Source organism: Somniosus microcephalus, chromosome 17 (assembly GCF_052327205.1).
Source record: "Somniosus microcephalus isolate GS21.2 chromosome 17, FLI_Smic_1.0, whole genome shotgun sequence".
Classification (NCBI taxonomy): domain Eukaryota; kingdom Metazoa; phylum Chordata; class Chondrichthyes; order Squaliformes; family Somniosidae; genus Somniosus; species Somniosus microcephalus.
In genome coordinates this window covers 71681353-71825531 of record NC_141003.1, presented here as the reverse complement: position 1 = coordinate 71825531, position 144179 = coordinate 71681353, and the positions used below count along the sequence as shown (strand labels likewise).

General features: G+C 46.9%; 2 protein-coding genes across 5 annotated transcripts in view; one reads left to right on the top strand and one right to left on the bottom strand.

The window, feature by feature from the left end:
• lrguk (leucine-rich repeats and guanylate kinase domain containing) overlaps nt 1-32008 on the top strand; it is a 146015-nt gene extending 114007 nt beyond the window's left edge. The window contains exons 17-19 of the mRNA XM_086010866.1: nt 8977-9108; nt 29649-29821; nt 31731-32008. Coding sequence (XP_085866992.1) covers nt 8977-9108; nt 29649-29821; nt 31731-31945 — 520 coding nt within the window. The 3' untranslated portion in view covers nt 31946-32008. The remainder of the gene's footprint in view (nt 1-8976; nt 9109-29648; nt 29822-31730) is intronic.
• A 5578-nt stretch (nt 32009-37586) lies between these two features.
• slc35b4 (solute carrier family 35 member B4) lies at nt 37587-99478 on the bottom strand. Of its 4 annotated transcripts, none has more exons than XM_086010670.1 (11): nt 99344-99478; nt 81018-81131; nt 69233-69335; nt 67159-67208; nt 66146-66239; nt 62711-62771; nt 53385-53531; nt 45583-45692; nt 43672-43747; nt 42392-42467; nt 37587-39781 (listed from the first exon to the last, which is right to left on the bottom strand). In XM_086010670.1, exons 1-11 carry the CDS (start codon nt 99412-99414, stop codon nt 39544-39546), a joined length of 1140 nt encoding a protein of 379 aa, XP_085866796.1. In that variant the 5' UTR covers nt 99415-99478; the 3' UTR covers nt 37587-39543. The 4 variants fall into 4 exon arrangements, with proteins under 4 accessions (XP_085866796.1, XP_085866795.1, XP_085866797.1 ...); XM_086010669.1 differs by having other exon boundaries at nt 99174-99415; XM_086010671.1 differs by lacking the exon at nt 53385-53531 and having other exon boundaries at nt 99174-99413.
• Nucleotides 99479-144179: the final 44701 nt, after the last annotated feature.

Here is a 144179-nt window from a genome sequence, read left to right as displayed (position 1 = left end):
GTGCACAGCAGTTATCCAGAGCCCATTAGTAACAATACTGTGGAGGAGGAATTCCTAGGACCCCAGTTATTCACAATATATATAAATGATCTCGACGAGGGAACTAGATGTAATATCTCCAAGTTTGCAGACAACACAAAGCTGGGTGGTCGTGTGTGCTGTGAGGAGGATGCCAAGAAACTCCAGTATGATTTGGACAGGTTGGGTGATTGGGCAGAAGCATGGCAGATGCAGTATAATGTGGATAAATGCGAGGTTATCCACTTTGGTGGCAAAAACAGGAAGGTAAATTATTATCTGAACAGCAATAGATTGGGAGAAGGGGAAGTGCACCGAGACCTGGGTGTCCTTCTGCACCAGTCGCTGAAGGTAAGCATGCAGGTGCAGCAGGCGGTTAAGAAGGCAAATGGTATGTTGGCCTTCGTAGCGAGAGGGTTCAAGTACAGGAACAAGGATGTCTTGCTGCAGTTGTACAGGGCCTTGGTGACACCACACCTTGAGTATTGTGTGCAGTTTTGGTCGCCTTATCTGAGGAAGTATGTTCTTGCCATGGAGGGAGTGCAGCGAAGATTCACCAGACTAATGCCTGGGATGGCAGGAATGACGTATGAGGAGAGATTGGGTCGATTGGGCTTATATTCGCTGGAGTTTAGAAGAATGAGAGGGGATCTCATTGAAACTTATAAAATTCTGACAGGACTAAATAGACTAAATGCAGGAAGGATGTTCCCAATGGCCGGGGAGTCCAGAACCAGGGGTCACAGTCTAAGGATAAGGGGTAAGCCATTTAGGACAGAGATGAGGAGGAATTTCTTCACCCAGAGAGTGGTGAACCTGTGGAATTCTCTACCACAGAAGGCAGCGGAGGCCAATTCATTAAATATATTCAAGAAGGAGTTAGATATATTTCTTAAGGCTAAAGGGATCAAGGGATATGGGGAGAAGGCAGGGACAGGGTACTGAATTTGGATGATTGGCCATGATCTCATTGAATGGAAGAGCAGGCTCAAGGGGCCGAATGGCCTACTCCTGCTCCTATCTTCTATGTTTCTATATGTTTCTATGTATACGGGATGGTTTCCTGGACCAATATGTTGAGGAACCAACTAGAGATCAGGCCATCTTATACTGGGTATTATGTAATGAGAAAGGATTGATTAGCAATCTTGTTGTGTGAGGCCCCTTGGGGAGGAGCGATCATAATATGATAGAATTCTTCATTAAGATGGAGAGCGAAGTAGTTGACTCAGAGACTAGGGTCCTGAATTTAAATAAAGGAAACTACGATGATATGAGACGCGAGTTGGCTAGGATGGATTGGGGAACGTTACTTAAAGGGTTGATGGTGAATAGGCAATGGCAAACATTTAAAATCACATGGATGAACTACAGAATTTGTTCATTCCTGTCTGGCATAAAAATAAAACAAAAAAGGTGGCGCAACCGTGGCTAACGAGGGAAATTGGGGATAGCGTAAGATCCAAGGAGAGGACATATAAATTGGCCAGAAAAAACAGCAAACCTGAGGATTGGGAGCAGTTTAGGATTCAGCAAAGGAGGACAAAAGGATTAATTAAGAGGGGGAAAATAGAGTATGAGAGTAAGCTTGCAGGGAACATAAAAACTGTAAAAGCTTCTGTAGATATGTGAAGAGAAAAAGATTGGTGAAGTCAAGCGTAAGTCCCTTGCAGTCAGAATCAGGGGAAATTTATAATGGGGAACAAAGAAATGGCTGACCAATTAAATATATACTTCAGTTCTGTCTTCAGAAAGGAGGACACAAATAACCTCCCAGAGATGTCGGGGAACATGGGGTCTAATGAGAGGGAGGAACTGAAAGAAATCAGTATTTGTAGGGAAATGGTGTTAGGGAAATTGACGGGATTGAAGGCTGATAAATCCCCAGGGCCTGATAATCTACATCCTAGGGTACTTAAGGAAGTGGCCCTAGAAATAGTAGATGCATTGCTGGCCATCTTCCAAAATTCTATAGACTCTGGCACAGTTCCCATGGATTGGAGGGTAGCTAATGTAACCCCACTATTTAAAAAAGGTGGTAGAGAGAAAACGGGGAATTACAGACCGGTAAGCCTGACATCGGTAGTGGGGAAAATGCTGGAGCCCATTATAAAAGATGTAATAGCAGAGCACTTGGAAAACAGCGACAGGATCGGACAAAGTCAACATGGATTTACAAAAAGTAAATCGTGCTTGACTAATCTACTGGAATTTTTTGAGGATGTAACTGGTAGAATAGATAAGGGAGAACCAGTGGATGTGGTGTATTTGGACTTTCAGAAGGCTTTCGATAAGGTCCCACATAAGAGATTAGCGTGCAAAGTTAAAGTGCATGGGATTGGGGGTAAGGTACTGACTTGGATAGAGAACTGGTTGGCAGACAGGAAGCAAGGAGTTGGAATAAATGGGTCTTTTTCCGAGTGGCAGGCAGTGACTAGTGGGGTACCGCAGGGATCGGTACTAGGACCCCAGCTATTCACAATATATATTAATGATCTAGACGAGGGAACTAGATGTAATATCTCCAAGTTTGCAGACGACACAAAGCTGGGTGTGCTGTGAGTAGGATGCAGAGAAACTCCAGTATGATTTGGACAGGTTGGGTGATTGGGCAGATGCATGGCAGATGCAGTACAATGTGGATAAATGTGAGGTTATCCACTTTGGTAGCAAAAACAGGAAGGCAGATTATTATCTGAACGGCAATAGATAGGGAGAAGGGGAAGTGCAATGAGACCTGGGTGTCCTTGTGCACCAGTCGCTGAAGGTAAGCATGCAGGTGCAGCAGGCGATTAAGAAGGCAAATGGTACATTGGCCTTCATAGCGAGAGGATTCGAGCACAGGAGCAAGGATATCTTGCTGCAGTTGTACAGGGCCTTGGTGAGACCGCACCTTGAGTATTGTGTGCAGTTTTGGTTGCCTTATCTGAGGAAGGATGTTCTTGCCCTGGAGGGAGTGCAGCGAAGATTCACCAGACTGATACCTGGGATGGCAGGAATGACGTATGAGGAGAGATTGGGTCGATTGGGCTTATAGTCACTGGAGTTTAGAAGAATGAGAGGGATCTCATTGAAACTTATAAAATTCTAACAGGACTAGACAGACTCGATGCAGGAAGGATGTTCCCGATGGCGGGGGAGTCTAGAACCAGGGGTCACAGACTAAAGATAAGGGGTAAGCCATTTAGGACAGAGATGGGGAATTTCTTCACCCAGAGAGTGGTGAACCTATGGAATTCTCTACCACAAAAGGCAGTTGAGGCCAATTCATTAAATATATTCAAGAAGGAGTTAGATATATTTCTTAAGGCTAAAGGGATCAAGGGATATGGGGAGAAAGCAGGGACAGGGTACTGAATTTGGATGATCCGCCATGATCTCATTAAATGGCGGAGCAGGCTCGAGGGGCTGAATGGCCTACTCCTGCTCCTATCTTCTATGTTTCTGTTTCTATGTAAATTTATGCTGTAAACAGTTAATGCTGTGATTGAAAATGGAAGTACTGTACACAGGTTGATTCATGAGGTGCCTTCCATACACTGACCGTTTTGGTTGGCTAGTACTGCAAAATCCTGCTCTTCAAAGAAGTCTCACTGCTGCCTGCAGCAATGTCACTGCGCCTTACTCTGTACTAGCTGTGCAAACTGCTGACTGAATGAAAGAATTGGCGGCAAAGGTTTCCGTCACTCACTAGGGACTTGGAATATATACTTTTTCCACTTGGGTCTCTGACCTTTCTATGTGGTGCTGCAGTGCATATGTAAACTCCTAACTCACTGAGGGATAGTATAGTGTTAGCTGACGGCTGGAGGATCAGTGCCATTCATGAGTGCTCCTGCTTTGTGACTGCGAAAAAAAACTGTCAACTTGCCTGTTTACCTTGGTTTTTTTTTCCTCTTCCTCTCCTGAAAGCATGGTGTTATGTTAAAACGTGTGGTTCCACAGATATCTGCAGCCCTCTGGCATCTCAGCCTTTCTTCACGTTTGAGCCTTGACACTAAGGCAGCAACCATCACCTAACTCGCTGGGCGGGAAACCAACGGGATTGGGTGCAATGCTGGATTTGCACCCCGCTCGATATTACAGTCCATTGACTTCGGGTGTGGTGTAAAACCATCCTCGCAACCGATGCCGCTGGGCAAGTTAGGTTAAAATGGCCCCCTTTACGTGTGAGCAGGTTATTAAGTTATGGAGGCATGAGAAGTTGAGCCTGGTCCAAACGTATGTACCATCCAGCAGGACTGACTGGATAGGGATCAAGAGCATATTGTTATTCTCCATAGCCCAGGGGTTCTGAATGTAATTGTGGGTCCCACATCAGGTTTTCAGAACTTAGAAGGACCACAGTTTAATTAAGTATTTATTATGTGTGGCATTGTGCAATGAAGCATCAATGTTGTGGTCAACCATAAATGTAACGGATTTTTAATATATTATTGATGGTAGCATTTCCCTTTTAATTATTAGATCAATTTTTGTAGTACAAGAAACATATATTTGAGCGTGGAGTCCTGCTGGTGCTTTTCAGTTATATATTGTGGTATGGAGTGATAGGATACAGGTTTGGGACTAGTTCACTGCACAGTTGGTTCCCAATCTTGGACCAATTGGAAGAATGAGGGACAGATGGCGAGGGAAGGCTATTCACATTCCCACAGAGAAGGAGAGAGAATACTGACAGAGAGAAAGAAAGACTTACATTTATGTAATACCTTAGCACATCTCACAGAAATGCTTCATATTCAATGGCCCATAATTTCCGATAGGAGGCTTCCTGCCTGCGAATGCCTCCTATCGGGGAAAAAATCTACACTCTTACCCGAGGGCTCCCGAAGTCCGGACACTTCCGATGCTGGGCCTCTGCACAGTCGAAATGCGCAGGACCCATGTATCCCCGAGGCGTATGCAGTTCGCACGCGTCCCTGGGATCACGTGGGCCAGGCCAGCCAATAGGAGAAGGGAATCTCCCTTCATATTTTTGACAGATGGACCCTTCAAAAGTATGAATGGAGATCACCCCAAAAAGACACAAACATTAAATACATTTTTTAAAAACCATCACCTTTTAAAAATGAGTTAATATTACATTAAATTAAATATTTTAAACAAAAATTAAATTTTTTGAAAAAAATAATTAAAGTTTTTTATGGGGCTAAAAATAAATGTTTTTTTTTAAAAGTATTTTTAAATTATAAATGAGTGGGGGGAAAAAAAAAATTTCCACTTTTTTCAACTTTTATGCTGGTAAAAGCAGGCCTTTTACCAGGCGTAAGATTTCTAAGGGTTTTCAGCGGGCGGAGGTTCTGCAGACAGCGAAACTCTCCACCCGCAGAGGCCCTTCTCTAAGGCAGGCGTCCGATCTGTCAAGAGCATTCTTGACAGATCGGAAATGTTGGTTTTCAGCGCATGCGCTTCACGTGCCTGAAACCGGCATTTCCGATGTCCCTACGGGTGTGTACACAGCGCGTACACACCCGTAGGCATCAGAAAATACGGGCCAATGAATTCTCATGAGTTATTTTTGAAATGCAGTGACTGCTATTGGGTAAACGTGACAGCCAGTTTAACTTGGTAACATAGTAATGTTCTGGCAGGAGAAAGCTATTGGTCCATCTAGCCTACCCTTCCAAAGCATCAATCAGTTCCTTCACAGTAAGATCTTTAACATCCACCTGAACCACTGAAACAGGCAAATGGGGCTTTGGTCTCATCTGAGGAACGGTATTTCTGACAATGCAGCAATCCCTCAATACTGCACTGGAGTGTCAGTCTTGACAAGTGAATTGCAAGCTGTAACGTTGCACATAATGCACGCTGTTCTGATGGAGCAATGCCTTATTTGCAGGTGTCGTCCCACAGATGAGACACTAGACCGAAATTATATCTGCCGTTTTCAATGGACATGAAAGATCTCATGGGAGCAGTTGTCTTATGCATTGTTTCTCCCTCAGCTAACAACAGCTGAAAACAGATTTAGTGCTTCCGTCTGAGTCAGAAGTTTCTGATATCAGGTCCTGCTCCAAGATTTGAGCACATATTCTAGGCTGACACTTCAGTGCTATACTGAGAGAGTGCTGCGTTGTCCAAGGTTCCATCTTTCAGATGAAATGTTCAACCAAGGTCCTATTCAGGTGGATGTAAAAGATCCCAGGGCACCGGAGGGAAGATGTCCTGGCCAACATTTCTCCCTCAGTGAAAAAAAGTTTAACTGGTTGTTCGTGTTATTTTTCTATTTATAGGACTTTATCTTGTCAGATACATAACAACAGTGATTAGACTTCAAAAAGTAACTACTGTAATTGAAAATTAAGCACTTTGTGATAATGCGCTGTATAAATCCAAGATCTTTCTTTCCAAGGTACTTTGAGATATTTTGCATGAAAGGCACTATATAAATGTAAGGTTTGTTTTGCAGCTCCTATCAGTTGGTTTGAGAGTGACATTGGTGTATGCCTGGGAGCAGGGTACCTCCCTGCCCACTCAGCATGGGAAACCATGACACAGAACCTGTCTCCAAGTAGCACAATCCTTATTTTATGTTGACAGTCCTTTTCTGCTCAACATCTCTTGACTCTTTATAAAGCTGAGCTAGCCCCAAACCTTGAATACTGGCCCCATATCTGGGTACCACATACTCCTAGACAGGATATGAGAAAACGTTGTCATCTGATAGATGATCCCTCATATAGGAACAGGAGTCGGCCATTCAGCCCCTCGGGCTTGTTCCACCATTCAATTAAACCATGGCTCAGCGCAACCCTCAAACCCCTCTCTCTCTCTCTTTCTCTCTCACGGTGGCATAGTGGTTAGCACTGTTGCCTCACAGCGCCAGGGACCCGGGTTCGAATCCGGCCTCGGGCAACTGTCTGTGTGGAGTTTGCACATTCTCCCCGTGTTTGCGTGGGTTTACTCCGGGTGCTCCGGTTTCCTCCCACAGTCCAAAGGTGTGCGGGTTAGGTTGATTGGCTATGATAAATTGACCCTTAGTGTTAGGGGGATTAAATACGTGGGGTTACGGGGATAGGGTGGGATATGTGTCGGTGCAGGCTCGATGGGCCGAAATGGCCTCTATCTGCACTGTGGGGTTTCTGTGATTCTGTGATTCTGTGATATCTCTCTTTTATTAATACTCCTATGGTCATTGCTTCTCACAGCTTTCCTTTCTATTCTAAATTCACTGTCCTACATGCTCTTGTTCCTCCCTGCCTCTTCAATATGTTGAAATCAAAACTCACCATACCATCTCCTGACTAATGCTTTCCCAGGACCTCAAAACTGCAGAATTCCTTACACTTCAAGTCTAAGCCTGGCGTCACCTAATGATTTACTTCTTGATTTAACTCTTTTGAACCTCAGTGGTATCCTGAACTATAACTCTTGCTACTTTACCTAGGTTTCTCAATTCAGTGCCAATTCTCACACTTGGCTGCACAATTGTCTTACTGGATCTTCCTCGTCGCCAGCATTAGTGAATCTGCCAGGTTTATTTTGCTGTTGCTGCCAGCTGTACAGGGCAACAACTTACATGTATATATCGCCTTTAACGTAGTAAAAACATCGCAGGCGCTTCACAGGAGCATTATCAAACACGTTATGACACGAGCCACATAAGAAAATATTGGGACCAAAAGCTTGGTCAAAGTGGTAGGTTTTAAGGAGCGTCTTAAAGGAGGCGAGACAGGTTGATAGGTGAAGAGGTTTAGGATGGAAATTCCAGAGCTTAGGGCCCAGGCAGCTGAAAGCACAGTTGCCAATGGTGGAGCGATTAAAATCGAGGCTGCGTGAGAGGCCGGAATTGGAGGAGCGCAGAGATCTCAGAGGGTTATAGGGCTGGAGGAGGTTACAGAGATAGGGAGGGGCGAGGCCATGGAGGGATTTGAAATCGAGGATGAGAATTTTAAAATCAAGGCGTTGCCTGACCAGGAGCCAATGTAGGTCAGCGAGCACAGGGGTGATGAGTGAATGGGACTTGGTGTAGATTAGGGTACGGGCAGCAGAGTTTTGGATGAGTTCACGTTTATGGAGGGTCTATGGCAGTTATGCCAGTAGGACAAGGCAGTACAGGGTCAAAGTACTGAGAGACAAATTTAGGAAAGATGTCTGGCAGTTCATGCAAAATGTGGTCGGTACTTGGAATGGATTCTGCGTGGGATAGTTAGGGATAAAACCTCAGACTTATTTAAAAGACTTTTGGATGTATTGTATGCTTTTCTAGATGACTGAGCGATGTTACGAAGGTGGAAGTAGGCAGTCTTGGTGATGGAGCGGATATGTGATTGGAAGCTCATCTCGGGGTCAAATACACCACCAAGGTTGCGAATGACCTGGTTCAGGACCCGCTTTTTGGGAGCTGGGGTGAGGTGGAAGCGTGGGGGGAGGTAGTAGCACAGCACCAGAATAATATAAAAGAAAAGAACTTGCATTTATATAGCACCTTTCACATCCACGGGATGTCCCAAAGCACTGTACAGCCAATGAATTACTTTTGAAGTGCAATCACTGTTGTTTTACGTGCAAATGTGGCAACCAATTTATGCACAGCAAGGTTCCCCAAACAGCAATCAGATAAATGACCAGTTAATCTATTTTTGGTGGTGTTGGTTGAGGTGTTGCCCAGGGCACTGGGAAACTCCCCGTGTCATCTTCGAATAGTGCCGCAGGATCTTTTACATCCTTCTCTCTTAGGTCAGGTATTGCACATTTAAATGCAGAGCAAAGCAGGCAGAAGTTAAAGGACGGCACCTCCGACACTGCATCACGCCCTCAGTACTGCACTGAAGTGCCAGCCTAGAATATTATGTGGATTATTAATATCAAAGTGACTTATGAAAGACTGCGCTGCAAGGTATCTGTCTTGATGGGAAAGGAGGGAAGGGAACAGATTTGAGAGATGAATATTTTGAACCATTTTCAGCCGGGAGGAAATTAACTTAGTATTAATAAATGCTCTTTCTGCAGGGTTCAAAACCTCCCCGCTTTGGGGGACGCCAGTACTGATGTATCAAAACTCACGTCCTACACGTCGCTCATCCCCATTGCGAGTAACATCAGCTATGAACGGAGCTCCCGCAGTCTCTCTCTTTCGACCAGGTACATCTGTTCCTGAGATAGTTTTGAGTTTTTTGTGGAGCGGATATTTTTTTAATTGCTTTTCTGTGCTGATTTTCTGCTCTTCAAGGTAAGGGATGTTAGTGTTGGGGAATGGAACACTCTTCATTTTGGGCACCCCAAGCACTTCTAGGTCAGGTATTGCACATTTAAATACAGATAAAAGCCTTCAACAACGTCCCAACCTCCGAAGAGCATCCTCTACTGCACCAGTGTTCCACTACCCAAACCAACCATTCTGTGGCCTCTCTTAGGTTTGCCAATTAGGGGCCATAGAATGGATCCATGGGCCCATTCTTAATAGAAACTGAATTTAAATTGCCCCAGATTCATTTCATGTAAGCGGCAAGGAATGTTTGGGTACAGACACACACTTGAGTTGAAAAGCTGGCCAATTTTCTATAGGAAGAGCTTAGCTTGGATTTAATTAGATAAAATAAATAACTGAGGAGCACTTTAAAAAAAAAAAGAAACCTCCAGTCCAAAGCCTATATAAATCCTATTCTATCACTTCATAGAATTCATCCCTTGTCTCTCGTTAGAACAAGAAAGAAAAGCACAGATTGGTAAAATGTAAGAACACACATGATTTCCCACACAGTCAGCTCCTGGTCTCATCTGTGGCACTGCCGAACAAACAAGGAGGAGGGACATTCACAGGGCTTCCCTCATACACCTTTAAGCAGTGTTAATAATGCTAGAGAGAAACATTTATCTTGACATCAATAGATGGTAGTACAAGATGGTGTTGATCTCTGGTTTTTATTGGCAATACTTCAAAGATAGGCAACGCACATTCCTGCTCTCCCCCTGCATCCTATGAGGTGGAAAACATTCTCTGCACCTTGGAAAGATGAAAGGTTGAACACCTGGAAATTCAAACTCAGGATTCCTGCCCCTAGTCTTGGCCAGCTCCCCAATATACCAACCAACCGTCTCCAGTTAGCAGACTTGTTTTCTTTTCCCCATGTCCAACTCAGTTTTGTCACAAAATAGAACCTCAATGGCAAAAAGAAGGAAGGTTTTGAAAGTCCTGCAGCTAGTGGCACAGGAACACTGAACATGCAGCGCCATGGTGTACAGGTTTGATTTTTCCCACTCTGCCAAGTTCCCCCACCCCAGCTGGGAGAGGCGCCAATGAAGTGAGAGTCAACCTCCTATCAGCCAGCTCAGAGTGACATTGATAGAGAGCAGCTCGTTTGAAATTGGATAGATTTCATTCCCTCAGTATAGACAGCCGTGCTGTATTGGGCTTGGAAAATCATTCTGTCCCACCCGGCATTTTTAACATAATTTCCTTCTCTTAAGAGCGAGCCCTATTCTGTGCGCTGCTCCCAACCGAGAGGCAGGAAGTTGACCGCTTCCAAAACAGTCCAAGCCAATGCTTCACTTGAGTTGGCTGCTAATTAGATCAGAATGCAATATTGATAAATAGGTCCCCCTGCATATAGGCCACACCCCAAACTATATTTGGGGTGCATTACCCACATCTGAAAATATTTTATGTAGGCTGCACCCCCAATTTTTTACATTTTTAAAATTTGTTTATGGGATGTGGGCGTCGCTGGCAAGGCCAGCATTTATTGCCCATCCCTAATTGCCATTGAGAAGGTGGTGGTGAGCCGTCTTCTTGAACTGCTGCAGTCCGTGTGGTGATGGTACTCCCACAGTATTGTTAGGTAGGGAGTTCCAGGATTTTAACCCAGCGATAATGAAGGATCGGCGGAATGCTTCTAAGTCAGGATGGTGTGTGACTTGGAGGGGAACTTGGAGGTGGTGGTGTTCCCATGCGCCTGCTGCCCTTGTCCTGTGGGAGTACCTTCACCACACGGACTACAGCGGTTCAAGAAGGCGGCTCACCACTACCACCTTCTCGAAGGCAATAAATGCTGTCCTTGTGAGTGACGCCCACATCCCAGGAATGAAAGATTAAAAAAAAATCTATACTCAGTGATACTCAGTTGGACATCAAAAATTCTCTTCTTTAAAATAAAATTAGGCAGTAATAGGCTTTCTACACAGTGGGCTGGATTTTGCTACGGGGGCGGGTTGGGGTCGTGTTCCCCACATTTCGTGTTTCCCACACGAATCCTGAACGATGTGGGAAATTGATGCAATTTTGATTTTATAGCCCAATTGATTCCCCACGTGTGGGAACCCCTAGCCAGTGAGCTTTTCAGGTGGGAAGCTCGCCTCCGATTACATCATCACTGCTGCTTCATTTAAGGGCTTCCACAAGCCTTGCTCACTTCAGCAGACTGCCAAGCTTCTGGCCCTGGCAGCTGCTGCTACCATCATCAATCACGGCGACACATCGGAGTAAGGCATCCCCCAGATTTGACGAGGCAGCCCTCCAGGCATTGGTGGAGGGAGCGACAGAGAGCAGGGAGGTGCTCTTCCCCTCCTCGGGGAGGAAGAAGCCATCCCAGCAAACCAAGGCTGTGTGGCTGAGGGTGGCAGAGCAGGTGAACGCCAGCTCGAATACCAGCAGAACATGGATCCAGTGTCGGAAACGCTTCCATGACCTTCTGCGCACTGGAAAAGTGAGTATCATGTTCCCATCACTCTTAATCTGATCCCCATTGCCTTTCCTCACCAGCTCTCAGCTTTACCAATCTCTTCCTCCACATCCCACTTGACACTGACATCCATGCACCCTTTCCCACTCCCTCTCTATGGTCACATTCACCTAACTAATGGACTATGCAGCCCTCACACTCCCTATCACTGTCATGCTATGAAAACAACTTACATCACATAGGGAGGGCCCTTGGTCTTGCCATCTCACTCCATCTTTCTCTCCTTCTAAGCATCTATGCCATCGATTCTCTACACTCACTCCTTCATTCTCGCTCAAACTCCACTTGTCTCCCCCATTGCAGGAAAAGAGAGCTCACAACCGAAGCGAGCGAGCCAGGACAGGGGGAGGGGCAGCCTCCTTAGCCCAGCTGACCCCATGGGAGGAGGCGATCCTGGAGATCGTCAGCATCCAGGACGACACACAAGTGGGGGACGGAGAGACCAGTGCAGCAGAGCAAGCTGGTGACAGAAGAGTTTTCCAACTCTCTCTCAATTGCATTGCATGACTCGCTGATAATGACTTGGAAGCTCTAGCAGATGGACCTCTGATCATCTGCAATAAGCACTGTGCAGGTAACCCTGGCCTCTCATCTCTGACACTTTCCTTTACCCCCCCACAGGACCATCGCAAGCTCCCGTCTCCAGGACGCAGGAGGAGGTTCAGCCTCAGCATCCAGACTCCTCAGAAGAAGCTGCAACCTCTGAGGGCGCAGCGTCAGCAGAAGGCAACGCACCCAGCACCAGCGCAGACACTCACACCTCGGTGGGACCTTCGGGACATAGAGTAGTGTTGTCACCTGGTGTATCACAGCTCACAAGTGAGCCTCAGCAGATGGTGGAGACAGGGACAGCAGTGGAGAGTCCTAGTCGGAGGGTGCAGCACTCTCCCAGCTCGGCTCAGCTGCATGTCGACCCTCTGCCTCTGGGTCCATCCACAGTATCAACGGTGATGGCACTCCAGGAAAATATGCAGGAGTCTCTGGCAGGTTTTGTCTCCAGGGTTGCTGCGAGTGTGGAGCGAATGGAGGAGTCCGTCGCTAACATGAGCAGAGCCTTTGTGGAGTCATTGGCGCATCAACGCATTACCACGGAAAGGATGGCACCTCCGTGGAAAGGCTGGCTACGGCCATGGAGGAGATAAGTCGCGCGAGTGTTGAAAACATGGTGAGTGTTCAGACTAGACTGACACCTCTGGAGGAGCGATGGGCAGCTATTGAACAGAGAAACCAGACCTTCATGGCAGTCCCTCTGAGAAGGACTGCCAGTCCCGACACGGGTCCCCATGGCTCCCCTGATGTGCAGCAAGGTGCTCTCTCGTCACTTGCAAGCGCTGAGGGGGACCTGACCCATGAGAGGGATGATGGTGGCAGAGAACAAGGAGGTGGGGGCTCCTCTCCAAGCGCTCAAACTTCCATGCCACTGACAAGTCCTCGGTCAGAGCCCCACCTGAGTCAGCACCCAAGTGAGATCGGCGTCTCAACCCCTGCACAGCCGCAGGAGCAGCAGACTGTTGCGCAGCCCTTACAGGCTCGCAACCCCAGAGGACGCCCGCCAAAGGTGTCCAGACAGGAGCAGCAAGGAAGTGAGCAAGGGGCCTCCACATCTGCTGATGCCACTGGGGAACCACTACGTAGGAGCACGCGTAAGAGAAAGAAACTGCACAAATAGTCACAAGGGTAGTCACTTGGGTGGAATTTAATGTGTTATGGTTGAAAGCCATCAGAATAATGTTAATAAATCATCTGTTGGCTACTGCTGTAGTTGTGGCGTGTGTCATTTCGCGAATGGGACTTTCACTTTGAGGTCAGTATGGTGGTCACATCGCTAGAAGTCAGCTGGTTCCTGGCTATTGTCAGTGCTCCGGTAAAAGGATGCGAGGCAATAGTCCCTCATGGGCGAGGCTCAGCAAATCTGCCCAATATGAGCGCGTTCCTTGCATGCCGGCCACCAATGTTCTCGCGCACTGCTGCCGCTGGTTGATGAACCTCTGCAAGATGTTCGTCTTCGCTCTCCTCCTCCCCCTCCTCCTCCTCCTCATCTGAGGAGGATATGTCAGGAGCCACTTGGTCCTCGGCCATCTGCAAGCCACGACGCTGTGCCATGTTGTGAAGCACACAGCAAACCACAACGATCCTGGAGACCCTGGCTGCTGAGTATTGCAGGGCTCCACCTGATCTATCCAGGCATCTGAAGCGCATCTTCAGCAGACCAATGGTCTGCTCGATCATGGCTCTGGTGGAAAGGTGGCTGGAGTTGTAGTTCTCCTCAGCTGCGTTGGCTGGCCTCCTCAGCGGCGTCAATAGCCACGTCCTCAAGGGATAGCCCTTGTCTCCAAGTAGCCATCCGTTAAGTGGGTGTGGCGGACTGAATAGCGGAGGTACAGTAGACTGGCGCAGTATGAAGGAGTCATGGCAACTGCCAGGGTACTTGGCACAAACATGCAAAATTTCCTTCTTGTGGTCACACACCAGCTGAACGTTGAGGGAGTGGAAGCCCTTGCGGTTGACAAAAATACCAGGATTGCGATGGGGAGCCTTAAGGGCCACATGTGTGCAATCAACGATGCCCTGCACCCTTGGAAAGCCTGCAAGATTAGCAAATCCAACCGCTCTCGCCATGACACTTGCTCGATCCTTGGTGAAATGGATGTGATTGTGCGCGATGGCAAAGAGGGCATCGGTTACCCGCTTGATGCAGGTGTGTGCGGCCGCCTGGGAGATGCCGCTGATGTCTGCCGCTGATCCCTGGAATGAGCCTGAGGCAAAAAAGTTGAGTGCGATGGTGACTTTGACGGCCACTGATAAGGGGTGTCCAGCTGCTCCTCTGGGCTCCAGGTCTTGCTGCAGTATTGCGCAGATGTCAGCCACTATCTCTCGCGAAAGTCGGAGCCGCCTTTGGCACTGCTGCTCAGACATGTTGAGGTAGCTGACCCTGCGTCTGTAGACCCTGTTTGGGGGGTATCTCCTGCGCCGTCGGCCTTCCATGCGCTGACCCCTTCTGGCCTGTGCATCCTCAGGTGGGGCAGCAGCAGCTTGGCGCAACTGTTGTTGCTGCTGCTGTTGGGCGGCCTCATGTAATATCCAGAAGGGCAGGACAAAAATGGCTCCCATGCTTCTGGTAGATGTAGTGTATGTATCCGTCTACCTTTAAGAAAACCATTGTATGTAACCGTTCACCTTTCAGAGAACTATTTTAGGTGTGGCACTACTTTGTTGGCTTCTGTATACTGTAATACCGACGGTGACCACACCGGTATATAAGTGCTGTGTCAGGATTTATTTGGCAGATTCGCCCTGACCTTCGAATAGTAAAGTCCTGTTTTAAGTTACTCTGGTAGTCTGTGTATTAATTAACTAAACAACTCACAGACTTTACAGTGGCGACGAGTCCGATCGTACCCTGCGGCAACAATACTTCCGAAGCAGTTAACGAGCGTCGAGAAGAGGCAACCGCCCTCGTCGTTCTGCTGGGAGAAAACTCGAGGCTGCAGAACTAGAAAGGAAGAAGAAGTTAGAGACAAAGACTTCCATCAGCAACAGGCACTGACTGTCCCTTCTGCCACGGTGAGGAGTGAGCCGATCAGCATGAGAAGCAAGGCGGCCACGGTGGCTGTGAGTAAGGGAAAGTAAAAAGAATAACCGGAGGATAAGGGCGGTGCACTCGACCACGGTCGAGGGGGAAAGGAGCCGGACAGAAGTCGGGTCCAGAGGCGCTGAGACTGGGGCAGCGTGGAGCAAGGAAGCTGCGGTACAGACAGGCTGGGGGACGCAACGGCGTCGTGAGACAGCTAGACCGCGACCGGCGAAAAAGGCCGGGCAGCGACCGAAGCCACGAAGCGCTGCGACCGGGAGCGTAGGCGCGGGAAGAGATAAACTCAGCCGCAGCCGGGGAGGGAAGCACCGGACTGCGAGAGGGCTGGGAGGCGCGATTGGGAGCCGAGTGAGCGGGAGAGGCAGAGCCGACCAAGGGGGAACTGAGCGAGAGCCAGTCCAGCGGCTGAAACTGTTCTCCGTCAACGGGGTGTACCCAGCGCCGGTAGAGCCGAGCGAGCGGGAGAGAGACAGAGCCCGAGCAAGGGGAACCGAGCGAGAGCCAGCCCAGCGGCTGAAACTGTTCGCCGTCAACGGGGTGTACCCAGCGCCGGTTGCCCTGCCGAGAAAAGGGAAAGCCCTGAAGCCGACGCGCAGGCTGTGAACCTGAAAGCCAGCGGCCGTCGCCCGTGGGGAAAGTGTACCCCTCCCGCTAGGGAAGAAACGCGGGAAGCCGCCATTAGGCGGGGAAGAAGACAGAAGCAGGAAACCGCCATTGAAGTGGGCGGGGAGAGAAGATAAGCGCGGGAAACCGCCATTTTCGCGGGAACCGCCATCTTGGAAAAAAATAAAAAATAAAAAATAAAAGAAAATTTAAAGAAATAATTCGTGGTGTTATCAGGAAGAGAGGAAGATGCCTAAGCGTGGTAACATCAACGATTTTAATTCCGAGGTAGAAGACTGGGCCACGTATGTGGAACGCATTGAGATCTATTGTGAGGCCAATAAAATAGAAGAAGATGACAAAGCTATAACCTTGCTAAACTCGATGGGCGCGAAGACATACGGGCTCTTGAAGCATCTACTAGCACCAGCTAAACCGGCGGATCAGACTTTCGATGATATTGTGACTGTTCTGAAGGATCACTTGAACCCCACACCGTTGATGTTGGCGGAACGATTCAAATTCTATGCGAGAACGCAAAGGAAAGACGAAAGCAACGCAGAATACTTGGTCGAACTGCGTAGACTAGCGAAACACTGCCAGTTTGGAGGGAATCTGACAGGCATTGCGAGACAAGTTCGTGTGCGGGTTGTCAAAGGAAGGAACGCAAAAGCGACTACTCGAAGAGAACGACCTTACACTTGACAGGGCTGTCCTTATTGCAGCATCGCACGAAGCCGCAGCGAAGGGAACTGCGGAAATGCAGCTAAAGGCAGCGGCACTCAGTGTGGATCAAATTACCTCGAGTACAACAAAATGCTATCGTTGTGGGAAGACAACACACGACCAGAACCAATGCTGGTTTAGGAACCAGGAATGTAGGAAATGTGGCAAACTGGGTCACATAGCTAAGGTATGCCGGTCAGGGAAGAAGACCAACAACCAAAGGAAGCCATCACAGGAAAAGTACAACAAGGTACACAAGGTGGCTGAGAAGAGTTCAGACGAACAGAATTCGGACTCAGACCCAAACGGCCAGGAGCTGGGCAGTCTGAGAATTCACAATGTGAGTAAGGAAGCTGACCTACAAACTATCTGGGTCATGCTAAAAATAGCTGGAGTCCAAGTGAAAATGGAGTTGGACACTGGATCAGCTCTATCAGTCATAAATCGAAGGGATTACCATCGGCTATTCTCACACATACCCTTAAGAGATACCAAGTTCGTATTGCAGACATACACGGGGCATAAAGTATACCCCATGGGGAAGATAAGAGTCAAGGTGAGAGATGGGGGTAAAGAACACCCAAGAATGAACTTATACGTACTACCTGAGGGAGGACCACCACTTCTGGGACGGGAGTGGATCAAGAAAATAGACATGGAATGGCACTATCTAAAAGCCATAACGAGTGAGGACTCGGTGCAGACAATCAGCTCAGATTCTGAAACGGATGACGATAAGACCAACCCAAATATGAAAGACAAGGCTAAAATGGACTTGCCGACTAAGGTTGGAAGAACGAAGGCATGCATAAAGGCTTATGTTCCAGAGAAGAACAAAGTTTCAGAACAGAACTCCACCGAACAACGACAACATAGTTTGACAGAGAATTCTGAGTCTGTTCAGTTTACGGACATATCCATGACTGACGAACACCGAGCTCGGACTCAACTTTATTTCAAATTACGACAGCAAGTAGAACAAGTGAGTTCACAGAATTCACAGAAACCCCACAGTGCAGATAGAGGCCATTTCGGCCCATCGAGCCTGCACCGACACATATCCCACCCGATCCCCGTAATCCCTACCCCAACACATATCCCAGTAACCCCACGTATTTAATCCCCCTAGCACTAAGGGTCAAGAGTTACCGTCTCGAACAAGAGATGAAAACAATGAAAAAGTTCTATGACACCGAATGGGAGAATCTGGAAAGACAACAGAAGCAGCTAGCTCAAGCAGAGAGCGACCATAGAGCCATTGTGACCAATTACCGATCACATCTCCCTTATGCTGTTCAGGAGTTAGAATATTTGCAGGAAGGAGCAAATGAAGAGGAATCTTCAGGAAGCCAGGATTTTATTCCCGTTCTTCTCTACGACTCCTTACAAGCAGAGTTTGAGAAGTTGAAGGAACAGTATGAACAGGCCCAGGCTACAATCCTGGAGGGGATTAACTCGGCAACCTCCGAAAAGCTAGTTTCAGTAGAAGCATATGAGCAACTAAAGGTTGAACATGAGCAAGAAGTCCAAAGGCTGCAGGAAATTCTTGATGAGCTCAAGGCCAAGACAGACTCATCGGTGGAAGTTCCATCCATAGATGAGAAATTAGAGGTGAAAGACATGAAAGACAAGATGTCCAAGAACTCATAAAAATATTGAAGGAAACCCAAGACAAATATGAGGCGGCAATGACCGAGGTTCAACAACTTGAAGAACAGATTCAACTGGGAATCCTTTCAGTGGAAGAAAAGGAAACGGTAAGAAACACAGAGACTGTAAGAATGGCCCCTGAACATGAGCTAGAGAGCATCAAGGCGCAACTTCTCCGAGCGCTGAAAGCCAAAGTACAAGAGGAAAAGAAGGTGAAAGCATTGGAGGAAAAGGTGGATGAAATGGAGAAGACTCTGATCCACAGTGTTCCCGTGGAAGAGTTAACGGTCAGCCAACTCCTTCATATGCTGAGGGACAAGACTCTGCAATGGGAACAATCTGAACACGAGCTTCAATCTTCAAAGGGAAGGAGTTCGGAGCTCTCAAAAGTTATGGAAATAGCTGAGGTTGCAACACAGATTTTACTGGGATGCCAAAAGTACGCTGAATCATGTCTATGTGAACAACAGAATGTTGAAACAGCTGCTCCAGTAGAAGGATTGAATAGCCCGATCAATCAATTCCCGATGGAAGGGGAAGTGTTGAAATCACAAATGAGGTCATTAGTGAAGGATTTGCAGGAAACCCAGGAAGAGCGGGATGAATATGAACGCATGAAGAAGTCTCTTCAGGAAAGATGTCTAGGGAGGGAACAACAGTCGGCTAACGTCCAGTTGGGTAAGGAAGAAGTAGCAGGCCCTCTCGCTAGACTAGTTCAGGACGACACCGAATATTACCATGACCTGTTGAGTGACACGGAATATTACGAGGACTTGGTCTGCCCAGCTTGTGATGAAAACTCCCAAAGTGCAGAAATCAGGATGAAGCACTTAAAGTCCAAGGAACATAGGGAGATGGTGGCGCTACAGCTGGCAGCTGATAAGGGAGCCCCGAGAGTCTCCAAGAAGCAGAAAAGAAAAAGACGAAGCAGAAGGTGATAACCATCTAAATCATTATCACTTCTACCAGATCATGTACGTGGGCCCTACGAAGGGAGCCAAATCAGTTGGCAAGTAGGAAAAATTACCAAGGCAGTCCAGCTGTTTGTAAAAGTCAGCACTGCTGGTTCAGCAGGACGGAAGTTCAAGCTGTTAAGTCAAGGGAAAGACTATTGGATGAGTCACGCTAGCAATGTGAACCGGCTACACCACAGAGATGTTGTTCAGTCCGAGTCAAGACCAGAGACTGAATCTGTGAACTGTTCCCGCAGAGACTGAATCTGTAAACTGTTTCCCGCATAGATTATACCTGTGAATTGTTTTACATGAAGCACGGTGGCATAGTGGTTAGCACTGTTGCCTCACAGCGCCAGGGACCCGGGTTCGAATCCGGCCTCGGGTGACTGTCTGTGTGGAGTTTGCACATTCTCCCCGTGTTTGCGTGGGTTTCCTCCGGGTGCTCCGGTTTCCTCCCACAGTCCAAAGATGTGCGGGTTAGGTTGATTGGCTATGATAAATTGACCCTTAGTGTTAGGGGGATTAAATATGTGGGGTTACGGGGATAGGGTGGGATATGTGTTGGTGTAGGGGTTACGGGGATCGGGTGGGATATGTGTCGGTGCAGGCTCGATGGGCCGAAATGGCCTCTATCTGCACTGTGAGGTTTCTGTGATTCTGTGATATGTTATGTTTAATGGGGGACTAAGTATGTTGTAAGCTAAAAAGGGAGGATTGTAGTGTATGTATCCGTCTACCTTTAAGAAAACCATTGTATGTAACCGTTCACCTTTCAGAGAACTATTTTAGGTGTGGCACTACTTTGTTGGCTTCTGTATACTGTAATACCGACGGTGACCACACCGGTATATAAGTGCTGTGTCAGGATTTATTTGGCAGATTCGCCCTGACCTTCGAATAGTAAAGTCCTGTTTTAAGTTACTCTGGTAGTCTGTGTATTAATTAACTAAACAACTCACAGACTTTACAGTAGATGCCTCAGTTGAGGAAGCGCTCAGTGAAGGTGGCGAGAGGGGTTTCCCAGGAGGTCACACTGGAGATGGTTGTCAGGCTGCAAACTTCCAGAGCTGTGGGTATGCCTTCTGAAAGATCCCCCAGACCTGAGAGAGCAAAGTTATGCCACCTGCAATTAAAGCCTGTTCAAATCTGCCATTTAATGGTTGAGCTGCAGCTGCTACTCCGCAAGCCAGTTGTGCTCCCGCCACGTTTCAGATGTGTGTTTCCCACCAGGCGTGTTTCACGTGGGAAAACGAGTAAACTTGCAAGTGGTTAGGAAAATGGGATTATAGAGCCAATTGAGGGCTTGTTAAGGGCCTTAAGGGCCTATCCCGCCTCCTGGAGGCGGGACGGAGTCAGGACCAGCAGACACGAATTTAGGAAAATTGCGTGCAGGCGGGTTTGGGCCCGCACGCCAGTTTTGCGATTTTTATCCCCCACACGCCTCCAATCCCGCCTCCCCGGCCCTAGCAAAATCCAGCCCAATGAGTTTGTGATCTTGGCTCAGGCAATATCCTGGGGAGGAACTAAGCAGAAGCATGGTTTTTGAGAGAAAAGGAAAATCAGTGCTCAGGGCCGCGCTCTCTCAGTCCTGGTGTCTGGTTACAGAATAGCCTTGGCAGAGCCCTGGAGACCTCATCCTTCAATTGGGGTATCGACAGCCGATAGCTTAACGGGAGGAGAGAAGAAGTGCAAAATATAGGGGATTTGGATGTGCTGCTGTTTTAAATGATCTCCCTGAATAAGCTGCTGCTCTATGTACATGTGTTTTTTTATTAAGATGCGTTAAGTTTGCCCATGTGTTTACAATGTTAGTTCAAATGCACTCTAGAATTTACTTGAAAGTAATTCCTTTTAGAAACAGGGCTCTAGCTCCGGGCTGGCAATACAGAGAGCTAGCAGCAACTCCTATATCAATGGGAGTGGATTGATATAGCTTTGGAAATGGCCACTGAATATGCACCAGGCATATTAGACTAGAGGAGTCAGTAATCATCCTTTTTTATGGAAAAACAATGAGCAAACTAGTCATTTTTTGTTTCTTAATTTGTCTCATTACCATCTCCTTTTGCCTTGCACCATCATCCCTTTTGTCTTTTAATCTCTCCTGCCTTCCATCCTATCAGAGACCTTCCCTTTTGTTCTTTCCTTCCCTCCCCCCTACCCCTACACTTGCTTAAAAACCTGTTACATCTCCAACTTTTTCCAGTTCTGACAAAGGGTCATCGATTTGAAACGTTGACTCGGTTTCTCTCTCTACAGATGCTGCCTGACCTGCTGAGTGTTTCCAGCATTTTCTGTTTTTAATACCAAGCCATGAATCTGGACCCATTTCCAAAGGCAGATTTTAATAGTTGTTACTTTGTAAAGATGTGTCAAAAAATTAATTAACCTATCAGAACATCATTACATTTATCAGACTCTGTGCAATCAGTTTCTACATCTCTAAAAGCTGTATTTTTGATGGTAGCTATGTCTCTCACTGTCTAATGTCTCTCTTCTGTTGTAACATCACAGGAGCATATTGCATCAGGCATGTCGTATCCTGGATATGGTAATGAGAGAAGGATACAGGTTGTGACTAGTAATTGCGGTCAAGGGTAGAGAAATAATGGCAAATTTGTCGAAACACTGGTTAGGCCACAATTAGAGTACTGTGTGCAGTTTTGGGCATTCCATTAAAGAAAGGACGTAGATTCGTAGGATGATGCCAGGGATAGGAACCTATAGTTTGAGAAGAGACTTGAGATACTAGGACTATTTCCACTGATGCAGAAAAATCTAAGAGGAGAATTAATAGTGGATTTTAAAAATCTTGAAGAGTTATTTAAGAGTGGATAGGGAAAGACTATTTCCTCTAGTTGGGGAGTTAGTAATGAAGGGTTATTAATTTAACATTGTCACTAAGAGAGTGAGAAAGATTGGGAGAAATTTATTTACACAGAGTTGTTGGAGTAGAATGTTTTTCCACAGTGGTTGAGGCTGAGACCAATGTACAGTATCTTTAAAGGGAAAAGTGGATAAATAATTGAAACAGAGGAAGATACAAGGCTAAGGAGAGAGTGTAGGGGCACTGAGATTCATTTTGGATTGTCTAGCAAAGAGCTGGCAAAGATGGAATGAGCTGACTGGCCTCCTTACTTCTATGGTTCAATTTAAAATCGCTATCTCTCTATATTATGAAAGTGATGGTGTGGATTCTTCTCTATCCAGCGGGGTACCAGCAGGATAGGACAAGACGACTGTACTTCTGCCTGCCCCTCCAGTCCTGTTGTGACTCCTGGCTATTTTCCTGGGTTGGGGTCATTACCAATGCAGGGCAGGCTCCCAGGGGGATTCCTGCCACGAAGAGGGAGTAACACACTTTAAGCGTCACACTCTAATGTCACATTCTGCCATCACAATTTAGACAAATTTCTTTGTCACACTTACAGCTGATTGGACATATTCAAATTTATCCTGTCTTAATGATTGGCTCATATGCAAACTTATTCATTCTGATTTAAATTTAATAATTTGATTACTCATATACAAATTTCTCAAGGGAAATGTAGAACTGTATTATTGACAGTAAGACTGACCATTTACAGAGGGCTTGCAGTTGAGTGGACTATAACAATACATTGTTATGTTGTATAACACCCTTATTGTTGTAAAACGGTGTATCCTCCAAATCACTGAGCAGTGCCATGCACCCTTTCTATAAAATGTGTGTGTGACTTTATCATTCTAACCACAGACCTTCCCCAATATGAGCAGGTTGGAAATTCATTCAGCCCTTGAGGCAGTCATCGCCAGTAGAGCCCATTTGTATTTTCCATCAGCAGCAGTTTGGCCCCACAGGCAGTGAACAAAGTCATCTGGAAGCATGTACAGCAAAGTGACAATCATTCATAGACGTTGCCAGAAGATATTGGGGGATGGGAGAGGAGAAAGCCACAATGAAGTGAAAAGGACACTCTGCTCTCATTTGAAGGGAACACTCTTCTTTCATTTTACTCACCCCTCTTGACATCTAATGTCCCACGAGCACTGCCGCTACTGTCTCTCACACATGTTGGGTAGAGGTTCTGGAATCCAGGTTTAGGAAGGATGATAAATTACACCATAATGAGCTGTCCTTGAAAGCAGCCACTCCAGATATTCTGAAGCACCTCACGAGCCAGGGCTGAGAGATTTAAAGCTTTTCGTTGGCACGATGCCAAACAGCCGCAGATCCTTTCATGCCATGTTAGACATCCATTGCAAAGATCTTTGCCTTTCTGTACTTCATTTCCAACCGTTACAGATCCTTCTCTGTGGGAGTGCAAAGGATACTGTGATAACATTTAGCATTTCCCAACTTCTGATAACAGATGAATACTTTCTCCATTGGCGGCTCCTTTGAAAAAGATTGGATTTTGTAGCTTCCAACGATGCAGCATGTTCTGAACACACCTCCCGACAGGGCCACATTCAGTGGTCTATAATCCCTTTAACCTCGCCACCTCTCAATTTGTCCTTATGCTGCGGATGTGTTTTCTTCCCTACTCTCCTGAAGGTGCTGCTATATCCTAAGGCACAGTTCCATCGGTGCTGCCATTCTTCATGTGTGGGCCCTGATAATGGGGTTTTGGCAGGCTATCCACTACAGAGGGTATCACAGCCCAGTCTGTTCCTAGCCACAACAACAACTTGTATTTATATAGTGCCTTAACGTAGTAAAAACATCCCAAGGCACTTCACAGGAGCATTTATCAAACAAAATTTGATATACATAGAATCATAGATCATAGAATCATAGAAAGTTACAGCACGGAAGGAGGCCATTTCGGCCCATCGTGTCCACGCCGGCCAACGAAGAGCTATCCAGCCTAATCCCACTTCCCAGCTCTTGGTCCATAGCCCTGCAGGTTACAGCATCCCAAGTGCACATCCAAATACTTTTAAAATGTGGTTAGGGTTTCTGCCTCTACCACCCTTTCAGGCAGAGAGTTCCAGACCCCCACAACCCTCTGGGTGAAGAAATTTCCCCTCTAAACCTTTACCAATCACTTTAAATCTGTGCCCCCTGGTTTTTGACCCCTCTGTTAAGGGAAATAGGTCCTTTCTATCCACTTTATCTAGGCCCCTCATAATTTTATACACCTCAATAAGGTCTCCCCTCAGCCTCCTCTGTTCCAAGGAAAACAAACCCAGCCTATCCAGTCTTTCCTCATAGCTAAGATTCTCTACTCCTGGCAACATCCTTGTAAATCTCCTCTGTACCCTCTCTAGTGCAATCACATCTTTCCTGTAATGTGGTGACCAGAACTGTACTCTAGCTGAGGCCTAACTAGTGTTTTATACAGTTGAAGCATAACCTCCCTGCTCTTATATTCTATGCCACGGCTAATAAAGGCAAGTATTCCGTATGCCTTCTTAACCACCTTATCTACCTGGCCTGCTACCTTCAGGGATCTGTGGACATGCACTCCAAGGTCCCTTTGTTCCTCTACACTACTCAGTGTCCTACCATTTAATGTGTATTCCCTTTCCTTGTTAGCCCTCCCCAAATGCATTACCTCACACTTCTCCGGATTGAATTCCATTTGCCACTGTTCTGCCCACTTGACCAATTTATTGATATCTTCCTGCAGTCTACAGCTTCCTTCTTCAGTATCAACCACACAGCCGATTTTAGTATCATCTGCAAACTTCTTAATCATACCCCCTATGTTCATTGATATCTACCACAAAAAGCAAGGGACCTAGTACTGAGCCTTGTGGAACCCCACTGGAAACAGCCATCAACCATTACCCTCTGCTTCCTGTCTCCGAGCCAGTTTTGAATCCAACTTGACACTTTGCCCTGGATCCCATGGGCTTTTAACTTCGTCACCAGTCTGCCATGTGGAACCTTATCAAAAGACTTGCTAAAGTCCATATACACTACATCAAATGCACTACCCTCATCTACCCTACAAGGAGATATTAGGACAGGTGGTCAAGAGTTAGGTTTGAAGGAGTCTTAAAGGAGGAGACAGAGGTGGAGAGGTTTAGGGAGTGAATTCCAGAGCTTGGGGCCCAGGCAGCTGAAGGCATGGCCGCCAATGGTGGGCTGATGAAAATCGGGGAATGCATAAGAGGCAAGAATTGGGCACTTGACATCTACACGTGTAGAGCCCACGAGATGACAATCAGGAGCATTAACTGTAATAGAATTTTTCCCCTCCCACCAGGGGAGCTAAGGCCAATTGTAGCTCTGCAGCTAGGCTGATATCAGCTAACTGAGTGATTAAACCTTTTTTGTACTTCTTACAATTTATTATACTGTATTCGCTGCTCACGATGCGGTCTCCTCTACATTGGGGAGACCAAACGCAAATTGGGTGACCACTTTGCAGAACATCTCCATTCAGTCCGTAAGCGTGACCCCGAGCTTCTGGTCGCCTGTCACTTCAATTTCCGCCTTTTTTCTCTCACATGGTAGCCGTTGATGATTCTGCCATCACCATTTACACCTCATCTAGAGTCATCTTTTGTTTCTTAACTTGTCCCATTACCTCTCTTGCCTTGCACCATCATCCCTTTTGTCAGTCAGTCTCTCCTGCCTTCCAGCCTATCACAGACCTTCCCTTCGTTCTTTCCTCCCCTCCTCCCTGTCCCTGCCACTGCACTTGCTTAAAAATCTCTCTCTCACCTTTTCCAGTTCTGACGAAGGGTCCTCGACCTGAAACGTTAACTCTGTTTCTCTCTCCTCGATGCTGCCTGGCCTGCTGAGTGTTTCCAGCTTTTTCTGTTGTTATTTCAGATTTCCAGCATCCGCAGTATTTTGCTTTTGTATGAGTGATTAAACCTTTGGCTTTCTGGCCAATGTGGCTCAGCACCACACCCACTACTGCATTCTTTCACATTACTATGGCTCTGAAATTTCACAGGGTGTCTCCCTGAACGACAAGCACTCCAACTAACAGCAATTTAGTTTGTTTTTAATGTGAAAACTGAAAACTAATGGCCTCGCACGTTGTTTACGAAAAGAAGTAGTTGCAGTGGGATACGAACTTGCCATGTCTCAATCTGCAGCTACACCTAATATTCCATCAGTTGTATTACAGGAAGAAAGTAAACCCAATTACACAAAAGTGTAATTTTTACAGCGGTATTTTAAACATTTTTGAAGGGAGAAGTGAGCTCTGACGGTGAGTTAAATTTATTTTCGGGGTGGGGGCTTGGGGCCCATGCCCCTTCCCAGGAAATTTTGATTTTTGACACTCTTGGTGCATTTAAGCAGGATTTTAAAATATAGCATGAATCTTTTATTTGCCTGCTTTTTCTGTTCTTTTGCTGTGCTTTGTGTTTTCCATATAAATTCCTGAGCTCGATGTTCTGCCCAATCGGGCGTCTCTACCACCTTCCGCACACATGTCCTTGCGTAGCTCCATTGTTTTGGCCTGTGAGCAATTGAACCAGTTATATTCCTTTCCGACTCCCTTAGGCGATCGAAACTAGTTCAGGAAACCATTCTGGCCCTGAGTAATATTTTACAGGTACCTATCTCCTGTTCAAGGTGGTCTCCACCCCAGCCAGAAACAGGTCCAGCTCATGCTTGAAGGAATCCAGCGAATCAGTGTTCACCATACGAGCAGACAGTCTGTTCCATGGGTCCACTATTCTCAGGGAAAAGAACCACCTCCTAACATCTAACCTAGTTCTGCCTTTACGTAATTTGACATTGTGACCCCTGTCATCCCTTACCTATTTAGTTGAAATAAACTGTCTACACAAGTATGATCTAGTCCCTTCATCATCTTAAAAGCCTCAATCAAATCACCCCTAAGTTTATGCTTCTCTAAAGTCCCAGCTCTTTGAGCCTATCTTGGTAACTAAGGTGCTTTAAACTGGGAATGAATCTTGTGGCCCACCTTTCCAAAGCCTCAATATCACCTACCATATGAGACCACCAAAACTGAACACAGTATTGTAATTGGGGCCTAACCAGGATCTTGCACAAGAACAAAATAGTACGCTTTGTTTTATAATGTAACGTCCTGTAAATACACCCTATATCGGTTTGAGTATGCAATTAGCGATCAATCAGTAACTGACAAAGTGACAATTAGACAACTAGGCTGAGCTGCTGTGTGTAAATCTTTTTTAAACGTTGATAAAATTAGTTCTTTCTCAGTCAATCTTGGATTACAATGATCCTTAAAACAAGTTCAAATAAGATCTCCATTTTCAGGTACATTTATAAACCATATATATTCTGGGGAGTGTGGTGATATAATAATGGGAGTGAGGATAGGGAGGTCGGTAGTGTGTAAACCATGACAGCTCAGGTGTGCAGAGGTTATACTGTACCGTAGAATAATAGGTCCCACTCTTGACTTGTTCTTCACACCTATATCTCTGTATGTTGTTTATGCAATGATATGCATGTTGCATAAACTGTACCTACTGCTTCAACTGTACTTATTTTGCTGAGAATTTTCAATAAATGTGAAGATTTAATAAAAAGTCACTTCAACCAAAAAGCTAGGAAATGCTCCTTGAGCAGACACATCAGAATACCCCACATTCATCCCTAAACATGGAAACTAAACAAAATCAGTGGCTAAATCATTCCTGCCACTTTTAACTGACTCCACATTATCAACCTTTGTGAAAATAGCTGTCCTTGTGAGGTGCTCCTTCACTCTGCATTTTTCTGCTCTATGTTTAAAGTAGCTTATTTCAAAAACAGCATGTAAAGGTGCATTTACATTACACGTTTAGCATCGGTGCAAGGCTGTTTCAGCTTCACACCAATGCTAATCTTGTGCAGAAGAAATTGGGTGTTAAGACCCAAAACTGCCTTCTCCATAGAGTCTCTCTCCACTTTGTTCTGGTGTCAGATCTTCCCTGACACTGGATTCAGGCTGCATTTACACCACTTTGCACTGATGCTACATTTGTAATCCACCCCAACAAATCAGTGCATTTAAAAGTCCCAGTTAGAAATCGCATCACCGTTTAAATTTCTATCATTTAAAAAAAATTATTGTTCTCTTGGCTTCAATAAAAAGCCATCAACAAGTTAGAAGTTAGACCGGAAAGCCCTGCAGCGGGTAGTCAAAACTGCCCAACGCATTACCGGCACCCGGCTACCGACCATAGAGCACATATACCAGAAACGCTGTTTACGGAGGTCACGGTCCATCATCAAAGACCCTACCCACCCCAGCCACAGTCTGTTCGCCCTCCTGCCATCTGGGAGACGCTACAGATGCATTCGCACCCGTACGACCAGATTTAGGAACAGCTTCTTTCCCAGGGCTGTCATCCTACTGAACTCCACAAATAAACTCTAAAGCCTGCACATCTTCCAATGCACTTTATTATGGTTATGTTTATGTTAATGTATTACAAGCCAAATGTATGTTGAATGTTTAAATGTCTTAATCTAAATGTACACTCTCGGGAGCCGCAAGCCTACATTTCGTTGTACTGCACTTGTGCACTAACAATGACAATAAAAGTTGATTTGATTTGATAAGTTGCACCCTTGTGTTTAGATTAAATCTCTTGCTTATACATAGGATATGATGTGGTATAACAGCACACACAGCACTTTACCAGAATCTAGGAAGCATAGGTTTACTACCAGCGTAAAATGCTGAAGAAACATAACAAGCTTGTCACCATCTGAAAACAAAAGAGCGGGTTAATGTTTTGAGTAGAAAGCCTTCCTCAGTGCTGGTTCTGACACCGGGAGGGTCATTTTCACCTTCACCGCTTGGACGGTAAGCTGGCGGATCTAAATGAAATTCAGGCAGATTCTATAATGGGCAGGTGATCTGTTCTGCCAGTTTAGCGCCCAAGCAGTGAAGGGGAAAACTACCTCCAGCGTCTCAACACAAATGCTGAACCAAGCTTTTTCTGTGTTCAGATGCTGATGGGCTTGTTATGTATTTCCAATACTTTGTTAGATTTTCATGTTTTTGTATAGCCAATGGAACCAGGAACGCTGAGTAATCCCTTTGGATTTGACTTGCTCCTTCAAGGCACAGCTCTTGAAATCCTCCCTTTGACGCTATTGACCCAACATTTTTTTTTGAAAGTATATTTCTTCCAGGATAGGGAGAAATCTGAAGCTCCCAATGGCTCTGTGGGTGAATGCACCACCTAAGATGCTTAGGGCCCTTTAAGTTGGCAGACAGGATGACAAAAGGTCATCGGCCTGAAACGTTAACTCTGTTTCTCTCTTCACAGATGCTGCCTGACCTGCTGAGTATCTCCAGCATTTTCTGTCTTTATTATAGGAGACCATCAGTCTAGGCTGATTCCAAACCCAAATAAATGTTTGGCTCCCACTAATATTTTAGTGTTTTTGCTCTTGTACAATAGAGATACCGATGAAAGATTGACAACTTCCACGTAGTCCCTGGCCACTAACCATGTTACTGCTTTCTCCACCAGCTCTGAAGCAACCCATGGCACTTTTGAAGCATCATCGCTTTCGTCAGCTGATGTATTTTTGGAACAGGTTAAGCCTGTGGAAGAAGATACTGACTCCTCTGTGGAATTTGTCTCTCGGGCATTACTATCTGTGAAAAACCTGGATATGTCAGGATTGAGGAAAACATTGGAAGGTTTGTTTACCCACTACAGCAGAGGTAGCTACTAAAGAAGGTAGGGTGGGAGGAATCGAGGGGACTGAAGAAGCGAAATGGTCTGGGATTTTCAAGCATCAACTACTTTAGTTTTATGTACTTCTTTTAAATATAGATTAAAAAAAATACAAGAGAATGTAGGAAAAAAGATGACTTATCCCACCTGGTTCATCTTATGTTCAGAACACCTCTAGGAGAGCAGAATTGTTGCAGCCAAGAACTTCTCCATCACTTATGTGTTGGGCTGACAGATGGCACGTCAGAAAGTCACTTAAAAGTAGTCTTCCCTCCCTTCAACCCAATCCATACAATGTTATTCTGTCATTCTCTGGAAAGAATACAAGAAATAGCTTGTTGTCTGACAGGCAATTCTTCTGTGAGCTCCAGCTTCCTAGCTCTCTCTCCAGAACAACTCCATTTTATCAGTACCAGTTTGGGCGTTGCCCTTCTGATATTTGGCCACTTGTTCCTCTTCCCAGCATTCTTAACAGTGTCTGCACTATTAAAATCAAGACTCCTTGAACAGTCTATTACTCTTAACTCCTCCTTTCCCTGGACATCAAATCGGTAGAGTCCTCAACTCCCACAGTCTTATCCGCTACTCTTTTCAATTACTCCTTTCTGGGCAGCTGCCCAGATTATTTTTGTGTGGTCGAAAGGAGCTCTCCTGCTGTTCTACCAGTAAAACTGGTTGGAGTGTGTGCAACATGTGCTTGACTCAGTTCTGTCCTAAAACGGCAATAGGGGGCCTATGTAAGTCGTAGGATTCAGATTTGCTTATTAAAAGGACCTACCGCCAGAAACGGGCAGGCGGTTCAGCCGCCCAGCGGCAGGCCCCTTTATACATGGAGGCAGCCAGAGCTCTGGTGTTAATGGGACGGTAAGGCTACTTGACCCCATGTTGAGGCCGTTACCATAGAATCATAGAACGATACAGCACAGGAGGAGGCCATTCGGCCCATCATGGCTGTGCCGGCTCTTTGGTAGAGCTATCCAATTAGTCCCACTCCCCGGCTCTTTCCCTATAGCCCTACAAAAGTTTTCCATTTCCTTCAAGTATTTACCCAATTCCCCTTTGAAAGTTACTATTGCATCTGCTTCAACCACCCTTTCAGGCAGTGCATACCAGATCACAACAACTCACTGCGTTTAAAAAAGTGTTCTCATATCGCCTCTGGTTCTTTTGCCAATCACCTTTAATCTGTGTCCTCTGGTTATTGACCCTTCTGCTACTGGAAACTGTTTCTCCTTATTTACTCTATCAAAACCCTTCATGATTTTGAACACCTCTATCAAATCTCCCCTTAACCTTCTCTGTTCTAAGGAGAACAACCCCAGCTTCTCCACATAACTGAAGTCCCTCATCCCTGGTACCATTCTAGTAAATCTCTTCTGCACCTCATCAATGCCGATTTGCCAAGTTAAAATCAGCCCCAACTGGTGATCAACACGTGGAACGGACCTCAGGGAAGAATCGTGGAGATGAAAGCCTTGGCTCCATTTAAGGAACAATTGAATGCCATGATCGGCAGCGGGGAGGGACAGTAGGTCCTTTCTGTGTAGATGTGCCAAAGTAAGCCAAATTGTCTTCCTCCTCCATATTGACTTTGTGATCCCATCCGGTTGGGCTGAATCTGTATCCAAATCCCTGAGGTCTAATTCCAACACCTAATCCACTGCTGCACCAAGGCCAGAGCTGAATAATTCTGAGTGTCCGGAGTAAATAGAAATCTGTATGCGTGCAGGTGTGGGGTGGGAAGGGGGGGCAGAGGAAGAGGGAGTGGTGAGACGTTTGAACAAGTTCACCAAAATATTCTTTTGCTTTTTTTTTCAAAAAAAGGCAGCGGTTATTAAATTATGTTTAAATGTTTGTTTTGATGCAATGTAGGTGATCAGAATTCTGTAGACACTCTGGAAGAAGCAAGGCCAGAGTTCAGTAACGAACTACAGTCTGCATTCAGGTCTCTTTCAGCCCAAAGTATGCAGTCTCCTACTCCTCGACTTGGATTCAACATCAAGCCCATTCTGCCTCCAATTCCATCAGGGCGAACAACAGCTGAGATCCCAGATAGCCCAAAGCAAGCCGTCTGTATGTTGAAATGAAAGTTTATTAACTCCAGATTAAAAGCCGCCTCTGTAATGACATTAAAAGTTGTGTTATTAGTACTTTGCTTTTTATTTAGCTCTTTCTACCCCTCTGTCTCCACCAGCAACAACAACTTGCATTTATATAGCAGCTTTAATGTATTAAAAACATCTTAAGGTGCTTCATAGTAGCATAACCAGACAAAATTTGACACCAAGCTACACCAGGAGATATTGGGGCAGGTGACCAAAGGGTCACAGAGGTAAGTTTTAGGGAGCGACTTAAAGGAGGAGAGAGGCGGAGAGGTTTAGGGAGGGAATTCCAGACCTTGGGGATCAGGCAGCTGAAGGCATAGCTGTCAATGGTGGAGCGATGAAAAGTGAGGATGCGCAAGAGGTCAGAATCAGAGGAGTGCAGAGATCTCCGAGGATTGTAGGGCTGGAGGAGCTTCTTATCTATTGTCTTATGCGCCCTTCTGGAAGCTTGTTCTTGGTGTAGAGGGTGATTTCTCCAGAACTCTCTTGCTCTGTAAATTGGTCCCTGTCCAAGCATGTACCCCTTGCCCTGGACTCAATTCAGCTGATGTTTGCTTCATCTATGGAGCCAGCTCTTGTGTTTAAATATACCATGTGGAGCTGCTTTTACTAATTAATGAGGTGAACTTTGCAATCAGTCTTTCCTGACCTGCATAAGCTCCAAACATTCTTGGAATATTGCAGAGTCTCAATCGATATTATTGACGCTAATGCAAACTAATAGGTTACTGGCATGAATGAGATTTTATAGTGCATCTATTGGAAAATGCCATTTTATAAATGATGCAGTATTCACAAGACTGGCGACACATGCTGCAATGCAATTTGGAAGAGGAGTTAATGGTGCTTAGTGATCAAAATGCTCCAAGTTTCAAAGTCAGCTTTTGTGTCACCTATGTCGGGGGAATTGAGCTGTTGTGGGTGAAGAGAGAAGAAAGTCTTAAAAACTCCTAAAAAGTGTTCTGATGCTGCTTACCTAATAGTAACTACTGGTTCTGAGATGGATTGTTATTGGAAAACATCATTGTGGGCCTCACTTACACTTTTAGGGTGAGTACTGGGGGAATCATAGGATAGGCAGAGCTGGCAAGATATTTGGCAGGGGATATAATTCCACCAGTCCTGCCTCTCACATTGATGTCACGATTGAGGAGGAGGTGGTGATGTGTGGATGAATTTTGCACCGTGGTCAGGGTGGGGACCAGCGAGATCAGGTTCCATTCCAATTCCAATGAAAGGTCATTGACCTGAAACATTAACTCTGCTTCTCTCTCCACAGCTGTTGCCTGACCTGCTGAGTGTCACCAGCATTTTCTGTTTTTATTCCACCTCAGATTCCTCCCCCTCCCACCCCCCTCCTCCAAACCCGGCTCAGATTGCACAATTTTCATGCAAGAAAAGCTGAGGAATTTCTAATCCACAATATAGAAGTGCAGAAACGGTGCCCTCCATAGTACAAGGAACTAACGGAGGAAGCTAAATGCACTTAAATATCAGCATCCCTTCCAAAATACAACTTTCGATTTCATTTTGGGACCGGTATCCTAGCTTGAAGAGTCCAAATTCAGTGGCCAGGCCAGTGGATCGATCATTAATGGGTGAGATCGGTGCTGGGAGCAGTGCTCATCTAAGCAAGCTGAATGTTGACACAGATGGTGACCGTAACAAGTCCTCCTTCGCTAGCTGTCGGCTTAGCTTCCCTTTGGCCCCATTTAGTCATCTGCTGCAAAATACAATGAATGAGCCGCATGCCCCACCCGCACTCACCCTGAGAGCCTTGCAAGATGGCCACTAATAAATCCAACAGCCAATTCAGGAGAAACCTCTTTACCCAGAGAGTGGTTAGAATGTGGAACTTGCTACCACAAGGAGTAGTTGAGGCGAATAGCATAGATGCATTTAAGGGGAAGCCAGATAAGTACATGAGAGAAAGGAATCGAAGGATATGCAGATAAGGTTAGATGAAGTAGGGTGGGAGAAGGCTCATGAGCATAGACGCCGGCAAAGAGCAGTTGGGCCGAATGGCCTGCTGCTGTGCTGTAAATTCTATGTAATTTCGGGGCTTATAAGAGAATGAGCTGGATATTGGGGTCGAGGTAATGTTACGTGTTCTCTGTTTGGTTTACTTGAGGTACCGGTGGTCATCGTGAGGCATTTTTATTTAATGCTTTAAATTTGTTCACCGTGTTCGTTCATCTGCAGCAGGAGTCTTAAAGATGTTGGCAGATCGACCACACCCAGAGTTTTTACAAGTCTACGTGTTGCTCTCCCTGTATTAATACTGGTCATCAGATGCCTGTCTCTTGCCCTGCTGGGCTCCTATACAAGATGCACACACCTGAATGTTGACTGGCTATAAAAGTGCAAGCATGCGGACCCACTGCACGGGGTGACCGTTCGATCTCGCGCTACCACTGAGGAGCCTCAAATGACCTTTTGGAAATTCAGCCAAGGTCTCGCTGTGCTTTTTGGGCTGTTGAAGTTAACGGTCAGAAATAAGTGCGCAGTGAGTGCTGAATTTCCAATGTGCGGTACCAGGTGAGGCTCAGCTCAGCACCAGCAGCACAAAGTCGGAAATTCACTGTGTTCATTCATCTGCAGCAGCAGTCTTAAATATGTTGGCAGATTGACCACACCCAGAGTTTTTACAAGTCTACGATGGCCATCAGGTCTCTGGGGAGGAGAACCATTTGCTTGCCCCCAAGTCCGCTCCTGTAATGTAAAAGCACCGTGTAGTCATGGAATTCATATCGGAGAGCATAACTCAATCATTTTAGTTTATTTTAAAAAAATCCCATTCTGGAAATCAGCAGAGCTACATCCAATTTAATGAGCATATTAAACTGTACGCAGTCTCCTCGTTCGCCCTTGTAAAATCTCACTTGTGGAATTGCACCAAGGATCAGAGGTCTGTAAACAGGGACAGCTGCTCAACATATCCTTGCCTTCAGCTGTGGGCAAGGAGGCCTGGACCACCTGGGCCTGACATATGTCGCCAGTCACCGCAGGGGTTCGCTTGAGAAAATCCCACATATGGTGTTTCCCTACCTCCCTCCAGCACTTGCTTCACAAAGTATTGGGTGCGACTGTATTTCTCAGGGAATATTTCCAGATTGAGGTGCTATTTTCTTTATATAGGAGTCTTAACAAATTAAAGAAACAGCAGAGTAATTAGTTTGCAGGTGCAAACGTGCCTGGGGTTGTGTTTCATTGGGTTATAATTCTTGCCTGTCGACAGCATTGAAACTTTTATGGGCTGCATACATACTTTTTCAAATTCATTCTCAGGGATGTAGGCGTCTTTAGCTGGAGGGGAACTTGGAGGTGATGGGGTTCACGTGCGCCTGCTGCACTTGTTGTTGGAGGTTGCGAGTTTGGTAGCAGTGCCGAAGAGGCCTTGGTGAGTTGGTGTAGTGCATAGCGTAGATAATACACACTGCAGCCACAGTGCACTGTTTATGGTGGTGGATGAGTTGCTGATCAATACATACTGCATAATCTGCAGTTACAGAAAGCACTGGTTGAACAGCAACCAGAATGCATGCTGGCCAGATGTTTATGATCCCTCTAGCGGGCAATCTTAGCCACACATCTGCTGCAGTATAACTGCCATCAATAGAAAACTATTTCACAACTCTAATTCTTAGCTTGTTTACCATCCCTATTAAATTATTCTGCCAGAACTTGGTTATGTTAAACATTTAACCCACATTTAGATGTTGGTGAGTAGTGCTCTGGGAACACACACCAGCACGAGAAAGTGCCTCATCACAGCTCTCAAATGTCCCCAAGCGCTTCACATACAATGAATTACATTGTGCAGTTACTGTTAAGTGGGTAAATGCAGCAACCACAAACAGTAATGAAATCAATAACCAATATTTTTGGTGGTGTTGGTTGAAGGAGGAATTTTGGTCTGGACACCAGGAAAACTCCCTTGCTCTTTTTCCAAGAGCCAAAAGGGGAAAAATTGGGTTGGTTAGCGCCCCCGGGCAGCCCCAAGAAATTCAGTGGGAGGTTAGCGGTGGCGGCCCGCGCTGCCGGCAATGACATCATCGCCATGCGCAGCGCAGCGCCCCGGCCGCAAGCTTCCCTTGCGCCCCCATACCTATCGCTGCACGATATGTCAGACAGGATCAAGGGGCGTTTTTGCAGAACCGGCGTCGCTAAAAGAGCAGGTGTCAAGCGGCCATTTTTATTTTGTGCGGGGTGCCGGCCGCGATCGCTCAGCCCGGCACTCCTCGAGTGCCGGGCTGTTTTCACGGCACCCCGCGCCCCAGCAGGGCCCTGGTGCACGCATCGCTAGGCCCCTCCCCTTTAATCGGGGAGGAGGCCTCCAATGACGGGGCGCTATGTGCCGCTGCTGCATGTAGCACCGTGAAATTCAGTAGTAGCGCTCCACGCAAGAGGTGGCGTGCTTTCCAGTAGCGCCCCACCTCCTGCTTGGGGCGCTACTACTAAATTTATGGCGGAGGGATGCTAACTTTTTCGGGGCATTGGCGACGTCTGTGCCCCAAATAGGGCGCCACCCAATTTTCCCCCCCTATACAATCTTTAATGTCCATCTGAATAAGCAGACTTCCTTTAATGTTTGATCCAAAGATGACACCTCCAATAATTCAGCATTTCCCACTCCAGAGACTTGAGCACATAATGCTAGGCTGACACTCCAGTACAGTACTAAGACAGCGCTGCACTGTCAGAGGTGTCATCTTTCAAATAAGACATTAAACCGAGACCCCATCTGCTCTCTCGGGTGGACATGAAAGATCCCATGCCACTATTCGAAGAGCAGAGGAGTTATCATAGTGTCCTGGCCAATATTTATCCCTCAACCAACATCACTAAAACTGAGTATTTGGTCATCATCATATTCGGGCCTTGCTCTGCTAAAAAAAAAAAGGCTGGCGTGTTTCCTACATTACAATAGTGACTATACTTCAAAAGTACTGAATTGGCTGTAAAACACTCTGGGACATCCTGAGGTCATGAAAGGCGCTATATAAATGCAAGTTCTTTATTTCTTGCACTAAAGTATCAGCCTTGATTATAAGCTCCAGTCTTATAGTAAAGCAAAGGCATAGAACGCCATTTTGTCTGACCAGAGAACAATGCAGAGCCAACAGTATAATTCAGGTCTGCCAGCTATGTGTCACTTTAAATTAGCACTGTGTGTATAATAGTACCATAACATTCATGGACTAAGTGCAGTAATAACTTCTGCCCTCCCGTGAACAGCACCAGAGTCACTGGGGTGGGACCAAGCAATGCTGAGCTCATAAATCCTCCATCCAACCAACTGCTCAATAAAACCATGCAAGTGCAACTCAAGTGCAAAAATTCCTGGCTCTGAATGGGTGAATTGACCATAACCCATCCTAGATGGGTTTGTCCGAAGGTTTGGGTACATTTAAACCCCCACCCATCCCTCTGTATTGGATATGTGTACTCCAACCAACATAATGCTGGGGAATGGGTGAGGTATGGATGGAAGATAACTGACAAAGCAAGACTGTAAAGGATAGTGCTGGGTTATCAAATAGCCTCAGGATTGGCAGCCTTTGGCCAAAATCGGACAGGATGCTGATGATACATTGGACACAGGCAAACTGAAAGACAGAAATTGAAAAGAGTGTGTTTTATTGAGGTAAAGAAGTGACAGTGTACTGCACCACAGGCTGTAGCAGACACCTCAGACACCGAGCTCAAAACAGCAGCCTGATCAATACACACATTAAAAACAATGGCATTTCAGACAAAGAGATACCCTCTCAAAATCAAAACGTCATACTTTTAATACCAGTCTCACCAAGGCAGAGGCTCATTTACCGAATTGTCGTAGAGGCCCAACTGTTATGAAGGTAAACATCTGCATTTTTACCACTCACCCTTAAGTCATCCTTGTTAATTGTTTTATGCTTTTGAACTGCCAGAGGCAGATATTGTGTGTGTGTAACTTGACCTGGTTTGACATTATAAATGAGAAATACCTACCTCCCACTTAGCAGTTCATGGAGGGAGGGCGGCAGAGGGCAGCTCCACACAAAATGGCTGCCCCCAGGCAGCAGTTTTAAAGCATATAAATCGTCGTAACAGAGAGCTGGAAAATACAGTCTTGCCAACGCTCATTGGTTACTGATTTTGCACTATTATTTAACGTGTAAGATTCACTGGGATAAGGGAGAGAGAGCGAGCGAACAATCAATAAATCGTTACAAAAATCACACGTGTCGGCATTTTTGAAGTACCAACATATCTACAGATGTAAAACAAATACTTGCAATTATACAGCACCTTTCACCTTCATGGAAACACTTCAAAGTGCTTCACACAATGAATTACTTGCAGTAAAGGTCATGTAGGTATTCACCCCTGCTCTTTGAAACAGTCAGGATTGTGTGAAGATTCAGCGAACATAACTCAGCTTTTATTATCACACATTTTCTAACACAAAAATAATAAACTAATCAGTAAGAGAGGACCTCAGACAGGACACAATCTATATAATTGGCTCATTCCTGTTGTGGTTGACAGCATCCTCTAAAATGCAAGTTCTTTCTATGAGTTTCTGTCTTTTCACTCTCTCTACCTGGATCTGTTATTCCATATATAATTTAATATACTGTTGACAGTTATTTTATACAATAAAACTTGCATTTTATTATAAACAGTGAGTCCACACCTCCATAAGCTTAACCTAATGAAATTTATTTCCCCAAAGAACTAAACGGTCCCAAGGTCCCTCAGGATTTGTTTCCCCCCCCCCCCCCAGCAGATCTGGATTTTTACCAAAATTGTAGTTAGGATAAACGTCCCATTTTCTAACCCGATATGCTCCAATATATAAAACTCAGAACATCTCACCCCATCAGTCTAAGGTAGATATGGAACCAAGTCCAAGTTCCAGAATCAGTGTTCAACCCACCGCACCTCCCAGTCCCTCAATGTGTTAACCCACCGAACCAGAACCCCTCAGTTTGTTAACCGACCGCACCTCCCAGTCCCTCAGTTTGTTAACCCACCGCACCTCCCAGTCCTTCAATGTTAACCCACTGCACCACCCAGTCCGTCAATGTTAACCCACCGTACCACCCAGTCCCTCAGTGTTAATCCACCGCACCAGTGAGTCCTCTTAAAACAAATTTTTAAATTTTTTTCTACTAAAAACAGTCACAGCACTCATTTTAAAATAAAAAGAAAGCTCATTACAATGCTACTTGTAACCATTATTTTAACAACTTCTTTACCTGGCTCTGTGCCTTTTTGATGGCAGCTATGTCGTACCTACGTCGAATCCACCGGACAGGACAGACACGTAGCCGGATCGAAAGTTCACAAAGGGAAGGAGGGAGGAGATAAAGTAAATTATACACTTGCAAAAAGAGTGTTTTCACGGGAAAGAAAAAGAACGAAAATGTATTCCTCTGGATAGTTGCTGAACTTTATAAAAGGAAAGTGTTCAGGCTGAATACCTAAAGAAGACTCAGTCTCCGTTAAACTACTTTGTCTAACTGCGTCGGACCTGGTCCCACTCAGTATTCTTGCGTAATTGCGTCAGACTTGATCCCACTGCTCTGGAATTATTGCTCCTTTATCTTTCTGTAGAGCAGCGGTTTGAATGTTTTCCAAACTTCGGCGTAAGTGAGGGTTCCGACAAAGACCACCGATGTCCCGACCCAGTGCCAGAAGGTGAAGGGGTTCTTGAAGTAAACGATGGAGAATATTAGACTGATGAACTTACGAAGTGTCACGACGAGCGTCACCGTCAGGGACGTGCACTCCGTCGTGAGGATAAAAACGCCACGGATGCAAAAGTATCTGAAGAGGCAAGGTTAAGGACAGGAAAACACCCGTTACACAGGCACACAACTAGCCTCTGCCACCCTCTTACAAACCGGTCTTCGTCTGGGAATAACCCATTTATCGCATTTCATTTGGTTGTCGAGTATTCATTGAAAAGCAAATCACATTCAAGGAAGCTGTCATACAGCACAGAAGGCCACTCGGCTCATCATGTCTGTGCCAGCTCTTTGAAAGAACTATCCAAATAGTCCCGCTCCCCCTGCTGTTTCCCCATAGCCCTGCAATTTTTTTTCTTTTCAAGTACAGGCACCGATGGGACCGAGCTGTTGCCGTCCCATCAAAACTGCCGGACAAACCAGCGCTAATGTTAAAACATACAGAAGCTTTTGACCGCCGTATCTAGCAACAAACCCTGTTGCTTAGCAACAGCTTCTAAACAGTCAGCCGTAGCTTGCAAGCGTCTCTGTAGCTAAGCAACAGCTTTAGCTAGACCTTGCAGAGCCTGACTGGTGAAAAAAAAGCAACGAAAAGAAAAAAAAACTTACTGAACCGACTCCTGAATTTTGCCGGTGGCTCGAGCATTCCGGACAGTTAACCTCCGGATAAACCAAAGTTTCCTGTACTTATCCAATTCCCTTTTGAAAGTTACTATTGAATCTGCTTTCACTACCCTTTCAGGAAGTGCGTAAAAAATAATTCTCATCTCCCCTCTGATTCTTTTGCTAATGATCTTAAATCAGTCTCCTCTGGTTACCGACCCTCCTGCCAGTGGAAACAGTTTCTCCCCATCTACTCTATCAAAACCCTTCATAATTTTTGAACACCTCTATTAAATCTCCCCTTAACCTTCTCTGCTCGGAGAACAATCCCAGCTTCTCCAGTCTCTCCACGTAACTGAAACCCCTCATCCCTGGTACCATTCTAGTAAATCTCCTCTCCAAGGCCTTGACATCCTTCCTAAAGTGTGGTGCCCAGAATTGGATGCAATACTCAAGCTGAGGCTTAACCAGTGTTTTGGTTTAGCATAACCTCCTTAGTTACTGCTGGCTGAACATTTAATGTTTTTAGATGGCATTATTTTAATGGAAACATTACCCCATTTAAAATGAGTGGGCTAATACTGGCGTTAAAATAGCAGACAGAGGGATGCCATACGAATGTGTTAAACATCCACTAATATCACCAGCAACTATTTCTAGGCTCTGTCGTGCTTGATCTCAGCCTTCAGGTAGCTGCCCCAGCCTGGGCAGTGGTTGTTTCTGTACAATTGAGTTTGGGTTGGAGGAAAACCAGCCACAGCTCCGTCCAACAACTTAAACAGCAGCAGCCTCGCTCTTCCGATTGGCATAAATATGATTGCCAGCATTAAACTAAAGCTGTTCGGAAAATCCAGGCCAGTGTCTTTAACGCAAAAGGTCCCACAAGGAGCAGACGGGACATCGAGAGTAGAAAGGGGAAAGGTTAGGGGAAGCGTCCAAGGAGGGATGTTGCGATGAGGCTTCTGAAAGTGGAGAGAGATACAGCAGGCGGAAGAGAATTCCAGAGCCCTAGGGCGTGATGTTTGAAGGCATTGCCACTGATCCTGGAGCGGGAGGATGAACAGGGCAGAATGCTGGAGGAGAGTGCAGAGGTAAGGTGGAGTGAGCTGATAGGAGTGATGTATGGATGGCATTTTTCAAATGAGTGCGTTGGAGGACGGGTAGTCAATGGTGGTTGTGGAGCACTGGTCCAATGGGTGGAGTAGGACCTTGTATGGGACAGGATGTGGGCAGGGGAGTCTGGTTGATTTGGAGTTTGTCTAGGGTGGATCTTTGGAGGCTGGCTACAAGCCTAGAATTAGAAAGACATTGATGAGGATTTCAGTGATTTAGGGATGGAAGCAGAGGACGTTTTGGAGGTGGAAATCGACGGTCTTCATGATAGACTTGATGCGGGGTTAGCTCAGGGTCAAACACAAGACTAAACTTGCACAGGGGTGATCATGGGGGGGGGGGGGGGGGAAAGAAAGAGCAACTCAGAGAAGGGGAGACTCTTCCAAGACTCGGGGAGCCGGGGTGTGGGGGTGACTCCTGAACTTGTGCACTGTTGGATTCAGTGTTTCTGGTGAGAACCAGAGGTCTTCAGTCTTACCAACGTTTAGCTGGAGGATGTTGTGGCCCATCTATGACTCATGGAAGGAGCCGAGAGGTAATCCTGGGTATCGTGCACATTACAGAAATTGATCCAATGCTTGTGGATATTAACGAATTGTGGATCGAGGCACCACGTGAATGAGGAATAAGACAGGCAGAGAATGGAACCTTGGGGCACACCAGAGCTGACCGTGTAGAAGGAGAAGCCATTGCAGAAAATATGCTTGCTATTTTGGGACGGGTAGGAATGGAGACAAGAGAGATTTGGGAGCGGTGTCATCATCATATATAACGTTGCCAAGAGGTGTGAGAGATGGGAGGGGATTGATGCAACTTTTCACTCCATCAAATCACAGGCAGGACCTCCCATTCTATCCCCATGCTCAGGGAGCTACAGCTCCAAGCCTAGACCCCAGAGGTGGAGACACCTCTCATTCCATCAAAGACAGTTAACCGAGGAATCAGAATGGATTCTCAATGCTGGAAAAGATACTGAGTTAGAACATTCATCATCAGGTAAAACCACATGATTGGTATGGTCGCTCCCAGGAGTGGAATCTCCATCTGTTCTGTGGGAGAAATATGAAAAAACCAGCAGCGTCACACACCGACATCAGGTTTTTAAACAGTACATGGACATACAAGGTGACAATGTAAAACACATACAGAATTATGCAGCATAGAAACAGGCCATTCGGCCCAACAGGTCTATGCCGGTGTTTATGAGTCAGACAAGCCTCCTCCCACCCTACTTCATCTCACCCCATCAACATATCCTTCTATTCCTTTCTCGCTCATGTACTTATCTAGGTTCTCCTTAAATGCATCTATGCTGTTCGCCTCAACCACTCCATGTGGTAGCGCGTTCCACACTCTAACCATTCTCTGGGTAAAGAAGTTTCTCCTAAATTCCCTATTGGATTTTTAAGTGACTATCTTATTTTTTGGCCCCTAGTTCTGCTCTCATCTGCAAGTGGAAACATCTTCTCTACATCTACTGTATCAAACCTCTTCATGATTTTAAAGACCTCTATCAGGTCACCTCTCAGTCTTTTCTTTTCTAGAGAAGGGAGCCCCAGCCTGTTCAGTCATCCTGATAGTTGTACCCTCTCAGTTCTGATGTCATCCGCATTAATCTTTTTTGCACCAGTGCTCCTATATCTCTTTTGTATTTTGGAGACCAGAACTGTGCACAGTACTCTTAAATGTGGTCTAACCCTAATGAAGCCCTCGATTAGATTCCAGCCTGTAACTCACTCCATGGTATATATAAACCATCCAAACCTGACTGAGTAGATTCCAGTCTGTAGCTCACTCCTGGGCACCCATAATTATTCTTTTTATAAAACATCTGGAATCCTTGATGAGTTTTCAGCCTGCAACTTACTCCCAGGTATCCATAATTATTTTATATATAAACCAACTCAACCCCTCAAGATTGGATTCCAGCCTGTAACTCACTCCCAGGTGGCAGCAGGGTCGACACACGTGTGCCTTTCCTCTTCAACTTTCCCTCTCGCCAGATGCGCCAATTTCCCTTCAGTGCCTTCCCACAAGACGCAGCTCAGATTGGGAGTAGAAGTTGCCTGCCTCTGCCCTGTAGCACCCCCGTAATACTTACTCCACGCAAGACAGTTTCCGCAATGGTGCAATAAGCATCAGAATTCAACTTCATGCACATCATCCTCTACATACCACCAGAAATTTAATTTGGAAACAGAAAATATTAAAGTAGATTAAAGTGTAAAAATCTTTTTTTTTAAAGTCACTCACTGGACTGGCTGAAGAGGATTCCATGATCGTAAATGTCAGAGGCAAACAAGAGGAAGGCTGGTAATGGCAGGAAATGCTGAGTGGAGAGAAAGGCAGCATTTTTAATAATAGACAGGGAGCATCTGAAATCAGCCCGAGAGCATTTAGTGGCAGCCCGAGTGAAAAGTCAGCTGAGAGCGTCTTTGTCCTGTGTTCTCGTGGACATATCGGACTGTAAAATCAAAATGCCTCAAATGGCTCAGAAAGAGAAGATCTCGGGGGAAGCCTCTATCTGAACACTGCAGGAGCACCATCAATGACCTCAGGACGTCCCAAAACGCTTCACAGCCAATGAAGCACTTTTTAGAGTGTAGTCACTGTTGTAATGTAGGAAATGCAGCAGCTGATGTGTGCACAGCAAGCTCCCACAAACAGCAATGCGATAATGACCGGATAATCTGTTTTAGGTGTTGGTTGAGAGATAAATAAATATTGGCCAGGACACCGGGGAGAACCCAATATTCTTCTTCAAAATAGTGCCATGGGATCTTTTACGTCCACCTGAGAGAGATGATGAGGCCTCGATTTAACGTCTCATCTGAAAGCAGACACCTCCAACTGTGCAGCACTCCCTCAGTACTCCACTGAAGCATCAGCCTGGATTATGTGCTCAAGCCTCTGGAGTGGGACTTAAACCCACAACCTTCTGACTCAGAGGCAACCTAGCTCGACAGGTTCCAGGGGCACGCACATATAAAGACCATGTGGCAGATAGACAGTGCCACACACGGGCCCCTAATCCCACATCGTATAAAGCCTGAGACACCAATTATGGTTTGCAAAATTGCTTTAATAAAAATGGACCTTGCGGCTATAAAAGCCTACGGTTAGAGACATTGGGGTCGATTTTCCTGGAGCCGTCAGGCGGGGTTTCAGGCGTGTGTGGGGGGGGGGGGAAATCCCGAATTTGGGGGTCCCGACACCATCCCGCCCAAAATCCCACCCCACGCGAGTTTCAGGGGCGGCGGGTACCCACCCTGCACTGGGACCCGCCGAAACCAGGCGGGAAGGGATTAGTGCCAATTAACTGCCCGTTAACAGGCAGTTTTTAGCCTAATCCCTATTTTGAGGGGTTTCGTGTGGGATTCCCGACGGCTCCAAACCACGCCAGGTTAGAGCAGGTGGGCCGTTGGGTTGAAGGAGTTGGAGGGGTCGCGATGTCGGTGCTCAGGTGAGTGATGGGTGCATGAGTGCAAAGGTAAGTGTGTTTGGTGTGTCTAAAGTGTGTAAAGAACTTTTACTTACCTGTACTTACCTTAACAGCCTTTCTTCCTGTAGCCGTCGGAAGCCCATCACTCAGCCGGCACTTAAAGCTGAAAAGCTGAACAGCTGCGATCTGTGAAAAGTGACAGCCTTTAGCTTTAAGTGCTGCTGAGAGCTCTAACGGAGTCTGTGCAGAAGGACTCATGTTAGAACTCAGACGGTCAGTGTTTCACAGCTTCAAACAGCTGTGAAACACTGATATTTCATCTGTCAAGAACTCTTGACAGATGAAATTGCAGTCTGTGACGTCACCTGTTGCCGGGTGGCCCTTAATTGGCCTGCTGAGCCCGCTGGGTGGGCTCAAGGTCAATCAAGGGAAAATCGTGCGGATTGGCCAGACGTCAAAGTAGGTGGGTCTAAAAGCCGAAAGTTGTAGTCCCGCCTTCTTCCTGGCAGCTTCAGGAAAATCGACCCCATTGTCTTTGACCAAATTTACAGCCAACAGTTCCTATAAGTCTTCATTTTTCTTGATTAATAAAACAAACTGAACTCAATAAACATCCATGAACCTCGCCTTAAGAGGTCTTTCCCACTCACAGAAGGAGCCATTTCTCAATGTTTCAACTAAACTAGAAGCAAGCTATCATTGGTGTTGAAGATGTTACTCACATTATAAAACAGTGCCTCCCTCGAGTGCTTCCCATACTGCTTATATAATGTCTCTTGATAGAGGCCCATTCTGGCGGACATGAAAAGTGCAAAGAACAGCATAGCAATACCTGAAGAGAGAGAAAATAAATGACTTAATTAATCATTTAGAGCGCTTTAAGAAGTTTAACACTGCCACAGGAGGCAAATTGTGGGTTGAACACCTAGCAAACGCAACGGATGAGGCCTTTTAAGACACGAGTGGAGACGTTCAGTTAGAAACGTCTTTGAAATCCTAAATTCTTGGACAATCCTTGACCGGCGGCAGTTAAAAGCGGCGGCAGCGAACGAGGCCCGACCAGAGAGCTTGGACCTGGGAGAGAGCAGAGGCGCGACCGGTGGCAGTTAAAAGCGGCGGCAGCGAACGAGGCCCGACCAGAGAGGTTGGCCCTGGGAGAGAGCAGAGGCACGACCGGCGGCAGTTAAAAGCGGCGGCAGCGAACGAGGCATACCAATTCAACAGCAGAGGAGAGAGGTAAAAAGTAATCCAAGTGTGACGTCACCAGGAAGCAGGTAAGTGATTGGTTGGTGAGTATTTCTTTTATTACAAGATTAAATTCTGCGGTTTATATTTTCTTGGGTCTCTGTGGTGTAGTGGGGACAGTTGGTAAATATGCGCCCTAGAGTATATCTTTAACTGGTGGTATTGAATTAATTTAAAATTAAAGGGGTAAGTCATGCCAGGAGAGCCCAGCCCCATGTTATGCTCCTCTTGCTCTATGTGGGAATTCAGGGACGCTGCCAGTGTCCCTGATGACCACGTGTGCCAGAAATGCATCCAGCTGCAGCTACTAACGGGCCGTATTGAGGCGCTGGAACTGCGGATGGATGGGTTGTGGAGCATTCACGATGCTGAGAGGGTCGTGGATTACACGTATGATGAGTTGGTCACGCCGCAGGGTAGGGCTGCACAGGCAGAAGGGAAATGGGTGACCACCAGGCGGAGCAGTAGAAGCAGGCAGGTAGTGCAGGGGACCCCTGTGGCCATCCCCCTTTCAAACAGGTATACCAATTTGGATACTGTTGAGGGGGATGACTCACCAGAGGAAGGCAGCAGCAGCCAACTTCCTGGCACCGGGGGTGCTTCTGCTGCTCAAGAAGGGAGGAAAAAGAGTGGGAGAGCAATAGTGGTAGGGGATTCTATCGTAAGGGGAACAGATAGACGGTTCTGTGGCCGTAGACGTGACTCCAGGATAGTTTGTTGCCTCCCTGGTGCCAGGGTCAAGGATGTCACTGAACGGCTGCAGGGCATTCTGAAGGGGGAGGGTGAACAGGCAGAGGTCGTGGTTCACATTGGGACCAACGACATAGGTAGGAAGAGGGATGAGGTCCTGCAACAAGAATTTAGGGAGCTAGGTAGCAGATTAAAGAGCAGGACCTCAAAGGTTGTAATCTCTGGATTACTCCCGGTGCCACGTGCTAGTGAGTATAGGAATAGGAGGATAGAGCAGATGAATGTGTGGCTAAAGAGTTGGTGCAGGAGGGAGGGCTTTAGTTTCCTGGATCACTGGGCCTGCTTCTGGGAAAGGTGGGACTTGTACAAGTCGGACGGGTTGCACCTGAACCAGAGCGGGACAAATATCCTTGCGGGGAGGTTTGCTAGCACTGTTCGGGGGGGTTTAAACTAAAATGGCAGGGGGTTGGGAACCTGAGAAAGGAAAACAGGGATAAAAGCAAAAGATAGGAAGGAGAAAAACAAAAGTGGCAGTCAGAGAAATCAACGGTTTAAATCAAACGTGGCCACAGTAAATAATAATTCTAATAGGTCTAAGAGCGTTAAAAAAACAAGCCTGAAGGCTTTGTGTCTTAATGCGAGGAGCATTTGTAATAAGGTGGATGAATTGGCTGCGCAAATAGAGGTAAACGAATATGATTTGGTTGGGATAACAGAAACGTGGCTCAAGGATGGCCAAGACTGGGAACTCAACATCCAGGGGTATTCGATATTCAGGAAAGATAGGCAAAAAGGAAAGGGAGGTGGGGTAGCATTACTGGTTAAAGAAGGGATTAATACAATTGTAATGAAGGATATTAGCTCTGATGATGTGGAATCTGTATGGGTAGAATTGAGAAATACTAAGGGGAAAAAAACATTAGTGGGAGTGGTATATAGACCTCCAAACAGTAAGGTGGAGGTTGGGGATGGCATTAAAAGGAAAATTAAAGAAGCGTGCAATAAGGGCACAGCAGTCATCATGAGTGACTTTAATCTACATATAGATTGGGCCAACCAAATTAGTAACAATACTGTGGAGGAGGAATTCCTGGAGTGTTTACGGGATGGTTTCCTGGACCAATATGTCGAGGAACCAACCAGAGATCAGGCCATCTTAGACTGGGTATTATGTAACGAGAAAGGATTAATTAGCAATCTTGTTGTACGAGGCCCCTTGGGTCGGAGCGATCATAATATGATCGAATTCTTCATTAAGATGGAGAATGAAGTAGTTGACTCAGAGACAAGGGTCCTCAATTTAAATAAAGGAAACTACGATGGTCTGAGGAGCGAGTTGGGTAGGATTGAGTGGGGAATGGCACTCAAAGGGTTGACGGTGGATAGGCAATGGCAAACATTCAAAGACCGAATGGATGAGCTACAGAATTTGTTCATCCCAGTTTGGCATAAAAATAAAACAAAAAAGGTGACTCAACCGTGGCTAACAAGGGAAATTAGGGATAGCATAAGATCCGAGAGGACATATAAATTGGCTAGAAAAAGCAATAATCCTGAGGATTGGGAGCAGTTTAGGAGTCAACAAAGGAGGACAAAGGGATTAATTAAGAAAGGGAAAATAGAATATGAGACTAAGCTAGCAGGGAACATAAAAACTGACTGTAAAAGCTTTTATAGATATGTGAAGAGAAAAAGATTGGTGAAGTCAAGCGTAGGTCCCTTACAGTCAGAATCAGGGGAATTTATAATGGGAAACAAGGAAATGGCTGACCAACTAAATACATACTTTGGTTCTGTCTTCACAAAGGAGGACACAAATAACCTCCCAGAGATGCCGGGGAACATAGGGTCTGATGAAAGAGAGGAACTGAAAGAAATCAGTATTTGTAGGAAAATGGTGTTAGGAAAATTGATGGGACTGAAGGCCGATAAATCCCCAGGGCCTGATGGTCTACATCCCAGAGTACTTAAGGAAGTGGCCCTAGAGATAGTAGATGCATTACTGGTCATCTTCCAGAACTCAATAGACTCTGGAACAGTACCCATGGATTGGAGGGTAGCTAATGTTACCCCACTATTCAAAAAAGGTGGTAGAGAAAAAGCGGGGAATTATAGACCAGTAAGCCTGACATCGGTAGTGGGGAAAATGCTAGAGTCTATTATAAAAGATGTAATAGCAGAGCACTTGGAAAGCAGTGACAGGATCGGACAAAGTCAACATGGATTTACAAAAGGTAAATCATGCTTGACTAATCTACTGGAATTTTTTGAGAATGTAACTGGTAAAATAGATAAGGGAGAACCAGTGGATGTGGTGTATTTGGACTTTCAGAAGGCTTTCGATAAGGTCCCGCATAAGAGATTAGCGTGCAAAATTAAGGCACATGGGATTGGGGGCAAGGTATTGACTTGGATAGAGAACTGGTTGGCGGACAGAAAGCAAAGAGTTGGAATAAACGGGTCGTTTTCCGAGTGGCAGGCAGTGACTAGTGGGGTACCGCAAGGATCGGTCCTAGGACCCCAGCTGTTCACAATATATATTAATGATCTGGACGAGGGAATTGGATGTAATATCTCCAAATTTGCAGACGACACAAAGCTGGGCGGGAGGGTAAGCTGTGAGGAGGATGTCGGGAAACTCCAGTATGATTTGAACAAGTTGGGTGATTGGGCAGAAACATGGCAAATGCACCATAATGTGGATAAATGTGAGGTTATCCACTTTGGTGGCAAAAACAGGAAGGCAGATTATTATTTGAATGGCAATAGATTGGGAGAAGGGGAAGTGCAAAGAGACCTGGGTGTCCTTGTGCACCAGTCGCTGAAGGTAAGCATGCAGGTGCAGCAGGCGGTTAAGAAGGCAAATGGTATGTTGGCCTTCGTAGCAAGAGGGTTCGAGTACAGGAACAAGGATGTCTTGCTACAGTTGTACAGGGCCTTGGTGAGACCGCACCTTGAGTATTGTGTGCAGTTTTGGTCACCTTACCTGAGGAAGGACATTCTTGCCATGGAGGGAGTGCAGCGAAGATTCACCAGGCTGATACCTGGGATGGCAGGAATGACGTATGAGGAGAGATTGTGTCGATTGGGCTTATACTCACTGGAGTTTAGAAGATTGAGAGGGGATCTCATCGAAACCTATAAAATTCTGTCAGGTCTGGACAGACTAGATGCAGGAAGGATGTTTCTGATGGCCGGGGAGTCCAGAACCAGGGGTCATAGTCTAAGGATAAGGGGTAAGCCATTTAGGACTGAAATGAGGAGGAATTTCTTCAGCCAGAGAGTGGTGAACCTGTGGAATTCTCTGCCACAGAGGGCGGTGGAGGCTAGTTCATTAAATATATTCAAGAAAAAGAGTTGGATATATTTCTTGAGGCTGAAGGGATCAAGGGATATGGGGAAAAGGCAGGGACAGGGTACTGAATTTGGATGATCAGCCATGATCACATTGAATGGCGGAGCAGGCTCGAAGGGCCGAATGGCCTACTTAGGGCAGCACGGTGGCATAGTGGTTAGCACTGTTACCTCACAGCGCCAGAGACCCGGGTTCGAATCCGGCCTCGGGTGACTGTGCAAACTCCACACAGACATTCTCCCCGTGTTTGCGTGGGTTTTCTCCGGGTGCTCCAGTTTCCTCCCACAGTCCAAAGATGTGCGGGTTTGGTTGATTGGCTATGATAAATTGACCCTTAGTGTTAGGGGGATTAAATATGTGGGGTTACGGGGATAGGGTGGGATATGTGTTGGTGTAGGGGTTACGGGGATCGGGTGGGATATGTGTCGGTGCAGGCTCGATGGGCCGAAATGGCCTCTATCTGCACTGTGGGGTTTCTGTGATTCTGTGATTCCTACTCCTATCTTCTATGTTATCGTGTGTCAATGGAAAACCTCTTTTTCTTTTATAAAAAAAAACACAGGCTACAATGGGGTGTCCAAGTTTTTATCTTCATGGGCGCACAAGCACTTTGGGGGGGGGGGGGGGGGCTGTATAAAAGGTTTAAATCCAGGTTTCCATTAATTTGTGTATACCTCAGGTTGCTGATCATCAATATTTAAAAGCTCTCTGAAAGCAGGTCGCATTAGTTTTGGTTCTATGTCTCCTGTCTGCCCCCTCGCCCACCACTCCATTTTCTCCCCTCCTTTCCTTTCCCCTCCCTAGAAATAGTAGATGCATTGCTGGTCATCTTCCAAAATTCGATAGACTCTGGAACAGTACCCATGGATTGGAGGGTAGCTAATGTAACCCCACTGTTCAAAAAGGGTGGTAGAGAGAAAACGGGAAATTACAGACCAGTAAGCCTGACATCGGTAGTGGGGAAAATGCTAGAGTCCATTATAAGGGATGTAATAGCAGAGCACTTGGAAAAAAGTGACCGGATCGGACAAAGTCAACATGGATTTACAAAAGGTAAATCATGCTTAACATACAGGGGTATTCAGTATTTAGGAAGGATCGACAAAAAAGAAAGGGAGGAGGGGTAGCATTGCTAGTAAAAGAGGGGATAAATGCAATTGAAAAGAAAGATATTAACTCAGTTAATACAGAATCTATATGGGTGGAGCTAAGAAATAGCGAGGGGCGAAAAACATTAATAGGAGTGGTATATAGGCCTCCAAATAGTAAAATAGAGGTTAGGGAGGGCATCACGAGGGAAATTAGAGAAGCGTGCAATAAGAGCACAGCTGTCATCATAGGTGACTTTAACTTACATATAGATTGGACTAGCCTAATCAGTAAAAATAATGAGGAGGAGGAATTCCTTGAGTGTTTGAGGGATGGTTATCTGGATCAATATGTCGAGGAACCAACTCGGGAACAGGCTATATTGGACTGGGTACTGTGCAATGAGAAGGGACTAATCAGTAATCTTGTTGTACGGGGACCCTTGGGTCAGAGCGATCATAACATGATCGATTTCTCACTCGAAATGGAGAGCGAAGAAATTGACTCAGAGACTAAGGTCCTGAATTTAAACAAGGGGAATTATGATGCCATGAGACGGGAACTGAGTAGGTCTGATTGGACAACGTTCCTGGGAGGACTGGAGGTAGATAAACAATGGCAAACATTTAAAGATAGAATGACAAAATTGCAAAAATTGTTTATACCAATCTGGCATAAAAGGAAATCTAAAAAGGTGACTCAACCGTGGATAACAGGGGAAATTAGAGACAGCATAAAATCCAAAGATAGGGCGTATAAAATAGCCAAAAAAAGCGCCAGAGCGGAAGATTGGGAACAGTTTAAGATAGAGCAAAGGAGGGCAAAGGGCATGATCAAGAGGGGCAAAATAGCTTACGAAAACAAGCTGGCGGAAAATATAAAAACTAACTCCAAAAGCTTTTATAAATATATCAAAAGGAAAAGACTGGTGAAAACCAAAGTTGGTCCATTGCAGTCAGATACGGGGGAATATATAATGGGAAATAAGGAAATGGCAGATCAACTAAATGCATACTTTGGGTCAGTCTTTACGAAGGAAGACACAAAAAACCTCCCTGGGATATCGGGAAAAATAGGGACATTGGCAAAGGAGGAACTGACGCAAATCAATATCTCTAAGGATATGGTGTTAAGGAAGCTAAAGGGATTGAAGGTGGACAAATCCCCAGGGCCTGATAACATGCATCCTAGGGTACTGAAGGAGGTGGCCCTAGAGATAGCGGATGCACTAAGGATGATTTTTCAGAATTCATTAGACTCGGGAACAGTGCCGATGGATTGGAGGGTAGCTAACGTTACCCCACTATTCAAAAAGGGGGGTAGGGAAAAAGCAGGTAATTACAGACCTGTAAGCCTTACATCAGTTGTGGGCAAAATGCTGGAGTCCATCATTAAGGATGAAATAGCGGAGCACTTAGCAAATGGGGACAGGATAGGACAGAGTCAACATGGATTTACAAAGGGTAAATCGTGCTTGACTAATCTATTGGAATTTTTTGAGGGAGTAACTGGTAGAATAGATGGGGGAGAGCCAGTAGATGTGGTGTACCTGGACTTCCAAAAGGCCTTCGATAAGGTCCCACATAAAAGATTAGCATGGAAAATTGAGGCTCATGGGATAAAGGGGAAAGTTTTGGCGTGGATAGGGAACTGGCTGTCAGATAGAAAACAGAGAGTTGGAATAAACGGCTCATTTTCTGAATGGCAGGCAGTAACAAGTGGGGTACCACAGGGATCTGTCCTGGGCCCCCAGCTGTTCACAATTTACATTAATGACCTGGATCAGGGAGTCGGATGCAGCATTTCCAAATTTGCAGACGACACTAAACTAGGAGGGGGGGTGGGCTCAGAGGAAGAGACCAGGAAGCTCCAGAGCGATTTGGACAGACTGGGCGATTGGGCGGATAAATGGCAGATGCACTATAATGTGGACAAGTGCGAAGTTATCCACCTTGGGTGCAGGAACGGGAGGGCAAATTATTATTTAAATGGCAATAGATTGGGAGAGGGGGAAGTACAGAGAGACCTGGGTGTTCTTGTACACCAGTCACTGAAGGCGAGCATGCAGGTGCAACAGGCGGTCAAGAAGGCAAACGGTATGCTGGCCTTCATAGCAAAAGGGTTAGAATACAGGAACAGGGATACCTTGCTGCAGCTGTACAGGGCACTGGTGAGACCACACCTCGAGTACTGTGTACAGTTTTGGTCGCCTCATCTGAGGAAGGATGTTCTTGCCATGGAGGGGGTGCAGCGGCGATTCACCAGGCTGATACCAGGAATGGCGGGAATGACCTATGAGGAGAGACTATGTAGTTTAGGGATGTACACACTGGAGTTTAGAAGATTGAGAGGGGACCTCATAGAAGTGTATAAAATTCTGACAGGTCTAGACAGACTGGATGCAGAAGGAATGTTTCCCTTGGCGGGTGAGAACAGAACTAGAGGACATAATTTAAGGATAAGGGCTAAACCATTTAGGACAGAGATGAGGGGGAATTTCTTCACTCAGAGAGTGGTGAACCTGTGGAACTCATTGCCACAGAGGGCAGTGTACGCCAGCTCATTAAATATACTTAAGAGGGAATTAGATATATTTCTACGGGCAAAAGGGGTTAAGGGTTACGGAGAGAAGGCGGGGACGGGATACTGAATTAAAGGATCAGCCATGATCTCATCGAATGGCGGAGCAGGCACGAAGGGCCGAATGGCCTACTCCTGCTCCTATCTTCTATGTATCTATGTATCTATGTATGCTTGACTAATCTACTGGAATTTTTTGAGGATGCAACTGGTAAAATAGATAAGGGAGAACCAGTGGGTGTGGTGTATTTGGATTTTCAAAAGGCTTTCGATAAGGTCCCGCATAAGAGATTAGCGTGTAAAATTAAGGCACATGGGATTGGGGGCAAGGTATTGACTTGGATAGAGAACTGGTTGGTAGACAAAAAGCAAAGAGTTGGAATAAACAGCTCTTTTTCCGAGTGGCAGGCAGTGACTAGTGGGGTACCGCAGGGATCGGTCCTTGGACCCCAGCTATTCACAATATACATTAATGATGATCTGGATGAGGGAACTAGATGTAGTATCTCCAAGTTTGCAGACGACACAAAGCTGGGTGGGCGTGTGTGCTGTGAGGAGGATGCCGAGAAACTGCAGTATGATTTGGACAGGTTGGGCAGAAGCATGGCAGATGCAATATAACGTGGATAAATGCAAGGTTATCCACTTTGGTGTCAAAAACAGGAAGGCAGATTATTATCTGAATGGCGATAGATTGGGAGAAGGGGAAGTGCAACGAGACCTGGGCATCCTTGTGCACCAGTCGCTGAAAGTAAGCATGCAGGTGCAGCAGGCGGTTAAGGCGGCAAATGGTATGTTGGCCTTCGTAGCGAGAGGGTTCGAGTACAGGAACAAGGATGTCTTGCTGCAGTTGTACAGGGCCTTGGTGAGACCACATCTTGAGTATTGTGTGCAGTTTTGGTCACCTTATCTGAGGAAGAATGTTCTTGCCATGGAAGGAGTGCAGCGAAGATTCACCAGGCTGATACCTGGGATGGCAGGAATGACGTATGAGGAGAGATTGGGTCGATTGGGCTTGTACTCGCTGGAGTTTAGAAGAATGAGAGGGGATCTCATCGAAACTTATAAAATTCTAACAGGACTAGACAGACTAGATGCTGGAAGGATGTTCCCGATGGTCGGGGAGTCCAGAACCAGGGGTCACAGTCTAAGGATAAGGGGTAAGCCATTTAGGACAGAGATGAGGAGGAATTTCTTCACCCAGAGAGTGGTGAACCTGTGTAATTCTCTACCAAAGAAGGCAGTTGAGGCCAATTCATTAAATATATTCAAGAGGGAGTTGGATATATTTCTTAAGGCTAAAGGGATCAAGGGATATGGAGAGAAGGCAGGGACCGGGTACTGAATTTGGATGATCAGCCATGATCTCATTGAATGGCGGAGCAGGCTCGAGGGGCCGAATGGCCTACTCCTGCTCCTATCTTCTTTGTTTCTATGTTATGTTTCCTGAAGGCACTGCTGGGGTGTGGCTCCTTGGGCAGTGTCTGTCTCCAGTACCTTGTCCGAGTGGCCATTCTATTATCCGAGAGAACAGCCCATGAGCGTTTGCTGGTTATTTGCCCATTGGGAGGCTCACAGTTGGATCAACAAAAACTTGCATTTATATAGTACCTTTAACATAGTAAAACGTCCCAAGGGGCTTCACTGGAGCATTATCAAACAAAATTTGACACAGCCACATAAGGATATATTAGGGCAGATGACCAAAAGCTTGGTCAAAGAGAGAGGTTTTAAGGAGCGTTTTAAAGGAGGAAAGAGGGGTAGAGGCAGAAAGATTTAGGGAGGGAATTTCAGAGCTTAGGGCCTCGGCAGCTGAAGGCAAGGCCGCCAATGGTGGACCAATTAAAATTGGGGATGCGCAAGAGGTCAGAATTGGAAGAGCACTGATATCTTGGAGGGTTGTAGGGCTGGAGGATATTAGAGATGGGATGGGGCGAGGCCATGGAGAGATTCGAAAACAGGGATGGGAATTTTTTTTTATTTTTTAAATCGAGGCATTGTTTAACCAGGAGCCAATGTAGGTCAGCGGGCATAGGGGTGATGGCTGAACGGGACTTGGTGCGAGTTAGGACACTGGCAGCAGTGTTTTGCATGAGTTTATATATCACAATGCAGCCTCGGTCTTGCCTTCATCCAGTGTGCACACTTCACCCAGGGTTCACCAGATGCCAATGAAGGGCGAGAACCGTGGCTAGCGGCAGGACACTGGGGCCAATCAAAGTGCCCCAACTGTTACTGCAGCCATGAGCAGCGAACACTGTACAGAACACAGCTCGAACCTACAACCTATCTGATCTATATGGTTTAGTACACCGGGCGATGCATTTATCCATGAATGATCAGGGGGACAGCACGGTGGCATAGTGGTTAGCACTGTTGCCTCACAGCGCCAGGGACCCGGGTTCGAATCCGGCCTCGGGTGACTGTGCAAACTCCACACAGACATTCTCCCCGTGTTTGCGTGGGTTTCCTCCGGGTGCTCCGGTTTCCTCCCACAGTCCAAAGATGTGCGGGTTAGGTTGATTGGCTATGATAAATTGACCCTTAGTGTTAGGGGGATTAAATATGTGGGGTTACGGGGATAGGGTGGGATATGTGTTGGTGTAGGGGTTACGGGGATCGGGTGGGATATGTGTCGGTGCATGTTCGATGGGCCGAAATGGCCTCTATCTGCACTGTGGGGTTTCTGTGATTCTGTGACCCCTCGCTTTAAAATGCCATGCGGATGGTTGGTGTGAGAAATGGAAATCCTCCAAATGGTCATCTTCCAAAATTTCATCGATTCTAGAACGGTTCCCGCAGATTGGAAGATAGCAAATGTAACCCCACTATTTAAGAAAGGAGGGAGAGAAAACGGGGAACTACAGACCAGTTAGCCTGATATCAGTACAGGAAACTTTGGTTTATCTGGAGGTTCTATGTTCGGAATACTCGATGTAACGGCAAAAATCAGGAGCCGTTTTCTATAAGTTTTTTTAGTTCTCGTTGCTTTTTTTTCCCCCAGTCAGGCACTGCAAGGTCTGTAGCTATTGCAACAGCTTCAGCTAGAGACGCTTGCAGCTGCAGCCGACTGTTTAGAAGCTGTTGCTAAGCAACAATGTTTGTTGTCAGATACGGAGATGAAAACCTCCGTATGCTTCAACATTAACTTTGTATGTCCGGCAGTTTAGATAGATCGGCAACACGCCGGTCCCGTTGGTGCCGGATATCACAAAGTTTCCTGTAGTAGGGAAAATGCTAGAATCTATTATTAAGGACATGGTAACAGGGCACTTAGAAAATAATAATAGGATTGGGCAGAATCAACACAGATTTATGATAGGGAAATCATGTTTGACGAATCTGTTAAGAGTTTTTTGAGGCTGTAACTAGCAGAATAGATAAGGCGGAACAGTGCATGTGGTGTATTTGGATTTTCAGAAGGCATTCGATAAGGTGCCTATATTCTCTGGAGTTTAGAAGAATGAGAGGTGATCTCATTGAAACATACAAAATTCTTACAGGGTAGATGCAGGGAGGATGTTTCCCCTGGCTGGGGAGTCTAGAACCAGGGGTCACAGTCTCAGAATAAGGGGGTCAGCCATTTAGGACTGAGATGAGGAGAAATTTCTTCACTCAGAGGGTGGTGAATCTTTGGAATTCTCTACCCCAGAGGGTTGTCGAGGCTCAGTCATTGAGTATATTCAAGACAGAGATCGATAGATTTTTGGATATTAAGGGAATCAAGGGATATGGGGATAGTGCAGGAAAGTGGAGATGAGGTAGAAGATCAGTCATGATCTTATTGAATGGCGGAGCAGGCTCGTGGGGCCGAATGGCCTACTCCTGCTCCTATTTCTTATGTTCTTAAATGGCTGTAGTACAGGGTACACCTCAGATTAGGGGATAGAGTAGAGGGACTTTTACACCAGATCTAATCCCTAATCTGCTCTCAGTGGAAAATATTCATTCTCCAGAAATATCAAAGTCTACCAAAATGTTAAAAAGATCCTCAAAAAAATGGCTGACACAATAGGGCAGCAGAATTGGAGTAATGCAATGCAAGGATTTTGTCTGTGTAGCTTAAAGCTAAAGGTCTAATGCCACTGTGCTCTGATCTGGACACCTTTGATCCTTTTGATGGTCCCAGTGGAGAGGCCAACTTTTCAGCATGCTCTTGGACAGACAACTCAATCCAAACCATGGCTGATTCATTCAAAGTAATAAGTAACAAAAACATTTCCATCAGTCAGCTCAGCAATGACGATGGGGCTGAATTAATTCACTCCATTGTTGTCGGTTCTGAACTAGCCTGGTCACTTCACTCAATTGTATCCGTTTCTGTGACAAGTCTCGACATCGTCTATCCAGCACTTCCTTGGTCTGCCTCGGTTTCTTGCTCCATGAACCTGTGTGCCAGGCCATGCCATTCTTGAAACGTGCCCAAACCGGCACAGTCATCTTTCTCAGATCTTCTGTGTAAGCATTTGTTCCTTGTCCAAGCCGTGTCCTTATATCATTCTTGATTCTCTACATCCTGGATACTCACAGTACAGGAAACTTTGTGATATCCAGCACCGACGGGACCGAGCTGTTGCCGATCTATCAAAACTGCCGGACATACAAAGTTAATGTTGAAGCATACGGAGGTTTTCATCTCCGTATCTGACAACAAACACTGTTGCTTAGCAACAGCTTCTAAACAGTCGGCTGCAGCTGCAAGCGTCTCTAGCTGAAGCTGTTGCTATAGCTACAGACCTTGCAGTGCCTGGCTGGGGAAAAAAAGCAACGAGAACTAAAAACACTTATAGAAAACGGCTCCTGATTTTTGCCGTTAGATCGAGTATTCTGGACATATAACCTCCGGATAAACCAAAGTTTCCTGTATTCCTCTCAACCTACTCATCTCTGCTCTTGGTATCTTTTGCACATCAACCTTTCTCATGTTCCAATACTCAGATCTATAATATAGGGATAACCTTCGCTTAATAAACTCTTGCCTTCATTCTTACCAAAATATCTTTAGCCTTCCCTATCCTGCTTAATCTTCCAAAAGCAGCTGAAGCAAGTCCAACCCTCCTTTTGATGTCTTCTTCACAACTCCTAGTCTCTGAAACGAACCCACCAAGGTATACAAACTTTTCCACCTGCTCAACTGCACCCCCTCCGACTGTAATATGCAACCTCCCATTATTATAATACACATCTGTAATTCAAACACTTTTTAATTGTGCAACTTCTGACTTTCCAAAGTATGCCGCCGATATAGAAAAGCTCGCATTCTGCACTTCCCTTGTGTGGTCCCTGCCGTCTGCCCAGCTCCTTCTCAATCTGCAATTTGCTCTTTAAAAAAAAATCTCTCTCGTAGCGTCAGTCTCTACAGCATATGGCACAGCCATCCATCTCATGCCCCATGTGGGCTGCCTGTCATCCTCTGAGAGACTTGTGCCCTTTCTCTCTTCTAACGTGCGTTTCCTCCATGCAAAAACCAGGCCCATCACGTCACATCTCTCCCAGCCCATCTGCCGCACTTTGAGTCTAGGGCCCGAAGCTGCTTTGAGTCAGACCTCCAGCAATAATCACTGTCCTCACATAAGACCATCATCACCAGTCTCACTCTGGCAGAGGCACATATTTAGTCTCTCGTCTTTAAAAGAATAATTGTACCTGGCACATTAATTGAAGGGAGAACAAGAAACAAACAAAGGAAATGAATCCAATGACAGAGTTTTTGAGTTTGTGTAAGCCTTCAGCTGCCTAGGCCCCAAGCTCTGGAATTTCCTCTCTAAACCTCCCTACCTGTATCTCCTCCTTTAAGACACTCCTTAAAACCTACCTCTGTGACCAAAGGATTGGTCACCTGTCCTAATATCTCCTTATGTGGTTTGGTGTCAAGTTCTTGTCTGATAACGCTCCTGTGAAGCGTCTTGGGACGTTTTACTACGTTAATGGCACTATATAAATGTGAGTTGTTGTTGTTGAAATAAATGATGTTACATGAAGAAATTGGAAGAAATGTAATAAAACTAATAACTGATGAAGCGATGCAAATTAATCAAAGGGAGGGGTAAATTTTCACCCCTCCGCAACCGGAACCGAATTCGACTGGTGTAAAATAAGCTTAATTTATATTTGGAAAGCAGTTGGTCAGGACAGATCGTCTGCATTACCTTTGTGTATGTGGGAGGGGCAACGACAGTAAAGAGAAATGTTGCTAATTCACCCCAAAGCAGATTAAGGCCTCCTTTTCTACTTCAGGGTTAACCCTAGCATCTAGAACACTAGTGGGTGTAACCGTGCAGTTCAAAAATGGCCAGATTACACTTTTGGTCAGAAGTACTGGAACACTCTGGGTGTGTGTGGTCCACGGGTGACAACAGCTCCCTGGCACCTCGTCCAAGTGTCTATTTTGTTTTGTGTGTTGGAAGCTAGGCCTTGTTGGCAGCCGTTTGGGGCAAGAGAAGCACCGCCCGGGCCAAGCCCAATTGGTCCACGTCCAACATTCATACCTACGCCCTTTCTAACAGGGGAGGGGGGGAACTGGACAGTGATCAGCAGCAGGAACACTGGCCGATTTTACCCCTTCTCTAATCCCGAGGCCCCAACTGAACCAACTTGTGGTCTGCACAGAGCGGGATTAAACAGAGTGGACTTGAACAGAGTGTTTTATTTGGGAATTTGGAAAGAGTGGGAATTTGGAGAAGAGGAGGAAGGAGTTGCTGCTTTTTGCCTACACTACTTGTAGTGCTTTGTGTTACAGGTAGATCTTTAATTTCAGTACCCTGAACTTAATCTAGATCAAGTAAGTAGTCAAGAAACTATACTGTAAACTAAGTTACCAAATTACAAATTTAAGTAAATTTTAATTAAACAAAACAAGGTCATATAGGGATGGCAGTGCAGGTGGTGTGCCGTAACTGCAGCATGTGGGAGTTTGTGGAGAGCATTGTGATCCCGGACAACCACGTTTGCAGTAAGTGCCTGCATCTTGAGGAACTTCAGCTCAGAGTTTTTGAGCTGGAGTCTGAGGTGCAGACATTGCGGGGCCTCAGGGATGGGGAGAGTTACCTGGACACTTTGATCCAGGAGGCAGTCACACCCCTTAGGTTAGGTAGTGGTACAGGTCTGGTTAGTGGTCAGGGACAGGAGGGTGTGACTGCAACTCAGGAAGGTAAGGGGACCCCAGGTGCAGTGCTGGATGAGCCTCAGCCTTTGCCCTTGTCCAACAGGTATGAGGTTCTTGCTGCTTGTGAGGAGGAAGGGAAAAGCCTGCAGGATGGATGAGCAAGCTGACCATGGCACCATGGTGCAGGAGGCCATTCAAGTGGGGGGAGTGAAAGGGGATGTAGTTGTGGTAGGGGACAGTATAGTCAGGGGGATAGATACTGGTCTCTGCAGCTGCGACAGGGAGTTCCGAAGGTTGCGTTGCCTGCCCGGTGCCAGGGTTAAAGATATCTCCTCGCACTGGAGAAGAACTTGGGAGTGGGAGGGGGTGGATCCAGTTGTTGTGGTCCATGTAGGAACCAAGGACATAGGTAGAACTAGGAATGAGGTTCTTCTGAGGGAATTTGAGGAGCTAGGATCCAAATTAAAAAGCAGAACCTCAAAGGTAATCATCTCTGGATTGTTAACCTGAGAGGGACAAACAGATTAGAGGTTTAAATGCATGGCTCAAAGACTGGTGTGGGAGGAAGGGGTATCAGTTCATGGGGCACTGGCACCAGTACTGGGGAAAGAGGGAGTTGTTCCATTGGGACTGGCTCCACTTAAACTGGGCTGGGACCAGTATCCTGGTGAACCAAATAACTAGGGCAGTAGACAGGGCTTTAAACTAATGAAGGGGGGGGGGGTGAGGATTCAGGAAAAAGTAAATTTAAAAGCAGCGAGAGAAATGTCAAGGCTCTAGAGCAGAGTTTTGGGTAAAAATAAGCAGAGTGGGTCAGGAAGGGACAGAGAGTAACAAAGGTAATAAGGCATCAGTGACTAATATTACAAGAGGATTTGAGCATAAGAGTAAAGACGTCTTACTGCAATTATATCGGGCCCTGGTGAGACCACCCCTGGAGTACTGTGTACAGTTTTGGTCTCCTTACCTAAGGAAGGATATACTTGCCATAGAGAGAGTGCAACGAAGGTTCACCAAACTGATTCCTGGGATGGGGGGATTGTCCTATGAGGAGAGATTGAGTGGACTAGACCTATATTATCTAGAGTTTAGAAGAATGAGAGGTGATCTCATTGACACACACAAAATTCTTACAGGGCTTGACAGGATAGATGCAGGGAGGATGTTTCCCCTGGCTGGGGAGTCTAGAATCAGGGGTCACAGCCTCAGAATAAGGGGTCGGCCATTTAGGACTGAGATAAGGAGAAATTTCTTCACTCAGAGGGTGGTGAATCTTTGAAATTCTCTACCCCAGAGGGCTGTGGAGACTCAGTCATTGAGTATGTTCAAGACAGAGAGTGATAGATTTTTGAATATTAAGGGAATCAAGCGATATGGGGATAGTGCAGGAAAGTGGAGATGAGGTAGAAGATCAGCCATGATCTTATTGAATGGCAGAGCAGGCTCAAAGGGCCAAATGGCCTATTCCTGCTCCTATTTCTTATGTTATGTAACTTTTTGAGGAGCCTTGGGTCCCATCTATGAAGGTGGAGATAAATCTAAGTTTCTTACACGCAACAAAGTATTCAGACCTAAAACACGCTCCTTGGTAGGCTCAAATCCCAAGCAGACATGCAGAATAACTTGAATAGAATTTACAGCCCAGAAACAGGCCATTCGGCCCAACTGGTCTGTGCTGGTGTTTATGCTCCACACGAGCCTCCTCCCACTTTACTTCATCTCACCCTATCAGCATTAATGTATTTGCATAATTAAAATTGTCGGCCACTGAAGTGCATTGCCTTACCGATCAGCCACTGTTTAAATGCATAGAAACTGTCATCGTCAGACGCACTTGTATGTGAAGACTGAAATACAAAAGAAAATTAACGATGGCAACTGCAGTTGTATAAAGTTACACAAAACAGAGTCCGGATCTTCAAGAGGAGGAGCAGCTCATCTAAGTAGCGTCTACGAAGCTCCCTAATGGCCCCGTGGTTCAGTAGACTGCCAACATTGTCCAGCTTACACGTGAAGAATGGTCACTTGGGTGAGGTGCCAGAGGGTTGTTGGCGCCCACGGAGCTGCGCCCCAGCATGAGTGGGTAATTGTACCGTGTGTGGTCCAGAGTCGTACAAACTAGGAAGGATCGCCAGTCCTATTATTAAGCTGAACTCAATGGGACAACGGTAGGGACACTGCAGTTGGCCTCAGCCGCCATGGCATACAAAGCCGGCGGGGGGGGGGGGGGGGTTGAAGGCCAACCAGGATCAAGTCAGTCCGGGGTCATTCTCCTCACCGTTGTCCAGTGACCTTTGCTGGAAGCTGCACTTACACTGGTGACAATTGGGCTCAGTTATCATCAGGCGCTGCCTAGGCCACACATCACCAAAGGCAACTCAGGTGAGGTACTGGAAGACATGTGGCAACTGTGGAATAGTACACCAAGTCTAAGTCATCGGCTTCAGGGGGAGGAGAGTGAAGGCAGGAGAAAAGAAAAATGAAGGTGTGTCTACAACCTTTGTAAAGGATGTATTTCTATGCAGAATGTAATGGGGTGGAACTCTTCCCTTGTCCCAAACGCACAGGGAGAGAAATTCCAGGCAGGAGTCAACAGCAGCATCATCGACAATGGAAGCAAGGCTGGAGCTGTTACTCTACATGATAGATGCACATCTTCAGCAGGTAACACAATTCAAACTTGGTACTGTTGCACAATAAAGGAACTTCAAACTTGGTACTGCAAGACGGTAAGAAAGACTGAAAAAGATCTTGCATTTATAGAGCGCCTTTCACAACCTCAGGACGTCCCAAAGCATTGCACAGCCAATAAAGTACTTTTTGAAGTGTAGTCACTGTTGCAAAATGTAGGGAGATGTGACCATTGAGCCAATTTGTGCACAAGGAGGTCCCGAAACAGCAATGAGACAAACAACCAGGAAAACGATTTGTGATTTTGGTTGATGGACAAATGTTGTCCAGGACACTGGGTGAATTCCCCTGTTCTTTGCTGCATAATGCTGTTGGATCTTTTACATCCAACTGAGAGAGAGCAGGCGGAGCCTCGGTTTAACGTCTCCCCGGAAAGACATTTCGGAACCGGTACTGCCAGATAATAAGGAGAGCTCGCGAAAAATAGCTCTGTTGAATTTTCTTTAACTGCCCCGATTGGTTTTCCGGCTGCACTGCTTTTCAAGATCAGACCCGCACCGCAACATCGCCAACAGGATTATCGAGCATCCGGTATGTGCGGGACGCTCGGAAGGATTCCTGTCTGCAGAATGCAAAAGGACAATGAACAGCTGTACCGCCATTACTAAACTCGTGTTGAACGGTCCCTTAATGTTGACTGCAAAAATCGGAAGCAAACTCCAGATATTAATTAAACCAGAGTACGTGAAACCTTCAACTTCACGGTCTAAATTCAGCTGCTCTTTAGGCAGTACTAGGGGATCACCATGTAAATGAATGGACCTGCCAGTTAGCAATTACCAGCTAGTACGTAATGTGATTCATAGATTCAATGCTTTACGCAGAAAATAATGGCAAGTGATTTGTCCATCAGTTTGGGACCACTGCTGCCTCAGGGTAGGAAAGCAGTAGGTTCAATTCCCACACCCAGGTTTGAGATGGTAAACTACGCTAGCAATCCAGGGCAGCATTGAGGGATTGCCAGTGTTGGAAGTGTCCTTTGGACGAGAAACCAAATAAGGTCCCGTCTGCCTGTTCCGGCAACTGAGATGGCGGTTGAAGATCCCATGTGATCTCCCGGTGTCCTGGCCAACATTTATCCTTCAACCAACACCACCAAAGACAAGTCATTCATCTCATTCACATTGTTGTTTGTGGGAGCTTGCTGCACACCAATTGGCTGCCACATTTCCTACATTACACCAGTGACTACACTTCAAAAGTACTTCATTGGCTGTAAAGCGCTTTGGGACGTCCTGAGGTTGCGAAAGGTGCTGTAGAACTACAAGTGCTTTCTTTCACTGCTGTTGGAGAGGTTAAACCTAGAATAGCTGCTGTATTTGTCTACATAACAGTCTCTGCCTTTCGAAAGCAACTTGTGTTGTGAAGTGCTTTGATTTGAGGCATTTCCACACGCGTTAAGGTGCCATATAAATTCTCGTCTTTCTATTTTTTTTTTAACAAGGCCAGTAATCAAGCTATCCGACTAGATGCGAGGGATTCCTGTGACCAAGGCAACCAGAGGATTGTTGCAGACACAAACAAGCGGCTCAGAAGCAGAGCTTGAATGCTTTATAACTTTGTCATCTGAACCCTGGGATAAGATTACAACCTTGAAATCACACCAGGGGATTTAAAAATAACTGCAGAAACATCGAGTGTTTGCGCCACTCTATATAGAGACTCTATATCGGAATGCACCAGAGTGGCCCGATCTGGATTTTGTGCTTCCTTAGCCCATTTACACTGACTGGGTTAACCTTTCGCATACCACAGGCATCCTCATGGGTGCATTATCGCTCTCGGTGAGTCTGAGCCCAAAGCACAAATTCTGTAAGAGGGGAGGGAACAGACTGAAGAGCAGAACAGGGAAGGTGGGCAGCTTAGATTAACTGATCAGTAGTAAATATATGAAACAGACTGCCCAGGTGAGGGGCAGACAGTATCAGCAAGTTCAAGGTTGAACGTAATAAATATTCAGCAGAGAAATGATTGATGGGTGTGCAAGAGCTTTCAAACTTCAGGTGGGTCATGATAATCGCTCCTGGTTCTTTACATTTCTAAGTTCCTATCCCCCCCCCGCTTTGTTAAGAGGACGTAAACATGTATCTGCTTAACCAGGTTTGTAGGTATTATTTCATTTGATTAAACCCTCTAACCAGCGCCTTTCAAGAATTGTGCAGCTCTGTGTCAAATACGCAGCAATGCATCAAATTCTTTATGTCACAGAATCATACAGCACAGAAGGAGGCCATTCGGCCCATTATGCCTGTGCCGGCTCTCTGAAAGAGCTATCTAATTAGTCCCACTCGCTCTGCCCTTTCCCCATAGCTCTGCAAATTTTTCCTTTTCAAGTGTTTACTAACGATCCTGTGAAGCGCCTAGGGATGTTTTACTACAGTAAAGGCGCTATATAAGTGCAGCTTATTGTTGTAAAAAATGCAATTCCCTTTTGAAAGTCACTATTGAATCTGCTTCCACCACCCTTTCAGGCAGTGCATTCCAGATAAACTGTTATGCAAAAGTTTTAATAGATAGACCTCTGTCTTACCACTTGTTTTACCACTTGTTTTGCCGACATGAATGTACAGATAAAAATCCCCAAAGAAACCAGGGCTATCGAAATGTACTTCGCAACTGTGTATCTGTGAAGGAGAGAAAAACCACAGAATCTTGTTTAATGGCGGATCGATTTACAGTTCGGGCCTGCATTAGAATCCACCATCTCCCCCCAACTCTCTCCATACAACGCCCGCCCCCCCACCCACCCCGCGCCCCCTCACCACAGCTACCAGGAGCCTCAAGTTAGAGGGGCCTGGTCAATCCAGCGAGCCCTATGGAAGTTCTGCACTCAGGAATGGCAAAGGGCCACTGAGCTCAACTGACCCATCCTTTTGATTTTTGTAACTCATCCTCGGGATGTGGGCGTCGCTGGCAAGGCCGGCATTTATTGCCCATTTCCTAGTTGCCCTCGAGAACTTGGTGGTGGGCCTTCTTCAATCACTGCACACAACAGTTTGATACAATTGTGGGGCTTGCTAGGCCACTTCAGAGGACAGTTAAGAGTCGACCATGTTAGTGTGGGACTGGAGTCACATATAGGCCCAGACTGGTTAAGGACAGCAGGTTTCCTTCCTAAAGAACATTGGTGTCCTGGTCAATATTTATCCCTCAACCAATATCATTAAAATGGATTACTGTTTATGGGACCTTACTTTATACAAATTGGCTGCTGTGTTTCCTACATTACAATAGCGACTACACTTCAAAAGTACTTCATTAGTTGTAAAACACTTGGGACATCCTGAGGTAATGAAAGGCACTGTTTTAATGCCAGTCCTTTGTTTTCTTTGCTGGTTTTCTTTAACCAAGCACTGTGCTGACGGTGTCTTTTCCTTCTTGCTCCCATTTTACTGTACAAATCCTCCAGGCTTCTTGCTCTCAGCTAGTACCAAGGTCAGCTTTGCCACATATCTATTCCAACCACCTTCCCTCTTCACCTGCTTCTGCCTACAGACCTGATCGAAACACAGGTAGACAACAGACACAGCACTAATAACTGACCTTTTCTTTAAAATGACAATTCCCAATATCATGCTGGCTATCAGAGAGCCCTGAAAAATAAAAGTAGAACGTTACACAAACTCTAGTTGAACAAGTCCTCCATCAGCTCTAGGAACATGCATTAGATAACAGGACATGACATTAAACTAAAAGGGGTTAGGACAGATGGCACGGAACAGGTAAAGGCCATTCAGCCCATCAAAACCATTTACAGTAATTAGGACCTTCATTATTTGCTTCCCCAATTACGCACCCAAGTCTTTTTGAATAAAACCTTGCGATGAAGGTAGTACCTAATGTTTCTTTTTGTATTTGCCTTCATTCCTGTAAATAGGTATTGCTCCACCATATATACAAGACCAATATTTGGAGACTCTTTGTCATCCATTGGTGGGGGAGGGGGTCCTCCCAATATGGCGGATAATGGTGGTTCCACTGTAGTCACTTTACTTTAAAAAACCAAGTGAAGAGTCAAGGAGAGGAAAATCAGTCAGGGCTTCCACCCTTAATCACTAAGGATTTTTTTTGCCTCTCCCAAGTGATTATATGGCTCTTTTGTGGGGGGGGGGGGCTGTGCAAGGAAGTGTTTAGTCATGATGCTCTGGCCATCATGAGTGTGTGGGGCAGGCTTGATGGACCAGCTGGTCATTTCCTGCTGTATGTATCCAGTGGCCTGTGCCATGTGCAAGTGCAGGGCGAGGACAGCATTGAGCTTGGCCGCGGCCCTTGCTGCTGCTGAATATCCTGCCGACACTCACCATCTAGGTTCATGCTTGGGTGAGGTATTTGGGGAGGGCGGGGGGAAAGACATGGGTCAGCCATGCCTGTGAAACTGACGCCAGAGGGGATGAGTCGCTGCCCTCAGGTCGGGCGGAGAGTAAACTGAAATTTTCTTTTTCGTTCCTGGGATGTGGGCGTCGCTGGCAAGGCCAGCATTTACTGCCCATCCCTAATTGCTCGAGAAGGTGGTGGTGAGCTGCCCTCTTGAACCGCTGCAGTCCGTGTGGTGAAGGTACTCCCACAGTGCTGTTAGGTAGGGAGTTCCAGGACTTTGACCCAGCGACGATGAAGGATCGGCGATATACTTCCAAGTCAGGATGGTGTGCAACTTGGAGGGGAACTTGCAGGTGATGGTGTTCCTATATGCCTGCTGCCCTTGTCCTTCCAAGTGGTAGAGGTCGTGGGTTGGGAGGTGCTGTCAGAAGCCTTGGTGAGTTGCTGCAGTGCATCTTGTAGTTGCAGCCACGGTACGCCGGTGGTGGAGCGAGTGAATGTTTAAGGTGGTGGATGGGGTGCCAATCAAGCGGGTTGCTTTGTCCTGGATGGTGTCGAGACTCTTGGGTTTTGTTGGAGCTGCACTCATCCAGGCAAGTGGAGAGTATTTCATCACAGGAACTATTTGTCTTGATAAAATAATCTGAGTAAGAACAGGACTGAAGACTCCAAGGGGAGATCAGTCAGAAGTGGGTGAAAACAAGATGGCCACTGTCCCATTGAAACCACAGTAACATCATTTGTGGAATAAAGCCACTCAGTGTTGTACAATACTCCTACAAGGAGAGACTGAGTTCCTAGATATTTAGCTCAATTGAACATCACACTGAAATTGTTCAAAGCTTTAGTGGAAAATGTCACCTGGTATTCAGGTATAGTCCATGCTGATGCCAGGGTACAAGGGCCAACAACAGGAGTGAGCTTGATAGAGTCATAGAATGGTTACAGCACAGAAGGAGGCCATTCGGCCCGTCGAGCCCGTGCCGGCTCTCTGCAAGAGCACTTCAGCTAGTCCCACTCCCCCGCCCTTTCCCCGTAGCCCTGTAAAAATTTTTCCTTCATGTACTTATCCAATTCCCTTTTGAAAGCCACAATTGAATTTGCCTCCACCACCTTTTCAGGCAGTGAATTCCAGATCCAAATGGCCTTATTCATTTACTACCTGTGCTCTATATACTATATGGTAAATTATATATGTACAGTCCCGAGACACAACAGGGATTTTATACTGTCACACGCTTTAGCTTAATTTGTTTTTGTATTGAAAGAGAAACCACCTCAGTGAGTGTGTGTCACTTACTGATCTGAAGATCATGTGTAAAGGCATCGGGATGTTGAAGTTGAGGGCGTAATTATTGACCACATTCACAGCGAAAAACATGGAGACCATAATGATATAGTTCCTGTGTGGAAAAGAAAGGGGGAAGGGTGAGAGGCTGGAGCTTAATCTGCAGAGCAACTGTCTTCCCGCAAAAGATTACCGAGGGAGAATTTACTGGCAAACATTTGAACGGAATCAAAATTTACTGGATTACTACCTGAGCCACGCGCAAATTGGCATAGGGTGAAGCAGATCAGAGAGTTAAATGCGTGGTTCAAAGAGTGGTGTGGGAGGAAGGGGCTTCGATTCATGGGGCACTGGCACCAGTACTGGGGAAAGAGGGAGCTGTTTCGTCGGGACGGGCTCCACTTAAACCAGGCTGGGAGGCAAATCAAATAACTAGGGCTGTAGATAGGGCTTTAAACTAAAAAAGGGATGGGGGTGGGGGGTTCAGGTGAGGGGAAATTTAGAAATCTAAAGAGAAAGGTCAAGGCAATAGAGCAGCACAGCGATTTGGGTAAAAATAAGCAGAGTGTGACAGGAAAGGACAGAGAGTTTAACGGTAGCAGTGCAGCAGAGAATAAGGTCAAAGCAGGGAATAATGGTAAAAAATTTAAATTAAAGGCTCTTTATCTGAATGCACGAAGCATTCGTAACAAGATAGACGAACTACTGGCACAAATAGAGATAAATGGGTTTGATCTAATAGCCATTACAGAGACATGGTTGCAAAGAAACCAAGGTTGGGAACTAAATGTTCCAGGGTACTTGACATTTTGAAAAGACAGGCAGAATGGAAAAGGAGGGAGGTAGCCCTGATAATAAAGGATGACATAAGGACAGTGGCGAGAAAAGATCTCGGCTCGGAAGATCAGGAAGTAGAATCAGTATGGGTGGAGATAAGGAATAACAAGGGGCAGAAAACACTGGTGGGAGTAGTATATAGGCCCCCTAACAGTAGCTATACCGTTGGACAGAATATTAATCAAGAAATAGTAGGAGCTTGTAACAAAGGTAATGCAATAATCGTGGGGGACTTTAATCTTCATATAGACTGAACAAATCAAATTGGCAAAGGTAGGCTGGAGGATGAGTTCATGGAATGCATTCAGGACAGTTTCCTGGAACAATACATCATGGAACCAACCAGGGAACAGACTATTTTAGATCTGGTATTGTGTAATGAGACAGGGTTAATTAACAATTTCATAGTAAAGGACCCTCTGGGGCAGAGTGATCATAAATATGATAGAATTTCACATTAAGCTCGAGAGTGACTTGCCTAAGTCCGAAACTAGAGTCTTAAACTTAAATAAAACCAAGTACATAGGTATGAGGGGCGAGTTGGCTAAGGTAGATTGGAAAATGGATTTAAAAGTATGGCAGTAGATAAGCAGTGGCTAGCATTTAAAGAAATAATTCTCAACAAAAATACATTCCATTGAGAAACAAAAACTCCACAGGTAAAGAGATCCATCTGTGGCTAACTAAAGAAGTTAAGGATAGCATTAGAACTTAAGAAATAGGAGCAGGAATAGGCCACTTGGCCCCTCGAGCCTGCTCCGCATTCAATAAGATCATGGCTGATCTTGGGCTCAAAGCCACTTCCCTGCCCACTCCCCATACTGATCTCCACCCATACTGATTCCACTTCCTGATCCTCACTCCCTTATCTTGCAAAAATCTGTCTATCTCCACCTTAAATGTATTTAATGACCCAGCCTCCACGGCTCTCTGGGGCAGAGAAACCACAGATTTACGACCCTCAGAAGAAATTCCTCCTCATCTCAGTTCTAAAAGGGCGACCTGTTGAGATACCGCGGCAAACGTGGGGGTCGAGACCAGAGCTATTGAAAACACAACTGCTTTATTCCTACCACATGGCAAACAGGAACTAGAAAAGCCCGCGCATCCACTTAAATACTTCCCAGACAGGAAGTGCTCCCGGCAGCCTGTCCCTGCGGGAAACAAGTTGCTGGAGGAAAGGGCCCCCGGCTGGGGGCTTCTGCTTAGACTGTCTGTGCCGCCGTGAGCGGATTATGTCCAGTGGTGGCGTGTCGCCACAGAGCTCCCCCCAGAATCTGCTTAGGAGGAGTGGACGAGTCTTGACGGTGGTCTAATGGTTCTGCCGCAGCGGCTCTGAGTGATCGCCGGTCTGGTTGGTTGGGTTGGGCGGTTCGCCGCCGGCTGTGCTGGCTTGCCGGGGGGACGGCCTCTAGTTGGAGGCTGGGCCACGGGGACCTGTTCCCCTGGTTGTGTGTGTGCTGGTTTGAGCCGGTCGATGGAGACTGTCTCGACCCTGTCGCCGAGTCGCAGCTTGAAGACCTTGTCCCCGGTTTGTAGTACCTCGTACGGACCGTCGTACGGGGGTCGCAGGGGCCCGCGGTGCGCGTCGTGGCGCACGAAGACGAAGCGCGCCTGCTGTAAATTTGGCGGGACGTGAGGTGCGAGTTCGCCGTGTCGGTTGACCGGAAGTGGGGCGAACTGCTGAGTGGAAGAGAAAGAGTCGAGCCGCTGCTGTTCGGCCGACCAAGGCTTGGTAGGCTCCGGAAGGAATTCGCCTGGGACGCGCAGCGGTTGTCCGTAGACTAACTCCGCTGCCGAGGACTGGAGGTCTTCCTTGACCGCGGTGCGTAGGCCGAGTAGCACCCACGGTAGGCGGTCAGTCCAGGTACTGTCCTGCAGGCCGGCGCGGAGTGAGGCCTTGAGTGACCTGTGGAAGCGTTCACAAAGTCCGTTGGCCTGCGGGTGGTACGCCGTGGTGCGGTGGAGCGTCACCCCGAGGTTGCGTGCTGTGGCCGTCCAGAGTTCGGAGGTGAACTGGGCGCCTCTGTCGGAGGTTATGTCGGCCGGTACACCGAACCTCGCAACCCAGGTGTTAACGAACGCCCTGGCGATGTCGGCTGTGGTGGTGGAGGTCAGCGGCACTGCCTCAGGCCAGCGTGTGTAGCGGTCGACCATCGTGAGGAGATAAGTTTGGCCTTGCGATGGCGGCAGGGGACCGACGATGTCGACGTGTACGTGGTCGAAGCGGCGGCTGGGTACCTCGAAGTCTCCCAGGGGTGCTTTGGTGTGCAGCTGTACCTTAGCCCGTTGGCAGGCGAGGCAGGAGGTGGCCCAAGTCCGAACATCTCTGCTGAGGCCGCGCCAGACGAAGCGCTTGGAGAGGAGTTTGACGGATGCGCGGGAACCCGGGTGAGAGAGCCCGTGGAGCGCGTCAAAGACGCGGCGGCGCCAGGTCTCAGGGACGACCGGCCTGGGTTGGCCGAGTGAGACGTCGCACGTGACTGCCGTGGCTTCGGGCCCGTGTGTGACCTTGGCTAGGCGTAGCCCTGGCAGGCTGGTAGCCGCCGAGAGGAGGTCTGGGTCCGTGAGCTGGGCCGCTGCTAGTTGTGCGTAGTCGACCGCAAGGTGATTCGCACAGACGGCGGGACGGGAAAGGCAGTCGGCGACCACGTTGTCTCTACCGGAGACGTGCTGAATGTCCGTAGTAAACTCGGAGACGGCCGCGAGCTGGCGTTGCTGCCTAGCGGACCAGGGTTCGGTGTGCTTGGCCATCGCGTATGTGAGTGGCTTGTGGTCCACATACGCGGTGAAGGGGCGGCCTTCCAGGAGGAACCTGAAATGGCGGACCGACAGGTGGAGTGCGAGAAGCTCGCGGTCGAAAGTGGAGTATTTGACCTCCGGGGGGCGCAGTTGGCGGCTGTAGAAGGCAAGTGGCTGCCACGCGCCATTGACCCACTGCTCGAACACGGCCCCGACCGCGTGGTCGGAGGCGTCGGTGGTGAGCGCGACCCGGGCATCGGCCCTCGGGTGCGCGAGCAGAGTGGCGTCGGCGAGCGCGTTTTTGGTGGCGTCGAAGGCGGCTGCCGTGTCAGTGGTCCAGGCTACGTCCATCTTGCCGGATTTTCCTCAGAGGGAGTCGTATAGGGGCTTCATGAGGGCTGCGGCTCTGGGGATGAACCTGTTGTAGAAGTTCACCATCCCGAGGAACTCCTGGAGGCCCTTGATGGTTGTGGGGCGGGGGAATTGCTGGACGGCCTGCACCTTGTTGGGCAGGGGGACGGCCCCAGCAGGGGTGATGTGGTGACCGAGAAAATCGATCTCGGTTAGGCCGAATTGGCACTTCGCCGGGCTGAGGATGAGCCCGTGTTCGGCTAGGCGCCCGAACAGGATGCGAAGGTGTTCGAGGTGTTCCTGTTTGGAGGAGCTGGTCACGAGAATGTCGTCTAGATAGACGAATAGGAAGTTCAGGTCCCGGAGGACTGAGTCCATAAGGCGCTGGAAAGCCTGTGCTGCATTCTTGAGGCCGAAGGGCATCCTCAGGAACTCGAACAGGCCGAATGGGGTGATGACGGCCGTTTTGGGGATGTCCGCGGGGTGTACGGGGACTTGGTGGTAACCGCGCACCAGGTCGACTTTGGAAAAGACGGTTCGTCCGGCCAGTCGGGCCGAGAAGTCCTGGATGTGTGGCACCGGGTATCGATCAGGGGTGGTGGCGTCGTTGAGGCGGCGGTAGTCCCCGCAAGGGCGCCAGCCTCCGCCGGGCTTGGGGGCGATGTGGAGGGGCGAGGCCCAAGGGCTGCTGGAGCGGCGGATGATGCCGAGTTGTTCCATGGTGGTGAACTCGGCCCGCGCGATTTCCAGCTTGGCCGGGTTGAGTCTGCGGGCGTGGGCAGAAACTGGGGGGCCGGTGGTGGGGATATAGTGTTCCACACCGTGCTTGGCGGCTTTGGCCGAAAAGGTTGGGTTAGTGAGGGCGGGAAACTCAGCTAGGAGTGCCGAGTAGTCGTCCGTGGCTCTGGCGAGGCAGTAGGTCGTCAAGCCGGCCGAACGGGCCGGGGTAAAGGCGCCGGGGATGGGGGCCATAGTGTTGATGTTGACGAGGCGGTGCCTCGGAATGTCGACAAGGAGGCCGTGGGCGCGTAGGAAGTCGGCGCCGATGAGTGGGCAGAGGACCTTGGCTGTGAGGAACTCCCAGCGGTAGCGGCGGCCCGCGAGGTCGAGCGTGACCATGCGGGTGCCATATGTGCGGATTTCAGAGCCGTTGGCTGCAGCCAGTGTGATACCCCGTGTGCCGCGTTGGATCTCGAGGGCGGAGGCGGGGGTGATGCTGTGCTGGGCCCCTGTGTCGCACAGAAATCGGCGGTTGGTTCGGTCGTCAGTGACGTACAGTAGGGGCTCCTTCTGCCCCGCGGCCATCGCGGGGGCCGGTGCGGGGGGGGGGGTTTGAAGGTACACGGTGGCGTGCAGCGTTGAGCCCTAGCGCCAAAACGGGTGTGGTAGTAGCAGTGACCCGGAGTGGTAGGGCGGTCGGGCATAGCGGCCCGGGAAGACCGCGTGGTCGTTGCCGTGAGGTCGGGCGCGACGTCGCGAGCGGCCTGTGCAGAGAGCAGCCGGTCGGCCTTTTCGGCTATATCATTCAGGTCCGTGGAGTCAGACTCCACAATGAGCGGGCGGATGCTGGCGGGGAGCTGCCGAATGAAAAACATGCGAAAAAGGGCGCCGGGATTTTTGTCGTCTGAGAGGGACAGCATGTGGGAAAGCAGGTCTGATGGTGAAGCGTCACCAAGGCCGGGGAGGTCCAGGAGTTGGCAGTGGCGCTGGTAAGAGGACGTTTGAAATTTTTTAAGTAGCGCAGCCTTCAGATGTTCGTACTTGCCATCCGTTGGTGGATTCTGCAGCGCTGCCCAAACCTTGGGGACTGTAGCGTAGGTGAGCGAGGCGACGAGGTAGTCGTACTTCGTGGCGTCGACTGTAATGCCTTTCAGCCGGAATCTGGACTCAGCTTGAACGAACCAGGCTTCGGCGAGGTTCTCCCAAAAGTCTGGTAATTTAACCGTGACTGCGTTTGTATCCGCCATGCTAGCTTAGGATTCGCCCTGAGCGTCGGGGTCACCAGTGTTGAGATACCGCGGCAAACGTGGGGGTCGAGACCAGAGCTATTGAAAACACAACTGCTTTATTCCTACCACATGGCAAACAGGAACTAGAAAAGCCCGCGCATCCACTTAAATACTTCCCAGACAGGAAGTGCTCCCGGCAGCCTGTCCCTGCGGGAAACAAGTTGCTGGAGGAAAGGGCCCCCGGCTGGGGGCTTCTGCTTAGACTGTCTGTGCCGCCGTGAGCGGATTATGTCCAGTGGTGGCGTGTCGCCACAGACCCTTTATTCTGAAACTATGCTGAGTTCTAGATTTCCCCACGTGGGGAAACATCCTCTCTGCATCTACCTTGTCGAGCCCCCTCAGTATCTTATATGTTTCAATAAGATCACCTCTCATTCTTCTAAATTCCAATGGGTATAGGCCCAACCTGCTCAACCTTTCTTCATAAGTCAACCCCCTCATCTCAGGAATCAACCGAGTGAATCGTCTCTGAACTACCTCCAATGCAAGTATATCCTTCCTTAAATAAGGAGACCAAAACTGTACGTAGTACTCAAGGTGTGGTCTCACCATTACCTTGTACAGTTGTAGCAGGACTTCTCTGTTTTTATACTCCAACCCCTTTGCAATAAAGGCCAACATTCCATTTGCCTTTGATTACTTGCTGTACCTGCATGCTAACTTTTTGTGTTTCATGCACAAGGACCCCAGGTCCCTCTGAACTGTAGCATTTTGTAATCTGTCTCGATTTAAATAATAATTTGCTTTTTTATTTTTCCTGCCAAAGTGGATAACCTTGCACTTTCCCACATTATACTCCATCTGCCAAATGTTTGCCCACTCAGCCTGTCTATATCCCTTTGCAGATTCTTTGAGTCCTCTGCACAACTTGCTTTCCCACCCATCTTTGTATCATCTGCAAACTTGGCTACATTACACTCAGTCCCTTCATCCAAGTCATTAGTGTAGATTGTAAATAGTTGAGGCCCCAGTACCAAACCCTGTGGCACTCCACTAGTTACCGGTTGCCAACTGGAAAATTACCTATTTATCCCGACTCTCTGCTTTCTGTTAGTTAGCCAATTCTCTATCCATGCTAATATATTACCCCCAACTCCGTGAGCTCTTATCTTATGCAGTAACCTTTTATGTGGCATCTTATCGAATGCCTTCTGGAAATCCAAATACACCACATCCACTAGCTCACCCTTATCCACCCTGCTCGTTACATCCTCAAAAGAACTCCAGCAAATTTGTTAAACATGATTTCCCTTTCATAAAACCATGCTGACTTTGCTTGACTGCATTATGATTTTCCAATTGCCCTGCTACTGCTTTCTTAATGAAGGACGCCAGCATTTTCCCAACGACAGATGTTAGGCTAACTGGTCTATAGTTTCCTGCTTTCTGTCTCCCTCCTTTCTTAAATAGGGGTGTTACATTTGCGGTTTTCCAACCCGCTGGGACCTCTCCAGAGTCCAGGAAATTTTGGTATATTGCAACCAATGCATCCACTATCTCTGCAGCCATTTCTTTTAAGACCCTGGGATGCAGGCCATCTGCTCCAGGGGACTTGTCGTCTTTTAGTCCCATTATTTCACCAAGTGCTTTTCCCTTAGTGATAGTGATTGTCTTTAGTTCCCCCCTCCCTGTGGCCCCTTGATTGTTCATTATTGGGATGTTGTTAGTGTCTTCTACCGTGAAGACAAATACAAAATATTTGTTCAGAGTCTGCCATTTTCCCGTTCCAATTAGATTGAAAGAAGCAGCTTATAATGTTACGAAGAATAGTAGTAAGCCTGAGATTCGAAGAGTTTCAGAAGCCAGCAAAGGATGACCAAAAAATTGATAAAAAGGGAAAAAAAGGAATACGAGAGGAAACTAACAAGAAATATAAAAACAGATTGTAAGAGCTTCTACAAGTATGTAAAAAGGAAGAGAGTAGCAAAAGTAAACGTTGGTCCCTTAAAGGCTGAGACAGGAGAAATTATTATGGGGAATGAGGAAATGGCAGAAACATTAAACAAATATTTTGTATCTGTCTTCACAGTAGATACCCAAGAAGCATACCAAAAATGGTGGGGAACCAAGGGTCTAATGAGGGTGAGGAACTTAATGTAATTAATATAGGTAGAGAAAAAGTACTAGAGAAACTAATGGGACTAAAAGCCGACAAATCCCCATGACCAAACGGCCTACATCCTAGGGTTCTAAAAGAGGTGGCTGCAGAGATAACGGATGCATTGGTTTTGATCTTCCAAAATTCCATAGATTCTAGAACGGTCCCAGCGAATTGGAAGGTCGCAAATGTGACACCGCTATTCAAGAAAGAAGGGAGAGAGAAAACAGGGAACTACAGACCAGTTAGCTTGACATCAGTCGTTGGGAAAATGCTGGAATCCATTGTTCAGGAAGTGGTATCAGGGCATTTAGAAAATCATAACATGATTAGGCAGCGTCAACATGGTTTTATGAAAGGCAAATCGTGTTTGACAAATTTATTAGAGTTTTTTGAGGATGTAACTAGCAGGGTAGATAAAGGGGAACCAGTGGATGTAGTACATTTGGATTTCCAAAAGGCTTTCGATAAGGTGCCACATAAAAGGTTATTACACAAGATAAGGGCTCATGGGGTTGGGGGTAATATCTTCTTCTTCTTAGGCAGTCCCTCGGAACCGAGGACAGAAATCATAGAAAGTTACAGCACGGAAGGAGGCCATTTCGGCCCATTGTGTCCGCGCCGGCCAACAAAGAGCTAGCCAGCCTAATCCCACTTCCCAGCTTTTGGTCCGCAGCCCTGCAGGTTACAGCATCCCAAGTGCACATCCAAGTATTTTTTAAATATGGTTAGAGTTTCTGCCTCTACCACCCTTTCAGGCAGTAAGTTCCAGACCCCCACAACCCTCTGGGTGAAGAAATTTCCCCTCAAATCCCCTCTAAACCTTCCCCCAATTACTTTAAATCTGTGCCCCCTCGTTTTTGACCCCTCTGCTAAGGGAAATAGGTCCTTTCTATCCACTTTATCTATGCCCCTCATAATTTTATACACCTCAATAAAGGTCTCCCCTCAGCCGCCTCTATTCCAAGGAAAACAGACCCAGCCTATCCAGTCTTTCCTCATAGCTAGGATTCTCTACTCCCAGCAACATCCTTGTAAATCTCCTCTGTACCCCCTCTCTAGTGCAATCACATCTTTCCTGTAATGTGGTGACTAGAACTCCACGCAGTACTCTAGCTGAGGCCTAACTAGTGTTTTATACAGTTGAAGCATAACCCCCCTGCTCTTGTATTCTATGCCACAGCTAATAAAGGCAAGCATTCCGTATGCCTTCTTAACCACCTTAGCTACTTGCCCTGCTACCTTCAGGGATCTGTGGACATGCACTCCAAGGTCCCTTTGTTCCTCTACACTACTCAGTGTACAACCATTTAATGTGTATTCCCTTTCCTTGTTAGCCCTCCCCAAATACATTACCTCACACTTCTCCGGATTGAATTCCATTTGCCACTGTTCTGCCTACCTGACCAATTTATTGATATCTTCCTGCAGTCTACAGCTTCCTTCTTCAGTATCAACCACACAGCCGATTTTAGTATCATCTGCAAACTTCTTAATCATACCTCCTATATTCAAGTCAAGATCGTTGATATATACCATAAAAAGCAAGGGACCTAGTACTGAGCCCTGCGGAACCCCACTGGAAACAGCCTTCCAGTCACAAAAACACCCATCAACCATTACCCTCTGCTTCCTGTCTCTGAGCCAGTTTTGAATCCAACTTGACACTTTGCCCTGGATCCCATGGGCTTTTAACTTGCTTCCACACTAAAATGAGTTCTCAAGTGACGAGTCCAATGCGGGACCTACAGTCTCTGTCACAGGTGGGGCAAACGGTGGTTGAAGGGGTGGGTGGGGTGCTTGGGTTGACGTGCGCTCCTTCCGCTATTTGCACTTGGCTTCTGCTTGCTCCCGGCAAAGAGACTCGAGGTGTTCGGCGCCTTCCCAGGTGCTTCTCCTCCGCTTTGTGCGGTCTTGGGCCAGGGATTCCCAGGTGTCGGTGGGGATGTTGCACTTTTTCAAAGAGGCTTTGAGGGTGTCCTTGAAGCGTTTCCTCTGCCCATCTGGGGCTCTCTTGCCGTGTCGGAGCTCCGAGTAGAGCGCTTGCTTTGGGAGTCTCATATCGGGCATGCGGACACTGTGGCTCGTCCATCGGAGCTGATCGAACTTGGTCAAAGCTTCGATGCTGGGGATGTTGGCCTGAGCGAGAACACCGACGTTGGTGCGCCTGATGCCCTGATTCCACTTCCTGAACAATGGATTCCAGCATTTTCCCAACGACTGATGTCAGTTGGTACCCTGCTAGTTACATCCCCAACATGTGGTTGGGGGTAATATAGTAGCATGGATAGAGGCTTGGTTAACGGACAGAAAACAGAGAGTAGGGATAAACGGGTCTTTTTCAGGTTGGCAGGCTGTAACTAGTGGGGTGCCACAAGGATCCATGCTGGGGCCTCAGCTATTTACAATCTATATTAATGACCTAGGTGAAGGGACCGAGTGTAATGTATCTGTTGACGATACAAAGCAAGGTGGGACAGTAAGCTGTGAGGAGAACACAAAGTCTATCTATATTCCTTTGCAGACTCTGAGTGGGCAGTGAGGTGGCAGATGGAGTATAATATAGGGAAATGTGAGTAGGAAGAATAGAAAAACAGAATATTTTTTAAATGGTGAGAAAATTTTAAATGTTGGTGTTCAGTGATTTGGGTGTCCTCGTACAAGAAACACAGAAAGCTAGCCTGCAGGTACAGCTAGCAATTAGGAAGGCAAATAGCATGTTGGCCTTTATTGCAAGGGGGTTGGAGTATAAGAGTAAGGAAGTCTTGCTACAATTGTACAGGGCCTTGGTGAGACCACACCTGGAGTACTGTGCACAGTTCTGGTCTCTGTATCTAAGGAAGGATATACTTGCCTTGGAGGCGGTGCAACAAAGGTTCACTAGATTGATTCCTGGGATGAGAGGGCTGTCCTATGATGAGAGATTGTGTCGAATGGGCCTGTACTCTGGAGTTTAGAAGAATGAGAGGTGATCTCATTGAAACATACAAGATTCTGAAAGGGATTGACAGGGTAGATGCTGAGAGGTTGTTTCCTCTGGCTGGAGTATCTAGAACTAGGGGGCATAGTCTCAGGATAAGGGGTCGGCCATTTAAGACCGAGATGAGGTGGAATTTCTTCATTCAGAGGATTGTGAATCTTTGTAATTCTCTGCCCAGAGGGCTTTGGATGCTGAGCCTTTGAGTATATTCAAGGCTGAGAGAAGATAGATTTTTGGACTCTAGGGGAATCAAGGGATTATGGGGATAGGGTGGGAAAGTGGAGTTGAGGTCGATGATCGGCCATGATCTTATCGAAAGACGAAGCAGGCTCCTATTTCTTACGTTCTTATGAAAAAAAAAAAAAAGGAATACTCTTCAGGAGTAAATTAAAATCAGACACCATTAAGTGGTCCAGAAGCTTCTCTGCGCAGTTCTTAGGAAGACCCCCCTGGTGCGGCTAGTTTTAACCCGGATCCCCAGCCCTGCTGGTTTTAAGCCAGATCCCCTTCTCTAGAAGTTTAGGGAGGGAATTCCAGAGCTTAGGGCCTAGGCAGCTGAAGGCATGGCCGCCAATGGTGGAGCGATCAATATCGGGGATGTGCAAGAGGCCAGAATTGGAGGAGCGCAGAGATCTGAGGGTTGCAGGGCTGGATGAGTTTACAGAGATAGGGAGGGACGAGGCAATGGAAGGATTTGAAGCATGCATTCTAACCATGAGACAATGCTGTTTTTACACAGACCAGCACCGTACTCCTTTAACAACAGAATTTTTTCAGTACCATAAAGGAATATCTCGGGACTTCATGAGAAAGTGAGCTTCAAAGATGAAACCTTCCAGAGCTATGAACAGGAACTGTCCAAACGTCACGATGTTCCCACATCCTGGAAAATCCCTGTAGAAAGAAAAGTTTTTTTTTAATTCCGAGTTTAACAGCCAATTGCTAATTCTACCAGTTTAACTTTTTATTTTAAAGGTTTTTCCTGCAAGAAAATGGCATAGAATCGCACAAATCAAACTAACAGCAACAACAAATTATAACACAAGGATCAAATATAACTAAATGACCGATCAAAAATGCCTGCACGGAACAAATAAAGGCCTTGGCTTGAGGCGGACCATTACATACAACAAGATGGGCAACACGATTGGAATTAGTCTTTTGAGGTCTCGGCCTCATGCTCTACAAGGGAGCTAGAAACTGCTTACAGCTCTACCATTTCCCCAACCTCTCCAAACTACTCTCAGCAGGTCCTGGACTGGTCATTCTCATCTTCTGACACTGAAACAAACAGTAATAGACGAGGGAACTAGATGTAATATTTCCAAGTTTGCAGACGACACAAAGCTGGGTGGGCGTGTGTGCTGTGAGGAGGGTGCCGAGAAACTCCAGTATGATTTGGACACGTTGGGCTGCCCAATGTGGATAAATGCGAGGTTATCCACTTTGGTGGCAAAAACAGGAAGGCAGATTATTATCTGAACGGCAATAGATTGGGAGAAGGGGAAGTGCAACGAGGCCTGGATGTCCCTGTGCACCAGTCGCTGAAGGTAAGCATGCAGGTGCAGCAGGCGGTTAAGAAGGCAAATGGTATGTTGGCCTTCGTAGCGAGAGGGTTCGAGTACAAGAACAAGGATGTCTTGCTGCAGTTGTACAGGGCCTTGGTGAGACCACACCTTGAGTACTGTGCGCAGTTTTGGTCGCCTTATCTGAGGAAGGATGTTCTTGCCATGGAGTGCAGTGAAGATTCACCAGACTGATACCTGGGATGGCAGGAATGACGTATGAGGAGAGATTGGGTCGATTGGGCTTATACTCGCTAGCGTTTAGAAGAATGAAAGGGGATCTCATTGAAACTTATAAAATTCTAACAGGACTGGACAGACTAGATGCAGGAAGGATTTTCCCGATGGCCAGGGAGTCCAGAACCAGGGGTCACTGTCTTAAATGGCTTACCCCTTATCCTTAGATTGAGATGAGGAGGAATTTCTTCACCCAGAGAGTGGTGAACCTGTGGAATTCTCTACCACAGAAGGTAGTGGAGACCAATTCATTAAATATATTCAAGAAGGAGTTGGATATATTTCTTAAGGCTAAAGGGATCAAGGGATATGGGGAGAAGGCAGGGACAGGGTACTGAATTTGGATGATCAGCCATGATCTCATTGAATGGCGGAGCAGGCTCGAGGGGCCGTATGGCCTACTCCTGCTCCTACTTCTTTTGCTCTAATAAACATACTCCAATATTAAAAGCAGCTTGATTGCTGGAACAGCAAACCCTGTATAAATTTCCCAAAAGTAAATGAAGGGGCCGCGCCCAGCCCGAGTACCTGTGCCCCTCTGGTACAATCAATGGGGAAGACCATGCTTAAATCTTATAGTGGAGGGACAGGGAAGGACGTGTCTGGTGGACACCGGGGCGACCCGTACAGTGCTCTACCAGGAGAATCCTTATCAATCCCCATAGTCAAACGGGCAACCCTATAGTTTGTCAGGGTTTACAGGTAAAGCTCAGGTTGGGGCGGTATTGTTTCCTTTACTGATCCAAGCAGGAAACTTGGAAACAAAGTGGCAATGTGTTTTAATGAACGCCGCACAAATTGTACAAGGCGTATTGAGGGCAGATTGGCCAAGTGGGAATAATATCATCGCAGATTTCTGCAACCTGTGTCTATGGCACGCGAAAGAGGGCACTGAGGGAATAGTTGTGATTCCCGCAGGAATAGCTTGGATCCATTCCGCAACTGGGGTCATATATGGCATGGAACAGTTAAAACGGAGGGTCCCCTCAGAATATCAAGCAGTTTGGGAAAAGAGACAAGGGGCCTTCGCGAAACACAAAAATGACTGTGGAAGTTTGAAGGGCATGGAGGTTCAAATAGATGGGGAACCAATGACCAAACCCCTGAGCCAATATCGATATGCAAGAGAGGCGGAGGATGACATTGCGGGGGTAGTGAAATCCCTCGTAGACCAAGGAGTGCTCAGACTCATAGCTACGCGTGTTAATTCACCTGTCTGGCCGGTGAAGAAGCCGGAAGGGTCGTATCGTATGACGGTAGACTATCGGGTACTAAATAAGTGTATTCCAGCCTGCTCCCCTACTGTAGCCACGGTAGGCGAATTGATAGCTCAGATTCCCTCACCGCGCAGGTGTTCAGTGTCCTGGACATCTCGAACGGGTTCTGATCTGTTCCCATGAGAGAGGAGGACCAGTATAAATTTTCATTCACCTTTAGGGAGCAGCAGTACACCTGGACGTGTCTGCTTCAAGGGCTCCACATAGAAGCATAGAAGATAGGAGCAGGAGTAGGCCATTCGGCCCCTCGAGCCTGTTCCGCCAATTAATGAGATCATGGCTGATCATCCAAATTCAGTACCCTGTCCCTGCTTTCTCCCCATATCCCTTGATCCCTTTTGCCTTAAGAAATATATCTAACTCCTTCTTGAATATATTTAATGAATTGGCCTCAACTGCCTTGTGTGGTAGAGAATTCCACAGGTTCACCACTCTCTGGGTGAAGAAATTCCTCCTCATCTCAGTCCTAAATGGCTTACCCCTTATCCTTAGACTGTGACCCCTGGTTCTGGACTCCCCCGCCATCAGGAACATCCTTCCTGCATCTAGTCTGTCTAGTCCTGTCAGAATTTTATAAGTTTCAATAAGATACAACAGCCTATCTATCTTCCACCAGTGCATGGCGCGCGCTATCCAAAATTTAAGTCACCCCAAACAATTGATTCAATATGTGGACGATCTCTTGCTTTTCACCGAAACCAAAGAGCAACATGTTGCGTTGCTAGATGAATTGCTAGGACTATTGGAGGATGCAGGCCTTAAGGTGAATCCCAGAAAAGCATAAATAGGGCAACAGACGGTACAATTTCTGGGACTCACCCTCACACATGGAGAAAAGAGTATAGACCAGGCAAAATGTAAGGCTGTACAGGATCTTCCGATCCCAAATGGCGCGCATGGCTTGAGATCTTTCCTGAGTCTAACAGGGTATTACCGGAAATTTATTGAGGATTATGCCGCCGTCACTAAGCCATGGCAAGCGCTACTCAGGAAGGGAGTAGAATGGGAGTGGGGACAGGAGCAGCAGCACGCCTTCAAAGAGACCGAGTCTAGGCTACAAACGGCCCCTGCGCTGGGATCGGTAAGCCCGGATCTGCCATTCTGGCTGGAGGTCGCGGCCTCCGATGCTAGTCCGAGTGCGGCATTGCTACAGGAATGCAATGGGAAACTGAGACCTGTGGGGTATGCGTCCCGAGCATTGACTGAAGTAGAAAAGGGTTACTCCGTCTGTGAGAGACATCTGTTAGCAACCTTTTGGGCGGTAAAACACTTTGAAGTGTTTACGGGAGAACACCCAGTGACTCTACTTACATGTCACACGCCTACCCAATTATTGCTTGAGGATTCAGGACGGTACCGTTAGTAGCGCCCGAATAGCTAGGTGGACTCTGTTGTTAAGTCAGACCAGGACAAAAAACGAACGGCTGACCGAACCCAAATTGGCAGCAAACCTACTGTACCAGGGATCACAGCACCGGTGTACTGTAGATGGAGCTTGGGATTCAAAAGGAGGTTTTAGAGCTGGACTGCACCCTGAGGGAAGGGATATTTATGTAGACGGATCTAGTTATGTTGAACATGGAGAGAGAAGGACTGGTTGTGGAATTTACGATCCTCAGAACCAGGTTGAGTAGCACCTAAAGTTACCTACATCCATGAGCACGCAGCAAGCCGAATTGGCAGCAGTGGCATATGTGGTGACTCATCCATACAAATTCCCTACACTCTACATCATTTGCTCTGACTCCATGTTCACATGTAATTCTTGCACCAAATATCTGGCCATATGGGCCAAGCGAGGCCTTACCTCAGCGGAAGGGAAGCCATTACCCTTATTAAAAGCAATCCTGGATGTCACCGATAACAGTAATGTTGCGTACTACATCCATAAGGTTAAGACCCACTTGAAGGCTGAGCCCCGATGGGAAGGCAATAAGCGAACGGACAAGCTGGCCAAAGAGGGAGCAAAAGAGGGGACACAGTGGGACCCCATTTGAATCTGGATTAGTGATGGCCCACACAGATAGGAAAGTGGCCCTTCGGGATCCAGAACCCTTTGATTTCAAACAGGCGCAGCTGAAAGACGTCACGTTAAGGGCGGTCATTCAAGCGAAGGAAAAGGGAGAGGTGTTCGAGGGTTCGTACGGTGCACCAGCTATAACTATAAGAGAGGGGATGGTGTTCAAAGGAGATAAATGGGTAGTACCAGCGGGAAACAGAATTTATACAGCTAGCTCGAGGGACCCGGCGCTGGCCACCCAGGAATTGGGAATGCCTGTCAGAGTCGTAGCTGTGGCCTGGTGGCCCAATATCCAAAGAAATGTGGAGGAACACATACATAATTGTCTAGTGTGTGCAGCCAATAACCCAGATCCCCAAACATGGAAAGCGTCGCTAGGACACACGCGACAAGTAGACGGTCCGCGGAGAAGCATACAGATTGACTTTATAGGACCCCTGCCCGTTACTAAGAAAGGGAACAAGTATTGCCTAGTCCTAGTTGGCAATTTACTAAGTGGGTAGAGGCCTTCCCATATAAAGCGGCTACTGCCCTGTTTACAGCCAAATTTCTGGTAAATGAAGTTTTCTCCAGGTGGGGACTCCCAGACATTGTGGAGTCCGACCAGGGATCCCATTTTACGGGGCAGATCAGGCAGACCGTGTTGACCACGTTGGGGATAAAAGCGAAGTGGCAGGTCACCCACCACCCACAGTCTTCGGGGATTGTGGAAAGGATGAATAGGACGATCAAAGAAAAGCTGAGGGAGCAGTTAGTGAGGCAAATGAAAAGAAGTGGGATGAAGCCCCGCCATTGATACTCATGGGGATAAGGGCTGGAGCCTCTAGGACTATGGGTTATTCCCCTCATGAACTGGTCACCGGGAGAGCTACGAGAACGGCTCTCCATCTGCTAGTCCCAGGCTTGAATGATAGGCAAGAATTGGAGGCCAATAAAGACAAATTTGCCAGAGATCTCAGAGCATTTGCAGCGCCTCCTAAAGGCGGCTGCCACTAATATAGGCAAGGGTCACAGAGAACAAGCTAAGATTGGAGTTCACAGAGAGCCAGGAATGGGATGTGGGAGACCAGGTAATGGTGAGAAATTACGCACGAGTAGGAATGTTTGAGCCCCTGTATAAGGGACCCTACCCTACTGTGGACAAAGCCAGTCCAATGGTCTATGCCAATCAACACCCAAGACGGGTTAAATGGTTCCATATTAACCAGTGTAAACGTTACAACCCAGACACCGAGAGGGCATCACTACCTCGGGTACAGGGATCGATTCCGAGTCTGTCCAACCGAGACAGACCCCATCATATGGGAAGAAGATGATGATGAGATGCGTCAACAGGTGCCCCAGGCTGCAGGAGCACCGGCTTCCCGGCCGATGGCACAAGCTGCGGTCCAACAGGCAGGCCAGCAGGCGGGTCCACCCGAAGCTACACCAGGGCTGGGGGGGGGGCCACAGCCAAGGGTAACCCGGTCTGGTAGAGTGGTGAAACCACCAGTGCCTTATACACCTCTGGGTACGTCTATGGCAATCCCGATAAGGTGGAAGTCCTCCGGACCCACTTCTACACCGTCCCACATGCAGGTAATTGAGAAACATAGAAGATAGGAGCAGGAGTAGGCCATTCGGCCCCCCAAGCCTGCTCCGCCATTCAATGAGATCATGGCTGATCATCCACACTCAGTACCCTGTCCCTGCCTTCTCCCCTTATCCCTTGATCCCTTTAGCCTTAAGAAATATATCTAACTCCTTCTTGAATATATTTAATGAATTGGCCTCAACTGCCTTCTCTGGTAGAGAATTCCACAGGTTCACCACTCTCTGGGTGAAGAAATTCCTCCTCATTTCTGTCCTAAATGGCTTACCCCTTATCCTTAGACTGTGACCCCTGGTTCTGGACTCCCCCGCCATCGGGAACATCCTTCCTGCATCTAGTCTCTCTAGTCCTGTTAGAATTTTATAAGTTTCAATGAGATCCCCTCTCATTCTTCTAAACTCCAGCGAGGGACCAGAAGAAGGACTGCTTACCAATTCTGAGTTATGTAAATATTGTGTAATAACTTTATACGTCACCCGTGAAGGGAAAACCCCTCAGAGTAAGTTTTATTCTTTGTGTTTTCAGGAAAAACGACGACCGTTCGGATACATCTCTCCGGGTTGATTTGCAGCATGGCTACGGCTTATAACACCCCGTTGAGAGTAGACCGGGAGGGCCTGTGTTGCCTCCCGGAGCGAGGTCTCACTGCTCCTGGCCACAGATAGCGTACTTGGATAATGACGGGCTGGGTAGAGCAAAGACACTGCTGCAATGACACAAATCCAAGAGATAGGCCACGATGTATTTTACCGCTAGCAGTAGGTAAAGGACCGAGATGTTTTAACACAAGGCCTTATTTGGATAGAAGCCCATTTTGGTTTAAGGGAGCGAGGGGATGGAAGAAGAGAACCAGACCGGCCCAGAATAGAGCAAGGGTCAGACGGAGAAGAGAGAAGCTCACAATTATAGGGGTTGAAGAATTATTTTACGTGTAAAGATCAGACCCTCACCATCGATGTGTCCCTATGGAAAGCGAATAAGGGCGAGGAGTTCTGTGGGGGTTGTGGCGACAGTTATAACATGTGGGATATAACAGGATCCGATCCCTGGTCACTGTCCTCTATGGCTATCAGTTTCTGCTTCACGATTTTGCGTTGTCGTGTGTCTCGAAGGCCGCCTTGGAGAATGCTTACCCGAATATCGGAGGCTGAATGTCCTTGACTGCTGAAGTGTTCCCCGACTGGGAGGGAACACTCCTGCCTGGCGATTGTTGTGCGGTGTCCGTTCATCCGTTGTCGCAGTGTCTGCATGGTCTCACCGATGTACCATGCTCCGGGGCATCCTTTCCTGCAACGTATGAGGTAGACAACGTTGGCCGAGTCACATGAGTATGTACCATGTACCTGGTGTAATGATATCAGCAAATAGTGATGGTATTTGCCTGTTTGATAATGATGCCTTACCAGCATATTTGCCTGATTGATTATTTATGCCTGACCAGCAGAGGGCATGTGAGAGACAAGCAGTTTAGTTTTAGTTTTAGTTTCAGTTTCGTTTTAGATGGATCTCTAAGATGGTGTCTCCTGTAATGCTGTTAACAGAGTTGAACATACTTTAGATAAAAAGTCATTCTCTTTCATGAATGTGTCGTCATTGAACCCACATACAAATCAATACACCTGGTGGGTGGTGTCCTCACATGTGATGATGGTATCTGTGTTGATGATCTGGCATGTCTTGCAGAGGTTGCCGTGGCAGGGTTGTGTGGTGTCGTGGTCGCTGTTCTCCTGAAAGCTGGGTAATTTGCTGCGAACGATGGTCTGTTTGAGGTTAGACGGCTGTTTGAAGGCGAGTAGTGGTGGCGTGGGGATGGCCTTAGCGAGGTGTTCGTCGTCATCGATGACATGTTGAAGACTGCGAAGAACATGGCGTCGTTTCTCCACTCCGGGGAAGTACTGGACGACGAAGAGTACTCTGTTGGTTGTGTCCCGTGTTTGTCGTCTTAGGAGGTCTATGCGATCTTTTGCTGTGGCCCGTCGGAACTGTCGATCAACGAGTCGAGCGTCATATCCCATTCTTACGAGGGCATCTTTCAGTGTCTGTAGGTGGCCATCGCGTTCCTCCTCGTCTGAGCAGATCCTGTGTATTCGCAGGGCTTGTCCATAGGGGATGGCTTCTTTAACGTGGTTAGGGTGGAAGCTGGAGAAGTGGAGCATCGTGAGGTTGTCCGTGGGCTTGCGGTAGAGTGAAGTGCTGAGGTGTCCGTCTTTGATGGAGATTCGTGTGTCCAAGAATTAAGCCGATTCTGAGGAGTAGTCCATGGTGAGTTTGATGGTGGGATGGAACTTGTTGATGTTATCATGTAGTCTTTTCAGTGATTCTTCGCCGTGGGTCCATAGGAAGAAAATGTCGTCGATGTATCTGGTGTATAGCATTGGTTGGAGGTCCTGTGCAGCGAAGAAGTCTTGCTCGAACTGGTGCATGAAGATGTTGGCGTATTGGGGTGCGAATTTGGTCCCCATGGCTGTTCCGTGTGTTTGGGTAAAGAACTGGTTGTCGACGGTGAAGACATTGTGGTCAAGGATGAAGCGGATGAGTTGTAGGATGGCGTCTGGAGATTGGCTGTTGTTGGTGTTGAGTACTGAGGCTGTCGCAGCGATGCCGTCATCGTGGGGGATACTGGTGTAGAGTGCCGAGACGTCCATCGTGGCGAGGAGTGTTCCTGGTTCAACTGGTCCATGGGTGCTGAGTTTCTGTAAGAAGTCTGTAGTGTCGCGACAGAAGCTGGGGGTTCCCTGTACGATGGGTTTCAGGATGCCCTCGACATATCCAGAGAGGTTCTCACACAGGGTTCCGTTGCCTGATACGATAGGATACCCGTGTGTGTTGGCTTTGTGTATCTTTGGGAGGCAGTAGAAGTCTCCCACGCAGGGAGTACGTGGGATGAGAGCGCGTAGGATGCTTTGAAGGTCTGGTTCGAAGGTCTTGGTCAGTCTGTTGAGTTGGCGGGTGTGTTCTTTGGTCGGATCTGCAGGTAACTGTCTGTAGTGTTCCTGGTTGTCCAGTTGTCGGTATGCTTCCAACCAACGCTATACACCAGATACATCGATGACATTTTCTTCTTATGGACCCACAGCGAAGAATCACTGAAAAGACTACACGATAACATCAAGTTTTTTTTTAAATTCATTGATGGGATGTGGGCGTCGCTGGCTAGGCCTGCATTTAAGTGCCCATCCCTAATTGCCCTTAAGATGGTGGTGAGCCGCCTTCTTGAACCGCTGCAGTCCATATGGTGTAGGTATGCCCACAATGCTGTTAGGAAGGGAGTTCCAGGGTTTTGGCTCAGCGACAGTGAAGGAACGGCGATACAGGTCCAAGTCAGGATGGTGTGTGGCTTGGAGGGGAACTTGTAGGTGGTGATGTTCCCATGCGTCTGCTGCCCTTGTCCTTCTAAGTGGTAGAGGTCACGGGTTTGGAAGGTGCTGTTGAAGGAGCCTTGGCGAGTTGCTGCAGTGCATCTTGTAGATGGTACACACTGCAGCCACAGTGCGCCGGTGGTGGAGGGAGTGAATGTTGAAGGTGGTGGATGGAGTGCCAATCAAGCGGGCTGCTTTATCCTGAATGGTGTCGAGCTTCTTGAGTGTTGTTGGAGCTGCACTCATCCAGGCAAGTGGAGAGTATTGCATCACACTCCTGACTTGTGCCTTGTAGATGGTGGAAAGGCTTTGGGGAGTCAGGAGGCAAGACACTCGTCGCAGAATTCCCAGCCTCTGGCCTGCTCTTGTAGCCACAGTATTTATATGGCTGGTCCAGTTCAGTTTCTGATCAATGGTAACCCCCAGGATGTTGATAGTGGGGGATTCAGCGATGGTAATGCCATTGAATGTCAAGGGGAGATGGTTAGAGTCTCGCTTGTTGGAGATGGTCATTGCCTGGCACTTGTGTGGTGCGAATGTTACTTGCCACTTGTCAGCTCAAGTCTGAATGTTGTCCAGGTCTTGCTGCATATGGACACTGACTGCGTCAGTATCTGACGAGTCTTGAATGGTGCTGAACAGTGTGCAATCATCAGCGAACATCCCCACTTCTGACCTTATGATGGAGGGAAGGTGATGCGCTATCAATAACTCAAAAGACTGAGATTAAGCGAGTAACTAACAGGCTTTTATTAACAAGAGAATGAAGGTGTGCCTCGAGTGGTCGACCGGTCCAGAATACAGAGGAACTGTGGAACAATCACCTTTATACCTGGACTCGTGGGAGGAGTCAACCGAGGCATGTACAGGCATGTACACAGTGGAATACAAACAGTGGTTTACCACATTCACCCCTTGTTTAAAAATGAGTCCGGCGGGGTGAAGTGTATTAAAAGTTAGTGTATTGTAGTCTCTCCGGAGGTCTTGTCTGCCGCTGTGATCGACGTGGCGACGGCAGGGGTAGTGAAGCTACCGGCGTCGAGTCCCGCGTAGGCTGAGGCACTGGTGTGTAGTCCTCGTGGGTGTCTAGCGGGTCGCGGGGACCAGGCCTGCCGTCTGCTGGATATTGGATCGTTTGGGGGGGGGGGGGGGGGTAGTGGGTTGTGGGTTACTGCGGCCCCCGAGGGTGCGAGGTCTCGTATGGAGACTGTGTCCTCCCGCCCGTCCGGGTACGCAATGTACGCATACTGGGGGTTGGCGTGGAGGAGGTCGACCCTCTCGACCAGGGGGTCCGTTTTATGGGTCCTCACGTGTCTTCTCAGTAGGACCGGCCCTGGGGACGTCAGCCATGGCGGTAGCGATGTCCCCGATGTGGACTTCCTTGGGAAGACAAACATTTTCTCATGAGGGGTGGCGTTAGTGGCAGTGCAGAGCAGTGACCGAATAGAGTGCAGCGCATCGGGGAGCACATCCTGCCAGCGGGAGGTCGGGAGGCCCATAGACTTTAAGGCTAGCAGGGCGGCCTTCCAAACTGTCGCATTCTCTCTTTCCACCTGTCCGTTCCCCCGGGGGTTGTAACTGGTGGTCCTGCTTGTGGCAATACCCCTAGCGAGCAGGAACTGGCGGAGTTCGTCGTTCATGAACAATGAGCCCCGGTCGCTATGGATATAGCTGGGGAAGCCGAACAGGGTGAAGAGGTCGTTCAGACATTTAATGACCGTGGCACTGGTCATGTCCGGGCAGGGGATGGCGAACGGGAAACAGGAGTACTCGTCAATAATGTTGAGGAAGTACACATTGCGGTCGGAGGAGGGGAGAGGCCCTTTAAAATCAACGCTCAGGCGCTCGAAGGGGCGAGTGGCTTTTATCAGGTGAGCCCTGTCTGGTCTATAAAAGTGCGGTTTGCACTCAGCGCAGACTTGGCAGTTCCTGGTCATGGTCCTGACCTCCTCAATGGAGTAAGGCAGGTTGCGGGCCTTGATGAAGTGGAAGAACCTGGTAACCCCCGGGTGGCAGAGGTCATTGTGGAGGGCCCGCAGTCTATTGATCTGCGCGCTGGCGCAGGTGCCACGCGATAGAGCATCCGGGGGTTCATTGAGCTTCCCGGGCCGGTACAAGATCTCGTAATTGTAGGTGGAGAGTTCGATTCTCCACCTCAAGATCTTGTCGTTTTTGATTTTGCCCCTCTGCTTGTTGTTAAACATAAAAGCAACTGAACGCTGGTCAGTGAGCAGGGTAAATCATTTTCCGGCCAGGTAGTGCCTCCAATGACGCACAGCCTCCACAATAGCCTGGGCCTCCTTCTCAACAGCGGAGTGTCTGGTCTCCGGGCCCTGGAGGGTTCGTGAAAAGAAGGCCACGGGTCTCCCCGCCTGATTAAGGGTAGCGGCCAGGGCAAAGTCGGACGCATCGCTTTCCACCTGGAAGGGGATGGATTCGTCCACTGCGTGCATGGTGGCTTTGGCAATGTCTTCCTTGATACGGTGGAAGGCTAAGCGGGCCTCTGCCGTCACGGGAAAGGAGGTGGACTTGATCAGCGGACGGGCCTTGTCTGCATAGTAGGGGACCCACTGGGCGTAATAGGAGAAAAACCCTAGGCACCTCTTCAGGGCCTTGAGGCAGTGGGAGCTCCATAAGGGGACGCATCCGGTCGGGGTCGGGACCGATGACTCCGTTCCACAACACAGCCAAGGATGGCGAGGCGGGTTGTGCGGAATATGCACTTCTCCTTGTTATACGTCAGGTTCAGGAGTTGGGCGGTGCGGAGGAATTTTGAGGTTTGCGTCATGGTCCTGCAAGTCATGGCCGCAGATGGTCACATTGTCCAGATATGGGAAAGTGGCCTGCAATGCCTTTTGATCGACCATCCGGTCCATCTCCCTTTGGAAGACGGAGACCCCGTTGGTGACGCCAAAGGGAACCCTAAGGAAGTGATAGAGGCGGCCGTTTGCCTCAAAGGCAGTATACTGGCGGTCCTCAGGGCGGATAGGGAGCTGGTGGTACGCTGATTTCAGGTCAATGGTCGAGAAGACGCGGTACTGCGCGATCTGGTTGACCATATCAGCTATGCGGGGGAGTGGGTAAGCGTCCAGCAGGGTGTAGCGATTTATTGTCTGGCTGTAGTCGATGACCAGGCGCTGCTTCTCGCCGGTCTTAACGACCACAACCTGGGCTCGCCAGGGGCTGGTGCTGCCCTCAATAATCCCCTCCTTCAGGAGCCGCTCCACTTCGGTTTTAATGAAAACCCTGTCCCCGGCACTGTATCACCTGCTCTTTGTGGCGATGGGCTTACAGTCGGGGGTGAGGTTAGCAAACAGTGGGGGGGTGACTCTTAGGTGTGGAGAGGTTGCACCTGGTGCGCGGCGGGCAATTTGGAAGCTGCTGGCTGCGGACTGTGAGTGGGGGGGGGGGGGGGGGGGGGGGGGGGGAGGGGTCCACCGTACGCCATCGTAACACTTTTAAGGTGGCACTGAAAATCTAACCCCAGTATAACGGCAGCGCAGAGGTGGGGCAGGACCAGAAGTTTAAAATTATCGTACACAGTCCCGTCTACTACGAGTGTCACCACGCAGTAGCCGCCAATGTCCGCCGACTGGGACTCGGAGGCCATAGAAATCCGCTGGTGCGCAGGCAGGACTGGGAGAGAGCAACGCCGCACCGTGTCGGGGTGGATGAAGCTCTCCGTGCTCCCAGAGTCAAAAAGGCAGATTGTTTCGTGACCATTGACCTTAATGTCCATTGTGGACCGGGCCAGTTGGTGCGGTCTCACTTGGTCCAGCGTAACGGAGGCCAGCGTAGGGGTCGGTGTGTCGCTGCGGGTATCAGATGAGGCGGTGTTGGGGGCCTGTTGTGTCCCGGCTGTCGTCCAAGATGCTGGCGTAGTGTCCCTTCTTCCCGCAGCCCGAGCAGATCGCATTTTTCGCCGGGCAGCGCGCTCTGGGGTGTTTGGCCTGGCCACAGAAGTAGCATTTCTGGCCTTGGGGCACTGCTGTCTGGCCTTGGGACACTGCTGCGGTAGTTGGGCCGTTGCTGGGATGTGGCTGGGGTGGCACGGCGCTATGAGACGGTCCTACCGTGTCCCAGGCTGTCGTTCCCCGCGGCGTCCATGGTGCAGAGGAGTAGGCATCCATGCCCCGGTAGGCTGCGTCCAATGATAGTGCGAGTTCAGAGGCCTTGTTGAGATCGAGGTCACTCTGCTCCAACAGTCGCTGTCAGGTGTAATTGGACCTGTGGCCCGCTACAAAAGCGTCCCGGATAAGTTCCTCTGTGTACACGGCGGCCTTTACATCCTTACAACCACAGGCCCGGCCAAGCACAGACAGTACCTGAAGGTATTCCTCGGTCGATTCCCCAGGTTGTTGTTTACGACTCCCCAGGAGGTGCCTGGCGTACACCTCGTTCACTGGGCGCGTGTACTGGTCCTTGAGGAGCTTGATAGCATCCGCGTACGAGGTTGCGTCCTGGATGACCGAGTACACTCGGTGGTTCACTTTGGAGGTCAGGACATCCAGTTTGTCCTCGTCCGATTTGACCGTTGCAGCGGAGGCGATCAGGAATTTTTCAAAACACCTAAGCCAGTGAGTAAACTTGGTGGATGAGTCCGCCTCCCGATGATCTAAGTCCAGGCATGCTGGTGTGAGGATCTTCTCCATTATAAAAATCTTGTTAATAAAATTGATGCGCTATCAATAACTCAAAAGACTGAGATTAAGCGAGTAACTAACAGGCTTTTATTAACAAGAGAATGAAGGTGTGCCTCGAGTGGTCGACCGGTCCAGAATACAGAGGGACTGTGGAGCAGTCACCTTTATACCTGGACTCGTGGGAGGAGTCAGCCGAGGCATGTACAGGCATGTACACAGTGGAATACAAACAGTGGTTTACCACAGAAGGTCATTGATGAAACAGCTGAAGATGGTTGGGCCTAGGCCACTGCCCTGAGGAACTCCTGCAGTGATGTCATGTGATTGAGATGAATGACCTCCAACAACTGCAGCCAACTTCCTTTGTGCTAGGTATGATTCCAACCAATGGAGTGTTTTCCCCTTGATTCCCATTGACTTCAGTTTTGCTAGGGCTCCTTGATGCCACACTCGATCAAATGTTGCCTTGATGTCAAGGGCAGTCACTCTCACCTCACCTCACCTCTCGAGTTCAGCTCTTTTGTCCATGTTTGGACCAAGGCTGTAATGAGGTCAGGAGCCGAGTGGCCCTGGCGGAACCCAAACTGGGCGTCAGTTAGCAGGTTATTGCTGAGTAAGTGCCGCTTGATAACACTGTCGACGACACCTTCCATCACTTTGCTGATGATTGAGAGTAGACTGATGGGACGGTAATTGGCCGGGTCGGATTTGCCCTGCTTTTTGTAGACAGGACATACTTGGGCAATTTCCCACATTGCCGGGTAGATGCCAGTGTCGTAGCTGTACTGGAACAGCTTGGCTAGGGGCGCAGATAGTTCTGGAGCACAAGTCTTCAGTACTATTGCCGGAATGTTGTCAGGGCCTTTGCAGTATCCAGTGTCTTCAGCCGTTTCTTGACATCACGTGGAGTGAACTGAATGGGCTGAAGACTGGCATCAGTGATGCTGGGGACCTCAGGAGGCGGCCGAGATGGATCATCCACTCAGCACTTCTGGCTGAAGATGGTTGCAAATGCTTCAGCCTTGTCTTTTGCACTCACGTGCTGGGCTCCACCATCATTGAGGATGGGGATATTTTTGGAGCCTCCTCCTCCTGTTAACTGTTTAATTGTCCACCACCACTCACGACTGGATGTGGCAGGACTGCAGAGCTTTGATTTGATCCGATGGTTGTGAGATCACTTAGCTGTGTATCGCATGTTGCTTCCGTTGTTTGGCATGCAAGTAGTCCTGTGTTGTAGCCTCACCAAGTTCCATCCCACCATCAAACTCACCATGGACTACTCCTCAGAATCGGTTTAATTCTTGGACACACAAATCTCCATCAAAGACGGACACCTCAGCACTTCACTCTACCGCAAGCCCACGGACAACCTCACGATGCTCCACTTCTCCAGCTTCCACCCTAACCACGTTAAAGAAGCCATCCCCTATGGACAAGCCCTGCGAATACACAGGATCTGCTCAGACGAGGAGGAACGCGATGGACACCTACAGACACTGAAAGACGCCCTCGTAAGAACGGGATATGACGCTCGACTCGTCGATCGACAGTTCCGACGGGCCACAGCGAAAAATCGCATAGACCTCCTCAGAAGACAAACACGGGACACAACCAACAGAGTACCCTTCGTCGTCCAGTACTTCCCTGGAGCGGAGAAACTACGCCATGTTCTTCGCAGCCTTCAACATGTCATCGATGACGATGAACACCTCGCTAAGGCCATCCCCACGCCACCACTACTCGCCTTCAAACAGCCGCCTAACCTCAAACAGACCATCATTCGCAGCAAATTACCCAGCTTTCAGGAGAACAGCGACCACAGCACCACACAACACTGCCACGGCAACCTCTGCAAGACATGCCAGATCATCAACACAGATACCATCATCACACGTGAGGACACCACCCACCAGGTACATGGTACATACTCATGTGACTCGGCCAACGTTGTCTACCTCATACGTTGCAGGAAAGGATGCCCCGGAGCATGGTACATCGGTGAGACCATGCAGACACTGCGACAACGGATGAATGGACACCGCACAACAATCGGCAGGCAGGAGTGTTCCTTCCCAGTCGGGGAACACTTCAGCAGTCAAGGACATTCAGCCTCCGATCTTCGGGTAAGCATTCTCCAAGGCGGCCTTCGAGACACACAACACAAAATCGTCGAGCAGAAACTGATAGCCAAGTTCCGCACTCATGAGGACAGCCTCAACCGGGATCTTGGGTTCATGTCACGCTACATGTAACCCCACCTGACGTAGAGTCATCCAGACTCGAGTCGTCGTTGGCTTGTTCTCTCTACACAGATGCGGCCGGACCTGCTGTGATTTCCAGCAAAAAAAAATTTTTTTTTTTTTTTTTTTAAAATAAAAGTTCTTTGTTTTTCATACAGACCCCAGCATCTGTAACATTTGACCCCTGGTGACCCCACCTCATTGTTCTTTGATGTAATGTTTTCCTGACTGACCTGTTTGGACCCCATCCACACCTTTGATTGCTGTGGTTATCTCTCTGCCGAGGTGGGATAAAGGGCAGTTAGAAAGATTACCTGTAATCATCTGGCAGTGTTCTCTGACTATATATGCTGTGCCTATATGCATCTCTTCACTTCACCTGACGAAGGAGCAGCGCTCCGAAAGCTTGTGATTTCAAATAAAGCTGTTGGACTATAACCTGGTGTTGTGTGACTTCTCACATTTGTCCACCCCAGTCCAACACCGGCATCTCCAGATCATGGACAGATGCATCTGCGACAGGGAGATTGGTGAGGGAAGGAGGGAGGAGGACAGTAGGAGTATGTGTGTGTGCTAGGCCGATGTTGCAGAGCCTGGTCTCCAATCGTCTTGGATCCCCTTGCCATTGGACCAAGCCCTTGCTCTGTCAAGCCCGTGGGGTAGCTGATGTGCAACAGCCACCCCACGTTAAAAGAATTCACGCACAGGCATCTTCCACCCTTTAAAATGAAGTTCGGGACCTGGAACGTCAGGACCCTCATGGACAACCCCAACAGCGGCAGACCGTACTGCTATCGTTGCCCGGGAGCTCAGACCTTTCGACATAGACATCGCCACCCTAAGCGGGGAAGGCCAAGGAGCAAGGCGGTGGTTACACCTTCTTCTGGAAAGGCAAACCTTGGCTTGAGTTTGATCTACTAATCAGAGGAAAAAATCATTTCTAATTCTAAAAAAAATTCTAATTCCAATTCATTAATAAAAAAGAAAAAGACTTGCCTTTATATGGTGTCTTTCACAACCTCATCCCAAAGCGCTTTACAGCCAAAGAAGTACTTTTGAAGTGAAAAGAAAGACTTGCATTTCTGTTAACGTCTTTCACAACTTTAGGACGTCCTAAAATTCTTTACAGCCAATAAAGTACTTTTTGAAGTGTAGTTACTGTTGTAATATAGGAAGCGTGACAGTCAATTTGCGCACAGCAAGGTCCCATAATGTGAAAATGACCGTAACAACTGTTATAGGTATTGGTTGAGGGATAAATATTGGCTAGGGCACCGGAGAGAACTCCCCTGCTATTCTTCAAAATTGTGCCATGGGATCTTTTATATCCACTCGAGAGGGCAGACAGAGCCTCGGTTTAGCATCTCATCCAAAAGATGGAAACTCTGACAATGCAGCACTTCCTCAGTACTGCACTGGAGTTTAAGCCGAGATTTTGTGCCCAAGTCTCTGGAGTGGGACTTGAACCCACAACCGTTTGACTCAGAGGCGAGAGTGCTACCAACTGAGCTAAGGCTAACACCTTGGAAACCAAATAAGGGCAAAAATCACACTTGTCATAGTAAATTACAAAAATAATGGAATTTGTCATGGGATGGAATCTGAGGCAAGTGACCAGCCTTACCCATAAGAAGCAGAAGAGACTGTAATCTGCAAGTGTTTGATTGATAATTCATAAGATTTCAAGGTCACCTGGTCCAAAACTGGATGGGTAGTGCTAACATACTAGAGTGCTCAGTTTGGGAACCAGGCTAAACATAAGTAACAGCCAGATCTCTGGTTCTCACCTGCCATGAAATAAAGGCAACAGCCTGATCCCTGGTTCTCACCTGCCATGAAATTAAGGCAACAGCCTGATCCCTGGAGCTCACCTGCAATGAAATAAAGGGAGTAGCCTGATCCCTGGAGCTCACCTGCCATGAAATAAAGAGAGTAGCCTGATCCCTGGAGCTCACCTGCCATAAAATTAAGGCAATGGCAGGATGCCAGGAGCTCACTCACCTGACCAACAGTTCCAGGAACACAACGTTGCTGGTGCAGCCCAGGAACACCAGGCCAATAGCAAAGCCTGGGTGCATCTTGCCCCTGGTATACGGGTGTGTGAGGGTAAGATACCCCTGCTCGGCCGCCGCTGAACCCCACTCTCTTCCTGCTCCTTCCCCTCCACTCACGGCACAAGAAGCCGACACGTCCACCGCTTTCTCCCTCTCCCTTTCCGATCCTGTCCCGTCCCACTGCGCATAGCCTCACGCGCAATGCGCGCCGGGAGTTGTAGTTCTCCGCCGCGGGGACGCCGTGGGAACCACACGCGCAGTGCATGCCGGGGGTTGTAGTGCACGCACGCCGCGTCGGCGCACTCAAGTTGCCGAGTTTATATTTTAAAGAAAGACTACAGGTCCTAGTAAGCTTTGCGAGCTGTCTTGGGCGCTGTCGTGGCAACAGTGAGTGACTGAAATGTGAAGCCAACTGAAAGGTGAATACACTTCACAAAAAACTATCAATTGTTTTGTTGCTTATGTTTTGGGGGGAGGGAGGCTTTCTTTAATTATAACATTTATTATTTCTTGTGGTAGCAAATTCCACAATCTAACCACTCTCTGGGTAAAGAAGTACCTTCTGAATTCCCTTTTGGATTAATAAGAAATTCAGGAGAAACATCTTTACCCAGAGAGTGGTAATAAGGTCGAACTCGCTACCACAAGGAGTAGTTGAGTAACATAGATGCATAAGGGGAAGTTAGATAAACACATGACGGATAAAGGAATAGAAGGGTCTGTTGATGGGGTTAGATGAAGTAGATGAAGGCTCATGTGGAGCAGTTGGGCCAAATGGCCTGTTTCTGTGCTGTAAACTCGATGTAATTCTCTATGTAAGGTACAAAAGGTTTGGGGGGAAAAATTCAGTATTGCCCCGTTTGGGGCGCCATTATCGGCCGTGCACAAAGCTTAGCGCCTGGTGCTAATTATCGCCTCCGACAGCAAACTTGGCTTTTATCGCCCCTGGAGGTGATTGGAGCGTTAATCAGGCGCTTCACACCTGTCTTAAGGCGCAAAGGCTGAGGAGCGAGGCGCTACCTCAGAGCGCTGGCGAAGCAAGGAAGGGCAAATCAAAATGAACCTGCAAAGTGCTGCTCAGTACTCAAAACTCCTTCACACAGCATTGAATCTTTCCAGAAGTCTCTCTCTCTCTCTCAGAATGCGTGGTGCAAAAATGTCACCGACAAAAAAAGGCAGGAAGTGGTCGCCTTTAAATAGCGCTCCCCCAGTCCCTTTCTGACAGCAAAACGCTCCCCTCAACCTGTCGTTGCTAGCGGCAGGCGTAAGGCAGGGGGCGCCACTAATTATCCGGTCCGGGGCGCTAATGGGGCGTTGTGCACTCGACTGACGTCACGATCTGCCGGCGCAGGAGATTGTGGCGGTAGTGTTTAGCGCCGCCGCAAAATGTCTAGTTAATTTCATGAGCGGCGCAAACATCGCTGCGCCCGGGCGCTAGTTGCTTTGCATCCCAATTGGCGCCCTCTTAAGGCACTAACGGGAGGCGCAAACAACTGAATTTTTCCCCCTTGATGTTTAAATAACTTTTCACATTATTGTTTCTTGGTTGTAACTTTAAAAGGAGTTTTTTTTTAATAGGAACAACAACTTATATTTATATACAAAAGCAAAATACTGCGGATGCTGGAAATCTGAAATAAAAACAGAAAATGCTGGAAATACTCAGCAGGTCAGGCAGCATCTGTGGAGAGAGAAACAGAGTTAATGTTTCAGGTCGATGACCCTTCATCAGAACTGGGAAAAACTGGTGATGGAACAGGTTTTTAAGCAAGTGCAGGGGCAGGGAAAGATGAGGTGCTGTTCCTTGAGCTTACGTTGAACTTCATTCGAACAGTGCAAGAGGCCAAGGACAGTGAGGTCTGAGTGGGAGTGGAGTGGAGAATTAAAGTGACAGGCGACCGGAAGCCTAGTTTTGGATCACCTCAAGTCACCTCAACGTGGGAGGCCAGCCAGGAGTGCGTTGGAACAACAAAGGAGGTGTACTGCAAAAGTAACATTAATTTATTTGAAAGATGCGGCCCTAAAGGGGCACCACAGTAAGGGTCAGATTTTCAGTGTGCTGTGAGGCGGGCTTTCAGGCGTGCGGGGGGCAAAAATCCCGAATTCGGGGGTCCCGACACCATCCCGCTCAAAGCCCGCCTCCACGTAAGTTTCAAGGAAGGCGGGTACCCACCCCGCACTGGGACCCGCCGACCCAAGGCAGGAAGGGATTAGTGCCAATTAACTGCCTGTTAACAGGTAGTTAACAGGCAGTTTTTAGCCTAATCCCTATTTTGAGGGGTGTCGTATGGGATTCCCGACAGCTCCAAACCATGCCAGGTTAGAGCAGGTGGGCCGTCGGGTTGAAGGACTTGGAGGGGTCGCGATGTCGGTGTTCAGGTGAGTGATGGGTGCAAAGGTAAGTGTGTTTGGTGTATCTAAAGTGTGTAAAGAAGTTTTACTTACCTGTGCTTATCTTAACAGCCTTTCTTCCTCTAGGCGTCGGGAGTCCATCACTCAGCCGGAACTGAAAGCTGAGCGGCTGCGATCTGTCAAAAGTGACAGCCTTCAGCTTTCAGTGCCGGTGAGAGTTCTAACTGAGTCTGTATAGAAGGACTCAGGTTAGAACTCAGACTGTCAGTGTTTGACAGCTTCAAACAGCTGTGAAACACTGATATTTCATCTGTCAAAAACTCTTGACAGATGAAATGTCAGTCTGTGATGTCACCTGTTGCCGGGTGGCCCTTAATTGGCCTGCTGGGCGGGCTCAACAAGGTCAATCAAGGGAAAATCGCGTCGTTTGGCCGGACGTTGATGGAGGCGGGACTAAAACCCGAAAGTTGTAGTCCCGCCTCCTTCCCGACAGATTAATGAAAATCCAGCCTTTGGCAAATTTGATTTAATTTGTTCAGAAATATTCAACCACGTCATCACACCACTTATTCGTTATGACGAAAGTAATTAGCAATAAACAGTTTCTCTGGTTGTTCTCCTTCCACAAACAAAAAAAGTTAGCCGAACACTTTCATGTAGACAGTGCCCCTTTTCAGTGTACAGGAAACTCTCTTTTTACCGGCACCTAAATAACCGGAAATCTCTCTTAACCGGCAAAATTCAGGAGTAGGTTCAGGTGAGTTTTACTTCATATTAGTGGCCGTGTAACCGGGGTTCCTGGATCTGTGGCCGTGTAACCGGGGTTCCTGCACCTGTTGCCATGCAACCCGGACGCCTGGATCTGTGGCCGTGTACAGGGCTCTCGTACCTTAGTAAGTATACCTCTCTGTAATCCGGACTTTTTGATCAACCGGCACCACGCCGGTCCCATCGGTACCGGATAAAAAAGAGTTTCCTGTATATGGTTGTAAAACAGAATTGGATTGTGGTCATTTTGGGAAGGCAAGTCTTTTGGAAAAAATGCAAACATATAAATGACATGATAAGAACTAGGAGCAGGAGTAGGCCTGTTCCATCACCAGTTTTTTCCAGTTCTGATGAAGGGTCATCGACCCGAAACATTAACACTGTTTCTCTCTCCACAGATGCTGCCTGACCTGCTGAGTATTTCCAGCATTTTCTGTTTTTATTTTATATTTATATAGCGCCTTTAATGTAGTAAAACGCCCCAAGGTACTTCACAGGAGTATTAAAAGACAGAAAATTTGACACCGAGCCACATAAGGAGAAATTAAGGCAGATGACCAAAAGCTTGGTCAAAGAGGTAGATCTTAAGGAGCGTCTTAAAGGAAGAAAGCGAAGTAGAGAGGCGGAGAGGTTTAGGGAGGGAATTCCAGAGCTTAGGACCTAGGCAACAGAAGGCATGGTCACCAATAGTTGAGCGATTATAATTAGGGATGCTCAAGAGGGCAGAATTAGAGGAGCGCAGATATCTCAGGGGGTTGTGGGGCTGGAGGAGATTACTGCAATAGGGAGGGGCGAGGCCATGGAGGGATTTGAAAACAAGGATGAGAATTTTGAAATTGAGGCGTTGCTTAACCGGGAGCCAATGTAGGTCAGCGAGCACAGGGGTGATAGGTGAACGGGACTTGGTGCAAGTTAGGACACGGGCAGCCTAGTTTTGGATCACCTCAAGTCACCTCAATGTGGGAGGCCAGCCAGGAGTGCGTTGGAACAACAAAGGAGGTGTACTGCAAAAGTAACATTAATTTATTTGGAAGATGTGGCCCTAAAGGGGCACCACAGTAAGTGTTTGGCAAATTTGATTGAATTTGTTCAGAAATATTCAACCACGTCATCACATCACTTATTCGTTATGACGAAAGTAATTAGCAATAAACAGTTTCTCTGGTTGTTCTCCTTCCACCAACAAAAAAAGTTAGCCGAACACTTTCATGTAGACAGTGCCCCTTTTCAGTGTATATGGTTGCAGAACAGAATTGGATTGTGGCCATTTTGGGAAGGCAAGTCTTTTGGAAAAAATGCAAACATATAAATGACATCATAAGAATTAGGAGCAGGAGTAGGCCATACGGCCCCTCGAGCCTGCTCCGCCATTCAATAAGGTCATGGCTGATCTTCGACCTCAACTCCACTTTCCCGTCTGATCCCCATATCCCTTGATTCCCCTAGAGTCCAAAAATCTATCAATCTCAGCCTTGAATATACTCAACGACTCAGCATTCACAGCCCTGTGGGGTAGAGAATTCCAAAGATTCACAACCCTCTGAGTGAAGAAATTCCTCCTCATCTCAGGATAAGGGGTCAGCCATTTCCTGCTCCTAACCATTATCCAGCTAGAAAGCTCACGCACATAGACATTGGGGAGAACAGGAGGAGGGGGTGTCGCAATATTAATCAAGGAGTCAATTACTGCTGTAAGGAGGGATGATATCTTAGCAGGTTCCTCTAATGAGGCCATATGGGTAGAACTTAAAAACAAAAAGGGGGCTAGCACTTTGCTGGGAGTGTACTATAGGCCCCCAAACAGTCAGGGAGAGATAGAGGAACAGATATGTAGTCAAATCTCAGAGAAGTGTAGAAATAATAGGGTAATAATAGTAGGGGATTTCAACTTCCCCAATATTAACTGGGATAGTCAGAGTGTGAAAGGCTTAGAGGGTGCAGAATTCTTAAAGTGCATCCAGGAGAGCTTTTTGAGCCAGCATGTAGAAAGTCCTACAAGAGAAGGGGTGGTACTGGACCTAATTCTAGGGAATGTAGCCAGGCAAGTGGTAGAAGTGTCAGTAGGAGAGCATTTTGGTGACAGTGACCATAATTCGGTGAGATTTAAGGTAGTCATGGAAAAGGACAAAGATGGACCGGAAATAAAGGTTCTAAATTGGGGGAAGGCCGATTTTAATATGATAAGGCAGGATCTGGCCAAAGTGGACTGGGATCAGCTACTTGTAGGAAAATCCACATCAGAGCAGTGGGAGTCTTTCAGAAAGGAAATAGAGAGAGTACAACGCCAACATGTTCCCGTAAAGGTCGCCTCTGAGTCAGAAGGTTGTGGGCTCAAGTCCCATTTCAGTTTTTCAGTCACTAGTTAAATAAATAACCAGTAGTTAACATGGTACTTCAGTACTCCCCCAGTGCAGTACTGAGGGAGCGCTGCATTGTCGGAGGTGCCGCCTTTCGGATGAGACGTTAAACCGAGGCCCCGTCTGCTCGCTCAGGTGGACGTAAAAGATCCCTTGGCACTATTTCGAAGCAGAGTAGGGGAGTTATCCCTGGTGTCCTGGCCAATATTTATCCCTCAACCAACATAACAAAAACGGATTATCTGGTCATTATCTCGCTGTTTGTGGGACATTGCTGTGCGAAAATTGGCTGCCACGTTTCCCACATTACAGCAGTGACTCCACTTCAAAAGTACTTCATTGACTGTAAAGCGCTGTGAGGCGTCCAGTGGTCGTGAAAGGCGCTATATAAATGCAAGTCTTTCTTGCAGCAGTGTCCTGGAGATCAATTCCTGGAGACTCCAGGGCAATCCTAGAGGGTTGCCAACCCTACCTCTGTAGCCCAAGGCCACTGAAACCAATTGTAGCACTCTCACTGCCACCTAGCTAAGATCAGTAAACTCAGATACAACCAGGGTCTTCCTGGTCTAGAAGAATCAAAGGCTGCAATCCCACTGCCTTAACCCACTGAGCCACCGAGGAGCCTGTTACCCGGTTTTCAATCACTGGTTAAATAAATAACCAGTAGTTAACATGGTTCTTCCTTCAGTAAGAAGACAAGAAATTGAAGATTCGTTGAGAATGGCTGGAAGTCTGATTGAACGTCAGTTCGTTGAAGACTGGTGCACTGAAATGGCCATAATTCCTTTCGTCTGGAATGTCCGAACGGAGGGGCCGCACTTCTCTCTTGACATGAAAATGTCTCGTCTGAAAGAGCTCGTGTTTAATTTTATGTTTGGATCAAGAGCCCACAGGTACAGTGTGAAACATTGGTTCCCCGTGGTTATAAAGAAACCTTAATGAATTGCTTTTCAAAGAGTTGGATAAATATCACACCAAGCAGTGGATCTATCCACTAACCAATTGGGGCAAGGGGGGGGGGGCCTCGTTGTTTAGTCCAGTTGCAGAATGTTTTCGTTAATTATAATCTTGGGTCTGATCAATCAGTTAATAAGTAAGGGTTTCTGAGTGTAATTATTTATCTGTGTTTTTATTTTAACCTCACGCTCACCCATCTATTAAGTAATAATTCAATGTAAGGTTAATCCATGTCAATGTAATAGTTTACGTGATGCTCATGCCTCAGTAATTGTGACTGAATACTGAATTTATCTACCTCAGGCTATATGAAGCTGGTGTATATGAAACTTAACAGAACCAGCCACATAAATACTGTGGCAACAAGAGCAGGTCAGAGGCTAGGTATTCTGCAGCGAGTGTCTCACCTCCTGACTCCCCAAAGCCTTTCTACCATCTACAAGGCACAAGTAAGGAGTGTGATGGAATACGCTCCACTTGCCTGGATGAGTGCAGCTCCAACAACACTCAAGAAGCTCGACACCATCCAGGACAAAGCAGCCCGCTTGATTGGCACCCCATTTACCACCTTAAACATTCACTCCCTCCACCACCGGCGTACCGTGGCTGCAGTGTGCACCATCTACAAGTTGCACTGCAGCAACTCGCCAAGGCTTCTTCGACAGCACCTTCCAAACCCGTGAGGCGCATGGGAACACCACCACCTCCAAGTTCCCCTCCAAGTTACACACCACCCTGACTTGGACATATATCGCCGATCCTTCATCGTCACTGGGTCAAAGTCCTGGAACTCCCTCCCTAACAGCACTGTGGGAGTACCTTCACCACACAGATTTCAGCTCACCACCAGCTTTTCAAGGGCAATTAGGGATAGGCAATAAATGCTGGCCTTGCCAGCGACGCCCACATCCCATAAACGAAAAGTTAAAAAAATTTGGTCGAGGCAGAGGGTTGGGAGGTTTAGAAACTTCAGTCTCAGTGGATATAGATTAGCAATCAGCCTGCTTTCTGGGCTGGCCTTTCCTTTGAAAGCTCTCTAAATTGAGCCTTCAGAATGACCAAATTTAAAATGTGTAACACCAATTACTTGTATGAAAATGAATTCCAGGCCTTGTCCTTTTCACAATGTAGGATTCTAAAAATCAACATCTCCTTAAATGAATTGGAAGAGCTGCAGTGTGAGAGCCTGTCTCCCTTTGTGAATCTGCATGAGTTGAATGTGTCACTCAATTCTCTGCGTAGGTAAGTGCCAGTTTAATTGGTGATCTTTAGTAAATTACCAGAATAACTTGGGGCTCATGGGCACTCATTTTTCTGTCTGGGCATCTTATCCTTCTCTTTCCACTGGCTTCCTCTCATTACTCCTACCCTGGCTATTCCCTTCCTGCAGCCAGGAGGTAGCGAAGTGACGGGGTTGTATTTGAGCAACCTGACTTACCATGTTTGTGCTCTAAACTTGCTGGTTTGGTGATGACAGGTTATAACCTCCTGGAGGATGCACATGTTCTATTTCATGAACATTGCAACGCCTTCGTTTTAAACTCATCATCATTGGTCAGCAATCGTCGGAACTCCTGTCACTGTCCTCCACACCTCTTCAAGGCAGGGGCTTGAACCCTGGTGTTGTGCTTGGGACTGATCCACGGTCGCTCTTCCATTGACTTGTTCTGTACTGCAGTTGCGTCACGGCCTGCAGGTTACGGATGCCGTGGCTAATGCAAGGACCCGCCTTTTAATGGCATTTCCTCCATCAAGGGCCCCACTCCCCTCCTCCAGGCGCTCGTCCGCCCGAAGGCATTACCACTTTCTGGAGGTGACCAAGTTACTTATCCCACTGCCTGGCTGTGATGAAATATGCCATTCATCACTCATCTGTATTCTCTGTGTGATTGTGCCTGTGACTGTGGTTTAGTTTCAGTTTCATTTCCCTTACCTCAGTTCCGTTTCCTCACCTTGTATTGTATTGTGTGTAGGGCTCCGCCCATACCTGGCCCCTATGTAAGCAGGCTCAGCGTGCCTCACATCCAGTACTGCAGACCTCTGGATGGAAGACACCTCTCCACTGTGTGTTACCTTCTAAGTTAATAAAAGCCTTGTTTTGTTCCGCTAACATTGAGTCTCGGATTTATTGAGACACATCACTGGCTATGGTTGGCAACTCGAGTTGGACATATTCCTGGAGCTGTCGTCACATGACTGCCTGCCTTCAACTGCCCCGCCCCCACACTCCTACCATTGGTCGCCCAACATGTCCATCCTCATGGAGCACCGCCTTCCCACGTCCAATTGGAAAGTGAATAGGCTCTTCATTACCTGATTGGATGATTTGTGACTGTAAGTTGAACAGCCTTTTTTTCCCCATCTCTGATATTTTTATTACTAATAACCAGTGTTCAAAGATTTAAAAAAAAAAAACTTTTTTAACTTCCCCTATAATTTTTCTCCTGGGTTGCTCATAGCAGTGTCTTTAATGCCTGGAGACTCCAGGGCACTCCTGGAGAGTTGGCAACCCATTGGCTGGCACTCGGTGTTGACCAGTCGCAGGCGGTAAAGTCTGGTGTCATTATGGAAATTGGTGTTAACACCTGACCTGCCACCAGTTTTAACCTCACTACAACTTATTCATGAGCTAACATTGGGACAACAGGACTTGGGCTTTCTGTCTCCCTGCATCTTTCACTCTTCTGAATACTGATACCTTTTCCCATAGTGTATGGTAATCGCATGGACAGGGGAGCATTTTATAGAATATTGTTTGTAGTTTTGTGCACCTTACCTCAAGGTGTTGGAGAGAGTTCAGAGAAGAGCAACTAGAATAGTTATATCGAGAACCTGGAAAAGCTTGCTTTGACTGAAGAAAAAGAAGATGGTGAGACAGGACATGATCCAATATTTAAAACGCTAAAAGGAATGAATAATAAAGATGTAAGCAAGTTATTTTACTTGGACTCTGAGCACTAATCTAGAGGATACAAATACAAATGTACAAGCTTCGAGTAAGACAAAAAAAAATAGAAGCATTCGACTCTCTCAATTGTAGGCCCAAGGGGCGTTAGTGTTTGGGACTAGCCAGGTGGTCCTTCTGATCCTCTACTTCTCCATTGATTCCCCCTGGTCCAGAGGAGTGCCTATGTGGAACAGACTCCTAACAAAAACAGCTGATAGCATGCCATTTAACTCTTTTTAGAAAAAGTGCTGGATGAATATTGGTGTTGGAACTGAATTGAGGGTCAGGGGATAAGTATAGATATAGGTGGTTAAATACTCATTGGTTTCTGTGCAGCTGGGACCATGGCAAAGTCTTCTGTGGCAAGGAGTTAGTTCGGGTTGAATTATGTAACTTACAATGTTAGACTGGGCGCCTAGTGCCTCACTAGATCACCTTGTGGATCAGGGAAGAATTTCACAGAGGATTAACTCCTCAAATGCTTTACTTTCGGTTTAGCAGATCCTGTAGGGGATTAAATAAATTGGGCAAACGGTTTACGGAAAGAGTGGAATTGATGGGCTGAGTGGCAGTTCTCTCCCGCATTGGTGTACCTTTTCTCAAATTGTTAAGAGTTAGTCCACTGGGTCTTCAATTATAAACATGAAGAAAATACACAATAAATGAATGTAAGGAAGGTTTTATTCTCAAATTGTACACAAACAATTGTGTATGAGGGGTTTTGATAGAATAAATAGGGAGAAACTGTTTCACTAGCAGGAGGATCGGTAACTCGAAGACACAGATTTAAGGGAACAACATAAGAAATAGGAGCAGGAGTAGGCCATTTGGCTATTCAATAAGAGGCTATTCTGATAGAGGTCTTTAAAATTATAAAGGGGTCGATAGGGTAGATGTAGAAATGTTTCCACTTGGGAGTCTAAAACTAGGAGTCATAAATATAAGATCGTCACTAATAAATCCAATAAGTAATTCAGGAGGAACCACTTTACCCAGAGAGCAGTGAGAATGTGGAACTCACTACTGCAGGGAGTGGTTGAGACGAATAGTATAGATGCATTTAAGGGGAAGCTAGATAAACACGAAGGAGAAAGGAATAGAAGGATATGCTGATAAGGTGAGATGAAGTAGGGTGGGAGGAGGCTCGTGTGGAGCATAAACACCAGCACGGACCAGTTGGGCCGAATGGCCTGTTTCTGTGCCACAACTTATCTCCTGTTCCAAAGCGCCATATCTGCTGTATATACCATGTACGAAATGCAGAAACCGTATCACTGTTGCTTCCTGTTTGCTGCTTTCTTTTGACAGGACTTCAGAGATGCCAGCTGATTAGCTGACTATTGTCTGTCAGGTTGTCCTGTTGGAAGACCCTGTCTTCCTGGATATACTGCTGAACCCAGAGGTTGGATACTCTCCTGATCCAAGGCTCTGGGTAAATTAGCAAATTCTAAGTGTGACGTAATTAGAAATGATGCATAGGATAGAGTCCTTTTGTTGAAGTATTGGAGCCAGTGTATCGCTTACCCAACCCCCAATGACTGACCCCTTGCTCATTGATGGAGAATGGTGTTCTAAGTCTCTAGAAACATAGAAGATAGGAGCAGGAGTAGGCCATTCGGCCCCTCGAGCCTGCTCCGCCATTCAATGAGATCATGGCTGATTATCCAAATTCAGAACCCTGTCCCTGCCTTCACCCCATATCCCTTGATCCCTTTAGCCTTAAGAAATATATCCAACTCCTTCTTGAATATATTTAATGAACTGGCCTCCACCGCCTTCTGTGGCAGAGAATTCCACAGGTTCACCACTCTGGGCGAAGAAATTCCTCCTCATTTCAGTCCTAAATGGCTTACCCCTTATCCTTAGACCACAACCCCTGGTTCTGGACTCCCCGGCCATCGGAAACATCCTTCCTGCATCTAGTCTGTCCAGGCCTGACAGAATTTTATAGGTTTCGATGAGATCCCCTCTCAATCTTCTAAACTCCAGTGAGTATAAGCCCAATCGACACAATCTCTCCTCATACGTCATTCCTACCATCCCAGGTATCAGCCTGGTGAATCTTCGCTGCACTCCTTCCATGGCAAGAATGTCCTTCCTCAGATAACGTCTCTGGTCACATTGGCACGTGTTTCCCAATGTATATTTGCCTTTCAGCTTGATTGAGCAGTTTTTCATAAAACACAATACAAGGGTGTGTTGGAAAGCTGTGTCAAAATAATGAAACTGTACTAAGGCCGTTTGTAAGACCCATGGTTGGGTGTGTGTGCGCGGTGTCTCTGTCTCAGCTTTGCTTGGTTGGTATCTCTCTCTTCAAAGTCAGAAAGTTGGAAGCCCATGATCTAGGCTCGCTAGTGCTGTATGAGAGAGTACTGCATTGTCAGAAGTTTAGAAGAATGAGAGGGGATCTCATTGAAACTTATAAAATTCTAACAGAACTAGACAGACTAGATGCAGGAAGGATGTTCCCGATGGTGGGGAAGTCCAGAACCAGGGGTCACAGTCTAAGGATAAGGGTAAGCCATTTAGGACTGAGATGAGGAGGAATGTCTTCACCCAGAGAGTGGTGAACCTGTGGAATTCTCTACCACAGAAGGCAGTAGAGGCCAACTTATTAATAAATAAATTCAAGAAGGAGTTAGATATATTTCTTAAGGCTAAAGGGATATAGGGAGAAAGCAGGGACAGGGTACTGAATTTGGATGATCAGCCATGATCGCATTGAATGGCGGAACAGGCTCGAAGGGCCAAATGGCCTACTCCTGCTCCTATCTTCTATGTCTATAAGATCATGACTGATCTTCTACCTCAACTCCACTATCCCCATATCCGTTGATTCCCTTAATATCCAAAAATCTATTGATCTCTGTCTTGAATATACTCAACCACTGAGCCTTCACAACCCTCTGGGGTAGAGAATTCCAAAGATTCACCACCCTCTGAGTGAAGAAATTTCTCCTCATCTCAGTCCTAAATGGCCGACCCCTTATTTTGAGACTGTGACCCCTGGTTCTAGACTCACCAGCCAGGGGAAACATCCTCCCTGCATCTACCCTGTCAAGCCCTGTAAGAATTTTGTATGTTTCAATGAGATCACCTCTCATTCTTCTTAAACTCTAGAGAATATAAGCCAAGTCTACTCAATCTCTCCTCATAGGACAATCCCCCCATCCCAGGAACTGGTCTGGTGAACCTTCGTTGCACTCCCTCTATGGTAAGTATATCCTTCCTTAGGTAAGGAGACCAAAACTGTACACAATACTCCAGGTGTGGTCTCACCAGAGCCCTATATAATTGCAGTAAGATGTCTTTACTCTTATACTCAAATCCTCTTGTAATAAAGGCCAACATGCTATTTGCTTTCCTAATTGCTTACTGTACCTGCATGTTAACGTTCAGTGATTCATGTACAAGGACACCCAGGTCCCTCTGAACACCAACATTTCCCAATCTCTCACCATTTAAAAAATACTCTGCTTTTCTATTTTTCCTACCAAAGTGGGATAACTTCACATTTCTCCACATTATACAGTATTCCATTTGCCATGTTCTTGCCCACTCACTTAGCTTGTCTATACCCCCTTGAAACCTCTTTGCATCCTCCTCACAACTTACATTCCCACCCAGCTTTGTATCATCAGCAAACTTGGATATGTTACATTTGGTCCCCTCATCCAAATCATTGATATGGATTGTGAATAGCTGAGGCCCAAGCACTGATCCTTGCGGTACCCCACTAGTTACAGCCTGCCAACCCGAAAATGACCCGTTTATTCCTGCTCTCTGTTTTCTGTCCATTAACCAATCCTTAATCCATGTTAGTGTATTGCCCCCAATCCCATGAGCCCTAATTTTGTTTAATAACCTCTTGTGTGGCACCTTATCGAATGCCTTCTGAAAATCCAAATACACCACATCCACTGGTTCCCCTTATCTATTCTGCTAGTTACAACCTCAAAAAACTCTCACAGATTCATCAAGCACGACTTCCCTTTCATAAATCCATGTTGACTGCCAATCCTATTATTGGCAAAAGAACGAGAGGGGAGATGAGGAGAATTGTTTTTTATGCAGCGAGTTGTTATGATCTGGAATGCACTGCCTGAAAGTGCGGTGGAAGCAGATTCAATAGTAATTTTCAAAAGGGAATTGGATAAATACATGAAAAGAAAAAAACTGCATGGCTATGGGGAAAGATCATGGGAGTGGGACTAATTGGCTAGCTGGTTCAAAGAACTGGCACTGGCACGATGGGCCGAATGGCCTCCTTCTGTGCTCTATGATTCTATGAATTAGAGTACAAAAAGGGTCTGTTTCAAACAGCAGTGAAAATGGTGACTGAATATATTAACAGCCTCTGCCTGACCTGTGCTGGGGTAGTGTGCCAAGCTAATGGTTTCAGACTGCAGTTATGTCCTGCAAATATACCTGCCTTCCCTCAGTTCAATAAAGGCAGTAGTCGGTTATTACTTAAATGCACCTTTCTCTTAATAATTGCTACACAGTTGGCTTACAAGGACAATCTACGTGCTCCAAGCATTGCCATCTTACACACTCTTTCTCCTCACTAGATGTTTACTGTGTTAAAATCAGGATTCTTCTTATTGCACTCTACCCTTAACTCTCTTTCCCCTGTGACCTCAAACCTGTGTAATTTCTTACCTCCCTGAGTCCAAGTCTACAGGCTTTAAATTGAAGTCAATGGAATTGAATATTGGGCGTATTACAGGCGGCCAATGCAAGACGGATTTCCAAACACGTGTGTTGAAGTTTATTCTCTCTTTCTTTCTATGTGTGTGTGTGTGTGTTTTTTGTTGCAGTATTTCATGGCTCAATGCCTTACCTCACCTGATGGTTTTGAACCTGGCCCACAATGCTATTGAAACTCTCCGAGGGTTAGAAAGCTGCAAGACGCTTGCAGTTCTGGACCTCTCGCACAACCGGATCAGGAGCATTGTCAACCTACCCACTCTCAACAGCCTGACTGAGTTGCACCTCAGCGGCAACAAGGTAGCATTTCAGTGACCGCCCGTCCAGCTGCCTGACATATCGTTGTGTCAGCAAGCTGTGCAACAAAGTCTGTGGCTGTTATTTCTGCCCAGGGAATGCCTCAAAGTCAACTTCCTATCTCTGTAACCTCCTCCAGCCCTACAACCCTCCGAGATCTCTGCGCTCCTCCAATTCTGGCCTTTTGCGTATCCCCGATTTTGATCGCTCCACCATTGGCGGCCATGCCTTCAGCTTCCTAGGCCTTAAGCTCTGGAATTCCCTAAATCTTCGCCTCTCTATCCTCCTTTAAGACGCTCCTTAAAACCTACAAGCATTTGGTCACCTGTCCTAATATTTCCTTATGTGGCTCGGTGTCAAATTTTATTTGATAACACTCCTGTGAAGCGCTTTGGGGCGTTTTACTATGTTAAAGGCGCTATATAATTGCAAGTTGGTGGGAATGTGCAAGAGGCCAGAATTGGAGAAGCACAGAGCTCTCGGAGGGTTGTAGGGCTGGAGGAGGTTACAGTGATAGGTAGGGGCGAGGCCATGGAGGGATTTGAAAACAAGGCTGAGTATTTTAAAATCAAGGTACAGGTCGACAAGATCGAGTGATTGGCGAATGTGAAATGTGTAATATGATCAGGATGTTAACGGTTGCACCTGAGAGAGCATTGGGTAATTGCACTGCGCTGTACTGAAACTTACAATCTAGGAAAAGTTCCAGGTTCTATTCCTGCCCTTGGCCACAATGACAGCGGAGGGCGCCGCAATTGGCTTCAGCCCCTCCAGGTGAGGGAGTGAAAGAATCAGTCAGTCTTCCTCTGATTACTATCCGTTGGCTCCTGTTGCAAAGTGAATGTGTGTCAGCTAAGAATAGGATTAGGCTTGGCTGTGATACTGCCCAAGGTATCATAGCCTGCAAGGCTTGCTGTACAGGTACAGGCATGAAGAATGGCCAATTAGGCAAAGTGTTTGAGGGCTGCATGTGACCATCAATATGTGCCCCAGCATGAGTCAATGTGTTATTCAATAAAATATTCTCTTCCTGTCAGCTAACACTACTGCCTTCTAGTATAGCATCCACCTTGTGAAAACTGAAACACTTCTTGTTTTGTGATACAAAACCACATGGCAATACTTGATGGCCATGGTGATGGGGCCAAAGTGATGGTGGTTAGCATTTTAAGGAAGTCTCTGTAATGTCTTTCTCTTTGCCCTCCCATTCCCCACCTCCTGAATGTACCTGGTTCTGAACATACTTGGGGCACACACACAGCTAACTGCGATGAGGAAGTCATTCAGCCCATCTAGCTCATCTTTGCATGGAAACCTATGGTCCTCCTAACTGCTGTTTGTTTGACTTCCAGAGCTTTGCCTCCGTTACTCTACTCAGCAAACCGTCCCAGTTATTGATCACTCTTTGCACGGGGGAAGAGCTTCTCGGCAATAGTGCTGAACCTACCTTTTTCCAGTTTGTGCCTAGGGGCATAAATATAAGATAATCATTAATATATCCAAAAGGGAATTCAGGAGAAACTTCTTTTCCCAGAGAGTGGTTAGAATGTGGAACTTGCTACCACAAGGAGTAGTTGAGGTGAATAGCATAGATGTATTTAAGGGGATGCTATATAAATACATGAGGGAGAGAGGAATAGTGCTGATAAGGTGAGGTGAAGAGGGGTGGGAGGAGGCTCATGTGGAGCATGGACCAGTTAGTCCGAATAACCTGTTTCTGTGCTGTAACTTCAATGTAATTCAATGTATTTCAATGTAATTCTGTGCAATTCTATGTCTCCCTGTCCTGTGCTGGTGCTGTAATCACAAGGTGATTATTTTGTGTTTTCAATGCGTTTCAGTTGGAGTCCCTGGAAGGCGCTCAGCATGCCCCCCAACTCTGCGAGCTGCACATTCAGGGTAACCGTATCCGCAGCCTACTGCCTCTCTCCTGCTCCCTGGGGCTGTGTGTTCTTGATGCCTCTGACAATGTGATTCTCTCCCTCCCTGACACACTGCATGTTCTTGGAAACCTGAGGAGACTGAAGCAGCTGAGACTCAAAGTAAAGCTATTTATCACCCTTTAGGGTTTTTTTTTCTCACTAATCTTTTTTTTTAGATTCAAATGTCAGGAATTTTGCTGAAGTCCATGGAAATAAAAACTGGGAGAGATGTAAAACGGGCTGCCGACTCGCTATCAGGCAGAACAGGCTCGAGGGGCTGAATAGCCTACTCCCGTTCCCATGTTCCTATCGCCGGTTTACACTATCGCACAAAGTCAAAACTATCTCCAATGACTGTTAACTATCATCCCACAGTAGGAACTCATCTAAGTCAGGCATCATAGATAGGCCAGGCATCTATCTACAGTAGCTGTTACCTGCATATGTGGTTGTTAAAACAAAATGGCTGTGCGTGTTAATGCTTCTTCACATCGGTAGCGTTGTCAGGTGGGGATGTTTCAATCTTCCCACAAGGAGTGTGTCATTTCCCCACTCCCCGCCCCCACTCCCCCAGCAGCAGCAGAGGCCTAGGAGCAGGCTGCCTACTTACTGACTTATCTAGGGACCAGTGGGTGGTCTGGAATGGCCTAGATGGGGAGGGGAGGGGAGGAGAAATGAAAAATAAATTTATTAAAAAAGGGAAAGAAAAAAGGTCCTGAATGTGTTCACTGCATAACGCAATCTTGAATTTAATTACGGTTTGCCGACTTACAAAGTAAGCCTTTTCCAATGAACCTATAAGAAGATGCTGGCTTGTCCCAGTGTCATCGAACAAAATAACAACAAATAAAAGTGCCCCCTTTTAGAGGGGCACAACTAATAAAGGACTAAACCATAAAACAAAGGAAATTTAGAACTTAAATAATACTATCACCCGTGTCCAATCAACACTCCAGCCCCTGCGGTGCCCACCGGTGGCGAAAGGTCTCAAGTGGACCGGTGGACACCACATGCTCCTTCTCCAGGGCCACCCAGGCACGGACAAGACTGCGGAAGAGAGGCAGGCAGCCGGAGCGACCACCCCCTCGGGTCGCATCCAACCTGGCCCTGAGTTTTGTGGTAGGCTCATATTTCAAGTTTTGCCACAATTTATTTTGTCGATAATTTGTCTTACAAATCCCTGACCCTGTGCTGTAATGATCTGTTGGGAACAAATATCTGTGAGTCACACTAACTGTTAATGATGAGAAGATGTTACACTGAGGCTCCCCATTCACCATAAACTTGTGGATTAACCACTTGCACAACAGGTGTCAGATAGAGTGTGATCTTCATACTCTGCTTAAGCTGGAAAGATACTGAGAAATATGGATCCAGTATGTATACAAGAAGAGCCCGCTCAGCAGCAACTCAGCACACCCCCAACAGAGCAAGGGACTAGCTGAGATGAAAAGAGAAGGCTGAGCAATGATAGAGGTCTGTAAATTTATGATGGTGTTTGATAGGGTAGACATAGAGAAAATATTTCCGCTTGTGAGGAAATCCCAAAACTGTGGGTCATAAGTATAAGATCTTGCTGTGGCATGAAGGAGCCCTAGTAAAACTGAAGTCAATGGGAATTGGGGGGAAAACTCTCCATTGGCTGGAGTCATACCTAGCACAAAGGAAGATGGTTGTGGTGGTTGAATGTCAGTCATCACAGCCCCAGGACATCGCTGCAGGAGCTCCTCAGGGCAGTGTCCTAGGCCCAACTGTCTTCAGCTGCTTCATCAATGACCTTCCCGCCAACATAAGGTCAGAAATGGAGATGTTCACTGATGACTGCACAGTGTTCAGTGCCATTCACAACTCCTCAGATAATGAAGCAGTCCATGCCCACATGCAACAAGACCTGGACGACGTTCAGGCTTGTGCAGATAAGTGGCAGGTAACATTTGCGCCACAGAAGTACCAGGCAATGATTATCTCCAACAAGCAAGAGTCTAACCACCACCCCTTGACATTCAATGGCATTACCATCACCGAATCCCCTACCATCAACACCCTGGGGGTCACCATTGACCAGAAACTTAACTGGATCAGCTCCATAAATACGGTGGCAACAAAAGCAGGTCAGAGGCTAGGTATTCTGCGGTGAGTGTCTCAGCTCCTGACTCCCCAAAGCCTTTCTACCATATACAAGGCACAAGTAAGGAGTGTGATGGAATACGCTCCACTTGCTTGGATGAGTGCAGCTCCAATAACACTCAAGAAGCTCGACACCATCCAGGACAAAGCAGCCCACTTGATTGGCACGGGGTTAGATGAAGAAGGGTGGGAGGCGGGTGGTGTGGAGCATAAACCCCGGCATAGACCAGTTGGGTCGAATGGCCTGTTTCTGTGCTGTAAATGTTATGTAATCTATGAAAGTGAAGGTGGGAGTTCATCACCTCCCCCCTCTTACAGGAATGAGTGACACAACACAATGACAGACAAGGTAAGGTAGCACCTGTGCAAGTCTACCTAACTTGCCCTGCCCCCTTCGGCATGGCCTCTATCAGTGAACGTACCTGCAGATACTACATAAGCGAAATGACAACCGCACCAACACATAAGCCCTGTGAAATTCAGATTTTCTTCTGAAACCACGCTGCAACAATAAGTGTCTGACATATTTTTAATTTCTTGCTTAGGGCAATCCCTTAACCCGAGACAATCGCTACAGCACTGCTGTCCGGCAATCCACGGCAGTTGAAATTCTGGACAATGTCCTCCTCAGAGATCGGTCCACGCATGGGTCGATGTTTGCACCACATGCAGACGTACGAGGGCAGACGAAGGAGGACCTGAAAGAGATTGCACGGGTGGCATTCCAGAACAAAGTCCAGGAGAAACAAAGGGAAACTGGTAGTGCCATACATTACCTTCACAGCAGGATACTGTAAGTAAACATTTGTACTTCAACCGTAGTCCTTTGTTGACGCTCTTGCTCTCGCTATTTTTTCTGATTGCAAATGAAACTCCCCCATCCCTGAATATGGCTCCAAGAAGTTGACTTACCTCTTTTGTACCAAACAATTCTTTTCTGCTCAGAAACTTTTAACTCTCTATAAAGTCAAAGTCCATCAGTGACTGGAATAATGAACGCATGTCTTGGGAGGCTCTTCAAGCACCTCTCTTGGACTCATAGACGGTTATTTTCTCACCTCTAGCCTTCAAAGTCTGTCATAGTCTGACTTCATTTTATTACTACCACTAAGGTCATTGCTTCTCTGAACTTTCTCCTCTTGTTTCACCTAATCTCCAAATACACATTCTCCCTGCATTGTCATTGTGTTGAAATCAATATTCATTGCATCAACTCGAACTCATTCTTTATGAGGACTTCAAAATTACATAGGGCTAGAAATTCGTTCTAGCCAAGAAATGGGCTGTCCTTAGACTTAAAACGGTTAGGTAGCGCCAGTTGAAAATCATCTAGACTGCACGCAAAATGCATCCTCACTCCTCATTAAAATGATTGCAGTCATGATTCTCATCTAAAAACCCAAGCTCATTGGCGTTACACTGAAAAGCTGGACCAATATTGGGGGCTGTCTAATTACAAGTCATGATTGCCACAGGCTTTTTTCACTACTTAAAGGGGAGGTTCATTGATGCTGCAGCACCTCGTTCTCAGCATTGTTGGGTGTGCAGCTGCTCCAACAATCATAAGACGAAGGACAAGGAGAAGGATCAGTTACTAACAAATCCTGATGGCAGATCGCCGCCCCAGGGAGAGAGGCCGGAGGTTTTCCGATGAAGTTTTGGAGGCATTGGTTTTAAGCGAGTCTGCCGGACTACGTGGAGGAAGGTGACACACCACGTCTTGGGCAGTACTGTGGTCCCCAGAACCCACACACAGTGCAGGAAGGAGTTTAACGCGCTCACATGGGTGATCAGGGTGAGTGAAGGCTTCAAGAAATGCTACTTACCACCACTGCTCAATGCACCACACCTCCAGCACTCACCCACCAACAATCTCTACCTAGCAACACTCACACCCACATCTCACAACTCGCACACAATGACAGCTATTCAACTATGGCATGCACAAGGGTCATTAGTTATTAGAATTCATGCGATATATGTGATATGTTTATAGATAAAGTTATTAATTGTGTTTGGAATATTTTGTGGTCTCTCATTTCACCTTTGCACCCAGGAGGATGCTGTGATATGGCGTGAGACAGGGATGGTATGATGGAGATGTGGTGAGCTACGGGGATCTGGGGTTTCATTCATGCGAATCGAAGTCTGATGAGACGGTCACGGACAGCCCATCCAGAAGGCCGATTGTCTCACTGCCTCCGCTCCCTCCGCCGTAGATCCTGGAGGGCGAGGTCCACTGCCAGTAGAGCTCCCATAACTTTTAGCAAGTGTTGTAGGTTGAAGCTTTTCAGAAATAATTATGGAGTTTTGTACTTGTCACAACACTCCCTGATACCAAAAGAACCTTGGAATGAATAAAGAAAACTCTTCCTGTAGCAGGAAGTAGCACACAGCCACTCAAACTTCAAAAACCTGTCAGATCCAAGTGATTGGTGCGGATCCCTTTAAATAGCGTTGCTGGAGCTGGCTTCCTGCTGCTGCACACCACCCCAGCCTGTCGTTGCTTTCTCCAGCCGGTAAGTTCAGTGGCCAAAACGAAATTGGGAGATTGGGCGTCAAGTGAGAGTTGCACACTCGCCGACGTCATGATCTCCGTGACTGCGATGTCCCTGGTGATCGAATTTACCGGCAGCGCTACCGGCTAGACGGATATGGTGTGCGGCGCTGGAACTGCCATCAGCTGGCTGTAGAGCTCGGAATGGCGTTTTAGTGCCATCTCGTGGCGCTAACGTGTGGTGCTAAACACACGAATTTCTAGCCCATAAAGTTTACAGCACAGAAATAGGCCATTCGGCTCAACTGGTCTATGCCGGCATTTATGCTTTAAATGAGCCTCCTCCCGCCCCTCTTCATCTAACCCTATCAGCATACCCTTCTATTCCTTTCTCCCTCGTGTGTTTATCTAGCTTCCCCTTAAATGCATCTATGCTATTCGCCTCAACTACTCCTTGTGGTAGCGAGTTCCACATTCTTATGACTCTTTGAGAAAAGAAGTTTCTCCTGAATTCCCCATTGGATTTATTAGTGACTATCTTATAGTTATGACCCCTAGTTTTGGTTTCCTGCATAAGTGGAAACATCTTCTCTACCTCTGCCCTATCAAACTCCTTCATAAATTTAATTGTGGAACTGTGGAACACCTCACTTCCCTCAGTTTTCCCTTTCTTCCACAATATACAGGCTTTTAAAACCCAAGTTTGTTTTCCCCTATCTCTTGATCTACCTTGTCTTCTTGCTTAATCTTTTCTTACTTCATAGTATCGTGAACTGTGGGCCTTGGCTCTTTTTCTAGGTTTCTTATTAATGTTTTTTTAAAATTCGCTTATGGGATGTGGGTGTCGCTGGCAAAGCCAGCATTTATTGCCCATCCCTAATTGCCCTTGAGAAGGTGGTGAGCTGCCTTCTTGAACCGCTGCAGTCCATGTGGTGAAGGTACTCCCACAGTGCTGTTAGGTAGGGAGTTCCAGGACTTTGACCCAGCGACAATGAAAGATCGGCAATATACTTCTAAATCAGAATAGTGTGTGACTTGGAGAGGAACTTGGAGGTGGTGGTGTTCCCATGCGCCTGCTGCCCTTGTCCTTCTAGGTGGAAGAGGTCGCAGGCTTGGGAGGTGCTGCCGAAGAAGCCTTGGCGAGTTGCTGCAGTGCATCTTGTAGATGGTACACACTGCAGCCACGGTACGCCGGTGGTGGAGGGAGTGAATGTTTAAAGTGCTGGATGGGGTGCCAATCAAACACGCTGCTTTTTCCTGGATGGTGTTGAGCTTCTTGAGTGTTGTTGGAGCTGCACTCATCCAGGCAAGTGGAGAGTATTCCATCACACTCCTTACTTGTGCCTTGTAGATGGTGGAAAGGCTTTGGGGAGTCAGGAGATGAGACTCTCGCCGCAGAATACCTAGCCTAACCTGACCTGCTCTTATTGCCACAGTATTTATGTGGCTGGTCCAGTTATGTTTCTGGTCAATGGTGACCCCCAGGATGTTGATGGTGGGGGATTCGGCGATGGTAATGCCGTTAAATGTCAAGGGGAGGTGGTTAGACTCTCGCTTGTTGGAGATAGTCATTGCCTGGCACTTCTGTGGCGCGAATGTTACCTGCCACTTATCAACCCAAGCCTGAATGTCATCCAGGTCTTGTTGCATGCGGGCATGGACTGCTTCATTATCTGAGGAGTTGTGAATGGCGCTGAACAATGTGCAGTCATCAGTGAACATCCCCACTTCTGACCTTATGTTGGAGGGAAGGTCATTGATGAAGCAACTGAAGATGGTTGGGCATAGGACACTGCCCTGAGAAACTCCTGCAGCGATGTCCTGGGGCTTTGATGATTGACCTTCAACCACCACAACCAACTTCCTTTGTGCTAGGTATGACTCCAGCCAGTGGAGCCTTTTCCCCCTGATTCCCATTTACTTCAGTTTTACTAGAGCTCCTTGATGCCACACTCGGTCAAATGCTGCCTTGATGTCAAGGGCAGTCACTCTCACCTCACCTCTGGAATTCAGCTCCTTTGTCCATGTTTGGACCAAGGCTATAATGAGGTCAGGAGCCGAGTGGTCTTGGCGGAACCCAAACTGGGCATCAGTGAGCAGGTTATTGGTGAGTAAGTGCCGCTTGATAGCACTGTCGATGACACCTTCCATCATTTTGCTGATGATTGAGAGTAGACTGATGGGGCGGTAATTGGCCGGGTTGGATTTGTCCTGCTTTTTGTGGACAGGACATACCTGGGCAGTTTTCCACATTGTCGGATAGATGCCAATGTTGTAGCTTTACTGGAACAACTTGGCTAGAGGCGCAGCTAGTTCTGGAGCACAAGTCTTCAGCACGATAGCTGGGATGTTGTCAGGGCCCATAGCCTTTGCTGCATCCAGTGCGCTCAGCCGTTAATATCGGGAAGGTTTTGAACAGACTCAACTCCTGGAACAGCCCACTCCAAGCACTGGGCTCAAGCAATGCAACTTTAGTTGTAAGGGAAAGTTCACAGAGTAACATGATGGAAAATTTTAAGAAAGAAACAAAATAAAAAATAATTTGCAGCACTTGTCACATCACCATGTCACCAATTGCTTCATTACACCCTCCTCTAAGTGCAAATCCGCTCATCCCTTTGTTAAGTTGCCCGTAACATTGTTCATGAGAGTTGATGGTGATTCAATGGGATGAGCGTATTTGCACTCAGAGGAAATAGCTAACCAATGAAGCGGGTGCTGGGAGTGCAGGGGGGAAGTGGGGGAGGTGGCGGGGAAGGGTGGCTGAGTTAAAGCATCCGTCAAGACTGGGATTCAAACCTTAGTTCCAGACATGGGAACTGAATTATAAACAGAAAATGCTACAAATTTGGAGCAGGTCATTTGGTTTCTGAAAGAGAAAAGGCAGATTAATGTTCCTGATTCAACCGTTATCTTTTAGATGCTGATTGGTTTGCTGCCATTTTCTATTTTTACCTCAGCTTTCTGGCATTTCTCGGTCTCTTTCTGTACTTTCATTGTACGGCTGTCAGAGTGTTCCTGAATCAGGTCTACTACACTCACAGTAGTTTTTGTGTTTTAAGTTTGTATGTGTATATATAAAAATCCTCAGGGGAAAAATTCGGTTGCTTTGCTCCTCCCGGAGGGCACTAATGGGGCGCAAAGCAACTAGCGCCCGGGCGCGGCGATGTTTGCGCCGCTCGCAAAATTGACCAGACATTTTGCGCCGGCACTAAACACTACCGCCACGATCTCCTGCGCCGGCAGATCGTGACGTCAGTCAAGCGTGCAACGCCCCGGTAGCGCCACGGACTGGATATTGAGTGGCGCCCTCTGCCTTACCGCCTGCCATTAGCAACGACAGGTTGAGGGGAGCGTTTTGCAGTCGGGAAGGGACTGGGGGAGCGCTATTTAAAAGCGACTACTTCCTGCCTTTTTTTGTCAGCGACATTTTTGCACCACGCATTCTGACAGAGAGACTTCTGGAGCGATTCAACGCTGTGTGAAGGAGGTTTGGGTACTGAGCAGAACTTTACAGGTTCATTTTGATTTGACCTTCCTTGCATCGATTTAGAAGAGACTATGGGGGCTGCACTCTGAGCTCTTTCCCTGGGGCTCTCCATTGTTCTTTCCAGCAGATTTGATGTACAGGTCTCTCCAGGCCGAGATTCAAGGCTGCAATGAGCAGCATGTGGATGGAGAGCAAGATCGACCCTCCCCTTTAAGAACTGGCCGGCGCCAGTGTGTCTGTGTTCCATTGCTGACCGACACCACATGAGCTTCGCCAGCGCTCTGAGGTAGCGCCTCGCTCCTCGGCGTTAGCGCCTTAAGAGAGGTGTGTAGCGCCTGATTTAACGCTCCAATCACCTCGAGGGCCGATAGGAGCCAAGTTTGTAGTCGGAGGCGATAATTAGTGGCAGGCGCTAAACTTTGCGCCCGGCTGATAATTGTGCCCCAAACGGGGCGATACCGAATTTCTCACCCCTAATCTTTTTCTCCATTTTCCCACCAATCCTTTCCTGAAGATAGTGATCCACTGATACTTTGCTAAGTTGTGAGCCCAATGAGTGTTTGTAGCTAAACCCACTTCTGTTCTCCCCTGAGATCCACATATATAAACTTATAGAAATTAGGAGAGGAATGCGGGTCTGTCTTCCTCTCTGTAACCAAGGGACACTGAGGCCAGTTTTAGCACTTCAACTGGTGAGATCGGGTAACTGAGCACTGACTGGGAAATAAACTTGAGACCTGCCTGGACCGGGCTGCTCCACTGCATTTAATCGCAGAACTTTTTTCTTCTTTTCAAAGGACTTTATTGCTATTATTATATGGAAAAGAACCAGAGGGGAAATGAGGAGTTTTTTTCTACGCAGTGAGCTATCATGATCTGGAATGCACTGCCTGAAAGCACTCCAGAGACTTGATCACAAAAATCTAGGCTGACACTCCAGTGCAGTGCTGAGGGAGTGCTGCACTGTCGGGGGTGCCGTCTTTCAGATGAGATGTTAAACCGAGGCCCCGTCTGCCCTCTCAGGTGAACATAAAAGATCTCATGGCACTATTTCGAAGATGAGCAGGGGAGTTATCCCTGGTGTCCTGGCCAATATTTATCCCTCATTCAACGTCACTTAAAAAAAAAACCAGATTATCTGGTCATTATCACATTGCTGTTTGTGGGAGCTTGTTGTCCACAAATTGGCTGCTGCATTTCCTATATTACAACAGTGACAACACTTCAAAAACGTACTTAATTGGCTGTAAAGTGCTTCGGGTCATCCTGAGGTAATAAAAGACGCAATATAAATGTAAGACCCATCATAGCCCATCCGTGCAATAATAACCTACAGTCCCCCATCACACCATCTATCTCTTATATGGATTCCTGGATGTTTGCCTCCTCAACCCTACCCATTCCAATGTGTGAAGAGCTTTAGTCCAAAATTTCAGTTTTAAATCTGCACCACTCTGTGTTGGCATGCCACTGCCCTATGCTCCACCTTTCTAAACCCATATTGATGCACTTCACAGGAGCCTTCAAGAAGAACAGCAGGAATACGAAGACCACTTAACAGCGGAGTTGGAAGCGTACAACAGGTACCTGGAGCAGACGTAGTCCCAATTCCTTCAATGACTTGAAGCGAATAACTTAATTGCAAAAATCATTAATAATTCTATTTATGAATAAAAACTGTAGTTATTTTTTAACTGTAACAAGTTTATTGTACATTGGAGGACATTCAAAGGTGACAGTAACCTCCAGGGCACTTAATAGGATTCAATTGGATTTCTCTTTGGATCCTTTAATAGGATTCTTATTTAAACAACCCCCTCCCACCCACTTCCTTTCCTGAAGAAACTGGGGGCAATTTTAACCTAACCCGCTGGGCAGGCAACCAATGGGACCTGATTGTCTTCCCATTTTACACCCAGCCTGATTTGACTTTAGGTTAGGTTGCAATTACCCCCACTGACCCATACTAGGGTATGGTTCCATGGATGAAACAATAGTCTTGCAGATTTTGACTGGGCTGTATGGCAATCCTCTCCCTGATCAGTCCAAGCAACATATTTGCTGCTTCAAAATGTAGTAGGTGTGTTCCACTGTAACCCTGGTGGCTATGTGGACTACATTGTGCTCTTACTTTACGGTAGCACTCTCACCCCTGAGCTCCGCTCATAAAACCCGCTCCAGTAAATATCGGGGCCTACCATTCCACACAGTATTTAATCATCTCCATCTGTACTTATCCCTAGATATTCATCCAGCTCTTCTTGTTAAATTGGCATGCCATCAATTGGTTTACTGTAGTTGGAACTCTATTCTACATATTCACTACTCTGGGAAAAGGATCATTTTCATCCCAAGTCTTGCTTCAGGTTTGTTGATGTTCTATTCATTGATGCTGGGATTGTCTATTTCAGCATGTATCAGAAAATTTTGCCTTTCCAGCCCACAATCTTCAAGCAATGAATGTTAATAGTTGGAAAATCATGAGCTGGAGATGCTGGATTTTCCGATAAGTTCTCCAGTTTGGTCAGGTCTCTGAATGGACAATTTCCTTGCCTTCGCTTCCCCTGATTCTATCTCTCCCAGGAGCACTGAGGTGGAAAATCCCAGCACATGGTTTCTAGTCATAGGAACAGGAGTAGGCTGGTCAGCTCCTCAAGCCTGCTCCGCCATTCAATTAGACCATGGCTGATCTGTACCTCAACTCCATTGGCCCACCTTTGCTCCAAACCCCTTGATACCCTTACCCAACAAAAATATATCAATCTCAGTCTACCTTCACAGTCCCAAGTTACTTATCTCTGCCTTATCTGTTGCACTCAGCATTTCACAAACCTAGGTCATACCCCCTCTAAATCTTCTTTTCTCCAGTGAAAACAAGTTCAGTTCTGTGAGTCTTTCCTTATAACTAAGAGTCTTTGGTCCCAGCCTCATTCTTGTTCTTCTTCTCTAGACTCTTTCCAATGCAACAATATCCTTCTGAGGACAGGTATTGTTCATTTGGACTAGGAACCAGGTGGAGATGGCCCTTATAAGAGAGAAGGCTTGCACTCATTAGTCTGGTAGGATTCTAACGCTCACCATGTTCCAGATGTGAGCTCACCGATGATCTATGTAAGGATTTTGTTTTTGACGAAATGTGTAGCAGAAATAAAACAAATTCCCTGACTTCTTCCTCTCAGGTATTTGGACGCTATTCCCGCTGAAGATTATCAGAGCATTGATTCCGAGAAGATCCCCAGTGCCCTGGAGAGATACATGTTCACCAAGTTCTGGGAGAGATGGGATCAGGGGAAGCGAAGGCAAGGAAATCGTCCATTCAGAGACCTGACCAAACCAGAAGAGGTAAGGCCCAGCCTTAGGGCCGGCAATCTTTAGCCGGGGGCAGCCAGTTTACTTTTTATTTCCTCCCAGTAAACTTTGCTAGATATATTTATCATCAAAAAAACAATAGTGTCAAGTGAATGTATTTGATTTGTACAGTTGCACATTGATTCCCTGTTTATACCCTCCAGGGGTAATTTAGTGAGGTCCAACCCTCCTCACATGGAGTCGGCACCAATTGAAACTTCTCGGTCATTCAATAAGATCATGGCTGATCCGAGAGAGGCGGAGAGGCTTAGGAAGGGAATTCCAGAGCCTAGGGCCCAGCCAGCTGAAGGCACGGCCTCCAATGGTGGAGCGATTAAAATCGGGGATGCGCAAAAGGCCAGAATTGGAGGAGCGCAGAGATCTCGGAGGGTTGTAGGGCTGGAGGAGGTTACAAAGATAGGGAGGGGCGAGGCCATGGAGGGATTTGAAAACAAGGATGAGAATTTTAAAATCAAAGCGTTGCCTGACCAGGAGCCAATGTAGGTCAGTGAGCACAGGGGTGATGGGTGAATGGGACTTGGTGCAGATTAGGGGACTTGGTGCAGAGTTTTGGATGAGTTCACGTTTACGGAGGGTCTATGGTGGTTATGCCAGTAGGACAAGGCAGCACAGGGTCAAAGTACTGAGAGACAAATTTAGGAAAGATGTCTGGCGGTTCATGCAAATTGTGGTCGGTACTTGGAATGGATTCTGCGTGGGATAGTTCGGGATAAAACCTTGGACTTATTTAAAAGACTTTTGGATGGTGTGTTGGACGGATTGTAGGCTTTTCTCGATGACTGAGATTGCAAGGGCTGATATTCCTCATTCTTCTGATCTAATTTTCTTCACATGTCCGAGCTGAGACCTTTCACCTGCTGGGAGTTGTACCTATATTGGCGCTGTGTTGGTGCTGCACATTCTTGCCTTTACCTGTATATTTTCTGTTACTGGAATTTAATAAAAGGCTAATTAGTTACATTATTTCAACTGGAATATTTATTACCTTCAAAAGTTGTGCTGACAGACCCTGAGGCCCTCAGTACTTATGAACTTTCTAAGGAATGAGCACAAATGAGGGTCAAATCTCCTTAGCTCACACAGAAATGAGGAGGAATTTCTTCACCCAGAGAGTGGTGAACCTGTGGAATTCTCTACCACAGAAGGCAATAGAGGCCAATTCATTAAATATATTTAAGAAGGAGTTGGATATATTTCTTAAGGCTAAAGGGATCAAGGGGTATGGGGAGAAAGCAGGGACCGGGTACTGAAATTGGATGATCAGCAATGATTGCATTGAATGGCGGAGCAGGCTCGATTGGCCGAATGGCCTACTCCTGCTCCTATCTTCTATGTTTCTATGAAATAGCCTGGGGACTGGGCCAGTGACATAGCCTGGGGACTGGGCCAGTGACATAGCCTGGGGACTGGGCCAGTGACATAGCCTGGGGTCTGGGCCAGTGACATAGCCTGGGGACTATTGAGCATTGTCATAAAATTGTCTGACCTGAAATTGTAGACTTGGGGCAGTCCTGGTCTCACACCATTCACCTTCACTGTTGACTGGTGTAAAGCAAGGCATTTACAGTCAGTGTCATTGCCTAATCTGCTCTTTCAAAGGTTTTAATTGTTACAGCTACAGAACAGCCACCAGAGGTCAGAGGTTGGTTGGGAACTGCTGCAGTCACGGAACTCAACGTGGCAAAGTGTCTCTTGTCATGTCAAAAATGTTCCGCCTTCATGCTTTTTTCTAATTATGACTACTATGCCCCCCCATGTCAAATGGTGCCAAAGGCTTGGCATTAAACTCTCATATTAGACGAACACAAGTACTGTACTGTCACAAAATACGCTGCATGTCATTGGATTTTTTTTCTGAGGATTTCTGTGCTCATCAAGGTGAGAGTTGCCCATGAGACACTGTTCCCATTTTGGGCATTAGCATCAAGCACTTCCAGGTCATACAGTGAAGTACAGAAAAAAGTTTCTGCTACATTCCCTGAACAAGGTGCCCCAGTCCCTAATCTCAGAAGAACCCCTACGGCACCAGGTTTGATATTTCCACCATCCTTGTGGCATCTCTGAGTGAGATTATCAATTAGTGCCGAGCAGGAGAAGTTGTGTGCTCTGGGCTGGTGCTCACTCGGAACTGGGTTGAGACTGCCCAAAGTCGGATAAACCCACTATCTGCTGCAGGTTAACATTGCTTTGCAATCTCACTCGGAGAGTGAAAGAAAACACTGCACTCAAGCAGTAGGGGGGCATTCCATTGGATTTTGGAATTATGGCGGGTTGTTAGCTTAGATCAAAAGGCACCTTTAGTCTGCGCTGAGCTTAGGAGTGCTCGATGGGAACTGTCCTGTTCCCAGCACTAACATACCAGATCGCAATGAGCACATAAGAAGAGACTTTTCACCGTGAGTCTTTAATAATAAAAAAAATTGGCAACGACTAGAATTTTTGTAGCTTGCAACATTACAGGTACTTTACTGTGAAAATATATCACTTGTCCCCTGAGGCACAGGACTGTGTCTGAAACGTTTCCAAAAATAGTGTCCATCAATATACCGATTATTGCCCAGGTGCACACAGGAATTTAACACGCGGTAGGAAATTAATTGTTTAGGAATTTGCAGATATGTTATCTAGGAATAAACTCCATTCTTTATATTTGTAATATAATTTTACAAATTTTAAAATGGTTTGCATAACTCCAATAAATTAGAGAGTGTTTGTTCATAACTTGCTGCTGGTGTATTGAAACACTAAAGGCCATTGTGCCCAAGAAGCATGGTTGCTTTTTCATAGATCAATCCCACCTATCCAGCCTCTTACCATATCCCTAAATCCTTCCTCTCTCTAAAAGACTGCTTACTGTCTCTGGAACCCATTTCTCACTTACCTTCTTAGAAAGAAAGGAAGTCTTGCATTTCTATAGCGCCTTTCATGACCTCAGGACACCCAAAAGTGCTTTACAGCCAATGAAGCACTTTCGAAGTGTAGTCACTGTTATAATGTAGGAAACGCGGCAGCCAATATCTGCACAGCGTGGTCCTACAAACAGCAATGAGGTTAGGACCAGATAATCTTATTTTTTAAGTGTTGTTGATTAAGGGATAAATGTTGGCCAGGACACCGGGGAGAACTCCCCAGCTCTTCTTCGAAATAGTGCCATGGGATCTTTTATGACCACTTGGCATTTGAACCTTTCACCAAGGTGACGCAATGTTCCTGGACATTTGTCAATTACTTTTTTCAGTTCCTTTCATATTCGTTGGTTTAAGAAATTGTGAAATAATCCCTTAGATAAGAGCCTTATACTCAACGATCCATTGAGTTCATAAGAGTAGGATAAGCGGATGTTTGCCTGGACCCACTTGTATTTGACAACAAGTAACAACTGCAGTGAAAGCCAAGAGGTTAATAACCCAGTATATAGCGATCATTAAAAGAACAAGGAAAGTATGGCAGATCCCAGTTGAACCAAGCTCTGTAGTATCTGCTAATGTATACAGTAGAGTCATAGAGTCATAGAGTAATACAGCACGGATAGAGGCCCTTCGGCCCATCGTGTCCGCGCCGGCCATCAAGCCCTGTCTAATCTAATCCCATATTCCAGCATTTGGCCCGTAGCCTTGTATGCTATGGCATTTCAAGTGCTCATCCAAATGCTTCTTAAATGTTGTGAGGGTTTCTGCCTCCACAACCCTTTCAGGCAGTGAGTTCCAGACTCCAACCACCCTCTGGGTGAAAAAGTTCTTTCTCAAATCCCCTCTAAACCTCCCGCCCTTTACCTTGAATCTATGCCCCCTAGTTATTGACCCCTCTACTAAGGGAAAAAGCTCCTCAGCATCCATCCTATCTATGCCCCTCATAATTTTGTACACCTCAATCATGTCCCCCCTCAGCCTCCTCTGCTCCAAGGAAAACAAACCCAATCTGCCCAGTCTCTCTTCATAGCTGAAGCGCTCCAGCCCTGGTAACATCCTGGTGAACCTCCTCTGCACCCTCTCTAACGCGATCACATCCTTCCTGTAGTGTGGCGACCAGAACTGCACACAGTATTCCAGCTGTGGCCTAACCAGTGTTTTATACAGCTCCATCATAACCTCCTTGCTCTTATATTCAATGCCTCGGCTAATGAAGGCAAGTATCCCATATGCCTTTTTTACCACCTTATCCACCTGTTCTGCCGCCTTCAGGGATCTGTGTACTTGCACACCCAGATCCCTCTGACCCTCCGTCTTGCCTAGGGTCTTTCCATTCATTGTGTATTCCTTTGCCTTGTTAGTCCCCCCAAAGTGCATCACCTCGCACTTTTCCGGGTTAAATTCCATTTGCCACTGTTCCGCCCATCTGACCAACCCATCTATATCGTCCTGCAGACTGAGGCTACCCTCCTCGCTATTTACCACCCTACCAATTTTTGTATCATCCGCGAACTTACTGATCATACCTTTTACATTCATATCCAAGTCATTAATGTAGACCACAAACAGCAAGGGACCCAGCACCGATCCCTGTGGTACCCCACTGGCCACAGGCTTCCAGTCACAAAAACAACCTTCGACCATCACCCTCTGCCTTCTGCCACTAAGCCAGTTTTGTATCCAATGTGCCAAGGCACCCTGGATTCCATGGGCTCTTACCTTCTTGACCAGTCTCCTGTGCGGGACTTTATCGAAGGCCTTACTGAAATCCATGTATACCACATCCACTGCGTTACCCTCATCCACACACCTAGTCACCCCCTCAAAAAATTCAATCAAATTAGTCAGACATGATCTTCCCTTGACAAAGCCATGTTGACTATCCCTGATTAATCCTTGCCTCTCCAAGTGGAGACAAATTTTGTCCCTCAGAATTTTTTCCAATAATTTTCCTACCACTGATGTTAGGCTCACTGGCCTGTAGTTCCCCGGTTTTTCCCTACTTCCCTTCTTGAATAATGGTACTACATTAGCGGTTCTCCAGTCCTCTGGCACATCCCCTGTGGCCAGAGAGGTCCTGAATATATGTGTTAGAGCCCCCGCAATCTCTTCCTTTGCCTCACACAGCAGCCTGGGATACATTTCGTCCGGGCCTGGGGATTTATCCATTTTTAGGCCAGCTAAAACCGCCAATACCTCCTCCCTCTCGATGTTAATATGTTCGAGCATATCACAGTCCCCCCGCCCTATTTCTATGTCTACATCGTCCTTCTCCATAGTGAAAACAGATGCAAAAAATTCATTTAGAACCCCTCCTACATCTTCCGGCTCCACACACAGATTGCCACTTTTGTCCCTAATGGGCCCTATTTTTTCCCTAGTTATCCTCTTACCCTTAATATACTTATAAAACATCTTCGGATTTTCCTTTATTTTGCTCGCCAGTGTTATTTCATGGCCCCTCCTTGATCTCCTAATTTCTTTTTTAAGTATCCCCCTGCACTTTTTGTACTCCTCTAGGGCTTCCTCCGTCTTTAGGCTTTTGTATCTACCAAAAGCCCTCCTTTTTTTCCTAATCCATTCTCGTATATCCCCTGACATCCAAGGTTCCCTGTGGTTTTTGGAACCACTCTTGACCTTTACGGGAACATGTTGCCATTGTATGATCTCAATCTCCCTTCTGAAAGCCTCCCATTGCTCCGATGCGGATTTTCCTACAAGTAGCTGATCCCAGTCCATTTTGGCCAGATCCTGCCTTATCCTATTAAAATCGGCCTTCCCCCAATTTAGAACCTTTATTTCCGGCCCATCCCTGTCCTTTTCCATGACCACCTTAAATCTTACCATATTATGGTCACTATCACCAAAGTGCTCACCTACTAGCACTTTTTCCACTTGGCCGGCCACATTCCCTAGAATTAGGTCCAGTACCGCCCCCTCTCTTGTAGGACTTTCTACATGCTGGCTCAAAAAGCTCTCCTGGATGCACTTTAAGAATTCTACACCCTCTGAGCCTTTCACACTCTGACTATCCCAGTTAATATTGGGGAAGTTGAAATCCCCCATTATTATTACCCTATTATTTGCACATTTCTCTGAGATTTGCCTACATATCTGTTCCTCTATCTCCCCCTGACTGTTTGGAGGCCTATAGTACACTCCCAGCAAAGTGCTTGCCCCCTTTTTGTTTTTAAGCTCCACCCATATGGCCTCATTAGAGGACCCTGCTAATATATCATCCCTCCTTACTGCAGTAATTGACTCCTTAATTAATATTGCGACACCCCCTCCTCTTATACCTCCCCCTCTGTCTCGCCTGAAGATTCTGTACCCCGGAATATTGAGCTGCCAGTCTTGCCCCTCCCTCAACCATGTCTCCGTGATAGCAACAATATCATACTCCCATGTGTTTATCAACACCTTCAGTTCATCCACCTTATTTGCAAGACTCCTTGCATTAAAATAGATGCCATCCAGCCTTGCCCTTATATATTTGCCCTGTCTACCAAGCTGACTTGTTTTATTCTCTATAATTGGCAGCACATCACCCCCTATTTCAGCTCCCCTCTGTATCCCATCCCCCTGCCAAGTTAGTTTAAACCCCCCCCAACAGTGCTAGCAAACCTCCCCGCAAGGATATTTGTCCCGCTCTGGTTCAGGTGCAACCCGTCCGACTTGTACAAGTCCCACCTTTCCCAGAAGCAGGCCCAGTGATCCAGGAAAGTAAAACCCTCCCCCCTACACCAACTCTTTAGCCACGCATTCATCTGCTCTATCCTCCCATTCCTATACTTACTAGCACGTAGCACTGGGAGTAATCCAGAGATTACAACCTTTGAGGTCCTGCTCTTTAATCTGTTACCTAGCTCCCTAAATTCTTGATGCAGGACCTCATCCCCCTTCCTTCCTATGTCGTTGGTCCCAATGTGGACCACGACCTCTGCCTGCTCCCCCTCCCCCTTAAGAATGCCCTGTAGCCGCTCAGTGACATCCCAGACCCTGGCCCCAGGGAGGCAACAAACCATCCTGGAGTCACGTTTGTGGCCACAGAAACGCCTATCTGTTCCCCTTACGATAGAATCCCCTACCACTATTGCTCTCCCACTCTTTTTCCTCCCTTTCTGAGCAGCAGAAGCGTCCCTGGTGCCAGGAAGCTGGCTGCTGCTGCCTTCCCCTGGTGAGTCATCCCCCTCAACAGTATCCAACTTGGTATACTTGTTTGAAAGGGGGATGTCCGCAGGGGTTCCCTGCACTTCCTGCCTGCCTCTGTTGCTCCGCCTGATGGTCACCCCCTGTGCAGCCCTACCCTGAGGCGTGAACAACTCGCTAAACGTGCTATCCACGACCCTCTCAGCATCGCGCATGCTCCAAAATTCATCCACCCGCAGCTCGAGCGCCGCAATGCAGTCTACAAGTAGCTGCAGCTGGATGCATTTCCCGCACACATGGTCGTCAGGGACACTGGCAGCGTCCCTGATTTCCCACATGGAGCAAGAGGAGCAGAACACGGGTCTGAGCTCTCCTGCCATGACTTACTCCTTTAATTAATTTAAAAATTTATTCAATACCCCAGTTACAGGTATACTCTAGGGCGCTTTATTTACCAACTGTCCCCACTACACCAGAGACCCTAGAAATTTAACACCACAGAAGTCAAGCTATTGTGAGGCTACAGGATGGCACTGAATAGATAGTTGGTTTGAAAAAGGAAACAGAATAGTCATTAAAGGGAACCTTTCAAATTGGAAAGAGGTCACAAATAGATTACTCCAGGGGTCAGTCATAGAATTACACAGCACCGAAGGAGGCCATTCAGCCCTTCGTGCCTGTGCCGGCTCTCTGAAAGAGCTATCCAATTAGTTCCACTAACTTTCCCCATAGCCCTGCAATTTTTTTTCCTTTTCAAGTATTTATCCAATTCCCTTTTGAAAGTTACTGTGAACCTGCTTCCACTGCACTTTCAGGCAGTGCATTCCAGATCATAACAACTTGCTGCATAAAAAAAATCTCCTCATCTCCTCTCTGGTTCTTTTGCCAATTATTTTAACTCTGTGTCCTTTGATTAACAACCCTCCTGCCAGTGGAAACTGTTTCTCCTTATTTACTCTATCAAAACCCTTCAACTGTTCCAGTCTTGGGAGTCTTAGTAATGCTATGTAGCACCTTATCATGCCACAGTGATTCCAGGCACTTCACACAATGAGGGCGATTTTGCCAGCCCTGGGGAGGCGGGTTTGGAGGCGGGACTGCTGGGAAAATGGCAGAAACTAGAGACGGGTACCCATCCCGCCCCAACTCGCCTCCATGCCATCTTCCCAGGAGGCGGGTAGCCGACCCGCGCCGGGTCCCATCTCCTGGAGACGGTAAGGGGATTACAGCCACTTAACTGCCTGTTAACAGGTAGTTAACAGGCAGTTAAGAGGATTATCTCCATTTTTCCAGCAGAGGTGCGGGCTTCCCGACGTCAGGAAACCCCGCCAGGGTCAGCGAGGTGAGCAGTGGGTCTGCGGGGGTCTGCGGGGTGCAAAAATGTGCCGTGGAGGTGAGTGATGGGTGCAAGTGTGGAGAGGTAAGTATGTGAGATGAATGGAAAGTGATAGAAAAAGTTGACTTACCTTTGATTCTTCCTGCAGGCTTCAACAGTTGGGGAACCGGAGACTCCCACATCTCCGCGGCAGAGATGACAGATGGCTGCTGCATTCTCCAACGCACAGCCATCTGATTTCTGCTCAGCAGATAGGTTTGATGAGTCTTGAATACAAGGACTCATCAAACAACAGAGAATGTCAGTGTTTGACAGCTTCACAGAGCTGTCAAATGATGACAATTTTTGACAGATGAAGTGTCATACGCTGACGTTCTCTGTAACCGGCTTCCCCTTAATTGGCTTGCTAAGCCCGCTGGGCGGGCTTAACAAGGTCAATCAAGGGAAAATAGCGTGGGTTGGCCACAAGTCGATGGAGGCGGGACTAAAACCCGACAAGCAGCAGTCCCGCCTCCAACGCGCCCCCATTGGCAAAATCACCCCGAATGTAGTACTTTGACATGTAGTAATTATTGTTTTGTATCACAAAATGATAGACAGCACATGTGATTTTCTGACCTACATTGACAGCAGACAAGGGCCTAGAAATTGGGTTTTGGCTTAGCCAGGGCTTTAGCGCTGGAAATTAGTGCCGGCGCTAAGTCCCCTGCGCGCGCCAAAAATTCAGTGGCGCCGCGCCCAAACGGCTGCCGGCGCTACTGAAGGGTCTTAGCGCCTGGAAAAGGGCGCTAACTGCCGTTTCGCGCCGCAATTCCGGCGCTGCGGCACCCGATGCGGTGCGGCAGGCTGGGGAAGTGCAGGCCTCCTCCTTCCGTTAAGGAGGAGCTGCCTGCACCTGGCCGCGGCCCGCGCAAATCTGCTTAAAAATGAGCCCGGCACCTCGGACAAGTGCCGGGCTTGCATCTGTTCCGGGGGCGGGGGGAAGAGAAGTCCGGGGAGGGAGCTGCGGGCAGGCGGCCGGCGGGAAAGCGGCCGGCCGCCGCGGGGCCTTTAATGCGCCGGCGCTAACTGCAGTAAGGCACCTCTGACAAAACGCTGGTTGCGGCTGCCACGGGCGAGGCGGCCGCAACTCAATTTCGGAGTTCGGGCGGGTTACCACGGCAACCGGGATGCTGCGCACTCCGATGACGTCATCGGTGCCGGCGCAGCGCTACCGGAGCAACGCCGATTTAGGGCCCCAGGGAATTTCCCTACTGGCCATAACTCCGGCGCAAGGCCCTCTAGCGCCTCAAATGAGGCGCTAAGGCTACTGAATTTTCAGCCGAAGGTACCTTACCATCAGCGCTGAGTCAGAAAATTTAGGCTTATTTATATCTTCATTCATTTTTGAAAAACTAGTTGCATGCCCAATATCCATAGTGTAGGACATCACCAAGGTCAAACTGAGTCGAAGAGAAGATTAAATAAATCAAGAAGTAGTGGTTCAGTGATAATCAGGCTCGGGTTTTACTGGAGAATGAAGGGAAGACTGAGGCGGTAAGGAGTTCCATAGTCTGAGGACCTCAAAACAATGGGACTCCTTAACTCCCATAGTGCTAGAGTAGGAGATGATGCAACGAGCCTCAATTTCAGATTGATTGTCCAGTGAATTTTGTGTTAATCAAGGTGAAAGACATCAATATTGGGGAATGGAACACTTTTAACACTAGAAAGAAAAAAGAAAGACTTGCATTTATATAGCACCTTTCACAGCCTCAGAATGTCTCAAAGCGCCTTACAGGCAATTAAATGCTTTTGAAGTGTTATAATGTAGGAAACACAGCAGCCAATTTGTGCACAGCAAGCTCCCACAAACAGCAATGTGATAATGACCAGATAATCTGTTTTAGTGATGCTGGCTAAGGGATAAATATTGGCCAGGACACCGGGGAGAACTCCCCTGCTCTTTTTCGAAATAATGCCGTGGGATCTTTTACGTCCACCTGAGAGAGAGCAGATTGAGCGTCGGTTTAATGTCTCATCCGAAAGATGGATGTTGGAAGTTTATTTTCAGGCTGGTTTCAAACAAAGGCACCTGATGTGCAAGGACTGAGTACTAGCCCACAATCCACCCAGCACACAGGAACCGTACTTGCTTTTGATCGCAGAATGTAGGCTTAGGCTTCGTTTGAATTTCTGCACCTTGTCCAGGTGCTTTCAATGTTTGTAACATGGCCCTTGCGATTCGTGTTGTTTTCCCTGCAGAGAAGATTGAATGAGGGATCTGCATTCAGGAAACCTCAAGAAAGATACTGCTTTTAATTTTGTTGCTAGTAAATTTAAGTTCCAGCTCCAACAGTCACTGAATAGTTTCAATTACGGGTATGAAGTAAATTTACCTTAAACATGCAGATCTTGGCAGCTTTGTGCAGTGAGAGATGATTCAGATCAATTTTACTGCCAGCATCCCATTAATGGTTCTGTAAATCTCAGCCACTGCCTGTACCATGGGCTTTACTCTCGTTAATTGGATGACTGGTTTGACAAGACATTTGTGAACTGAAATTATTCTTGGAATGGAATTTTTTTATAGCCTGGTTATAAAAAAGAAAGTTTTATGATATTTGTCCCCCAGCCTATTTAATCCTTTATTGTGGAACTGTGAGTACAACACCAAATATCTTAGAACATAAGAAATAGGAGCAGGAGTAGGCCATTTGGCCCTTTGAGCCTGCTGCGCCATTCAATAAGATCATGGCTGATCTTTTACCTCATCTCCACTTTCCTGAACTATCCCCATATCCCTTAATTCCCTTAATATTCAAAAATCTATCGATCTCTGTCTTGAATATACTCAACCACTGAGCCTTCACAGCCCTCTGGGGTAGAGAATTCCAATGATTCACCACCCTCTGAGTGAAGAAATACTCTGCTTTTCTAATTTTATTTAATAACCTCTTGTGTGGCACCTTATCGAATGCCTGCTGAAAATCTAAATACACCACATCCACTGGTTCCCCCTTATCTATTCTGCTAGTTACAGCCTCAAAAAACTCCAACAGATTTGTCAAACACGATTTCCCTTTCATAAATCCATGTTAACTCTGCCCAATCCTATTATTATTTTCTAAGTGCCCTGTTACCACGTCCTTAATAATAGATTCTAGCATTTTCCCTATTACTGACGTCAGGCTAACTGGTCTGTAGTTCCCCGTTTTCTCTCTCCCTCCTTTCTTAAATAAATCTTAAATAAATCTTGCTCATGAATGAGCCCAGGTGGAAATGATCTTCAGTTCACCCAATGACTCCATTGGTTTAGACATTGGCCAGTGTGCTACCAAGACATACAGACCATGAAGGTCCAATTCCTGTTGGAGGATCTCAGCTGAAGTGTAATTTCCCATCAGCGCTCCTAGTAAAAACTGTGGAGATAGCAGGAAAGATCAAAGTACTTGTGGCTGCATCCCCACCCCCTGACACAGATCCAGCTCCCCTTCTTGTGCGGTGAATTCCAAAGGTGTAGTCAAAGTGGACACACCCTGCACCCACAGAACCATACACGTTTGCAGCACAGAAGGAGGCCATTCAGCCCATTGTGCCCGTGCCAGCTCTTTGAAAATCCCATTAAAATTTTGAAAAATTCTATTAAATCTCCTTTTAGCCTTCTCTGCGCCAGTGGAAATAGTCCCAGAATCTGAAGTCTCTCCTCAGAACAATAGTTCCCCATTCCTGGCACCATCCTGGTAATTCTACACTCTCTATGGCTTTCCATAATGGGGTGTCCAAAACTGCACACAGCACTGTAACTGTGGGTTGACCATTGCCTTGTCCAAATTGATCTTTAGCTCTTATACTCTGCGCCCCTGTTTATAAAACCCGAATCCTTCTACTGATGTACAGTCCTGTGGTACATGTGGCACATTGCCTCCTGAACCCGACCAGGACCAAGCAAGTAGTTGCTGAACTGGTACCCTACATGGAGCAGAATGTCTGGCGTTAACTATCTCTCACCCTCTATGTAACACGCTGCCGGGCATCTGTTACTCTACTGTATATGTAACTTAGGACAAGTTGAGTGCTAACTGTACAGCTGAATGATGAACATTGTATTAGCTTGGAATGTGCAGTCTTCACCCAGTTATTATGTCAGTCTAGTGAGTAAACCCTCCATTAACACGTAACGTGGTATTTTATATCGGAAAGACCTGGTCAAAAATATGCAAGGCACAGCTGTTAAGAATTTTCATAGGAATGTACAAGAACGGAAAAGACCATCGCTGTCCTTCTGACTAATGCATTCGTATGAAATTCCTTTTCCCATTATTTTATAGAAGCCATAGAGTATTGCTTCTGTTAAAATGATGACTAAAGCAACTTCATGCCAATGAGTTAAGCAACCTTCTGTTAATATTTGATGACTGAAATTTCATGCAGGTGCCTTAACCTTAGCCCCAGAAGTGACTTTTCCATTTGCCACACCAGCCATCCTTCTGACCCTTCTCATCATTTTCTATCCAATGGGGAGACTTAAATCCTCTTCACTGATTTTAGCTGAAACGGTTGCCAAAATGACACACCTAGACACAAAAAAAACCCCAAATGCCTACTGTTGATGATTGTGAATGAGGATAGAGTGTTATTGACAGAAGTCAGCAAAGCATCTGAGGATAGTGTAAAAAAAATGCACCAGGAAGTCAAATTGCCTTTGTGCATTAATTGCAGGCTGGTCTTGTATTGGGTGTAACTGTTTATCAGATTTGAAATCTGAAAGATAGGTGATCATTTTAGTCGAGTTGTAGAACAGAAGGAAAGGAGGGGGGAGAACAAAACAACAGATAGTTCAGCCACAGAGAGAAAGCTCTTTTCTATCGAGCAGTTTGCAGTTCATTCCACCTGCTTGTCTCCAGTCTGTGATTGGACTGTCTGTGATTCATCCATTCCTCCTTTCTCCCCAACCTTACTGAGGAACTGGCTTAGCTTTTGGTTCATTTTTTTTGGACTCCAGGGGAATCAAGGAATATGGAGATCTGGCGGGAAAGTGGAGTTGAGGTAGAAGATCAGCCATGACCTTATTGAATGGCGGAGCAGGCTCGAGGGGCCATATAGCCTACTCCTGCACCTATTTCTTTTGTTCTTAAACAACGCACGCATTTTTCATGTAAGTGCTGAAAACAGCGCACAGAGGAAATTCAGGCCCCAACAATTCAATTCAATTCAATTTTATTTGTCATATATGCAGCAGACGTGTGTACTGCACAATGAAATGTTGATTTTTACGAGTCCTCCCAACATTGGAATAAATATGGCATAACAATGATAAAATACTAATAGAAATACAGTAATAATAAATAAAACAACAGTAATAAATAATAAATTATACGTTCATGAGCCTTATGGCCTGGGGGTAGAAGCTGTTTCGAAACCTGTTGGTATGAAACCGTATGCTTCGTTATCTCTTATCGGACGGGAGCAGGGCGAAGAGGTTGTGGCTGGGGTGGCTCGCGTCTTTAATGATTCTCAGGGCCTTCCCCCGGCACCTCTCGGGGTAGATATCCTGGACAGCAGGTAGTTTAATTCCTATAGTATGTTGTGCAGCTTTCACCACCATCTGTAGAGCCTTGCGGTCTATGGCGGTGCAGTTGCCATACCAGGTAGTGATGCAGCCGGACAGGATACTCTCGATGGTGCACCAGTAGAAGTTGGTGAGAATCTGGGGGGCCATTCCAAATGTCTTCAGTCTCCTGAGGAAGAACAGGCATTGGCATGCCTTCTTCGTTGCGACGTCGATGTGATGTGACCACGTTAAATCCTCCGTAATGAATACACCCAGGAATTTGAAGCTGCTGACCCTCTCCACCTCAGCCCCTTTGATGTAGATTGGGGTGTGTCCCTCCCCCTGCCACTTCCTGTAGTCCACGATCATCTCCTTTGTTTTGCTGATGTTGAGGGAGAGGTTGTTGTACTTGCACCATTCTGCTAGAGCTCTTACCTCCTCCCTGTAGCCTGTCTCGTCGCCATCTGTGATCAGGCCTACAACGGTAGTGTCATCAGCAAACTTGATGATGGAGTTGGAGTTGTGCGTGGCCACGCAATCGTGAGTAAACAGGGAGTACAGAAGGGGGCTGAGCACACAACCCTGGGGAGCTCCCGTGTTCAGGATCAGTGGGGTATATGGGGTACGGTTTGTTTTAAAAAACTAAATTATTTTTCAGCTGAAAGTTCTATGATGTACCGGGGCCATAAAAGAGAAAATCCTAAACTGGGAAGAGAGAAACAGGTGATCTAAATACTCCACCTGACAGAACATGGGCCTGGCGCCCTCGTTACATGTTTGGGGTCTCATTACTATATTTGCTCTAGATATTTTTGCCTTCCATATTTCAAACTTATTTTGTAGGTATGCCCTAGTTCTCTATGACCCAGAGAATGTATTCACTTTCCCAGGAATCTAGGAACATTTGTAACACCCCCAGGGAATGAACAGAGAATCCTTTCCAATTTATCTCAACAATGTATAATCCAATGCTTTCACGTGATTCTTCGGAAGGTGGTGGAGTACCTCTAGTCTAGACTTTGACTCAGCCTTCAACTGTTGATGAACTTGCCATTGGTAGCAGTAACAGAACATATATTTTTACAGTAACCACAACTGACACTAATAATGAATAGTTAGCAATTGGTGTGCTAAGTGATGAGTATAAGTAATATTCTGCTGTAATGGTTCTTTTCTTCTCACTCTCTGGCCTGATTGTCTATCTTCAAAGGTTGCAGACAGATTTTCTGATTTAGGTGGACAAATACCTTCAAAAAAATGATTGGGACCAAGCAGATTTAAATAACTTTCACATTTCAAAACAGCTGCCAATCAAATACTTATTTGAACAAGTTCGATGAAATGTTTGTATTTGAATTGAATGGCTTGGCCTCTCACTTGGGCAACAGGCAAGCAAGTTAAAATCTGTAACAATTGTGTCATGTTGAGCTGGCATATGACTTCTATGGGAGAGGCTGTTTTTTTTACCTTTTATGTACCGTGGCAGAGTTAAGAGGCAAAACCATGCCAAATCTTAGATAGAAATGCTTATTTTTTATCACAAACGTTGCTGGCTCCATTTATACCAGTGAGTACTTTTTTGTTGAACCTGGGTTCTGTTACTTTACCTGCTAATTAGTAGTGCCTAAGCTTTTTCTCTTTGTGAGCTGCTTCAGTGTATGTCATCACAGGCCATGTATCAGCATTCCCATTAATTTGTATATCTCAAGCTACAGATGCCAGCAGACCTTGGGTGTTCTGGTTCAGGATTTATCAATGAGCAACAGTGCAGCCCTTTCCAAACCTCAAAAAAAATCAAAGCGGTCAAACCAGCAAGTAAGAAATATAAGCACAAATAGGACTGAGTTGCCTGGTTATTGTGGTCTGGACTGCCAGGGTGTTTGGGTTGTGTATGGTCCATGGGCTAGTTTGCACTTCCCAGAGATACAAGCTTAGCAGCAGGCTCAAGTCTACTGACTGGTTAAAACACCAGAATTTCCCAAAGGTGCAAAAAGAGCCCTGTCCATTAGGGGTTAGCCTCTTCACCAACCTTATTTTCTTTTTTGATAAATATTTTTGCGTTCTCAGTCTGACTGAACACCTGGCCAGAAAGACTTCCTGGAATGTTAATTGTCATGATTCTGGTGACCTTTTTGTAATAAGGAGAGAACACGGGAGGGTTACTTTGGGTAATTCTTTCCCAAAGGCATAGCCTTGCACAGACACCCAATCACTCATGCATACAGCATTAGCACACTTCTGTCCAGATCATTTCACACTTTGCTTTTTCCACTTGACCTGTACAATGATTGAATGGTCCTTTGGGACTGGTGTGTTGAGGTATGTTTGCTTTGATCTCACTCCTTCTCGAAAATGCTCTCAGCCATTAACAGACTGAGAAAACTATTTAATTGGGTCCAAGAAATCATATGGTTATACTGTTGATTAAAGTACAGTTTTCACTTTTATAGATTGTTTGTGAAACTCTAAAGTCAAGGATCATCTGTCTATACATTGGAATACACCGCCATATATTTAAAGTGGCTAGTGGTTCTATAGGTAATAGTAGACATGTACCTGTATAGTGCAATGGCAGACCTGAGTTATACTGTTGATTTCTGTGCCACTCTCGGCCCAGCAACAACAGAACTGAAAGAAAAGAAAGACTTGCATTTATATAGCATCTGCCACGACCACCAGAAGTCCCAAAGCACTTTACAGCCAATGAAGTTCTTTTTGAAGTGTAGTCACTGTTATAATGTAGGCATGACCAGCATTCGAGCGCTGGTTAAATTTTGATGTTAGGAGGATGCTGTTGGGTCTTTGGGTCTTTCATGGTGCTGTCTGATTCTGGGACGTTATCAGCACAGAATGGATAGTGCATTTGTCTAAAACCAATAGGACTGTACTTCAAGAGTAATTCATTGTGTGGAGCATTTTGAGATGGTTTGATGTGAAAGGTGCTATAAAACACAAAACAAGTATTACTGTATTAATGATTTAAAATTAAGTATTACGAATTCATAGGCAGTCTTATGAAAGACTCGGAACCACTTTTGCAACCTTCTAGAGCAATTAGGTGACTGAGATGCACCCTGAAGTGGCGTGGGCACCTGCCAACCTTATGCTGATTAGGTGCCCTCCATCTGGCCCGTATACTCTGGCGTAAATATCGAGATCATGTGTGTGGATGTCAGCTTCGTATAACAACAACAACTTGCATTTATATGGCGCCTTTAACGTAGTAAAACATC

Coding starts and splice junctions, on each gene's coding strand:
- slc35b4 (XM_086010669.1), bottom strand. CDS start 99,250: ATGCACCCAGGCTTTGCTATTGGCCTGGTGTTCCTGGGCTGCACCAGC. Junction 67,209..69,232: donor TACACATGATCTTCAGATCA/GTAAGTGACACA, acceptor TTTATTTTTCAG/GGCTCTCTGATAGCCAGCAT. Junction 45,693..53,384: donor CCCTGTACAGCTGCAGCAAG/GTATCCCTGTTC, acceptor CTCTCTCTTCAG/GTATTGCTATGCTGTTCTTT.